General features: G+C 33.5%; 1 protein-coding gene across 1 annotated transcript; it reads right to left on the bottom strand.

The window, feature by feature from the left end:
- Positions 1 to 30,628: 30,628 nt before the first annotated feature.
- On the bottom strand, positions 30,629 to 89,078 carry LOC126969776 (carbonic anhydrase-related protein 10). The gene is made up of 11 exons (XM_050815338.1): positions 88,921 to 89,078; positions 79,943 to 80,172; positions 59,841 to 59,891; positions 50,545 to 50,681; positions 47,905 to 48,096; positions 44,352 to 44,447; positions 40,845 to 40,911; positions 39,157 to 39,311; positions 32,398 to 32,529; positions 31,731 to 31,779; positions 30,629 to 31,362 (listed from the first exon to the last, which is right to left on the bottom strand). The coding sequence occupies exons 2-11, from the start codon at positions 80,004 to 80,006 to the stop codon at positions 31,340 to 31,342; spliced, it is 966 nt and encodes a 321-aa protein (XP_050671295.1). The 5' UTR covers positions 80,007 to 80,172; positions 88,921 to 89,078; the 3' UTR covers positions 30,629 to 31,339.
- Positions 89,079 to 144,179: the final 55,101 nt, after the last annotated feature.

The following is a 144,179-nucleotide window of genomic DNA, read 5'->3' on the forward strand; positions in this document are numbered from 1 at the left end:
ATTTCCAATCGATAATCTCACACTTATTAACTACTACTTATTATTAAATTAACTAAACTAAATATTATAAAAATAACAATATATAATTAATACTAATATACACACATCAAAAAAGTCTAAGCAACATGTTTAACAACTAATTTAAATTTTAGGATGGTTTTTCACATTATAACATTGTATTGTATTTTTAAAATAATATTATTAGGGTCCTATGATGTAAAAATAACAGCTGTTGTCTTTAGAAGTTCTTATAATAACAGAATTTAACAATATTAGAATATACTGCAGAAACAAAGGTACATAAGCAACTAAACATTTTTTTAACAAAATGAAATTTCTGAAGAAAATGAATTTATTGTGAAAGACTAGGATAATTTAATACAAAGTGTTGCCTCTTCTGCTATTCAGAACTTGTCGGCAACGATTATTCATTGAATTGATGAGACTGTTTATGTCATCTTGCGGTATTTGCTCCCATTGGAATTGTAGCAAATCCTTCAGCTGTTGGGTTGTTGCCACCTCGTCCAAGTCCTTCAAAACACGTCTCTGGAGCATGTCCCATGCGTGCTCGATGGGGTTGAAGGTAGGGCGATTGCCAGGGCAATACCCGGACGTTCTACGTTGCCAAGTATTGACTGTTTCGCCAAGCTGTATGTGAACGCGCATTGTCATGCATTAACGTAAAATCGGAGCTAAAGGTTTGTGCAAATGGATGGACATAAGGTCTGAAAATACCCTCAACGTAATCTTTAGCGGTCATGTTTCCATTTACAAAAACGAGCTCAGTTCGCCTATTGTTTATAATACCCACCCATACCATAACTGTTGAGCCGCTGTATGGATAAACTTCCTGAATGCACCTGAGCCTTTCAGTATTTCCGGGCCGACGGTACACTCGCATCCTTCTTGTATTAGGCCTAAACCCGAATCGCGACTCATCGGAAAACATAATTTTATCCCATTGTTCCTGGGTCCATGTTCTGCGTTCTATATATCACAGGTGGGCACCTAATTGAGCGTCGAGCTCGTAGGCCATACTCATGCAGTCGAATTCGCACAGTTTGGGGAGTTACATCAACACCACTTGAATTTCGTAGCCTCAAACTTATGTCTTGAGCGGTTAACATCGACTGGCGTCTTGCAGTCAGTTGTATGTACCGGTCTTACCGAGTGATTGTACTGCTTTTACGGCCTGAATGCTGTTCAGCGGGTTCCCTTGTATTATTGTAGCGCTGCCAAAGACGACAAATAACACTTATATGAATGCCAAAATGCCGATTTACCTGAAATTGATTACTTCCTGCTTGCAAAATCCCTACAGCTCTTTGGATTTCATTTGCCGTCAAATGACGTCGGTCCATGACGTAAAGAATATCTAACAATTCAATTTTGTCGCTAACTTTATTTAAATGGTTGATAAAATTATAAAGTCAAGACTAAACGTAGCAATAAAAACGCACTTAAATTCAAAAAAATTCCCTTTCATTTAAATTTATAAAAAAAAAACATAATCGATTTTTTTTACAACCAGTCAGTATGTCATCAATAACAAAAAAGTTTACATACCTATGCACTTTGAGTGAATAAAGACTTAGAAATAAATTAATATAAATGGTATATTTGTAATATCATTCATGTAGCTTAGGCTTTTTGGATGTGTGTATTAAGGAGTTATGGAATGCAGTATTCTGGCAGTCAAGCGATTCGATCGCGTTAGAAATACGGAACTGCACTCCAGAACTGGCATTGCTCATGTGGTAGAAAAAACCGCCAGGCTGAAATAGAACTGGGCTGGGCATGTATGTCGGATACAGACAGATGGGCACACGTCACGCATTGGGTGCGTCAGGACGGGCAAAGACATCGAGGCAGACCCCGATCTTGATGCCTTAATAAGACCTGGTCGGAGCTGGCAGAAGACCGCAATAAATGAAGAAAAGCAGGGGAGACCTTTGACCAGCTGTGGGATCCGATTGGCTAAAAAAAACTATTATATCGTAATTATTACAAATGAAGTAACTTCTACACTTGTTATCGTTACAAAAATGTCTACAATAAATAAATTAAATTATTATGCTATGTACATTAAAAATATATACCCAGTAAAATTTTTCTTCATTGCTAGCAACATAATAATTGCAAATACCAAACAACTACGATCAGGCCAAGAATATCATAGGGTCGTTAAACTTTAATTAATAGAAAAAATTATATTACAAATTGCTTAATTAACTACATATTAAATATTAACATAAAAGCTTTCTATCTAGATAGTAGAAGCAATTAACAATTTATGCCTTATATGAAGATACGTATCAATAAAACCTATTTCTATAACCCTATCTCCGAGTTGGGGTATCAAACTTTATTACGCTAAAGGAGAGTGTGGGGGGGTAATCCAGTAAAACTGGGGAAAATCTGGCATTTCAATATTGATTAAAAACCTACTACATATAATATGAATAACTAACTTAAGGACTAGTAAGTATAATAAATACACAGATATATAATATACGTGTACTTAAATTGATAATATTGGAAGAATTGTTAAAATATTCCACTGGTTGTTTGGTTTGGCCCTGTTTGTTTCACTTCCAAGTTTAGTATGAACCATCGTCTGTACTTGCTTCTATTTATATATCCAAATATATTTTAAATGGATCCAGTTCATTAATTCCATATCCATCTTAATGCCTCAATTAATCGAAATAATAACTATTTCACGATTTTCTTAATGTTTCACATATGTTTTGATTTATAAACATACTCTCATTAATCGGTAATTACAAGTCATGGCAGTTTTTTTATAAAACATCATTACAAATCATAAGATTGTGTAGGTAATCATTGGTGTCAAATTTGCCTGAAATAATGTGGAAAGGCTAAAGGTATTTATAATTTTATAAACAATTAAATTTTTAATATTAAATAGATTTTTTTGGAAATAGTACAGTGTTATGATGGGTGGGACTATATTTGTAAGTAAACTAAGTCATTCAGGTATGAAGGTAAAATTGATATCACTCAATTCAATTATATAATATCCACAATTTAATTATAATGGCATAATAACAATTTAAATCTCAGTCACCTCCACATCAAACTTCAAAATTAAGAACACGACGAGAAATTGTTACTCTGTTCAAATTGTTCATCTGTCGTCTTGCTTTACATGAGATTAGAATGGACATGGACCACAGCAACCCTTAATTATCTGTTAATTATTCATTATATTCTTCAATGAAATTTTATAGTAGATCTCACTCTGATTATATTAAATACCACAAAATTACGTTCTTACGTGTTGCTGATTTTATTTACAGAACATTTTAATATAAATGTATATTCTAAGAAATATGATCAAAAGCGGTGTTTTATAACAAATATTAATACCATCTACTAATAATTCACAAATAAGTTATCATATAAATAATTACTGTAAATTGAAATAGAAAACCGTTACAAAATTTTAAATGAAACAAACTTTAAGCTTCTAAGAATTAATTACGAATAATGACACAAAGTCTAATTTTCACACAGTCATCGGGCAGAGTAACGCCCTAACTCGACAACGAGGACCTAAAAAAAAGATTATAATTAAGTTGTTTTGAAAGTAGCTTTCACCTTGCACTGCAGCTATTGACTTATTGGAACATAAAGTCTCAATGAGTCAATAGGTGCTAATCACTGATCCGTCGCTATGTTAATGATAATAATAATAAAGCCTCATTTAATCCAAAACTCTTTTTACACAAGCGAATTATTTGTAGTATTAGTAGGTAAGATATATTTCTAATAGTTTGGTGTTAGTAAGATTAGTTGCTTATACTTCTATTTATTTGAGTTGGGAATCTCGTTAGAGTAAAGGCCTCCTCCATGTTTTTCCATAGTGTTCGATTTTTGCTTTTATGAATCCAGTCTTTTCCTGCTATCTCTATTAAGTCGTCAGTCCACCGTTTATTTGGTCTACCAACTCCTCGTTTGCCTAATGTTGGTCCATTCCATCTTGTGGTTAGGATTGTCCATCGATTATCAGTATATCGTGAGATATGCCCTGCCCATTGCCTTTTAAGCTTCAGGGCTCGTTTCAGTGCATCTGTAACTTTTGTTTTTTTGTCGTATGGACTCATTTTTAATTTTTTGTTTTTTGTTTATTTTGAAAATGCTTCTTTCCATTGCTCTCTGTGTAGAAAGTAATCTCTGTTTCACTTTATTTGTGTATGTCCATGTTTGACAGCCATATAGTAAACTCGGCAGGAGGCAGGAATCCATTACAGTTCTCTTTATGTTCATACTAAATTTTCCTTTTAGAATTTCTTTAAATGACCAAAACTTTTTCCATGTAATATTTATTCTTCTTTCTACCTCTTCTTCATTGTTTGTTTTAAAAAACGATATTTGTTTTCCTAGATAGATATAGTTAGTTACATATTCCATAAAGTTGTTATTTATCTTGATACCTATCAATCAATTTTGAGGCTGTTAGTCATTATTTTTGTTTTAGGTTTATTCATTTGTAGGCCTACTTTTTGACTTTCTTGATCTAGTGTACACAGCATAGCCTGTAGTTGTTTGGATGTTTCAGCAAAAATAATTATGTCATCTGCGAACCTGAGGTGACACAATCGACGTCCATCTATATTGATTCCAAATTTTTCCCAAGATAAGATTTTGAAAATACTTTCCAATACAGCTATGAATAGTTTTGGTGATAAAGGATCGCCTTGTCTAACTCCCCTTTCTATTTTTATCAGTTCACCTCTTCTTTCAAGTTTAACCCTGCTCGTACTGTTTAAGTATATATGTTTTATAATATTAATGTATTTATTATCTATATTTGATGTTTTTAATGCGCTCCAGATGGGGCTGTGACTGATGCTGTCAAAAGCTTTGCTATAGTCGATAAAGGCAATATATAGCGGTTTATTGTATTCCATATATTTTTCTATTATTTGACTCACAGTTTGTATATGGTCGTTTGTGCTGAAACCTGAGCGAAATCCTGCCTGTTCTACTGGCTGTGAGGCGTCAATTTTTTCAGCAATTCTCTTTATTATAATAGATGTAAATAGCTTGTATACAAGTGTATACAACTCTTTAAACTCTCGTGTGTAACTGGCAAGTGCCAGTAAGCTGATTGGTCTGTAGTTCTCAATGCTTAAAGGATTCCCTTTTTTGTATATCAGTATTATATCAGATGAACACCATTGCTTGGGCACTGTTTCAGTGTCGAATACCATGTTGCAGAGTGGTGTTAAGTATTTGAGTATAATAGGGGCTCCTAGTTTAAGAGATTCGTTTGTTATGCCATCTGGTCCTGGGCTCTTTTCATTTTTTAGCACCTTTATGTGTAAGTACACCTCGTCTTCTTCTATTAGTTTAAATGCGTTGGACTTATTATTCTCGATGTTATATTCACTCTGTAGGTTGTCATTTTCTTTTTTGCTGTACAGTTTTCTATAAAAATTGGTCGCCTGATCTATTACATCCCTTCTTGTCCTTGTTTCGCTAGAGCTGCTTTCTAGTTTTTTGTATCCATTTCTTTTGTAGTGTCATTTCATTATACGCTCTTTTAGCACTTTTATTGTTGTTAAGATTTCTGTTTATAATATCTTCTTTGAATTTTTTGTAATTGAGTTTTATTGATTAATTAGTTGTTTTGAATAATTTGGTCAGTTCGTGTTTCTGTACATTCGTTCTGGTTTTTGTGTGTATTCATTCTGATCTCTTCTTTATTAGTTGTTTTGTATGTTCGCTAAGTATTGTATGTTTCTGTTTTTAAATGGCTTCTTTGCTTTGTGAACTGCAGAGTATTTTTTCTGACAATATGTTATAGTAAGTTTGAACATTTTTTGGCAAACTGGTTGTCAAGTCTTCAAGATTGGCTTTTAAGCAATTGAGGTAATTGCCAATTACTTCAGGGGTTTTAGGGATAAGAGTTGTGGTTTTGAAATGTTTCCTACTTTTATTTTGGTGACCAATGATGATTGTTGCTCGTACTAATCTATGATCTGAAGGGAAGTTGACTTGGTTTAGAACTTCGATGTTGCTCACCATTGGATCATTTATCATGATAAAATCGATTTCATTTTTGATTTTTTGATTAGGGGATATCCAAGTCCATATTCTTTTTGCTTTTTATTTAATACTGTATTCATTATACATAACTTGTGTTCTAGAGCATAATCTATTAGTTTTTAGCCTCTTTTATTTCGATCTCCATAACCATAGCTCCCTGTGCATAAATTTTCTTCTTCTTTCTTGGGTTGCCCTATCTTTGCGTTGAAATCTCCCATTACTATTAGTTTCTTATCAGCTAAGCGATATGCTTTCTCTATATCATTGTAGAATGCATCGATTTCATCTTCTTGTGATGTTTCAGTTGGGGCATAGGCCTGAATTATGGAAATACTAAGATTTTTCATTTTCAACTGTAGTAGAGCAACCTTTTCGGAAATTCCCGTAAAATTAAATATTTTATCTTTATGAATTTTCCTTACCAAAAATCCTACGCCATGTAGGCCTTTAGTTTCTCCAATGTAGCACAGTATGTACTCTTGATACTCTTCAATTTTACAGCCCAATCTTTTCACTTCAGATAATCCAAGTACATCGAAATCGATTTCATCTAGAGCATAAGTCAGTTGCAGGTATCTCTCAGTTGTTGAAAGAGATTTTACATTGAATGTTCCAATTTTTATAGTAGAATTTTCACATTGTATATTTGTACTTCTTACACGATTATTTTCGTTATTCTTTAATTCTTTTTGTGGAGGGTTGTGGTCTGATTCCCCACGGAGACCACCCGGCTTGGGGAATATTTCGCTACCGTTATGTTTAAAATTTTTTGTTGCTATTTCCCGGTGTCTGATGTTTTTATGTCATTGTTTCTTATTCTCATGTTTCGTAGAGGAGACTGAGCTGTTTCTTCCTTTCAATAAATCAAAAGCATTAGTTGTAACATACTGCTTACGTGGTTGTTCGTTATTTTTCGGTGATGCCGAAATTTGTCGTTTACGTTTCTCATTATTTAATGTTTTTTCTTTGATAACTAGTTTGTCGTAATCTATTATCGCAAAGTTTCCCTTTTTCCTTTTTTCTAGCATTCTTTCTCTTAATTCCTTCCTTTTTTCTTGAACCTCTTTGGGGTAATCTTCAGAAACAAAAGTATTTTTAAACTTTTTCTTGTGCCTGAGCATTTTACTTTTTACCAAGCGTTCACGAAGTATTGGTCTGTTCGTGCTATTATTGGTAGTTTTTCTACCGACTCGACGTGTTTAATTGATATCTCTAATATCAAGGGAAATATTTAGATCAGTATTGATCTGTTTTGTCGTCATTTTCATAAGCTGTAGTTCACTTGCCTCAGTTTCTTCTATACCATGCAGAATTATATTATTGCTTCTTCTCATTTTCTCCAGCGATGTAATTTTGATCCTCATTTCTTTGTTTTCCAATTTTAAATTTTCTACTTCGCGTGAAAGTGGAGCCAACTTTTCGTCCATTCTCGAGATAATGTCTTCGGTTTGTTTAGACATTTCCAATTTTATTCGTTCGAAAAAGACTTCTATACTAGACTATATTATCCATTGTAGTGTTTTAATGTGTGTAAAGGGTTAGCAGCACTAGTTTGTAAATGTCAACCCTGGTATGTATTAATAAGAAGTAACACGTAACACTGAGATGGAGTTTGCAGTTAAATTTTTGAGCTGGCGACACTAATAGTACGTTGTTTTGACATTTATTGATTAATACGGCATATGGTCATCAGTACAATATAATAGGCTGTATAGCTACCAACCTTTGCCTGTCCCGGAAGGAACGGATGGAGTAACAATAACAAAGTCTGTGGTCTGTTAACACTCTTCTTGTTCTGGCCTTTTCCCATTTTATTTGGGGTCAGCCCCCCGTATCATGTGTCTCCAGGTGGCTCGGTCCTGGGTCGTCTCTTTGTTTATGTGGGCTTCTTTCAGGTTCTTATTTACTATAGACATCCATGTGATCCGGGGTCTTCCTCGTCCTCGAGGTTTAGTTACAATATCTAACACTTTTCTGCTCATGTGGTTGTATGGTCGCCTCATAACATGTCCGTACCACCGCATACGGCTCTCCTGCAGTTTATCTGGGATAGGTCTTACTTTAAAGGTGCCTCTTATGTGTATGTTTCTGACCTGACCCAGCCTAGTTACACCATCTGTCCACCTGAGCATCTTCATCTCTGCGCAGTGCAATTGATGTTCGTGCTGCTTTTTGAGTGGCCAGCATTCGGCTCCGTATGTCATAGCCGGTCAGACGGCTGCTCTGTAAACTCGTCCCTTTATGCGCACGGGCATTCGGCTAACGCATAGCACCCCAGATAGTTCTCTCCATTTCATCCACCCGGTATTTATGCGATGGGTGATATCTGTGTCTATTGACCCATCTTAACTGATGACTGACCCTAGGTACTTGAAATGGTCCACTTCTTTTAGCTGGGTGTTCTGCAGACAGCAGCTGTGGCAAATTGATTCTCTCGGTATCCGGTCGAAAGCTTTTTCTAGATCGATGAATATCATGTGTAAGTCTTGTTTGTTGTCTCTGTACTTTTCCATCAGTATTCTGACTGAATGTATGGCATCAGTTGTGGATCTACCGGTGACGAATTCGCATTGGTTTTCAGTGACGTTAGTTATTTCAAGAAGCCCTTTGTTGATGACTCTTTCCCATATTTTGAAGGAATTTATCTCCCATAAGCTTTATAGCTCTGTAATTTTTGCAGAGTCTTATATCACCTTTATTTTTATAGAAAGGGATGAGAAAGCTCTTTCACCATTCGTCGGGAATTCCATCACCCAGGAACTTGTTGAAAAGTTTTGTCAGAAACAGTACTCCGGTATCTCCTATTCGCTTCCAGAATTCAGCAGGGATATCATCAGGGCCAGTGGCTTTATTATTTGCCATTTGCTTTATTGCCAGAGTTATCTCTTCAGGGCTTATACACGGGATAGGGCCTTCTGTAGCAGGGATATCTTGTGGTGCCTCACTGGGGAATACTTCATTTAGTAGTTCTGTGTAGTATTCTTTCCAGCGGTCTCTTATGTCTTCGTTTGATGTCAGTTGTTCTCCTTGTTCATTTTTGATAAATTTATTTGTGACAGTATCGCTGCTACTTTGATGTTTGCGTTGTTGACACTGTTTTTAAATAATGTTATAGATTATAATCTTACTGAATGATCACTTTAATCACGTTAGTTTTTATATTAAATATTAAATTAATAGTTACAAGTAATGTCAAACACTTGTGCTGCTTTACAAAAGTTGTTCACTTTTCACTGTTTACTTCACTTCAAAGTTCTGCACAATATAACACACAGAGTTGCACTTCCAATTTTTGTATTGAACCCAGTTGTCGTGTTATCAAGAATTATTGGAAAACAACAAATATTGTTGGAGTGTGGGTTCTGCACCATGGATTTAATAAAGCGGTAACATTCTGCGGTTAGTATTATAATTTAAAAAGAGATATTTTTTACGGAGGCTGTTGTATTGACACCGGTCGCTTTTTTTTTTAATAACATATAGAATAGATATAATCCAAATTTTCCTAAATATTGAAAAGAGGTCGGTATTTGGGACGCTCCTTCACACAGGATGCCGGCTAAATTATGGGTACCACAACGTCGCCTATTTCTGCCGTGATGTAGTAATGTGTGAGCATTATTGTGTTTCGGTCTGAAGTAGCTACTGATATTACTGGGCAAATGAGACTTAACATCTTATGTCGTATGGTGACGAGCGCAATTGTAGTGCAGGTCAGACATTTTGGGTATTTCAAGATTCCTGAGCGGTATGGCTAATCCCATGTACTAATGCTAGGACTCTTTATTTTTTAATAGGTTACTCGATTCAAACAGATTTTATATTCAATATTATTATTTATTTTCTATAATATTTTATAATTATTTTTAATTTATAAATAAATATTTTTCTTATAAAAAAGTACCTAATATATTTTATTATGCTATCATTGTTTTAACTACTTCACTTTTATACAAATGATTTGAGTTTTCTTAGTGTTAATTCCGCCAATATTTTTATAGTCTTTAAACAATTCGACACGTGTTTCGCCTCTACACGAGGCATCCTCAGGACGTGTTGTCTCGCCAAAATCTGGCACGAGACTGATTTTTTTTGTATAATTATGGATTTCCGCAAAGTAACGCCTACATCAATAAATTTTACTCAACATTTTTCTAAAAGGTCGGCAACGCTCCTGTGATTCCTCTGGTATTGCTAGAGAATGTGGGCGGCGGTGATCATCTATCATCAGGTGTCTAGTACGATTGTTTGACCCCTTTTCTATAAAAAAAACTGGCCAAAAAACGGGGTACAGAAGAAGACATGGGGTAGGATGCGATATAACTGATCCGTCCAGGTAGACGAAATTGCGACCAGAAGCCTGTAATGTTATTTGAGCGAATAAAATAAGGATGAGAAACGTCTGTTAGTACTTTGTGTAAATTACGTTAACTTTAAATTAAGTGGCAACTTAGCAAGTGAGAACTACATTGTAACAATAGCACAACTGTAACAGTTGATATTTATGACCAAGAGCAGATAAAATTATGTAGCGTTGAGTTAATATAGCCGGGATCTGTGCCGGATAAAGGCTTCAGGTGCGGAGGTTCACACGCCACAGACATCTAGAGCTTCACACCGGAGCCGATATTGTAGTTGGAATCTTTAATGCAATTCTATTAGCCCTAGCATTTGAGAGTGCTTTATCGGGAATAGAAATATATATCGGTTGGTATTATTACTTTAAAAAACGTTTTTTTTAATTATTTTATGTCTGTGTTTAAGATAACGATAATATAATATAATACTGACACACTCTTACACAAATTATCTACCCCCAAACTAGGTATAGCCTGTATTATGGGTGCAAGACAATGATCTATATTTAAATACAATATACTTACTTAAACATACATAAATACAAACAATCATCCATAACTCGAAAACAAACATTCATATTCATCATATAAATGATTTCACCTACAGGGATTCGAACCCGTGACCTATAGCTCAGTAGGCAGAATCACTAACCACTGGGCTATAGGGGTCTCGTAAGATGTATGTAGTTCAACGAGCGTTACAAGCGTTACGAGGGTGCAGTTTGGAGACACGAGACGAAGTCGACGGTATCAATACATTTGAGTAGTGGAATCACACTTTATTAATTAAATTAAAATCGTTAATATTTCTGAAAATATACTTCTAACAACAATTCAAAAAATTTCATAGTTCTAGGTCAATATATTTATTTTTCTCTTCCCTTTCATTCCCTTGAAAGTGTCGAATTATTCGTCTTTGCGGCATAAGAGGCCCTATCTTTTTTCTTTAACTTAGAAGTTTTGATATTGAATATATTGTTTTAACTTCAAGTCGAGTGCGTCACAAGTTCCCTAGAGCAAGGGTCTTGATAGACAAACAGACGGACGTCGAACAAAGTGATCCTATAAGAGTCGCATTTTTCCTTTTGTGGTTCGGAATCCTAAAAATGAAGAACGCGTTTAATACGAATTTTCATACAACATTGCCGCCCGCAAATTGTACGTAGTAGATGACGCTCTATGGATCCAGTTATCAGATCAATGATAAAGGCATTTTCCGAGGAGGTGTGTAGTGTTATATGTTTATGCTTTTCAGTTTCATAGTTTTAAAAAAATTACAGATTTGGATTCGGTTTTTTAATGCTTTTTAGTAAATTTTTTTCTTTACACATTAAAGTATTGGTATTGTTGTAAATAACGAGACCAACAAGTTGTGCACTAAAAATAATAGTTAAAAAAACTAAAAAGCACGTATATATAAAATTCAACTACAATTATTTTTCATTTTTTAGTTAAATTTTCTATAAAAGCGTTTAACTATTAAGTACTTTAACATCAATTCCTGCCTTATCGACTATAGATGAAAATTATATAAATTAACAAAAATCATATTTTGCAAATTGAAAAATTGAATAATTTTATCAGATTAGTGTAATGTCATCGGTCCTCGATAAATCTACAAAGTTTGAACGAAATCTAGCCGTTTAAAGTGGATCAAAATCGCGCCCAAAGAAGTCGGGTATAAACATACAAACATACTGGTGAAGCTAATATAAAGCGTATAAAAATTGATACGCTATTATATTGCAGTGCCGCTCAGGATTATTGAAATACCCGAAATTCTGTGCGGTATCACAATTGCGCTTATCACTTTAGACAGAGACATTATATTAAGATGTCAACTTGTCAAGTCTTCATTAAGACGACAAAGGACAATGACCACGTTTGTATGGAGTTTCGTCTTAAGTTGTTGCACAATAAATCTTTATTTATGATAGACTACGCTTTATAAAATTCTATCAAATATTAATAATATAATGTGTTCTTTTTCCAACAAAAAGCTGAGTTTTTACAAATTATATTTAACCAACTCGTTACTTATAATACTTTTGCTCGCACATTATTTATTTGCATTAACTTATCCCATGGCTATACACAATAAACAAGGTACCTATCACATATAAAGGTAATAATTACATAATTATATTACTTGTAATGTACTATCGTCACTACAATGAGCGCAATTACAGTCCACACTTCTTTATCCAACCAACAGATGTCATAGACGCAATTGTCGACACGTCAAACGGAACACAAATATAATTACTATTGTTACAGAACCATAAAAAATATATTAAAAACATTGTAAAACTATATATTAGAAAACGTAACTTTTGACTTTATACGGAAATAATACGTGGGGACTCTTAATTTGCTATTTTTTACTAACGTAATTCCGGATACGAAAATAAAAATTCCTGGAGTGAAAAGATTCTTAAGAATGAGAAAATAATTTCTTATTTTCATTATGCAACATGAAACATCGCTAGAGCACCTTTGGTCTATCTCCTTTAGCAGAATCACTTCCCTATTCAAATTCAAATTCAAATTCAAATATTTTTATTCAAAATAGGATGTGAAATACAATAATGCTTGCATATTACTGGTTAATGGTAGAAGAACCTGCCACTGCGGTAACAAACTAATGCCCGCTACATACGTAACGCATAGATAATTTATATACGTCTTGATAGTCTCTTTCTGTTAGACAACCGATAAACATAGGCCAGGAATATCAGTTAAGTGTGCGTGACAAGCTACGTCTTACACTCTCGATTTCTCTGATACTTTGTGTTAGTGTGCGTGAATTGCTCAAAGAGAGGTTAGTTCTAACGTCTATTTTTTCAACGGTTTCACAGCTGTCATAGTCTATCTAGACGTATTAATGATCTTAAACGTATCATTATATCGTAGCGATTTATCAGTTCAAACTGATTTGCGCAGATCTATTGATCGTATGACAAATGATTGCAATCTAATGTCCATGCTGGAAGGTGCAATTTCTGTTAGATGAATCGTTGTCGATTCCGTTTTCACAGTTTTATCATCGCGTGTGGATGTTCGTCAGTTCGTGGCGAGGCCCGTTTGGGTACAAGTGGAACACCATTGTCTTACTTCATGGATGACAAGTTTCTTTTGCAAACTGCTGCGGAGAACTGACGATCGACTCAGCTATCGGTGGGCGGTGGCGTGTGGAGACACTAGGTGGCCTTTGATTTGTTTAATGAAATAAGAGACGAGACGAGCAGGACGTTCAGCTGGTGGTAATTGATACGCCCTGCCTATAACCATGCAATGCCGCTCAAGATATTGAGACATAAGATGTCAAGTCTCATTTGCCCAGTAATTTCACTAAATACGCTCTTCAGATCGATACACAGTAATGCTTACACATTACTGCTTCACAACAGAAAGGCGCCGTTGTGGTACCGATAATCTAGCCGGCATCCGGTGTATAAGAGCCTCCCACTGATTTTGTGTTTTTAAAGTGATAACCCTCACTTCTAGGATTAATACACAAATAAAATTTGAAAAATTGTTTAGATTTACAAGAGCGACATCTCAAGTCAGTCTCCTTATATGCAAATATTGGGGTTGAGCAGGTTATCCACTGTAAAGTGGATCCTGTAGATGAAACCACAACCTGAGAGTTGAACAAAACATACAAGATTTTATGACGATACGTCACTCGAACGGTTAGCTCAGTTGGCTAGATCACCGGCACGGAACGCCGGAGGTCGTGGGTCCGAGTCCCGCATCGTTCATAAAATTTTGTTTTTCAAATTTTATTTTTTACTGTGGTTACTATTTTAATTTTTGTAATTTTTTTTTTCTATATCATTTATATTAATTGTTCGTATCTATATAATACAACTTTAAACGTTTAATAACCTCACTTTCTCGTTAAATACTTATCAATCAAAGTTCCTATGGTTTGTAGTCTTTGTTGTAGTTTGTATGGTCAGTAGTAGTAGTAGTAGTAGTTTGTAGTAAGCATGTAAAATATTATAGTATATAAAATTTTTCGTTTTATGTTTTTGAATAAATATTATTTTACAGTTCTCTTAATAAATAGTTTGTACTGATATCAAATCCTATTAATTTAATTTTACATGTAATATCAAAGCTGTGATACTTTTTAAACTAATTATGATATTTGTAATAAATCATCTACACATAGATACATAACAAAAACAAATCGCCTTTTTTATTGTTTAAGACCAGAATATAATTTTAAAATATAGACACGGAAATTAAACTGTATTTTTTTTGCTATAACAAACTCTCCATCCCAAAAAAATGTTTCTATAAGTTTTTTGAGTATCTTATGTTCCTCGCTTACAATATTTCATAATCTTATATCGAAATTAAAACGTGAAAACAAACATAACACGGGCTCCAGTTGTAAGTGACAAGTAAGTACCTACACATGAGAGAGGGTGAATAATTTACGAGTGCAGTAACTTTTGCCACAGTGGGACTAACTCGTTACAGATGGCCGAAGTACATAATATATCAAGCCGTGCCGATGTTACAACTTCAATAAAACTTCAGTGAAACTTATTCAAACGCGTCGGCCGGTGAAAGCTGTTTTTAACTTCTTCCTTTGGGATCACTCGTACAAATAAAGAGTTAGTTGAGGTGAAAGTTTGTTCTATTCACGCAGAATATTTTAGGTTGGTAACTTTTCATGCCAACTTCAGGCACTTTTGTTATTCGTGTGAAATATTATACTTGGTGAGTTTTTTTTATTACTTAAGACCCGAAGTACTCACTTGTGAGACTACAGCGTTGTCTGCGATTCTAGATAAAATAAAGGCTTCTAATTTCTAGCCAAGTTTATGATTTTTTATCAAAACGTTTTGCTTTTTAACCGACTTCAAAAGGAGGAGGTGGCACCTACATAAATCTAAATTAATTTATAAGTAGCCCATACAAAAAATATTTATGTAATTAATATTAAAGACTAGCTGACCCGGCAGACTTCGTACTGCCTCAATCGATAAATAAAAGACCTTTACTTTGTATAAAATAAACTTAATACAAACAAAAGGAATCATTTTTTTAAGTGTTACCCGTGTTTTAAGGAAGTTTATTTTTTACCTCCTCAGAAAGTTAGAAAGATATAAAAATTCTAATTAGTTATTCATTTTAAACTATTATTTTTATTTTATTTCTGAACGACGGGGAACACGTCGGAGGAAAATCAAAATTGTTGTTTTTATATAAAAACGGGGATTTTCATGTTTATTCAAACCTTTTAAACCTTCACTGGACTTCCACAAATAATTCAAGACCAAAATAAGCCAAATCGGTCAAGCCGTTCTCGAGTTTTAGCGAGACTAACGAACAGCAATTCATTTTTATATATATAGATATACGGTTTGCTTATGAGGTATATAAAATGTTTATTAAGTTATTTTATGCTGTTTAGTTTTCGATTTTTTAAAGTTTTTTATTACTTATTTTTTGCCTTCATCTATCAATAGATATGCAAGGTGTATAAGTAAGCGCTCTATTAATAAGCTTCAATTTAACAAATGAACTATGTATGTGACTGCCTCGTCCAAATACTGGATATAAGAGAACAGAACTAGTAAAGACTAAGCCAAATCAGTTAATCCAGACGTGTACTTATTAATGTTAGGCTCAACCAGTTCAGCTTAGGCTAAACGGATTTGTTCAGAGGCTGTACCAGGTTATCCTATCGTCTATAGCAGGGGTGCTCAAACGGTCGATCGGGATCGACAGGTCGATCGCGAGTGCTTTTTGAGTCGATCTCGAGAAAAAAATCCGGTATAATAAACTAAAATCGGTAATAACGTACCATCTTATGAAAAGTATGCTCAGGACATGCATTGTCACACTTCAACATCCAAAGTCACTCTTTAGTTAAGCTTAGAACTTTAGAACGCGTTTGTTTTGTAAGAACCAATAAACTCGCAATTTTGAATAATAATTATGAGATCAAGTTCAAGTTCAAGTTTTTATTCGTAAATACTATTACACGTCATACTATAATTATATCATACTTAACATAATAATTCAATTATTAATTTATAAATTCATTATATGAGTAAAACGAGCGCTCAATGAGCCACCTTTTGAGTTTATATTTAAAAGTGTTACAATTTGACACGCTTGTGATATAGTCCGAGAGTTTATTATAAACCCGAGGGCTCATAGCATGTATTGTGCGGGAAGCTTTTTCCAGGCTATGTGGGACTGTATTTAGGCGATTTGCGTGTACGGGCTGGTGTCGCCTCTTTTTTTATACTGGTGTAACTGAGCTCGGGCGTATAAGCCTACCTGTAGTATCAGGAGGCTTGGTATTGTTAATATTTTTAGAGAAACGAAGAAAGGTCTTACGCTTTGGTCAGACGGTATACCAGCTAGTATGCGAACGGCTCGCCTTTGCAGGCGACAAACTCGTTCAAAGTCCGCGGCGCGTCCCCAAAATTCAACTCCATATTGTACCTGTGACTGAAAGGTTGCGAAGTAACAGGTACATAGCGCTTTCTTTGACTATGTCGAGGAAAGTCTACTTAAAGCGAAACAGCTACGGGCTAATCTTTCATTGACATTTAAGAGCAGACCTACACTTATCTTCACTAAAAAAATGCATATTTTGCGCAAAACTAATATCTATGTTATCGTGACACTCTACCTAGACGACAATCCTTCATCACACATACTTGAAGCCTCTCAGAGCCGATCGATCGTAGTCTAAAAATTTTGAGGTAGATCGCCAACAGTTCAAGCTTGAGCAACCCTGGTCTAAAGGATGAACTGATTTGGCCTAGGAAATACTAGTTTGTCCTAATATTGAGTTCGGTTACATTTTATCGAATCTTTCAAAAGCCTACTCAGTGGGTGCCATTACTGCACCTCTTTGTTTTAGCAGCAGAGTTTTGTCCAAGTCGATTTGTGTTTCGGTTGTAACGGCTAGGTTACAATATATATTACCAGGCTACAGCAGACACTTAACAATTTATGGTATTTTCTTTGATTAACGCGAGTGTTTCAAATTTCAATAAAACACTTTTTAAAGGATTAAAATGCGTGTAATTGTTATTGTGTTTTTAAAGCAGCTTTTTGCGTCGAACCCCCTGAAAACGATATTCTGGAAAGGTTTTTAAACGTCGGATTTTATAACGAGACGTCACTGGAACGGTTAGCTCAGTTGGTTAGAGCACCGGCACGGAACGCCGGAGGTCGTGGGTTCAAGTCCCGCATCGTTCATAAAGTTTTGTTGTTTTTCAAATTTTATTTGTGTATTAATCCTAGAAGTGAGGGTTATCACTTTAAAAACATAACAAATTGTTTAGATTTACAAGAGCGACATCTCATGTCAATTTCAGTTGAGCAGGTTATCAACTGTAAAGTAGATCCTGTAGATGAAGCCACAACCTGAGAGTTGAACAAAGCATACAAGATTTTATAACGAGATGTCACTCGAAGGGTTAGCTCAGTTGGTTAGAGCACCGGCACGGAACGCCGGAGGTCGTGGGTTCGAGTCCCGCATCGTTCATAAAGTTTTGTTGTTTTTCAAATTTTATTTGTGTATTAATCCCAGAAGTGAGGGCTATAATATATTCATGATTAATGTTATGCATGTACATAGCCACAATAGAGACTTTTCTAGAACCTAAAATCATAATGTTAACACCGGGAACAAATATAAACTTGCCTAATTCTTGGATAAGTCGAGTTAGTCTTTTTGGGGTGGTTTTGATACAGCATGATTCCAGAGACTGTACATAACAAATGCTAAATACTTTTATGTGGTAAAGGCTATAATGACGGCGACCACCCCCAGGCTAAATAATTAATAAATTTTACTATTACGATATAATTTAAACTTGGTCTGTGCTTCTTGCGCCTATTTTCATCATTTTTAGGCATATATAGAATAGGTGCTCGTTTTTGACGTTCATTAATGATTTAAAATCCTAATTTGAATTTGAAAAAATATGAATTTTGCATGCAGTTTTTCGACTATCCCATGCGGTACGGTTTTGTAACAGTAAATGTATCACTTAATATTAGTAATCTCATCTTTTTCAGGTTTATTATTTGTATAAGAATTTCATATTTCAACTTGATACCTACACGTATTGATAAATTGGGTCTAGCCAGACAGACAAACAGAATAAGATTTTCTTCGCTTACGTGACTGATACTGAAAATAATAAACAAAAAAACGAGTGTGCTTTAAATCACGCAACTGAAGTAAATAAAATATTAATTTATTAAATTGTTCAAAATGAAATTACGAAATAATGACGAAATAACCGTTCGCGTTACGTGCTAGTATTCGTTCGTAACGCTTTCGTCATGCACTCACAAGGTTATTCCCCAAGTCAACAAAATCACCGTTTGCATTCGTTCGTCACGTATTCACCAGCTAACGCCCCAAGTCTAGCGTGCGTGAACTAGTTTTACTTCAATAAATAAATAAATAAACAAAGTGAGATAATAGTAAAAAAATTGCGTGACAAAAACGATGCACAATCTCAGGCCCGGGATGAATATTAAGCAAATAAACTTGAGTCGAGTGTATCTCACACTTGGCCCGAGTACGTACTTGAGATCTCGAGTCGCGCCCCACTTTACAAGTGTTTATCAGACTTTGTAAACATCTTGCCCCCCTAACTCTATTGATATGTCGGCTTTTATTTGCTCATTCGGATGTATGAAAATATTTAATAATGATTGAAAGTTTTGCAAATATTTGTAATGTAAGAAAATGTTACATACAGTTATACAGTATGTTATGTACAGGTTGTTGTCGACGGTTATCTATATATATAAAAATGAATTGCTGTTCGTTAGTATCGCTAAAACTCGAGAACGGCTGGACCGATTTGGCTAATTTTGGTCTTGAATTATTTGTGGAAGTCCAGGGAAGGTTCAAAAGGTGAATAAATAGGAAAATGTTGCTAAATTAAATAAAAACAACAAATTTGTTTTTCCTTTGATGTGTCCCCCGTTGTCCGACATTTGTTTTGTATGGACATATTTTCTATGAGAGAATTTATTGACGCACGATTTGACAGTCTTGCTGTAAAACAATTTCATTGCAACAACAGGGAGTATATTTTACGAAATAATTCTTGATGTTATGATATATTACTGACAAATTCATAAAATACATTATTTTATTTATTATATACAGAACAACGTCTGTCGGGTCAACTAGTCGGTAATATTTTTGGAAATATACTTCTAACAGCAATTCGATAAATTTATTCGTTTTTGCGGCATGTGAGAATTTATTGACGCACGGTTTGACAGTTCTGCTGTGAAACAATTTCATTACGACAGCAGGGTGCATATTTTACGAAGTAATTTTTGATGTTATGTTATTGACAAATTCATATAAAAACATTATTTTATTTATTAAATACGTAACAACGTCTTTCGGGTCAGCTAGTAACTTTATATTATTTTAATTTATTATACTCAAATTTTACTATGTTATAAGATAGAGTAAAAAATTTCGCAGAGGAATACCTTTTGGCAATTTATTTGTCTATTGTTTTTTCTCTTTTTCTTAGGAATTTTCGTGCTGTAAACAAAATATAATATATAAATGGCAAAAGTTAGCTGTTGAAACAATGCAAACTATTTTTTTTACAAATAATTATAGTATGTAGAGGTTTTTATGCCAGTAAATAACTAATAGCAATTCTATAAATAATATAATAATTAAATCTTCTCTTGTCTATTCTCTCTCAACGCACCATTTGTTTCGAAAACGTTGGTTGTGCCTTATTAATTGACATCAAAAAGTATTTAAAAAAAAAAAATCTGAGAAAATAAGTGCCTTGTTATGAAACGATTAACCTCCACTACCTTACTTTTAGGTAAAAATTTTCCAAAATTGTGATAGTGAGTCAGTAATCGTTATTTCCAAGGACTGCCATGAATCGCCATAACCTCACCGTCGCGGATTAGATAAGACGCTCTTTCGTTATCTCCTAATTTAATCAAGTAATAATTACATAAAATCGCAAATAAAATTTAAATCATTATTTTCTATTCAATTTATCATTCACTTTTACGTGACAATGCTTAAAATAATTACTTATTTATTTATTCATTATGTCTTCCACACTGAATAGGCAAAATATAGGATTAAACTTAATCTATCAAAATGTAAGAGGACTGCGGACAAAGACAAACATATTTTTTAATAACCTATCAATATCACAAATAGATATAGCACTTATTACTGAGTCGTGGTTATGTCCTAGTATTTTAGACTCGGAATTGTGCGATTCTGCGCGATTCGACGTATTTCGTCGTGACCGTACCACGAGTGGTGATGCGTTTGGTGGGGGAGTATTAATTGCTTTTGCGAAGCGATTCGGTGCTCGCCGGCGCTTTAACCTTGAACACGATGATCTGGAATGTATGTGCATATCTATACCTGCCCGCACTCTAGGCTCACTATGTGACTTAAATATCATTTGTGCTTATATTCCTCCTAACCAGATACTTACATCACGGATACAGAAACTCTGCGAGATATTATCGCAATTATTTAATTCTCACCCTGATGATCATTTTATTCTGGCAGGGGATTTTAATTTGCCATGTATTGATTGGAAACAGGGGCATCCTATTGTACTAAAAAAAGGAAGCATCGTTATCCAGAATACTGCCACGGAGTTATTAAACTTAACAGCATTTCTTGGGTTAATTCAATATAATTTCTTTTTTAATACTCATAACAACCTACTAGACTTAATTTATTCCAATACATCTTTAATTATCAATAAATCAAAATCACCTTTAGTTAAAGAGCATATTTTCCACCCTGCAATTGATATTTGTGTTATTGATATCGTATTACCGTCAATAAAACGTACTAATACGAAACGTTATTTATATAATAAGGTAGATTATAATGCTGTAAACTACTTTTTTTCTAATTACGATTGGACTTCGCTTGAATGCTTACCACTGCATGACGCGATCGATAAATTTTACTCCATATTGTATGAATCGATATCGCAATTTGTACCTCATAAAACTGTTTCGCACACTTACACATATCCTATGTGGTACACTAAGGCTCTCATAAATATAATAAAAGAGAAAGCAAAATATCATCATCTATGGAAAAAATACAATAATCCGAACGACTATGCTTCCTTTTCTAAATTACGTCGGCGTGTTAAAAACGTTGAAAAAAGTTGCTATTCAGAATATATTAAGAACTCTGAGGATAAAATAAAATCTACACCTAAATTAATCTGGACTTATGTTAAATCCAAAAGAAATAATAAATCTGCTTACCCTAGCGTGATGCTTTATAAAGATAAGACTATCTCAAATCAATATGATATTTGTAATGCTTTTGATGATTTCTTCTTCAAAAATTTTATTTCACCTGCATCGCAATATAAAGTTTTTTCAGAGGAACGGTCTATTTGTCATGACACAATCAGCAATATTCAACTTACGATTGACCAGGTAAAAAAATTACTAAAAACTCTTGATACATCAAAAGGCCCGGGTTGTGATAAAATTCCACCAAGCTTTCTGGTCGCTTGTTCTGCATCACTATCAGCGCCTATAACACTAATTTTTAATCGCTGCTTTCTTGAAGGATATTTCCCAAAAATATGGAAAACTGCTAATATTGTACCAATACATAAAAAAGGGTCTAAAGCATCTGTTGAAAATTATAGGCCTATATCAATACTTAATACGTTAGGTAAATTAATGGAAAGGGTAGCACACAATTACCTGTACCCCATAATCATTCGTCACTTACCTCTAGAGCAGCATGGTTTCATACATGGTCGCTCCACTAATACCAATCTTGCTGTTTTTACTAATTACGTTCAGCGTGGAATGGATGATGGTTATCAAATTGACGTAATTTATACTGATTTTGAGAAGGCGTTTGATCGAGTCGACCATATTATACTTTAACGCAAGTTGCAGGAACTAGGGATTCGTGGTGATCTTCTTCGTTGGATGGAGTCTTACCTGTACAATCGTTCGCAAGCTGTGGTCTTGGCTGGGCATCGTTCTGACCTTGTGGATGTTCCTTCTGGAGTTCCGCAAGGGTCAATTTTGGGACCATTACTATATTTATCTTATTTATATGATATTGGCGACTGTTTCCAGTTTGCTAAATTTCTTATGTATGCTGACGACACTAAAATTTACGCTCGCATTAAGACTGAAATAGATTCAATAAACCTTCAGAGTGATTTAATCAGACTGTGTGACTATTATCATGACAACCGTATTGGAGTCAATGTAACTAAATGTTTTAAAATCACCTTTATGCGAAAACTTCCTTTAACACGAACGAATAGCATTAGGGACTTAGGAATAGTGTTTGATACAAAAATGTCAATGTCAGATCACATTGCTGCAATAACTGAAAAAGCTTACAGGAATCTAGGTTTCGTTATACGTGTAAGTCAACCTTTTTCAGGTTTAGAGTGTATAAAAGTTCTTTATTTCTCATATGTTCGTAGCGTCTTAGAATACTGCTGTAATATCTGGAACCCATACTATAGGATATATATCGATGAAATAGAGAATATACAATCAAAATTTGTAAAGGTATTAGAATATCGCCTTCAGCATTATAGTTCTAGTTATGGGGAATCCTGTAGCCACCATAAATTAATGCAATTAAAAGACCGGCGAACTTTACTAGATATGTTATTTCTGTATGACGTGTGCAACAACAAAATTGACTGCCCCGAGCTTACATCTTCATTCATGCAATTTAGAATCCCGAATAAGCGTACAAGGCATACCACCCTTTTTAATGTCCCAATTACTCACTCTATTTATGCACAGAATTCGGTGGTCTGCCGTACCCTTAGCTGCTATAATAAACATTTCTTACCAACAGATATTTTCGTCCATACTAAAAGCTCGTTCAAAAAGGAAATCATTTTAAGTATTCTGTAATCGAAGAGTTGAAAACGACTTAAGACATACGCACATACACTCATACACACATACACTCATACACACATACACTCATACACACCTTTATATTTATTAGTTAATTATTTTTTATTTTGATTTAATCATAGTTTAATTAGAGCGTTAAATGTTATACCGTAAATAGTGTGAACCTGTAATTGGCAGTCGGCCATCGCATAATATTTTTGTTATTAGTTTAATTTTTGTGTGCTGTTGGTTCAATAATAAATAATAAAAAAAAAAAAAAAAGGATAGCGTCCCAACCATCTGGATGTGTGGCGGTTTGATCTGATCCTCCACAGTGCAGTTTTCAAGGAACTTTCTTCCACATACAACAAAAGCTGTGGGATGAGCTTCATTGTGCGGTGTTTCCGGGACGATACGACATAATTACCTTCAAAAATAGACGTACAACTGCCATTAAAGCCGGCAACGCTCCTGTGATACCTCTAGTATTGCAAGAGGTGGAGATCTCTTGAGACCAGGTGACCCGTACGCTCCGTTTACATAAAAAAAACATTTATTAAGTATTTACCTAATACTTTTATTAATAATAAGTGAGAATGTAAAGATACGAACAATTACCATAATATTACGGATAAAATAAATAACAAAAAAGTAACTTCATCTATTATTATTATTAATATAATATCATAATAATAATAATAACTTCATGTACACAATACATTGTGGAATTATTCTTAAAATGTTTTAACAACAAACTAGTTACCAGTGTGTGATTCGCTATAAGAAAAATTCTCATCACACCTTACGAATTATATATAAGTACTCTTACCACAAATTTTATGAAATCTCTCGATTTTTTCTGTGTGGGCGATTGTTCCAACATGATGTGAATAATTAAATGACATTATAAGGTTTATCATTAAGGTGTTAGAATTAGAATGTCTTATGTGAAGTAAGACGTAAAGTAGAATGTTCTAATTATTAACCGACTTCAAAAAAGGAGGAGTTTGTTACCTCAGAACTTTCGACTGGGTGAACCGATTTTTATGATTCTTTTTTTATTTGTGCTCCAGATCCTACAGTGACCATAAAAGTCTTAAATTTGCATTAAGGATGTGCGCGACAAATGGACGGATAATTCAATATCACGCCAACCTATTTCGATTATCCTTTTTTTATTGGAAAGGATGGATTGATTAAGGATAGTTTGGTGAGGTTCTGACTATAGTGTCCATGACAAAGTAACGGAGCTCTTCAATTCTTAGGAGCAAATTAACCATACCCAGCCCAATCTTTTGTATACTACCCGGATATTTGAGTCCCCTCCGTAACGTCGTTATGATCAAGTAATTTTACGTAGTCAAATATGATAATCAGAGGATCTCCTTAACGACTTACAGTAAGGATGCGATCTGTGGCAGAATTTCAAATGTAATCTAATTGCAATGTACTTTATATTCATTGCTGCATTGCAAAATTTATTAGGTCTATACATATTCCCACAAATATATTAACAACCGATTTCAAAAAACCTATACCAAACCTTTTAGTGCATATTATATATCTATTGTTTTGGAATAGTATTTTTGAAGGCAGTTGTTTTATTGTTATTTTTTTTTATCAATTTATTTATGTTTGCTGCAGCGAAACTTTTTCATGTGAATTTGCAATAAACTTCCGGACTACAGGACTAATCCTGTACATGGATTTTGTGCTTTCAGATTGGTGGTTGAATCTTAATGAAATATTATAATAATAATAAACTTTATTAGCAACATAATTACACATTTTAGGTCAAAATTTATATCTTTAAACAAAGGAAACTTTAACAAAAAAGTGTAATTTCAATGTGTCACAATAAAGAATAATTAATACAGACCTAGCGGAATTTAAAAAGGAATATCAAAACAAAAACATTAAGGAGCAGTGCAATCAAAAAAGCGCATACACCTTCCTTAAAGGCCGGCAACGCTCTTGTGATTCCTCTGGTGTTGCAAGAGATTGTGGGCGGCGGTGATCACTTAAAAACAGGTGACCCGTACGCTCGTTTGTCCTCCAATTCCATAAAAAAAAATCACTTTAGCATTGCCAATCGTAGGCCCACTCAGTATAAGTCGAGCCGTCTGAGGCTTGACACTGATTTTCAGTGGGCACCGTGTTTCGCAGCACGGACAGCGACCACGACATACAATTAATATAATTATTATTCAGATTTGATGATGGAATCTATCGAATATTACGAATCAGTTAAAAATTAAAAAAAATATTCTAATTATTGTTATATTTCACTTTATTATTACAAAGTGTAAACATAATGTGTAGGTTCTAAATATCGCAATGCTTATGTTCTTAAACCAATTTTTTATTTTAGTTACCATTTAAAGAAGGGCATGAAGCGATACAAGTTCTTCTGTCTCTTATCTACTCTTGTGTTTCTTTACTTGAGACAGCAGCCACTTTGCCACTTCCTGGCCATTGATAAGCTTCTTCCGTTTTACAACAACGTTTGAATATAATAACCGTTGGAAGCGAGATAAAATTATTTTAAATAACCTCAATTTGTGTAAGTCTATTACGGAATGAACGCCAACTTTTCCAATATTGTGGGTCGAGTTAGCTTCAAGTATTACAAGCGATTTATGGATCATAATTTCATGTTTATTACGCAAGTATTTATCTATCGAATATTTTATTACCTGGAGAAATAAAGAGAAGTAGTCTGTTTTCGTAAATATTATGTATTATTTTGATTTTATTCAACGGTTACTGACTATACAGAAATAAAAAAAAATATCGATCCCATCCATCAAATCCTCCACCCATTTCTACCTTGTCATCAAGGTCGAGCAGCATTCGTTTCGGGTATAGCTGCCGTCCATGTGTGTGTTAGTTATACCCCAGGACTGCCAGTTGACGAACTGTAGCAACAACCGTACTGTCTGTCAGTGACTGACTGCGGTGACTCTAGATTTAGCGAGAGCTGGCAGTTAAGTAAGCGCTCCATGATTTTAGAGGTATTATATTACTACTGTAGTTTGCCGGATCTGAGCTGGCCTTTTTTAGGGCTCGAATGAACAAGGGTTCACATTCATGAGTCCGGGACTACGCCTTTTGTATGAGATCTGATTATTAAGGTTATATTTTTTTATAATGGCTAATAAAATGCTCGCAAAATACCTTTATTTATTTATGGTTGTTTTGTTGTATTAATTTACATTTACTTTTTTGACATACTCGTGTGAGGCATTGACTATTTGCCGTTTGAGTATTGTTGTTGCATCACTTTACATATTTATTAGTAATTTAAATGATTTGTAACGAAACGACGTTGTAATGATGTGTAAATGTTGATTTAAAAGAGTGGCAACAAGTTTCTTGCTATTTCTTCTCAGTAGCTAAAAGCGGTAAATTTAATAAGAAAAGTAATTTTTTGAAATTAATAAGTATCATTTCCGTGACGATGACCTACATGAATAAAGTGATTTTGATTTAATTTGATTTAGTGTTTGAAATGATGATGTTCCACATACTATGTCGAGAGAAAGGAATCTAACGTAAATAACAGGGTGGTTTCATTGAAACAGCCTCACGTCAATTTTTTTTTCTTATGTATAGTATCTCTCTTATAATAAGACTGCTACGATTTGTGGATTTGAGTATCGAAAATATTTTCAATGATGTAACGTCAATGTCTTTACTACTGGAAGCCATTGAACAAGCTTCTTATCTCAAGGAACATGAACTCGAGATCAAATGATTAGGTAGGTACTTACTTACTATATTTACTTACCTATTTCCCGTAGTCCATGGATATAATGTTTTGAAGGGGCAAAGTTATATTACTTGTTGGAAACTTCACTGGTGAAAGTGTAAGTTTTAAGTTTTTTCTATGTACCGAAATGAATATGCTATGATGGACTTACTATATTTTAACACAATATAAATGTTAAAATATTTTTTTTTCTTATTTGTGTTTCGGTCTGAAGGGCGCCGTAGTTAGTGAAATTACTAATTAATATGACTCAAGGAGACAAGCGCAATATTAGTGCCGCTCAGAATTTTGGGTTTTTCAAGAATCCTGATTAGCACTGCATTGTACTGGGCAGGGCGTATCAATTACCATCAGCTGAATGTCCTGCTCGTCTCATCCCTTATTATCAGAAAATAATATTAGCTTGTTGTGTATCTATGTAACGGAATCTTTGATTTTCATCTACTTTTAACTCTGCGTGTGATTTTCAACCCCTTCAATGGGCCGGGTTAATTTGAAACTATGCATAATCTGTAAAGCCTTTCTTGCTTTAGTACACTTGTGTTGTTGTTCAAATTCTGACCCTGGTTTCCTGGGGAATCCGGGGGGGTGAGGTCCTGGTGATATAATAGTAGTCACGATCAACGTACTTCAGCCACCAGCTAATAAATGCCAACTGGTAAAAATATACAATGTAACACGTCTTATTTCGCCATTAGTCTCATCTAAAAAATCTTGTTGACGAGCATAGTATTTGAGTTTTGTACATGTCATCATAACCATCATTATCAACCTGAAAATTTCCACTGCTGGATATAGAGAGATCTTGGATGGTCTGCATTCCTGTTACTCTTTGTACATGTTGAAAAATGTACTAGTATCTCTTTGCTTGATTAAAAATTAACAGCTTTACAAATAAAGTTATAATAAACCAAGAATATACAACATGTTGACATCGCTGACATCGCTGACAACACCGTCAATAAAATAATAATTCTGAAGTTTTCCGAATGTCAAGTAACCTTGAAAATAAACGCGGGAAACGTTATAAGTCCGAATAAACCAATCAAAAACAAAATGTCTATTAGTAAACATTATGTTTATACCATTTTTACTTATAAGGCCGATGATTAATAAAAATGGAACACCATCAAATATTTAGTAGAGACCTGTTAATGTTGTAAAGCAATGTCGTAAATAATCAAAATAATATGTCTTTTAATAAAACATTTTAATATTACATTAGTTACAGCTCTGACTACTGCTTATACCTCTCAACTCAATTAAATTAAAATATTGCAAGACTGAGAGCTATTTCCCAACGCATCTCATTTTAAAGCTTTAATTTAAATTTAAAATATTGTTAGGTCCTTCTTAAGATAAATTTTGCTCAACACTGTTCGTGGCCATCATTATGTTGTTTTTCATTCAGTATTGCAGCTCTTCTGTAATTGCCGAGCCTGTTGGTTAAGTCATGTAAATTTCTGTATTCATACAAAAGGTTGCAGGTTTGACCCGCGGAAAGAACATTGTTTTTTTCCGTTAAATTAAACATTAAATTCATCCGTAACAACAATGAATGTTCATTAAATTAAGCCGTGATATAGATTTTAGTCTTTCAAACTTAAATTAAGATATCCATTGGTGGTGCATTATTAGTGATGAAATAATTATTAGTGATGAAATAATTATTAGTGGTGTGATAATTATTTATTATATAGTAATTATTAGTTATGTATTAATTATTAGTGATATAATAATTATTAGTTATGTAGTAATAATTAGTTATGTAGTAATTATTAGTGATATATTAGTAATGTTATATTTATTAGTTATGTAGTAATTATTAGTTATGTAATAATTATTTGTTATGTAGTAATTCTTAGCTATGTAATAATAATAATTATATAGCTAATAAGCTATGTGGATAATTATGGTTATGTAGTAATTATTAGTAATGTAATAATTTTCAGTTATGGAGTAATTATTAGTAATGTAATAATTATAAGTTATGTAGTAATTATTAGTTATGGAATAATTATAAGTGATGTAAGAATTATTAGTAATTTAATAATTTTTAGTTTTGGCGTAATTATTTGTTATGAAATAATTATTATTTGTGTAGTAATTATTATCTATGTAATAATTATTAGTTATGTAGTAATTATTACTTATGTAATATTTATTAGTGATGTAATAATTATCATCTCCCACAAGCACACAGCCCGTCTGAGGTTCGAGTCTCCTTAGGAGACGCCCCGCGACTGTTGTTGCGTAGTCTTTGCGGCCTCCACGGCCCACGTCCTACTTCGCTGTGAAAGCCAGGGCTGCTAACAGCACAGAGGAGGTTTTAGTCGGTATGGGGCGTCCGCTTACGCGGACACTCGAGTCCGACATATTACGCCCCGTTCCGGCGTAAATACGTAACAGTATTTCCTCCTCTCAAAAAAAAAAGTAATAATTATCAGTGATCACAAAATAATTTCCATGAGTCTTTTTTATATAAATTACTTAAAATAATATGTAGACATGCTCGCTTAACTATATTACACCGGGACTTATAGATATCTCATATAATTATAGTTATATATTAATTAATTTACATTTATATTGTAACTAATACTCAGATGTTATATCTTAATAACATCTGAGTATTTATATTGCATTTTACTTAACGTATACTGCTTAAAAAATATTTATAAAACGTTGAATTAAGCTGTAAATATTGATTTAAAGAGTGCCAATGAATTCCTTGTCACTCTTAACATTGTTCTGTTGCCATTGAAAACTTCTTCAAAAGTGGTGGGTAATAATAAAATTGTATATCTTTCGACATTCATAAGTGATTTTAGACCTACATGAATAAAATGATTTTGATTTGCATTTAGTTACCTGTCCAACCCAATATTTGTATCTTAAATTCAAACATGTTTATTGAAAATAGAATTTTAAAATGTTCAAACTTCCAATTCTTCTTTCTTATTTCCTTTGAAATGTCAAGAGAGGTGCCAAGTGTAAGAGTACTTACCACAAAGATACGTTTTACTCGAACATAAGAGAAATAAAAAGATCTGCATTAAATTGTTCAATTACCAAGCCATAATCTTTTTATAAGAGATGACACTAAAACATGTACTTTTTTATTTGAAAAAAACAATTGAAAAATAATGAAACAAAAGAATTTTCACACCACGTTAGCCAAATACTAATATTACCACATCTAATCTAGAGGACACCGCGATAGAACTCGATTAAATTAAGTTACTACAGCGAAAAGGAGACCAATTTCGATTCTCATAGAATTCAAATGAGCTTTTTATTCAAACACAGAAGTGGAGGAACACTAAAACAGAGTGTTCCGAGCCATTGCGTGAGAAAAACGTCGAAGTATATTTTTAAACTTGTGATCGCTGACGCTGTAACTTTGTAAAAAGTCTTTGAATGAAGCCAGAATAGGTTTCCATTGCTAATAATTCTCGCAGCGTACATTGCGCCAAAGAAGCCTTTGAATATTAAATGTAGGGGTCGGGTTTGTTCTTCAATAAAACATTGTGTTTAAAAGCCGTTTTTATTTCCATACGAATATAATGTATTTTCACTGTGACATAGGTAACTAAATTTGCCATACAGTGGTTTTATGATACATTAATAAATATCATATCTACAAACATTAACTAATATGATATGACTTTCTAAATTCATTTTAATTTCATCAAACTACTTTTGCGACCTCACGATATTTTTGAATTTCAATTATGATAAATATTAATATTAACATGTTCATTGTAGATAAACAAAATTTTTCTCTTTGTAATATTTGAGAAAATTATACATTTTTTAAATCTGTTGTAAAATGTCTAAATAATTTGAGATAATAAACGATCTATATACTCATTTTACTAAGACTACTATAAAGGGTACAGAACCGTTTTAAAGATACAATTCAAAATATAAAAATTTTCTATTTGCTCTAAAGACAGCTGATATTTTGGCTTATATAATCAAAATTAATATCTTCCATAAACATTAAATAATTGTTCTTTTTTTTAAATACAATTTCTTTATATACTCATAATATGTTACACATATTTTTTTTTAATAAAATGAGCACAGAAGTATAATTGGACTGTACAAAATATTTACAAAAGCTTAATTGTAAAAGATACACATTGTTCTACTTAACTAGTTCTATATTATGCCTATTTTATTAGCTTTTCTAATATTGAGTCCATGTTTTGGCTGAAACAAAAATTCAAATTACTTATATTTAAAACAAAATTATACAAATACTGGTCATCCACCGTCACATCGTTATAGTTATCGTTATTATGCCTATTTATAAGTATATATAATAATATTGGCTTGTATAAGTAAAATTTTGATACCTTCAGTTCCTATAAAAAAATTCTTCTATTATAATTACGTAGTATATTGCTTTCTACGGGTGAGAGAAACTTCAAAATCTGTTAAATAGTTTTAATTTTTATCTATTTCCAACAAACATTAAAAAATAAAATATATTCTCTTTATAATATTAGTAATTACTTCATGTATACAAAGTATAATAGTAATTACATCTAAAGTAAGAAAAAATCCTAAAATATTACCTTTGTAATGCATGTCTCGATGCATACTGGGACATGTTTTACCAGGATACTGGAAAGGAAAACATGTATTAAAAATTTTAAGGTGGCCGCCAAATACGCAAAAATGCATTCCAGTTTTAACATAATATATGCAATAAAAAATTAAGTCAAAATGTCGGTTTCAATGAGTTGGTGGCCGTTTGATGCCGAGACAGTCGGTCCATCCAGAGGAGCGGAGAATGCCAAAGTACTATCTACGCGCCTCAATAGGGCTACGGAAAACCCAAGCCCTGGCAGCCAACTGACCAACTTAGAATACTTGGCTCGCTACGAATTGTAGCAATAGTTTTTACCTCGTGTCATCGTAATAAGTATTGTAAATTTCGTTCAAAGCATTGTTATGTTGTAAATTAGCATTTAATAATTAAAAATAAAAATTATGGAAATAAAATAAAACGTAAACAGAAATTTGTGTTGTTAATTTGTGTGATAATTTTCATAAGTTATTGTTCTTCATATTGGTATGTCAGCTTATTTATAATTCAAAGATTGTAATTTAGATTACTTCATTGATTTTAAGATTCTTTACTTGGTGGTTTTCATAACCACTTTTACATCATTTAACAAAATTCTTTATAAAATAAACATTTAAAGCGATGCTTTTAATTCATAGTTATTGTATATATACCTTGCTCAAATCAAAGTCGATGTTTGTCCGGACAGCACGATGGTGCAGAGGCTGTGGGGGCCGGAAGTTGTTCCCGAGAGGAGCCTTGGGATGGCGAGCGTCACCTTGCATTAGCCTTCGCAGGCCGTGCAACTGGATCGGAATACAAAAAATATCAGAACTCCCAAAATACTAGTTTTATCATTATCTAACATGAAGGAGTAGTATGATTTTTATTAATAATTATACTTCACTAATAACTAACATCAGGAATTTGGAAAATTTTAGGTTAAATAGATTTGTTGTTAAGTTGCCAAGGGCGATTACTTTGGCCATGTTTGTAAGTTTACTACGCTTCAAATTAATAAATATATATTTAACAGAAACCTTTTTTGAAGGTGATTGTAATGATGTGTAACATTTTAAAAGACTGTATTTTATCTCTTGAATTGCAAAGTTTAACAAATTTTGCAAAGTCCATTATAGCATAATCTGAAAACTAGTAGAAATATAGCGATTTGAGGTAAATTGAAAATTCCTCCTTTCATGTGTTAGTTGAGTTCGTTGAGTGTTAGTATATCCCTGACTGAGATTAACGTTCGCGAGTCACGCGAGCTGCTATCTTGAATCCATCGTTGTTTACGCTGTATTAAATTGTTTGATTGTGATTATAGACACCGGCTGAAAGCTAAACTTTTGTATTTTGCAAATGAGTGACATGATTACGGTCGGCACGAAATACGTTTTGTTTTACGTATTTATTCTGAGTAATTTGCAGTTACTGTAGTATGTGTATTATTTTTAAATAACACTTCTTTTTTCAGAGTTTAATATGAGTGTGCAAAGCGTCTCCTGATATTACAGCAGCATAAAGTAAATAAGTAACTCTGTCTATAGTATTTCTCCCATTAGATTGTGAACTCTTAAGCAGAAGGGTTTCATGAAATATACACTTAATTTATATTTTCAGTTGGCGGTAAATCAAACCCAAATTACGAATATCACTTCTTTTAATAATAAAAGAAGTGATATTCAATAATATAAATGATTATATATAATTTGATCTGGGCATTGGTGGTGTAATTATGTCAGAAACACGCATGTCTGAAAGCGTGCACAGGTCGGGGGCTTTGAGATGTATCTGATGAGGCAACAGCTGTGATGGTGTGGCCATGTATCTCGCATGTCGGAGAGTAGAGATTAGAGTACCAAAACGCATCTTCTTCTCAGAACTCCGATGCAGTGGCCAAAACCTTCGTTACAAGGATTTTTTGAAAGACACATGAAAAGGTGTAATATGCACAGCATCCTGAATGGCAAGATTTCATACATCAGCAGGTTAACATATTTGAAGACGGACGTTTTCAAGACTTTGATCGAAGACGTGACAAAATTAAGGCGGCCTACGGCCATCACTTACAATTGTGTTGGTGGTGAGACACTCACTTGACCGATGCACTCGGTCCTTTTGAATACAATCATCATCATATATTATATGATCAGAACTGTCTCCCACGGGAAGGGAGAGATAACAGACCTCCATTTACCACAGATTCACTTGCCTGGCCCTTTTTTAATACTTCCCCGACCTGTTCGTGGGGTGTATGCATAGGCTTATTGTTCAAACATTACCAATCATTATTCGCTTTAAAGTTCAGTCAATCTGCTTTCATGCTTCTTAGTATACATGACCAAACCACGGTAACATTTTTGAAGCATTTTGTGTTTCAGTTTCAAGATCTTATGTCTCAAAGTGATGACAGCAATGGCGATGCTACTCAGAGTTTTGAGTTCAATCAAGAACACTGGGACTTATAAGCAGGGCATATCATTTCGGTGGACGTGCTATTCGTTTCGTCACTTTTTGTCTCACTTATATATGTAACTATATAACATTATACAGTAAGCAAAACAAGTTACCAATTCCGCGAATGGAGATCTTGGGCTTAATAACTTTAGTGTGCTACTGGGAAATCGCAAACGATACAAACTATCGTTTAATTTTCCTCAACACAAACGGAAAACATAAACAATGATTTATATTAACGAGCATAGAGCGAGACTTTCTGTTTACTTTTAACACGTACATTATTCACTGCGGAGTCTTTGCAAGTCAAGGGACGTGAGTTGTTTATTGTTGCGTTGAAACAAACGAAAATATTATAAATGTTAGCCTCCACTGAATACTTATAATATCCAACAATTGCATAATCATATTATAATCATAATATAATATTCATGTTGTTTACTTTTATAACTAGAAGAGTTTTTTCTTACATACACAATATTGTAAGCTGAACGATTCCTTTACATATTATATCTAGTCTTACCATTAATATTGTTAGAAGTAGATCTTTTTGTTCTATTGCATAAAAATATATGTCTATAGTGTGCTTTAGTTAATGTTATTAATATAAACCATTAAGGTCACTAAAGTAGTAATTCGAATTTTAACATTTTAATTCAAAATAGGATATGAAATCACTTATTAAAATCAATCAATCAATCCGAAAATGAATGCCTTAGACCTGAGATGAACGTGCGCAAGAAAGTCAGAAAAGCTCTTCTTTTTAACCGACTTCAAAAAAGTAGCAGGTTCTCAATTCATCGGTATGATTTTTTATGTTTGTTACCTCAAAACTTTGGACTGGGTGAACGGATTTTGGTAATTCCAAAAATAACTTAGTTAAGTTAATTCTTAACACTTCAGAACAACTTTTCGATAAGACAGTTGTTATTTTGTTAATTTTTTTTGTTTTTAATAAGATTTTCATAAAATCAATTTAATTCAAATTATGATTTAATTAGCCTGCCGGAATCGTCCATTCCCAATCTGTGGAATCATAAAGAAAGCCATTTATGCTGTAGTACAATTACACTACATTGTACAGTACATATAGTACATTTAATAGTACGTTGGTCTTAGTTTCTGGACTGACCTTTTGTAATATAAAAAACTGAATTTGAAAATAGAACACTCTGAGAGTAGAATCTAGAATTACAAATTATGACCTAAGTGTACCTAATATTCCTGTACCTGTACTCCATACATGTGGGTTGGGCTACTAAGTCATGATGTCATTTGAAGAGTGACAGTAGGGTTGTAATTTTTTCTCAGTCCGTAAATATGAATCACATGACCAGTTTTGTGTTCTTAACTCAATTTCGACATGATTTTGGTGTGGAACGTTTTTCTGGAATAGAGTCCATTTATAACTCGAAACATTCAGAATTATTTGCGTATGTGTGATCAAATTAAAATGGCACGATATTTTATCTTTATTTACTATACATTTATATTACATAATTTAAATAAAAACTTAATTATCTAGTGTTAGTGTAAATTAAACGAAAGTAACTAACTCAAAGTAGGAATATATTTTCTTAATAAACTTAATTAAGAGAAACATACATATTATTAAGTAACTCTCTAGACCAGTGGTCGGCAAGTAATTTTAGGTGGGGTCCAGATACTGTGGAAATTTTTTAATGAGGTTCAGAGAAAAACAACTGATAAATAGTATGTGCTACGTGGACAACACTGAAAATGTTTAGAACTGGCCAGTTAGAAATATTGCTAATGAAAACTTTTTTTGAATTTCAATTTTAGAACTCTTTGGTAACCTAAGGTTAAGATGCATTCATTTGTCATTTGTTGTTGTGAATTGGCAGCAAATCTAAAACTCTTGTTATACGTGAAAATGAACCTAACGTGAGAAAATTTTTAGACAATGATTTATTATGACTTTCGTTGTGGGCTTACTCAAAAACAAAGCTATGATAGGCTGCGATTAGCATTTCTTAAAATGAAGCCCCATCTCGTGCCACTATTTTCAATTGGTTTAACGAGTTTAAGCGTGGACGTAGCAATCCTTTAACAGCGACTACCGAAGATAGCATCAGTGCTGTGCGACGCATGATAGAGGAGAATAAGAGAATGACAATAATCAGTCCTGACCTGGCGCCCTGCAACTTTAATTTATTCCCAAGAACTAAAGATAAAATTCTAGGTATCCGCTTGACGAGCCCTGAAGATGCGGTGACAGCGTACGAAAATGCCATAGAAGAGACCCCCAGGGAAGAATGGGCTAACTGCTTTTCTTAGTGGTTCCATCGAATGCGACGATGTGTAGAGAGGAACGGAGATTACTTCGAAAAACAATAAAAGTATTGGCAACTTTCTACATTAAGCCGTGTTTCCAATAAAATTCAGATTTATAAAACACAAGGCCTTAAATTAATGCGAGAAACTGCACCCACGACGGTCTTAAGCCAAATTTTTAAAGTTTGTTTCTCGAGAAGCGTGAGCGTCCTTTAATCTTGAAAGATATTTGTTTTTCTAAAACTGTTTTCTAAAAATGTCGAGCATGCAAAGATTGTAGAGTCATATTTTTCATTATCATATTTGGCTTTAAAATATTATTTCAATAAGTAAAGGTATATTATACCTTCTTTATGTTTTAATTATTACCTGGTATATTTTTGGCGGTCCGAGGTTCGACCTATCGAAGTCCGCCTGTTGCTGACTCTTGCCCTAGAACGTTGTCTCTGTCACATACCTACTCACGATATGCTGAATTTGAAACTTAGTGTCGGCAACGGAAACGCAAGCGATGGGTATGAAACCACCAATTAAATTTTCATTACCTACTCTTATTTATCATAATTTTGATTATACCGTAATTTTTTTATATATCTCGCTTGATGAGAATTTTTTATTGCATTTACTACACAATCTAACCATGAGCAGACTTCTGTCACCGAGGTCTTACTATCTAAACGAGCTATTAACATAAGTATATACGCCGCATGAGTCATCAAAAAATGAAATAATATAATAATGAATATGGTATATACCATATTTTAAAATTCATTTTATAAAACTTTGAATTCATAATTGGCCAAGCGATGACTTTATAACTGAACACTTCAGAACAACTTTTCGATTTCTTAGAAGTGCCTCATAACTTTATAGTTGCTAACTAAATACGCTTAACTTTGAATATGAAGAGTGCTTTATTTATAGAATGCAAATACTTATAAACATGCTTTAACTATTGCGAAATATTCAATTAAGCAAAAGTTGACATTAATAAAATAGTGATTAAACGTGCCGGTAGCAATGCTATTAAAATAGTATGTTACTTAACATATGAGCAGTTCACTTGTGTGTTCTTAATTTAAAATAAACTAGAGTTTTTGATTAAGCCGTTATAGTGAGCGTACTTGCTTACGAGCGTGAACACTGAACAAGCTTTCAGTTTGATTCACAAGTACCCACTTGACGACCCCGATTTTCAGTCGGACTCGAATTTCAGTTATTTCTCTTATTTAGAATTATACTTTTAGACTTAATTCAAAGCTTTGTAAGCCATAGTTATTTTAACTTTGTGATTTATGGAGATTTTATGTAACATTTTAACTATAATTTTTATTAGAGTTCGCCTGTAGTAGTTATGAATTCCAATCACATAATAACATGTATAGACTACATACAAACATGTACTTATTTTCTTTGATTTTTCTTATTTGTAGTAATGTTCAAACCGTAGGTTTAATTTAGTTTACTTCATTTGTTATATAAGTCGGTAGTCACATCCAGTCCTTCTTATTCCATATAAATATAAATATTGAAGGTGTTTTTATTTAATGTAAGTACATTCATTTGTTGCAATTGTTCACATTTTTTGATTTTCATGCTTAGCATAGTAACTTAAAGTAACATAATATTGTATTATTATGTTAAATTCTCATTAAATCTTATGAGAATAAATGTCTTTATATCGAAACAACATGGCGTGCGTGAACGATGCATTATCTTTTTTTAGAATTTATTGGAGGTTATACAGTTGTTATTTTAATGGAACTTCGACCACGCACAATCATATTATTTAATTAGCTTTCAGTTTTGACTGACGATCAAACTGATTACGTTTGATTTGACCATTTCACATTTATTATTTATCTTGTGCGAAATCCTATCATTTTCTTAGATAAACGTAAAAAATAAAAATAATGGAACGTCCGGTCAACAACTCTGTGTAGAAGAGTAATCCTGGTGAGCAGTTATACAGGTATTTAAATTATATTATCTACCACAGGAACTAGTGATCCACACCCAAAACATTCATGTCCCTATGAAAGCTTAGAAAGCTTTAATTGTATGTAATTTTGATCGTCTTGTATGTCGGTGCGATATCAAGAAATATTATTATTATGATTATTATATCTGTCCAGCTATTTAATTTTAAAGATTGGTCAAAACAAGAATATGGAGTTATATAATAAAAAAAACAATTAGAAATATATAATTAATTTTTATTGTAATTAAAATATTTTCTTGGTTGGGTTGCATCATATTAGCTGTTACAGTAATTAAACATTAATAATAACGTTGTCTTTAACATACACTGCGGAATGTGTTGCACCATCGTTTTCCGTGGTATAGTTAAAGTTAGAAGTGAAATATAAAGTCAATATCGAATATTTATTTGAATCTCTTGACAGGTCCCAATTTAGCTATTTAACATTAACAATAGCTTTAACTGGCGAAGTTTGGTCGGTTACGGTTATCAGTTAAAGTTATGACGTCATCTTAAAATAGTTAAATGGTGCAATGGTACTTTAAAATTTTTGTTATTGCTAAAGTTAGTTGTTGCAACCCAGCCTAAGTGGAATTAAGCACCAAAAGGTGTATAAAAAATAAAGAATTGATATTTGGTAAGTGAGAGTAAATATAGTTTTTAGTAAAAGGTATGTTATTGAATAAAGAAGGCTTACCTGTTGCTTTGTTATATAAATAGGTTTATTGATGATAATCCAGGTAACAGTCTCGTAGCAGGCAGGTGCTGTGGTGGAGCCGTCGTAGGTCATGTAGTAGTCAGTATCGGGGAGTAACCCACGAACAGACAGACGGTTGACAGGCATCTCTGCTCCTGCAACATTCAACTGGACATAATAAAAAATAACTAAAATCACCATTGCTGTGTGCACGCTAACTATGGGCCTTATGAGGAAGCTCATTGACGATCAGGGGGCAATGGAAGGGATATTGCTCGGAGTCTCCCTGCGAGATCGAATCAGAAATAAGGAGATACGTAGGAGAACCAAGGTCACCAACATAGGACAGATGGTTGCGAAACTGAAGTGTCAGTGGGCAGGGCACATAGCTTGACAGACAGATGGCTGTTCAGACAGTAATGTCCTCGAATGGCGACCACGTACCGGAAGACGTTGTACCGGTAGGCTCTCTACAAGATGGACTGACGATCTGGTCAAGATCGCCGGAGTAGGTAGGATTAGGACAGCGCTGGACCGATCGTCAAAATATTATATAGTTTATAAGAAAAACCATTTATAAAAGGCCAAAATTTATGGATGCTGCGGAGCTTGATCCTGTGCCTGCAGATATAACGCTTCTGGCACTCTGAACCTCACCCACTGACGTATCGTCCGTAAAGCTTGCCAAGCTGATTCAACTGTCGTGGCTTTATGTAGCTTGATTTCATTGAATGAATATTCCACGAAAACCTCCACTGCTGGCCAAAGGCCCAAATATCTCCAAGACGATCAGTGGGATCTGCCCTATTCATCCTATATATATCTTGACAAGATCGTCAGTCCATCTTGCCTACCAACACTACGTCTTCCGGTATGTGGTCGCCATTTGAGGACCTTACTGCCCCAACGGCTATCTGTCCGTCAAGATGTGTGCCCTGCCCACTGCCACTTTAGATTCGCAATAATTTTGGCTATGCACCGACATAGCCCAAATTAACATATTAGTTTGGTTATACTACAAATCTCCTCATTTCTGATTCGATCTCGCACGGAATTAATTTTTTAGTGTCAATTAAACGTAAAAGTCAATTAATGTTTAAGTGGTTTTATAGTTTTAACAAAATCAGTTTAAATTTGAAACATAACTGCTTGATGGCCAACCTTATTATATTGAACCTTTCCCTAATTGTCCCTTTAGTGATAGTTCACCTATAGACAGCTGTTATCTCATCATTTATTAATTAATTCCTATATACGATCGATACATAAACTACGTAACTCATAGTGCGTTAATACAGTGCGGGACTTTGTCTTTTTTTATACGAGCACTCGTCCGCAACCCCCCTCCTGTCCCCGTAGTCTTACGTTGTTTCTGTTGCAATGAGACAATTTTATAACGTGTAGTCTCAGATAATTTATACCACTAGATGGAGCCTCTTGCTGCTAGATGATGAGACATGATAACGATGAAAGGCTAGGCTTATTACTTTAGTGTGCTCGTATTCCCCCATATAGAGGTTAACTGTCAACCTCAATTTGTTTGACGTTTTCTCAGCTGTCACCGTCTATGTTAAAATTTAAATGATCTTATTACAAGAGTTTTTATTTTAGTTAATTGTAGTGCATAAAATTGTTTGCAATTGCAAAAGATTTGCCAAAGAATATGTTTTGATAAAAACTATACATACCACCATATTTTATGTTCTCTAATTCTTCCGTTAATATCCTCAACTCCGGATTTGATAAATCACCCAGCTACGGAAACAAAGTAACTATTAATTGGCATAATAATACTTCCAAACCAGAGTATAAAACAAATGATTCTAAGATATATACTGAAAAACAAAAACAAAGTAAATCTATAATGAAACCTAATACCAATTCTGAAATATTACAATTAATAGTAACAAGAAACTTTATTAAAAGTCTTTTATATTAAATTCACGATTAAAGCAATTTCCTACTTCTGCCCTAATGAACTATGTTATTAATTTCATGTATCGCTATTCCATACGTGCATATTAGCATGACTTGCATTTTAGTCCACCAATAAGCGCAGTGCAGCAAATTAATTTATTAGTATACAAAGAGGAAGTTACACATTGATATCTCATTAGATCTCAGACGAAACTTGTTTGCCTTTGCGATACACTTTACCCGGCCGATACCGGGCAAAATATGAAGGTGGCACAAACACGGCCCCTCAGAGACAACATCCAACCTGCTCTCATTAAGTAGCAGTAAAACGATCGAATAGTTACTTTGTGAGACAACTAGCTTGTAAAATGAACGATAAAATCTTTACTGACCTAATTTCTTGCGTGCGTAACGATGGGACGAGATTCAATATTGATTCTATTATTTATTAAAGAAATGGCTGAAATACTAGTTAAAACTAGTTAAAGTAATACTGATGACGTATTTATGTACATCTGACGTGAAATTTCTCTGAAAGTCTTGTAGACGATTATTAATTTGTATTCGTTTTGATTAAATTGGTGCTTTTGTTTTACTGGTATCCAAATATCGTGGAAATTATAATTGGTATAGGCTTGTCTATTGAGAAATTTAAGTTAAGAACAGGGTGTAGGCTCAACTAATATAGCTGCGAGACCTGATGATGAAAATACTAGTTATAGATAGGTTACATTATCACTATGCCATTTACATCTAGAAGAAATTGAAATGTATGCATTAAATCATATATTTTATATCATATTTAAAATTTATATTGAATGGTGGGCATGCCGCAACTAAAAATGTTTAACGACATTTTCAATCAAATATTGAAATATTTCAAATATTAATGTGCGTCTACTTAATATAAGTATTTTACAAAATTATTAGTATAATTCAATCATTGATTTATAGTACCGTAATACAGGTTGTATTGCAAAGTAATGGAATTTTTTTCTTAATTTTAAATTAGTTCCTCGGTAGATAAATATTTTTTATCAATTGAAGTATTTACAAATAGAAAAAATGAACGATGAAGATAGAACAATTAGAAAGAAGAGCAGAAAAATACATCTATTTTTATTAATTCAAAAACAATCAGAACTTTTTCAACGCGAATTGTTTTGTTATTGTATCGTGATTGTTAAATAAATCACGCTGTATTGTTGTTCAGACTCTTGAAAACAATGAAGTTACGAAGGTAAATACTACGAAGGTATATACCAGTTGTTAATTTGAACTAATAGCATCGGCTAATCCAATAGTGCGCAGAAGTCCAATTTCCTTAATTAACTACTCCCAATTTGGGTGGTAGCTCTATGAAAAGGTGTGCCGTCGATGATAACGTGGCATCAATAACTCACACCGCGCTACGTGTAATATTACGATCAAAAGATATTTTCAGACTCTGATTATTTTTGAAATGAATACTTCTTTAAGTGTGGTGAGAATTCACATATTTATAGAAGAGCGTACGGTTAAATCAATGTTTAATAAGCGCACATTCTCCTGCAACACCTGCTGGCTATTTAGAAAAGGAAACATCCTGGAAACATAAATGTTACTATTCTGGCTAGGTCGATCCATAGAAGCTCATATTGTATTGCATTGTACAGTGCACCGGCTCAAAGATGTCTATGAGGCCTTCTGTTTTAAGGAGCTTTAATTAGTTCACAATACGAGTGGTTGGTTGTCATGGAATTTATTTTTATACTATTCAAGTTAAGGTCTCCTGTATCAAGGCAACGGAATCTATGAAAGTTATTTTTTATTCACTCTAACACATTAGTTTTGAATAATAATTAGTTCCTACTAGATCCGATAACAATACCATATGATAATCATTTTGGGCTTATTTCCTAATTACAATTAGCAGGATAATTAAGTATGTATATTACTATAGATAACCTTTATGTGTAGATATTTTTAACAAAAGGTTGTCAACTCTTATTTAAATTACGTCAGCTTAGAAGGAACTTACTGTATATATGTATACGTAAATTTCTCTCCTTGAATATAAATATTTATTATAATATTATTACAAAGGCGTACTATGATAAAATCGGTGATCTTATTTGGTTATTATTAATGTGATATAAAAAATCGTCAGGCCATAGTTTGCTTAATTAATTTTTAGCTTGATTAAGACGACAACGAAAACGAAAAACAAAGTTTAAATTTTCTGAATAATATCGAACTAATTAATTATTACTACAAATGCCTGAGGGTATTACAAAATTCGACATTTCAGTTTATAAACACTTTATGATTGGAAGTAATTGAAGAATTTATTATTAAGTTATTCATCCATTGTTTTCGGTCTTGTCAGTAGAAACGTAAACAATATACAAACTAAGAGCATACACTCAAAATAATAAAAGAGGTAGCACGTACGCAAACTGTGTACTTTTTTAAATATGTCAAAAAATAAAATAATATAGTCAATGAAATGAACATCATTTCGTTACAATACAGAACATATCTATCAAATTAAGTTTCAACGAAATAATAATGTTAATAACGAAAATGTTAACGAGAAAATTTATTTATTGTGTTATGGCTGTTGTATTATTTGAACAATTTGTTATGTTTTTGAAGTGATAAACCTCACTTCTGGGATTAATTACACAAATAAAACTGATAACAAAATTTTACGAACGACGCGGGACTATAACCCGCGACCTCTCGCGTTCCGTGCGAGTGCTGTTTCCAACTGAGCTAACCGTTCGAGTGACGTATCGTCATAAAATCTTGTATGCTTTGTTCAACTCTCAGGTAGTGGCTTCATCTACAGGATCTACTTTACAGATAACCTGCTCAACCCCAATATTTGCATATTAGGAAATTGACTTGAGATGTCGCTCTTGTAAATCTAAACAATTTGTTATGTACGCATGAGGTCATAGGTTTGTTTTCAGTTTTATTTGTTAAATAGTACTGTGAAAAAATTCATATAAAAACTATGTTATGTGATAAGATATAGTTTTTTATATTTATTTATTGATGAATGAGAAATGGAGAAAAACGGTACGCATGAAGATAAGCCATTATAGGTTTTTTTAGTTTTACATTTGTATTTCTTGAGGGAAAAACATTTTTATATAAATTTCAATTTATTCACAAGTTTACGCACGCAATAAAATGGTACTGAATTATTTCCACCCTTCCTATTTGTGTACTTATTATAGTGTTTATAGTTTAAGAAAAAAGTTTTCATGTAATAACCTGTATTTACTTACTTGTAAAAGTAATGAAATTGATACAATGCCCTGAGCTTTATGAATAGCTTCTGAAAAGTTTGAATACAGCTGTGAATTGAAACCAAATATTTGAATCTGCAACAAAAGAATTCCAAATTTATTTCAATTTGAATACAAAGAAAATTTATTACATAAAACGTTAACCTCTTATCGATAACAATGTTCAATTTTCTTCTTTCGAAGTTTCAATTGTATCTTCTTTTAATATTAACGAAAATTTTCCTTCGTTTAGTACTGCTGTTGTATTTTATTCTTGTTTCCTATAAAATATGCAAGTGATTTTTCAAATATAAGAAATTTAAAGGAGCCTTAGTAACTTCTTCTAACATGAGTTATCTGACTTGTCATACCTACAAATGTTTTACGAAATACAAAAGAATTGCTAATGTTAAATGAGATTTAGATTTAGAGTTTCTTATCAAATTCTGCCCAGCTCCTAAGAACATAAAATCTTCGAATATATTTCGTTCAATATGTGATTATAAATCCTATTTTTAATTAAAATTAATTTATTTCAATTTAAGAATAATATTCCAAATATTTAATCAGCCATGTCAATATAAAAGTCGTAAAACCAACAGACGGACAGATTTTTTTTTTACATTTCATAATTGTTATTTAATCTATTAAATATTATATAAATCAAATCAAAATGATTTTATTCTGGTCAAGGAAATGACACTTGTACGTCAAAATTTATAATACACTATTATAATTTTATGTGTAAATGGTGACACACCACTTCGGAATATTAGATTACTATTTATAGCTTAATCGCTAAACAAACTATTTTCATTACAATATATTATATACTAAAACGCCAAATATTCTGAGTCTTACACGTAAATTATAAATATAAATTCGAATTAATAAATAAAACACAATAGTTATTGAGTACAGTATATGCATAAATCCACACACACTATCTATACTCTATACTAATATTATAAAGCTGCAGTGTTTGTTTGTTTGTTTGAACGCGCTAATCTCTGGTACTACTGGTCCGATTTCAATGATTCTTTCAGTGTTGGGTAGTCCATTTATCGAGGAAGGCTATAAGCTATGTTTTTTTTTCAAAATTAGGGATCCGTAATAAAATTGCTATTTTGTAACACAAGGTGTAAAATCGAAAACCTATTTTTGCGTGCGCTGCAAAAACTATTGACAATAGAACAAAATGATGTACAGGCATGACATGATGATGATACAGCATTATAAAGATTAATATAAATCGCTAACCACTCGGCTATACAGGCCGTCGTATATATATATATATATAACATAATATCAGTAAGTTAAGAAATCATATGAAGTGAAATAAATACACGCGTGAATAAACACGTGATTTCGGGTTTAACGTGAGTGCGCAAGAATTTGTCACATAAATAAACAGCAGTCACGCTTGAGTTGGCCGACTCGGTTTGGATTACTTTTGGGATCTTGGCGTTTTCGAACACCCCGGGAATACGCGTGAAACATCTGTTACACTTTCTTTTGAAGTCGGAAAAGAAAATCGCGTCGGCATTCTAATGTATCGACAACGAGATGCGGCGGTTGAAAGATGTTCGTGTAGATAAATACGGTAAATGTAATTACTCCCGTCAACGAGTTTGTTTGCACGCCTCGTGATTTTTGTAAGTCTTTTAACGGAAAACTGGATTACGCTAAGCCACATCGTGGTATTATAAGAAATTACCGTGTTTATATAATATATTAGCGTATTTTGCTTATTCGAAACGTGTAGTATAAAGGATTAGTTATAATGTGTTTTTATTATTAACGTGCTTATATGTTTAAATTTGGAATAAGCTTTTTATGAATAATACTTCTATATATTTGCGAGTATTTTGTGAATTTGAGTATGGATGATCAAAAAATCTAGTAACAGTAAATTAAATTATTTGTTGAACTTATTATAATATTATATACAATATTCAATTAATTATGATACTACTAGCTGACTCGGCAAACGTTGTTTTGCCATATAAAGTATAATTCACGCGATAGTTTTATAAATAATAAATAGCCTATGTGTTATTCTGGTGTGTAAGCTATATTATTGTAAAGTTTCATCAAAATCCAATCAGTAGTTTTTGCGTTAAAGAAGTTCAAACATACATCCAGACATACAAACTTTCACATTTATAATATTAATAGGATTAATTACTGCTATATGATGCTACTATCAATTATACTATTAATTAACAAGCCGTTTCATTAATTCATAGTTTATAGAAAAAGCAAAGAAACATTTTGATTAATCCGAAGATAAATTATTATTATCTAAAATTGTGTCAAATAGAATGAAATTCTGGAATTCTTCGGACATATTAGATGACAAGGTAGATGGCAAACGTCCCAGAGGACGCAGTGCCACGAGATGGTAGGACCAAATACAATCTTCTCTGAACATCAACTTCCACAATGCCCTTCATGAAGCTAAGGATCGCAGCAGATGGAGGGAAATCCATGGAAGTACGGGAGAAACAGATGCAGCGGGGGATTCATCGCGGACACTCAGTAATGAGGAAAACGACGCGAGGAGGAGGAGAATCAAATAATGTGTTACAGACTAAAGTAGTAATTATAACAAATATAGCATTACTTTGATACATACACAATGAATTATACAGTAATAGTCGGATATTTGGAGTTTAAAATTTTGGATGAATGGAGGTTGTCTTACTCTGGACCTACTAACTTATTTTAAAAATTCTGTTATCAATAGAAAGCCTCATTGTTTGTGAGTGTCATAGGGCTATATATTAACCCGAAAAATTAAAATACTTTTTCGTGGTAGTAGGATTTGCAAAGTAAGTTGTAGAAAAGACGGTTGAACGAATAAGTTTCTTAGGTACGTACGCTGTCTTAACGATGAGAGATATAATATGATTGTTGTAATTATGCATATAGCAGCATTAACAGAAAACCAACCAATATACAGTTACACTGGTAAATGTAGACAAAGTGGTGGGTTATAATTAGTTTATTACTAAGATTATAATAGTTTATTGCTAATTTAAAGAAATAAACATTTTTACTGTTATATCTCAAAATATTCTTGATAATGTTCTGTATGGTTATAAACATCTTAACGATTTTGCTAGAAACTGTTAACACGAGGAAAAAACATAAACACATTTTATGCCTACTACTCGGTTAAGTCAAGTTACTAAGTCTTTTATTGGGCGATTTATATGCTTTTACTATATTAATCCAGTACTAGTTAAATTTGATTGTACGATATTCCATAATATATTGTAACTAAATTAAGAAAAAAAGCCCACTGAGTTTCTTGCACCAGTTCTTCTTCCGTCTGAATCATACTATTTCGAATGGGTGGTAGTTTTTGACGTTCAAGAAGTGATTTTTAATCATATTTCTGAATATTTGAATTGAATTTATTATTCTAGTTATTGTCTATAACAATTCCAATACAGTGGTTTACAGATAAAGTCAGCTTACATTGAAACACGTCGCTCATCCAGAAATAAACATAAGAAGAAAGATAATATAACAATAATTGACTTACCTCGGCTGGAAACGAATATCCATTAATAGCGTGTTCGGATCCGAATTGATCGTGAAGTCCGTAATGTATGTGTATCTCGTGGAACTGATACTTGTAAGAGAGAGGCCCGCCCGTTATATTAATGTGATGACGAGTCTCGTTCTCAACTGTGAAGATTACCGAGTGGCCTGTATTGCTTATCAAGCCGTTTATCTACAACAATAGAGTATATCAGGCTTAGAGTCTTGAAGATGTAAGGAGCTTTTTATTATGTAATAGGAGGACAAACGAGCGTACGGGTCGCCTGGTGTTAAGTGATCACCGCCGCCCACAATCTCAGGTCACTAGCTTGTCACTATTATATAGATTACGGCTTAGAGAGAAGTGAAGTGAAATAAAATGAAATTAATTTACTGTATATCTATTTATAATACAAACAAAACAAATCTTATAACTATATTTACAATACTACGACTACATAAAATTAAAACTATCGTTACGTGGAAGCGTACCAAGAATACTGGCAGCATTACCGCGTTGGATAGCAAGGCTGATCCGTTGACCGAAATAGCTGCCAGCGCTTGGGTTTCCAGTAGCCTTATTGAGGCGCGAAGAAAGTATTTTGAACATTCTCCGCGCCTCTGGGCCCCACGGGCCAAGTGTCTCGACATCAAACGGCACAAAGATGTATGACTCACTGAGACCAACATATTTGCGACGCTTGCTGTCTTTGGCAGTCGAAGCAGCAGCCCCAGCACCAACTGACGTAACTCGGACATGAGAAGGAGCCAGAGTGTCGATGCAAGTAGCGTCCCACACCAGCGCCCTTCCCCGTGCCTAAGCCACCAGCGTCATTCCATCAGGACGCTTGCCATCGCTGCGGGTAATACCATTTGGCTCTAAAACAGCTGGTATATTAACAGCGGCAAATTACCTGCGGATGACTTCATTAATGCTGGCGTGACGACTGATACGGCCTGCCGATTTTAGGCAAGATAACCCGTGACGTCCAAGAACATCCACCTGAACGCTGTTTAACTTATAGATAATTTATTGTAGTCTTCTGTTCGCCTAATTTAAATAAGCATGCAAATAATTTTTTAGCATCAAATAACATGCAATAACTAAATAACGTTTACTTGAAATTAAGAATATTCCTTAAGACTATAAATTTTTTGTCCATTAACCATTTTAAACAGGAGTCCAGAAAATTCTTTCAGTGGTAAGTTTTTTTATTCTAGCGGTAGATGATTGAATAATTTTATACACATTGCGTAGCTACTATTAAAAGCTTGATATAATTCTGTTCTGTGACAGTGGATCCTGTGAAGTTCTTTATGATTCCACAGATTGGGAATGGAGCGACCACCCTCAGGCTATTAAATAATTAATTGTGTAATATTACTTTGTAAACATATTTTTTCGATGAAAAAAAAAGTCCGCTGAGTTTGTTGCGCCCGTTCTTCTCAGGTCTGAGGCATTCGTTTTGGAATGGGTGGTATTTTTCGACTTTCAATAAGTGATGTCACATCCTATTTTGAATAAAAATATTTGAATTCGAATGTGAAATAAATTCGGGTGCAACGAGGATTTAATTCAATTGCCTTTTTAAATAAATAATTATTTTATTTTACTGGCGATAAGGCGATACTCTATTTTAATAATAGAGAATTAGCTAGTATAATAATCCAAATTCTAAGGAGCTAATTTCAAGCCTGGCTGACTATTTACGACTTGTAATTCAAAATCGGTTACAGTAACAAAAGATTCTCCTTCCTTTTTTATCTTGCTAGATTTCCGTTAGAAACGCTCTTCTCTCCCACTTTGTTTGTCTATATGTTGGTATATTGTCTGTCTACCAGTGGGAGGCTCCTTTGCACAGGATGCCGACTAGATTATGGATACCACAACGACTCCTATTTCTGCCGTGAAGCAGTAATGTGTAAGCATTACTGTGTTTCGGTCTGAAGGGCGCCGTAGCTAGTGAAATTACTGGGCAAATGAGACTTAACATCTTATGTCTCAAGGTGACGAACGCAGTTGTAATGCCATTCAGAATTTTCGGGGTTTTTCAAGAATCCTTAGCGGCACTGCATTGTAATGGGCAGGGCGTATCAATTACCATCAGCTGAACGTCCTGCTCGTCTTGTCCCTTTATTTCATAATAAAAAAAACATCTGTCTATGGCCACTACAACAATAAGTCCTAAGGAAATGACATAATGATCGATATGTAATTTAAAAAAACCGGACAAGTGCAAGCCAGTCCCACCGAATTTCATAGGTCAGCGAAATAGTATATAAATTTTGATACCTTTAAAAGTGTCAAAATATACGATTTTTGCGGCATAAATGGCCGTATCTTTTTTTACATTAACTTAGAAGTTTGATTTTTTATTTATTTGTTTGTATGCCAACATCCCATTATCTTTATTCTCAAATGAGAGTATAAATGTACAGAATTCAACGGATTTTTATTCTATTGAATATTATAAATTTCAAACGAAAATATGACTTCCAAGTAACCAAATAAAGCGAGAAATCGAATGTGATCGTGTGGACATATGGACCTGTGGAACGCTAAAAGTTAAACTATACTATATATATAATTTCAACTCGACTACTCGTCTATAACTATAATATTAAAGCATTCAATACATACCCTATGCTTATCTATGTGCAAAAACCTCAGATTCGGATCGAAGAGTAATTTTTCTGGTTCGAGATTGACTGGTGACTGTCGGCGACCTTTGTTGCAGAGTGACCATTCTGGATTGATCAGTCCCCAAAATGCAGGACCTGTGTTCATTAAAAAAAAAGATAATTTCAATGTAAAATATAAACTGAAATCATTTATACGTCTAGGTAGATGTGAAAAAGTCGAAAAAAATTGTTAAAACTTAACCTCTATTATGAGCTTTGCACGCAAAGACGTGTTAGATGTAGCTTGTAATTTACACCAAAGTAATAAACCGGGCCTGTTTTCATCGGTTGTCGAGCAGAAAGAGATTCTATCTGGACATCAAAATTTTTATTTAAATAAACTTTTAAATAGCGCGACACAAACATAAGAACACAATTATCATTTAAATAAAGGTGTTGTTTTAAGACTTCATTATTTACTTTTTTGTCATTATTTTACTAAATCGTACAAATAATAGTCTTAAAGTCATAATAGAGAGTGATGCGTTTAATGATTTGATGCCAAATTGAATATATTAATAGTATTTTATGCAACAGTTGTATATTGAACCACGAGCGTTTCTTGGCCTAGTTATACAACATGTCGTTTACAATATTTTTCAACAACTAGGTTATTATCCAAATGATTTGAGTTTTCTTCAGTGTTAATTCCGTCAATATTTGTCTTTAAACTCAGTCTCGTGCCAGATTTTGGCGAGTCAACACGTCCTGAGGATGCCTCGTGTAGAGGCGAAACACGCGTTGAATTGTTTAAAGACAAATATTGGCGGAATTAACACTAAAGAAAACTCAAATCATTTGGATAATTATTATGGATTTCCGCAAAGTAACGCCTACTTCAATAAAAAAACTAGGTTATTTTAAGTTAAATAAACAAATATCACAAATTTTCTAGTTGCCGCTTAAATGTTATGTGGTTACTGTCTAACGAATGAGTAAAAAATATTCTATGAATTTATTGAATCATTGAGACGTACAACTAGGCAAAATGCAATTCTAGGTTTAATTGTGACTGTGACTCAAAAGTAACAGTGACAAATATATGTTACAAAATACTAGTAGTTATTAAAGTAACTACTAATTAGTACTTCTAGTACTACTTAGTAGTTACTTTAATACTTTGTAAATATACAACCTTTGGTAATATACAACCTACTGTACTGGAGCGTATATTATTCGTTGTTTTGTGTTACTTGTTAGAGCATGTTTTACGTACTTCTTTCTCTTGTGGTAACTTCGAATTTCAAAAGTTCTATATGCTGTGGTAAAGCAGAACTTACATAATTCTTTAAATAATTTTGATGTAATAAAAATAATTATTAAACTTTCGTATGTTGAATAGATGCTTATTCTAACCCAGTACCTACATTATTAATAATTGCCCTATACAATGAAATTAACAAGATAATACTAATAAATATCATAGAAATATTATATTACGCACCTTCGGAGAAAAGTAGGTCATTCTTATCCGCGGAATATTCAATCGCGGGTGGCAATGTCCAACTTATCTCACGTGGAAACAACATGTAGAGTGAAACGTGTAATTTTTTTCCCACCTGGATGTAAAGCTCGCTTTTAGTCCTAGGTAAGAGGCACAAAAGTCGTTTTGCTTGGAGAGAATCGGCCAACAGTATTCCGCGGATGAGAACGACCTCCTTTTCTCCCTAGGTGCGTAATACACTATGTCAGTAGGTACCATACATTATTAAAGTTGCAGGTACTATAAAATTATCAATATGTATTTTTCCTACGAATTTTTGAGCCGTATTATGCTGCTCGTAGGCACAAAATAGCTGTTAATTAATACGAATACGAAAAATATGAGAAATAAATATAATAAGATATTGAACGGCACAGACGTGCTTTGTCTGTTAGGTGTAATATGCTGTCGCGTCGCTTTTCTAAGTGTACTGACCCAGTGAAGGTGACGCTGCTTAGAGCTTACTGTCTAAGCTTCTATACATGTCATCTTTGGGCGAAGTACACCAGGCGTGCCATCAACAACATCAGGGTGCAATACAATGATGCATATCCTATCCTGATGTAGTTGCCTCGGCCGTATAGCGCGTCGGCCATGTTCGCCGAGGCCAGATTACCGGATTTCTTTGCGATCATGAGATCGCGTATCGCAACATTCTGGAGCCGATTGCAAGAATCCAAGAATGAGATCCTGAGCACGCTAGCCGGGTGTATGGATTGCTCAATATGTATCAATATATCAACAAGCATTATCGTTCAGTGCACCAGGAGGCTAATAGGAAATAAATAGACCTGAATACAGAATTGTATTTTAATTTAATTAATTTTAAATTAATTGGATTATATTATTTTACTTTATACATAAATTATTGTAATTTTAACTGGGCTCATATACCTTTTAATAAAGATATATTATTATTATTATTACTATTATTAAATAAGTAGATATTTACTGGAAATAAAAACGTTTTTAAATGTACTTTAATATGTTACTAGCCTACATTTATTATCTAATCAAATAGTATGTTAAATAAATGCATTAAAGCTTATGCATGCATTCTTTATGGACGAAAATAGCAGAAATCAAAAAATTCGGTAGTACGCATTTAATAGAAGATTTGATGTAGTGTAAATGACAGAGTTTATCTACTTTAAATACCAGATCCGACAACAGTATTTATCATGATATTATAAGGATCAATTTCTTACTACCAAATGTGCATCAGAAATTATTTTTTAGCTGTATTTATGGTTCACTATTTTGGCGATAGTGACTTACATATATGGATATATGCTGTCACGGGCATTCTTAAATGACAATTAAAGCTGTCCTGTGCTTCCCCGGGGCGTAAAAAGTATAGGGGAGTCTCAGGCCCAAGGGTGTCGTAAGAGGCAACTAAGGGCTTTTGAAAAGTGGGACGGTGGGTTAAGCTGCCGTCTTATGAGAATAAAGTAATGTCGTTGTTTGTATGGTTTACATTAAAAATAAGAATTCATACATAGTTGACTTAGTCCCGGGCGAAGCCAGTTTGATATTAAACCCTTTTCATCCGGTAATTAATTGTGTGAAAATTGCATTCTATTAGAATCCAACTCTAAGTAAAATATTGTACTTTTTTACATAATTAGTTGTTTAATTTTTCATAATATTTGTCTTTTATTTAATTTTTTGTGTTAGGGTTTTGATAGTGAAAACTGTATAAGTTAATGTATATCTTATTTTATTGTAATCATATTATTATACATACAATCTGAAGTATTTTTCTTACAAATGAATAAATAACACACGTTCATTTCGCTTTATAATATTTTTTTTTTCAATATTTACAGCAGCAATCTCAAAGTGTACTACTAAGGGCAATTTGATTATTATTATAAAATAACATTGTGTTTACTCCAATACAATTAAATAGAAAACATTTTATACACATTATTGCATTAATAATGAACTAATCAAAACTAAGTAAACACCAATAAATTGGACCCGCATTTAATAATCATGTTCGTTAGATAAGCGATTAGCAGAGCTTTGACTACGTTACAAATATCATTTATTCGTTTTATAATTATGGAAATTGTGCGTTCAATTTGAACAGAAAAGAGACCTAAATTCAAATTCAAATATTTTTATTCAAAATAGGATGATATCACTTATTGAAAGTAAAAAAGCGGCCAAGTGGGAGTTGGACTCGCCCTTGAAGGGTTCCATAGCAGCAAGTAACAATATAAAAGTTCTTGTAGTTCGTTATGACGCTTTATGACGTATGAAAAAAAACACTAACTAGATCTTGTTCAAACCAGTTTTCGGTGGAAGTTTGCATGGTAATGGACATCACATTTTTTTTTATCATTATATAATAATCCTCCTGTAACTTTTAGAAGACGAAGGGGGGGGGGGGGGGGTGGAAGTGGTAAAAAATGTAAAATGTGTCACTTGGGAAGTGTTTCTTGCGCAAACTATTCAGTTTAGGAAAAAATTATATTAGAAACCTCAATATCATTTTTGAAGACCTATCTATAGACACCACACGTATGGGTTTGATGAAAAAACATTTTGAGTTTCAGTTCTAAGTATGGGAACCCCCAAAATTAATTTTTTTCTTTTTTTTTGTGTAAAAATCTTAATGCGGTTCACAGAATACATCTACTTACCAAGTTTCAATGGTATAGTTCTTATAGTTTCGGAAAAAGTAGCTGTGACATACGGACGCACAGACAGACAGACATGACGAATCTATAATTGTTCCGATTTTTGCCATTTGGCTACGAAACCCTAACTAGCACCCATTCGAAATCAGCGTTCTTCTCGGGTCTGAGGCATACCTTTTCCAATTGGGTGTAGAACTACCACCAAAACGTTCTCGTCCCTTGTTCTTTTAAAAATACGCTAACTTCAAAAATCGGGAAACTTAAATACGAAAATATCCTTAACCTATAGAAATCCCATTATTTGTGTTGAAATAGTGTTGAAAACCACGTTAGTATTAAAAATTGCTGGTAATAATGGCCGTTTATCACTTAAGCATTTTATATTAAAAGTGCAAGTGGAAAGTCTTAGAAAACGCTCACGTCGACCCGGTATTTCAATATTCAAGAAAACTGCGCGGAAGTGGCCAAAGTGCTTTGGATAGTGTTCATGCTTTTATTATTTATGACCTTGAAAATTGCATGAACGTGGTAACTGTGCAGCCGTTGTGGTCACGCCTACTTTATATCGCAACGTTAAGTGAACTTTCCTTTATTGTAAATATTTTTTGGCACACGCTTCTCAGTGTGCATACGATGCCTGTTGTGAGGATAAAAAGTGCAATTATGTCAGCCGCAGAGTTCTAATTGCACATTTCGAAGCAAATTGTTCTCGTAGAGTGTATGGAGTGCCTATTCGAAGCTTTTTCCGATTATTTAACATCGCTATTGTACGGGTATTTCTATTATTATATACGCCAATAACATATGAATTGAATATAGGTACATACATGTCAATTTCGGGTTCGAATCCTGTTTGTTTTCGAGTCATGGATATTTGTATAATAATAATAGTATTTTCTGTGATAACGGCGAGTGTTCCTCGTTTAAATAAAACACTTTTTAAAGAATTAAAATGCGTGTAATTATAACTGTGTTTTGCATAATATTTCGCGTAAAAGTTACATTTTTATTATTATTTTTGTGAAGCCGACGTATCGTGGCATTTTCAGATTACGTGGACACGTGGATCAGGGGGACTATTTAAATTATATATGTAATAATACTTTAATGTAAGGGATATAAATTGGAGTTTTATTGAACCCTAAGAGAGATTGTATATATAGTCTGGCCATAAATACTGTTACAATTAAAAATAAACAAAATATTATATTCGAATTTGGAATCGGTCATTTTAAATGATTGTTCATTGAGTTTTCTCATTTTGGCGCCAATACATTTTACAATATTTTGCGATATTAAAAGAAAGAAGAAAGAATTCAAAGAAATCCTGTCCGAAAGCAAAAGATTTTATATTGGTAGACTTCGTCTCATAGCACCTAGAACCGTGTCTCGTATTTTAAAAGATGACTTGCAGCCTATAAGAGACGTACTGGTCATTTCTTAACTGATAATTTAAAAAGAATAGGGTGGTAAAATCGAAACAACTACAACAACTACTGAAGCGGTACGCAAAGGGAGGTCACAGAAAAATTTTGTTTAGGGCTGATTTTTTTTTTACAACAGAGCAACATTTTAACAAACAAAATGACCGTATTAGTCGATAGAGTGCAACGTGGGCTCTATCCGACTTCAGTGTTGGTTTGGTGGGGTATTAGCTATGAAGTATTGACTGAGCCATACTTTTGTGAAAAAGGTATCAAAACATCGGCACAAGTGTATCATGATACCATTGGAGAAGGAAGTGGAGCCCCTTAATAACACCATGTTCAATAACCATGAATAGTCCTGCGAGCAAGACTCGGCGCCGGGTCTTAAAGGTCTTAAAGGTCATCAGAGCTGAAGACTGGCTGTCGTCTAGTCCGGATCTTAATCCGCTGGATTTTCATTTATGGTCAGGATAGTCATTTATGGTTTAGAGAGTACGGCTTGCTCAAAACGCCATGATAATTGGGAGTCTCTAAAACAATCCGTACGATTGGCAGTGAAGAATTATTCCACGGAAAGAGTGCGTGCGTATTGATAACTGGCCTCAACGTTCAAAGGACTGTATTGCAGGCAATGGGGACTACTTCGGATAAGCTTTTGATGTTTTAAATTGTTTTATATTTATGTGTTAACACACTATAAAAGTGATAAATGTTATTTGCAATTTAATTTTGTTTTCTTTGTTTTAGTATTTATGACAAGACTAGGTATTTTTAATTACTTCATTAATTATGTGGGAAAAACAGAAAGAAGAAACTAAAATCAGAAAACATCCGCAATAAAACGAAAGTGATAGATACCCTTCAACATATGAAAAGGCTGAAGTGAAAACGGGCTGGTCATGTGGCCAGATCAACAGTTGGACACAAAGATGGTCACCAATTGGTCTGGTCACCAATCAATTGGTGGGCAAGAGAGACAGAGGAAGCCCTAAGGAACGATGGGTTGATGAGATCAAAAAAAATGCTGGACAAAACTTGACTCAGAAAGCAAAGTCAAGAACAACTTGGAAATTGTGCGAGGAGGCCTATTATACCCGCCTTAAGTATGAAAATATTATTTAAATTTATATATTTTTTATATTATGTTAGTTAAGGAAATAAAAGGGCTTTATTATTATAATTATGTGGAAAGCCATGTGATGTAAATGGCAGTATAATTGTGTTTTGTTTAGTGTTAATTAATTATTTTTCGGCTGGGACATGCTAAAATATTCAGGCTAATAGCAACCAAATGATTTTAAAATAGAACTTGCCTAGCCTGTAATTCAGTCTCTATTGTTTCTTAAGATAATAAGTTTCAATCGCAAGAGTGCGTTGAATTCGTATAAAGATAAATAATATTCGCAGAAAAACTTGAACGAAGTTTGAAATTAACTTGTATAAAAATAGTATCTGATTGTTTTTTTGCATGTTTTTTACGTATAACATGAGTGCTAAGAGCATGCCCATCTAGATTTACCAAAACTTCTTTTGTTTTCTAATAGTTAATACTCTCGTTCTATTTATTGTTAACAAATTAGTAATAAAATAATCGTTAACATGACTATTGCCTAATGGATTTAAATATTACAAGAGATTGGAAGGTCGAGGTCTCACGCAACAAAACCTTAAAACTACTGAATACAAGGAATCGAAAACCCCGGTCCGATAAATTTTTAACGAATCTCGATCGTGATTGGCGCACCAGTTATTTGAAGTTACATTTTCATTGACTGTGTGCTCAAAATACAGACCTTTATGCTTCTATTAAAAGCAAAGGGTATTTTGAATAAAAAACCTGTGTCTCGGGACGCCCCACAAAGTGATAAGTTAAACTAATCTATGTTGAACGATTTAATATTGAAATTGTACTTAAAAAACTTAGAAAACTTGAAACACGCTTAGGTTATTTCTTAAATAGTATGTATATTAAAATGATAATGTAACGAAAGGTTATTTATTACTAAAATCTCTTATTAATTATAAAATGTTTTTTATTCTCAGTTATAATTCTTGAACATTAGAATTTTGTGTTTGTACCTTATAAGTATCATTATTTAATTCTATAAAAGTACCAATTGGTTAGAGTAAGACAGGAGGAACGTCCCTGCCGCTACGTGAGAGGGCAAACTGCTTCGTAACGCGTTACGTTATGAATCGGTTTACCTTCCACTAAGAAGTTATCACTTTAAAAATGATAATTTAAAATCATCCTTAACTTCAAAGTTATTACGAACGATGTTATTGATGCCAAATTACAGCGTAAATTCCAGAAAGCATGAAACTCCTATATAGATATGATACGATAACACTCCTCTCAATTTTCCGAGTAACGCAATATGAATGCGAGATAAATCGAACGTATAAATTTCATGTCACGTAACAGGCAAAAATGCTATCGGAACAGAGGAGTTGATACAGCAAACGTTATATTTGTGGTAAGTTTGTGGTAGGTCAATGAATTGTAATTTTCCTCTTTGGAATTCATAAAGTTACATACGTGCTGTTATTGTTTTATATATAAGTGCATTAATACACTACATATTTATTTATTTGGATAGCTAATAATATGGCTCATAGTGTATCAATTAAAATTTACAATAGCAGATCAATCTGTTCCTGTGACGTGTGTGTATGTGTGTGTGTGTGTTTATTTTATTCTGGGGTTTTGTTATTTTTGGAACGAATTTCCTTACGGCAGGCTTGGAGGAGATAGGGATTTTGCTGCGCGACCGAACTGAAAAAAATGTGATAGTAAAACCGTAAGAAAAATCCGTGGAAAAAAGTGCGTGGAATAAAACCGTTAAATGAGACGTGCGCAGGCGCGACAGTCGCATACACAAGCGAGTAGAATTTGTGTCGATTCTACATTAGCCGAAGGAACTTCGTTCCTACCTGGTGTCCCACGACACCACATCATTTTATTTCTTATTTCACATTTAAGTTTATATTTAGATAATAATAAACAATTAAGATAATCATAGTTATATATTTGTGCAATACGGCATAGATATGAGTTTCGAGCATAGTTCGTTATTAATTTAGGAATTTGAAATAATGTACATAACATATTTCTCTAGTAGATAGAAAATAATTGTTTTGTTCTTATGTACGTAACTAGCAGTTTTTGATACAAAATTACAAAGTAAATGTAATTTAAAATTCAATAAAATATGTACCAGATTACAGGCAGTAAAACAGGGAATATGGCCACAAATTACTTTATTATTTGTTAAAGATATTAATCTTAAAGGAATAGTCACAGCTTAATAGGCTTAATAAAATATTTATTTTAGTCCTAATCTATTTTATGTACATATAATAAAATGATAACAAAGTAAAAACTGTATATACACTGAATTATTTTAAATCATACTTTCCTTCAAACAATACCGAATTTAACATAGTACTTACAAAAGTTAAGTCTGTTTGTCCCTTTGTCTGTATGCGTGTCCGGGGTCATAGGCTACAAAACATCACACGGGCAGCTAGTTAGTTTATAAATGTAGTCTTTCTAAATTATAATACACAGTTCACCCGCGCATCTGTTACTATAAATGGATAGTTTATCATTGGTTTCTTCAGAATTTGCATAAAATGTAGATTTGTAAAACGGAATATAATGCAATACCGGTACCGAAGTTATACGATGACTCACCTGAAATTCCGTCGTAGGTCCACCATTCCTCCCAGCTGACGCCGCCCACGGCTGCAATCAAACCAATTCTAATTAAGTCAACTCACTTCTCATCTCTAAAACTCGTCAACAATGCCCTGTTTAGCATATATTTGACTATACGATTAAAGAATATATAGAAGATAATTCTTCTCTTACAATAATTCTTCATAATATTAGGATTGTAATATCAAATGAATGTAATATAAATATAATTATTGTATCACCAGTGAGAGGCTTCTTTGCACAGGATGCCGGCTAGTTTATGGGTACCACAACGGCGCCTATTTCTGTCGTGAAGTAGTAATGTGTAAGCATTACTGTGTTTCGTTTTGAAGGGCGCCGTAGCTAGTGAAATTACTGGGAAAATGAGACAACATCTTATGTCTCAAGGTGACGAGCGCAATTCTATTGCCACTCAGAATTTTTGTGTTTTTCAAGAATCCTGAGCGACACTACATTGTAATGGGCAGGGCGTATCAATTACCATCAACTGAACGTGCTGCTCGTCTTGTCCCTTATTTTCATAAAAAAATCTTTTAATTTATATAAAATCTACTGTAATTGCATTATATGGAATTGCTTTGTGAGCATTATTTTTATAATTTCGTTGTTATCATGTGTATGCTACACGGTTCGTCATGCTCATTAAAATGGCGTTGCTTGCGGCGGCGTCGTGTGTCGTTGTCGTAACGCCGGACGTTTCCTTCCCTCAAATATGTGGGAAGGGAACGATGGCATCCATGCAAGTCAGTCAACTAGTGAACGGGTGCTACTTGTGGTTTCAGGTCAACCTGTTTTAGTTTAAAATCACTGTACATATTTGTTGACGCAATTACTAATTGTGACAGTAATCACGACCATCATGTTCACGAAGCATCCTTACACAAACAATGAATTCAAGCTCTAAATGTTGATGCATCAAATATAGGATAATTTATATTTATACAGTTCATTCTTTATTACTTTTTATGAAATATTTGATGTTTAAAAGGCTTTTAATTTTGATCCTAATTATTATTGGATGCAGCATCTTACAAACTAATTTGTTTTGTATATTAAAACCATTGTTACTCTAATAATAATACTCTATTGATTGAAAAGAGTGGTCGTTGAGTTCCTTGAATGTTCTTCTCACGAGCTCTCCTTTTTCCAAACATATGGTAGAGTCAGTAATTTAAACGAAATATTAAAGTGACTATTCAAAAACCCTTAGCTTAAGCCTAATTGAATAAAGTTTTTTTGACTTTGTCAGTTAGTTGTTTATGTCGCGTTGTGAACAATTGAAAAGATGAGAGGTATGACAGAGTGTTTATCATGTAAGCTTTATTACGTAAGTGTGCGTGACAAGCTACAAAACTAGTCTTACACTCGCGATTTGTATGTCACTATGTGTTAGTGTGCATTGCTGAAAATAGAGGTTAACAGTCGGCCTCAATTTTTTTGAAGTGCATTTTCTTTAGAGGCGCTGAGCACTTTTCTTGGGATGGATATTAAATGTCAAACTCGCGTCAGGACACGTGAACTGATTGAAAATTCGTACAGACAATCGCTTAAATCATGGGTGAAAGTTGATTTTTCTGAGAGATAAACTTTTTAGGTAATGTAAATAATTGTTAAAGTTTGTATTTATGTCAATCTTAAAACTGTAGAAAACGTTTATCTGTCATTACACAAATTTGAACCTAAAAAAACGAATACGTCATCGGATAAATTGATTGAGGAACATTTTGACGTTTCATAGATCAGTTATTGATATGCCTACGGCTGGAAAAAGATAAATTTATTAATTTTGCCACTATCAGACATTAATAATAGATAACAAAAACCAAATAGAAATTTTCGTAATGGCTGCCGTGAAAATTAAAACAAACTTCATATCTCTGTATAAAAAATCATTCCAGCTGCATTTGTACTTGATGTTATTAAACATTACTTCACATATTATATAACATTCAAATGAGAAGCATAAAATATCGACTTCAAACATGTATTTTACATAAACGTGACTTAAAAATCTGACAGACCTTCAAAAAAAACTACAATAGACCAATATTAACATCAGAATTATATTTATGTACTTAATTTTAATTTTGAATATTTTTATTATTTACACACTTACACAAATTATCTTGCCCAAACTAGGCATAGCCTAGTATGGGCACAAGACAACGATATATTTAATACAATATACCTACATACTTAAACATACATAATTATACCAATGATGTTCTATAGGTACATAATAAATACTTATAAACATCCATGACTCGGAAACAAACATTCATATTCATCATAATATAAATGTTCGCACTTCCTGGATTCGAACTCAGGACTTCTAGCTCAGTAGACACTAACCACTAATAATTATAAAACCTACTTCAAAATAATTTTGCGAATATGTATTCTTGAGTATATATGAGCTTGGTGTTTTAAAAATATTTAAAACTCGGTCAACTTTGGAAACATGACGAAAGAAAAGATCTGATTAGACAATTCTGAGACAGCGATATTTTTCCGGTTTCTTTTTACAAAGAAACAAATTCTAATTTATTCGTAAAACAATAAGGCAACGAAGCAGGAAAGCGGTGTTTGAGAACAAAGCGATACCATTATTAGGTGAAAATTTGTGACGTGCGAATCAACTTGTCTTGTGTATAAATAACCTACCCTACCCTGTAACGTTTACAAAAATAAAATTATAAGATCATTTGCAGAACATGAAGCTTCTCGTTTGATGAGTTTTCTCTAAATTTTATTAAAGTGAAAACTTCTTTAGCGGCGTTGAGCACATTTCTTGGGATGGGTATAAAATGTTAAGCTCCCGTCAGGACACGTGACCTGTTCGAAAATTGGTAAGACAGTCTTTGAAATTATGGATGAAAGTTGATTTGTCTGATAGATAATTTTTTTTAAGTTAAGTGTTAAATTTTTGATTGTCATTATTGTGTACGATAGAGCAATAAATGAATATTGTATTTAACCACATAAATGCTAGTACTTTTATGTTGATAAATAAAGCAATTCGTGCCAAATAATTCCCTTTGAGTTTTCTTTAGTGTTAATATTTGTCTTTAAACAATTCGACACGTGTTTCGCCTCTACAAGAGGCATCCTCAGTCTCCTGCCAGATTTTGGCGAGACAACACGTCCTGAGGATGCCTCGTGTAGAGGCGAAACACGTGTCGAATTGTTTAAAGACAAATATTGGCGGAATTACCACTAAAGAAAACTCAAATCATTTGTATAATTATGGATTTCCGCAAAGTAACGCCTACTTCAATAAATTTCATTCCCCTACCATTCAAAAATGCACAACGTTAATGTTAAGCTTTCACTTCTGCTTGCACTCCCGGAGTGTATCACGTTATTTTTATTAAAATTTATCACGAGGAATTATCCGAAGAGCTGATTCCTGCCGTCGAATTCCGCCTTCCACATGCCACAAGGATATCATCCACACCATCTGGATGTGTGGCGGTCCTCCACAGTGAGGTTTTCAAGAAACTAAAATATTTTTTTAAAGATTTTTATTGAACTTAATAACATACATATTCAAAAATAGTTCGTAAGTAGTTGCATTAGTATAAACTGTGTCGCAGCTATTTAGCCCCACCTCGGGTCAATGGGGGCAGTTATGTTCTAAGAAATAACTACGGATTAAACTCTCCCATTCAAGTCTTATGTGTGAGCTATAATAAAATTTTTAAATTAGATCATAACATCGATATATTTTCAAATATTAACTTTTATAAAAAACAGGTGTCCTTGTCATAAAAAGGCTTAAATATAGATCAGTAACTATGTAATTAGTATTAGTAGTAAATTCATTATTGTTATTCTTCTAATTTGTTTTTAGCATTAGTTTTTTAGTTTAGTAACTTTAATTTAGATATGTTAATAGTAATACTTATTAATGATTATCTAATTCGTATATGTAAAATTATGTATGTAGTTGGTAAGCCTTAATAAATACATAAAAAAAAATAAAGGTTAGTATACAAATTCAAAAACATTCCACCTTCGCACGACACGCCACAAGTTAGGATATCATCCTCACCATCTGGATGTGTGGCGGTCCTCCACAGTGCGGTTTTCAAGGAGCTTTCTTCCACGTACTACAAAGCTGTGGAATGAGCTTCCTTGTGCGGTGATTCCGGGACGATACGACATGGGTACCTCACCTTCAAAAAAAGCGCGTACCTTCCTTTAAGTCCGGCAACGCTCCTGTGATTCCTCTGGTGTTGCAAGATTTTGTGGGTGGCGGTGATCACATAACTACAGGTGACCCGTACGCTCGTTTGTCCTCCTATTCCATAAAAAAAAAACCACATACGTTTCCTCCACGTACAAGCAAACTGTGGAAGCTTCAAATTCTACGTAATGAAATAGCATATTCCTATTTAAAGCATTTAAATACTTAAGATTTAGCGCGGCACCGACTCGCGAAGAACGGATTTACAAGATTAAATTCTCTAATTTGAACGTTATGAAAGTCTGTTAAGATTATAATCTTTTAAGATTATTATACTTATAATATTTCAGAGCAATTAAATCAAAAATACCTTCACGAAATTCCTTGTGATAATCATCAACGAGGAGGCTTATATTTTAACAAGGATTCCTCACTTGGATGTTATAATATTATTTTTAATTGAGTTTTACAACAATAATTTGAGGGGCGTCTATCTGAAAGGGTGAAGAATAATTACAATATTTTGTGTTATATACTTTTAAATTTTAACCAGTCTAAGAATTTAATTAAACAAATTATATTGAATTGATATCTAGAAGTTGTGCAAACTACTTGGTAACGCCAATTGTCCAAATAACACACAACCTTTTCCTTAACCCCTTACACCTTTATCCTTAGCCGGTACAAGTTAAGAATAAAACGCGAGCCGCGACATCTATGGTCGTATGGAGTAACACATATTTTGTCAAGTAACCGCACGCGAAGGTTGAGCTCCCGCAACATTTAAGTAAAATCCAGGAAATCCTTGTATTCCTGTTGATTTGCCGCCGTGAGATCGTAGTGATTTCTTCGTTAAGTGTCCCGCGATATATATATTGTGGTTCGCCAGCACACTCAGGCGAATATAGAAGAACCCAGGATCTTGCAGAAGAGGTGAGTACCGGCTATTCCCTTTACTTCAATGATTCCTGTTCTGTTCACCTGAGTACCCCCTTTTATTAATACAGTCCACTTTAAATTCCCTGGCGCAACCACTACTTATTTCAGATATATTATAAATCGGGGGTTTCATTTCATAGTAGTTAGTAATCAAAAATAAAAAAATATTAACAATCTGCACCACATGTTATTTATTTATTTTCGAATTTTTCAGTGGCTATTTATTCTGATTCATGGTCCAATTGCAATCCCCCCCCCCATTTAGTATGTAGTTGTTTTACACTTTTGGAGGGCATGTAAGATTTGGTAAAGTGAAGTAGAAGTTGAAAAAAAAAAAACAGTCGCGCTCCAGGAGTGCCGACTGAAGTGAAATCTTGAACAATATCGCGAGTATTTTTCGAAGCGTGAATGTTTTTTGAGTCGTCAGGAAACATTTACCCCCTTATTTATAATAGTCTGCTAACTTAAAGAATTGCTAATTTACACTCTGTCTTCTTCTATTGACCTGAGTCAGAATGAGAAAAAACACTCCTAAGCGGCTGTTTAAAGTTAGCTGACAATTATTATGAATAAGGGGATTAGTGTTATCAGTATGATTAATTTTAAATTTACTCGTAAACGGGGCCAATAAAAGAAGATACTAAAATACAAAGGTGTCAGTAACGATAACATTGTCGCTAGTTGGAATGGTTTTTTTCGTAGTAATATAGTAGAGAAACACTGATCATTTCAAATGTTTCTAATGATAATTAGAAATGTTTCTAATGATAATTTGAAATGTTTATGATCACATTTGTTTGCGCTTATATTGGAACCGCTGGCAGAACCCTACGAGGTAGATCGAAATAATATTGAACAGTATTTTACACTTCAAAAAGATCTACAAAAAGTCCGTAATATTATATATCTCTAAGGAATAGCACACAATAACCATTTTTTATCCTTTAATTTCTACGAGAAGTAATAGATAATTTACGAAGGGTTTTTAAGCAATAAAGCATTAATCCTTATCCAATTTAGTACCTGAAATACATTTTGCATTGAATATAAATATTTATGGCCCTTAACAGCATGTAATTTAAATGAATATTTTTGAAAATATTACTGATTTCATATGCAGGGATAAGAGATTGCGGCAGTGCCAGACAGCAAAGCTATAGAATCATCAAGTTTATTAAGTATTGCAGTCTATGAAATAGAAAACTAATTTTTTATGTTATCTTCATTTATTTTATTGTTACTATTAACTTTTAACAGAATGAAGTCTGTCTGGGGCAGCCACTTTTTAATAATATCAAAAGCAAATAGCAGATAACGATTTCCGACCGACAGCAGAACAATCGTGTAAACAGTTATATGCATTTAGTAAGTAGTTTAATAAATATAAATTATATGATAAACTCAACATTAAACATTCTCTTTAATACACTTTACTCATAAGGTGTACTCGTGTACTCAATATTTCAAACGTGCAGTTGAAATGTACACCAGTCTCGAAACTTACTCGATACTCGTCTGATTTATGTTTTTAATTTAAATTTTTGCATTCGCCGGGCAAAGTTCGCCGCGGACGCGCTTGCATTGCAAAATATGTGTCGTACTCGACTTCGGAGCTAGTTTGGATGCGATACAACTCGGGTGAACTTTTAATCTTTTAATGCTTCAAACAAGTTTGTTGCGACATTATTATTTAATTTGAACGAATTACTTTGGAGAATAAGTTCTTTACATTATTGATTTTGCTATTTTGATATCCGTTTATTTACAGTCTATATTTTGATGAAGTTCAAATTCATAATTTTGATAAAGGTGTTTATAATTGAATACTTACAACCAACGAATATGAAAGGACAGAATTATATGATCATCTAAGCTCTCAAGGAATTCCTAAAAAACAGCGGAGATTATAAAAAATTTAATTAAATAAATTTATGACAAATTTGCAATTTTATGGCTTAATACTATTACTTATTCTCTATCGCACAACGTTTATGCCTAATGCTCTATTCAAAACTATAAATATATAAATTATTAATAAACATCCTAACAAAACTGAAATGATTGTAAAAACGTTATTGGCGCAAAAGTTAGAATCGTTGACTCTAACTAGTGTGCCATGGGTTCAATTCTCGACCGCTACCATTGACGTACAATAAACAACTAGACTCACAATCACGCTCAACAAATTGAAGCAAAACTCTGCCTAAGCGTCTATTAGGCAGAGTTTTCGTTAAGTTGTGTTGCTACCGAGCTTTGAATACAACGCCACGCAATGACAAAGTGAAAAACTGTCAAAATATGATATGTTATCCAAATAGCATATCCAACTTACAAAGGATGGAGTATCGTAATTCAGGTAAGTGACCCTTTAAATTAAAATCATTGTCTAACTAACTTGACCTTTTTAAATCATTATGCTAAATAATTACTTATGAATTGCAAAAAAAAAATATTCTCGTATAATTTTCGCCTCCGAGCAGAAGCTTTTGTATTAGAATTAGAATATGAGCGTATACAATAGACCTTGAATATTACTGCCACGAAATAAAGTGCTAATTTGAATGAATATTTTAATGTTATCTATATAAGTTAATGTATAAGTATATACAACGGCGCTCGAACATTTTTAGAGGACCTTTTAATATGCGCTTGGAAGTCTACTTGTTTATTGTACGTCACGACCGCTACGTATCAATGAGTTTTGGTTTTCGTATTCATTTGTACGTTTATTAGACGCTTTATAAAATCGGAAAAGCTCTTGTGATTCCTCGATATCGTTTGCAATAGAGCATCAACCGCGGTGATCACATCATCATCATCAGCCAGAAGACGTTCAATACTGTACAAAGGCCTCCCCCAAAGATTTCCACGACGATTGGTCCTGCGCTGCCGTGATCCAACGTATTCTGGCGATCTTGACCAGATCGTGGGTCCATCTTGTGGGGGGCCTACTAAAACTCCGTCTTCCGTTACGTGTTTGCCATTCAAGGTTCGATTACCCCAACGGCCATTTGTCCGTCGAACTATATGCCCTGTCCTTCACTTCAGTTTCGTAATCATTTGGGCTATGTCTTCGTTCTCCTACGGATCTCCTCATTTCTGATTCGATCTCGCAGGGAAACTCACGGTGATCACATACCGATTGGTAAACCTTAAAAAGGTTCAATACGCAACAGTCTATTAATTTTACTATCTTAATCTTCAATCTATCTATCGTATCTTAATGCTTCAATAATAATAATCACGAATTGAATCGCTTCTTGTAGTAAATAATCGTCTGGCAGTTTCATTAGTTAAGGGGATAAAGCGAGCCGGTGGTGCCAGCCTACTGCTTTAGACTCCAGCTCAGTAAAGCTTAAAGCAACTTTACCGTCGAAAACAGCACCTGAGGCTAAATGAACCGTCCCTTTCCCTTGCAGATTTAATTGAGTAATTTGTAGTGTTATTAGTAAATACGAATGAAGAACAATGATACAAAATATGCTTTTATAATGTTGTTTATATATTTATGAAAGATAGAACAAAAATCACTATTTACAAGGGAAGTTCTGAAGTGCAAATTGCAGTTTGCCAATTTTTTTTTTGATACTTGCCACATAATAAAGCCACACATCTTATACAAGAGAAAATTATGATCGTTTTTCTGCTACTTTAAAGTTTAAGATTCCAAACCTAGCTGTTTTGGAGCCTTTAAAAAAACCAAAAAATATTAAAATTTTGAGGGAATCTTCAAGTTGAAAATTTTTCTGATATAAAAAGTTTTTCGGTGTTGTCCTTGGTATAAGAATGAGATTTACTTAAATTTTAAAGAGAGCATATAATGTGATAATTTAAAATATTGAAGATACCCATAGTTCATATTTAAGGGAAGGTTTTTTTAATGCATTTATGTATTCATACACGAATTGCGTTAGTAACGACGTAGTGCCAAAAAAAGTTAAAAGGCATAGCACAAGGGGAGACATGTTTTTGTTCCTCAAGTACCTATTCGATATTATCATTGTATTTTTTTTTCAAAAATAGGTTTATTAAAGAGCTTATGGAATTATGAATATTTGTTTAGGCCTTTATGTATTCTGGTAACTTATTATAACTATAAATTTGAGCTGTAATTGTTATGAGCTGTTCAATTATGAAGTCTCTGTATTGAATTGGTTAAAATGTACTCTCAAGGAGACAGTAAACAGACGATGAAGAAAGTTAGTACACTTTCAACAACAATTAATAACCATTCAATACAACACAACACGACACAAACTTTTATAAACATCAAAACGTAGTTTTATGAACAGATTTTTAGTAAGCTTTTGATTTTCAATCTTTCATATCCATGCTTCCAGCTCATAGTAGGTAATATTGATCATGATAATCTAAATTATTCGAAAATGTTGGATTTTCATGAGTTGTTGGATTTTGCTGCATTGTCATCTCAACTGAATAAACACGCGAAATTTCATAGTCTTATGTTTAGAAAATGTGGTTCAAAGTTAGCGACCTATATAGCCGAGTGTTTAGCGACTCAACCTACTAAGCTACAGGTCCCGAGTTCGAATCCCGGTAGGTGCAAACATTTATATGATGATTATGGATGTTTGTTTCCGAGTCATAAATGTTTATTTGTCTTTATGTATGTTTAAGTAAGTGCACTGTATTAAATATATCGTTGTCTTGCAATCCACAACACAGGTTATGCCTAATTCGGGGCAAGACAATTTGTGTCAAAGTGTGTCAATATTATTATTATTATTATAAAATAGATTGATATGATTGCAATAATTGCTTAGAGCGACAATTAAAGGGTTAAAAAAATAAAAGCTTGTACTAAGTAAGTAACACTTAACATTGACTTTTTTTAAATTACAGCTTGGACTCATTTATGTCGATCATATGACTCGCGGGGCTTAGCGATTAAGTTTCAATCAACCTGGTTTGAACAAGGTTTGAATTTTTGTCAGAAATAGTGACGAAAAAAGCAATACTTTCATCGGATGGTAAGTGATACGCCCTGACCAATACAATGCAGTGCCGCTTAGAATTCTTGATTGAACTCTTAACTATAATGAGCATCGCAACTATGCTTACCACTTTGCAACATAAACTGACTTATTAAAAAAGGCAATGAAAAGTTACTGCAAGATAAAAATTATTTTTCCCTGTCATATAATTCTGTAGTGACAAAGGTAAGATAAAGACATAAAAGTTTTATATTTGGAATAACTTTACTCCGTGTTTGACGATAGTTTAGCGCTACCTACGTCACCGCTGTGGCCCATGTCTACATGATATGCAAATTAGTGAATATAATGAAATTGATTGATGAATTGGCCCATTTTTTTTAATAATTCACAAGAGAGTGAAAAGTTACATAATATGCGAGAAAACCACAAGAATCTGACAAATATTAATTTTTTTTCTAACCTTTCCATCACCTTGTACATAAAATGTTCGCGGAACACCAGTTTTAGGAAGAATATAAAATACATAGTAAGACTTTAAGGAATAAAATTTAAACTAAAATAAAGTTCAGATGCGGTAAATTCGTACTAATTTTAATGATGCTAAGTGTTAAATTAAATCATTGCTTCATGCATCCGTGAAGCAATCGTAAAGTTGAACTCTTATGCATCGTTGAATTCTGTAGATGCTACGTGATATATTTCGTCTGAACAGTGGGCCTTTAATTCTTAGATATATTTCTAATTATATATATATACTGAGAAGATATTAAGCTGAGCCAGTGGGAGGCTCTTTTGCACAGGATGCCGGCTAGATTATGGGTACCACAACGGCGCCTTTTTCTGCAGTGTTTCGGTCTGAAGGGCGCCGTAGCTAGTGAAATTCCTGGGCAATGGGACTTCTTATGTCTCAAGGTGACGAGTGCAGTTGTAGTGCTGTTCAGAAATTTTTGGGGTTTTTCAAGAATCCTGGGCGGCACTGTATTGTAATGGGTAAGGCGTATCAATTAGCATCAGCTGAACGTCCTGCTCGTCTCGTCCCTTATTTTCATAAAAAAAAAGCTATTGTTTATTTGTTCAGTAAAAATTAACTTGTACTGATTCATTGATTATTTAAAGTGAAACTTTTATTACGTCGTCTCAAACTTTTTTGTCTGTGCGTTGCATGTCCCGTGACGGTTGGGCGGCGCCTATAGTTCGCAGCAGCTGACCGTGTAGTGTATAGACTATTACTCATTTGTGCCAGTGCTCCACGCTATCTTGTTTGTTTTCGTCAGTGTTTAATGTAAATATTGTCTGTCAATGTTTAATCTAATCCATTTCAATCAATATTTTTAGCCAGGGCTAAGACACAGAGTTCAATTAAAATATTAGTTGGAGACTTAGTCTACTTTTATTATTTCCCATTATCATTCCAAGTATAAAATTAAAATTGATAAAGAGATTTTTATACCCTTAATGGAATAGTATTCCAAAAATGTTTAGTTAAATGTCTAAAATGTGAAAAAAAGTTTCACTTTTGGGGAAAAGGATTGTGAAGGGTCAAAATTAAAATTACAAACTATTAATGCTACATTTAAACGAACACAGAGTACGGGAGAAGAATATCTCTAGCGGAGATACAACAAGATAGAAAAGCAAAGTCAATTGACAAATCGTACACAGTCAGCCACTCTTAGCATTACCTCCTGTAGTATTTTGAATATAACACGACTGACTCACGCACACATTGAAAAATCAAAATTGGTCACGCATCATCGAGCTACCAGGTCGTCTATAAGATAGTATATTCTACGTCTGTGGTACTTACGTTTACCGCTATTACCATTAGGACCGTTTTTAAATTTTTTATTAACTCTTTGGCAAGCGATGTCTTTCGATTTACAAAAATCACTTCAAAGAGAAGCAATGTTCATCGGAAATGAATCAGTTAATGTATGATATAAATAAAAAGCACGAGTTGATATAAACTTTGTTACTTAACACATAAAGTTCAAGATATAAACACTGAAATGGAGTGAGAGTGAGGGTCCTACCAGCAACTGACGAGAATTCACTAAACAAGTCCGCAATTCATGAGAATGAAAGCTAATTCAATTAATTGATCTATATAGTTCATATGAACTGTTTCTTTAAAATATACTTGTTTCAACTGTTTTATAATTGTTATAGATAGTCGATTGTATATAGGAGTCTATTTCTGTAATTTTGCGAATTTTAACATTCACTCATTTTCTTTTTAAATATCGCCATTGGCAACAAAAGATAGATTATCTGTAGATATGCCTTAGAGCTCAAATACATACTTATTTTTTCCCGTTTAATGATTCCGTGAGTTGGTTTGCGTGAAATGATTTCCGACAGAAGCAGTACGCGAACGGAAATGTCATCGATGTATTAAATAAATAAAATCACGCGGAAAATAGGCAATTTCACGGTGCATTGGTTGTTCTTTACGTGGCATGTGCATGCCGGTCCCCTCCCACTTGGCGCCCGCTACACAAAGGCTTCATTGGCGCACAAATATTCACGTCTATTCTGATTGAATTTATTGCGATATGGAACTGTTAATTTGGTTTTTCATTCAGCTATTTGTTTATTAGTAAATAAATTCGATAAATATAGTGTTTATACCAGCACTTGAAGTATAAATTTATCAGATGAAAGGGTTCAGAGCCCTATGAGTTTTTCGACAAGTATTTACTAGACACATATTTTATACAATATATTAATCAATATATTCAAAGGGCAGATCACCGTTGGGACAGCGAAGTCCTCGAATGGGGACCAAGTACCGGATGACGCAGTGTTGGATGGACTGACGCTCTGGTTATATGGAATAAGTTGGATGAGGTCAGCGCAGGACCGGTCGTCGTGGAGATCTTTGGAGGAGGGCTTTGTCCATCAGTGGACGTCTTTCGGCTTTGGTGGTGATTAATTAAATATATATACATATGAGTACCATCAAACTCTAGTGGATTTTAGTGTACCGAGATATGTGTCAATAAATATTAGAAAAATATCCATAACACTCTTTTATTAAAACCTTCAAATGGTTTATACACTAATAATATAACGGACCGACTTCAACAAACACAGAGATATGTTCATCTAGTGTAAGATATAGGAGTTGTGTATTGTCTATGTAGCCCAGAATCACAAGCGCAGATATATAATTACATACATAAAAATGCCATCTATACTCTGAGGGCGCATGTTGATGTAATCGGGCTTTTATCATCGGGTGAACGTAGATCCTCTAGCACGTCACTATGTGTTACATCTAGGTTCAGTAATTTCTTAGTCGCATCTTAAAAATCTAGAGAAAAATATGCATTCTGTATTTATGAGGGACTTTTTTCAACACATACAATTGTAACCTTGAAACAACATGGCAGAAATTCGTTCTCAAAGTTTAGTTACACGTGAGTCGTAAGTTCCTTGAGAAAAATGGAGGAAATAGCTAGAGAAATCTCCAATGATATGAATATAAAAATGGATGTTATTTGCGCGTGAACAGCGAAACTCAAAAGGGTAGTTGAGACCATATTTCTTTAGTCTGCGTTACCCAGGGCAACGAGCATACCATTGTGTGTCAAATATAGAAATGGATCTTATTTTTTGATGCTCTGTCTATATATTACATGTCTATTGTATAGTATCTTTAGGAATTCCTTACACCTCTATAAGTACCTTTATCTTTCGGGTATAACTTTGAGTTTATCTTATCAATTTATCATTTTTTTTATAGAAAAGCAGGACAAACGAGCGCACGCGTCACCTGGTGTTAAGTGATCGTCGCGGCCTACATTCTCTACGTGGAGGAAAGCTTGAAAACCGCACTGCGGAGGACCGCCACACATCCAGATGGTGGGGATGATATCCGAACTTGTGGCGTGCGAAGGCGGAATTTGGCTGCAGGAATCAGATGAAACAGCTCATCGGAACACTCCCCGTGATAAATGCGGTAAAAGACACATAATGAAGCGACGTCTCTACGCAACGCCAATTTGATATGAATATTCTAATAATATATTCCTCTGGTGTTGCAAGAAAATGTGGGCGCCGGTGATCACTTAACATCAGGTGACCCGTACGCTCGTTTGTCCTTCTCTTATCGAAAAGGATAAAAAAAGCTTAAATAAATTAAATATAACTAAATCAATTCAATGTAGCACTGTAGGCTGTTAGCTGTTATGAAATAGAACTTTCCAGAATACAACACACGAGTTACGTATTCAAACCGTATCGTCCGAGCACGCCTCAACTCCTTCCTATGCAAATTCGCCACTATTGCATTTGTGCTCTCCAAATATCTGTAATGGCGATCATTCTAATGGAATTTTAATCTCAGTGAAAATATACTGGTGTAAACTATTAATGGCTGACTATAACGTGATTAATAAATTGACATTGATCGTTTTTAATGTTTATGATATAATTTACTTGTGATGTTCTGAAGTTCCTACTCTTCTTAATGCTCCATACATTCACGGTCATTTTTCTATTTTCTTTTTATGAAAATACGGGCGAGACGAGCAAGCCGTTCCGCTGATGGTAATTGATACACCCTGCCCATTATTATTCTATATATTTTATACCAAAATTCTCCATTATTCTCTCCTTAGATCATTTGGACGTAGTTCCTGAAAAACGTTCCAAGCCACAAACATCACATTTTAGGGAGTTAGTAGTGAGTGTATTCCATATATGTAGGTTGGGCTACTAAGTCATGACGTCATTTAAGGAGTGAGAGTAGGGTACAATTTTTTTGTCAGGCCGTTAATATGAATCACGTGACCAGTTTTGTGGTCTTAACTCAATTTCGACATGATTGAGGTTTGGAACGTTTTTCTGAAATAACGTCCATTGATAATAGACAGACTTGGACAGCTGTGATAAAGTCGAACAAATTGAGGATTTCAGTAAACCTCTACGTTGAGCTATGCACGCACACTAACACAAAGTGTCATATAATTCGCGAGTGTAAGACGTAGCTTGTCACGCACACAAAGGTAATAAACCTGGCCTATTTTCATCGGTTGTCTAGCAGCGAGAGGCTCTATCTAGACATATACATTTTCTAAGGTTTTCTCATAACCAATGATGGCTAGCCCGCTGAGGATACTGCACTGGAACTTAGCGTGAAACTTCGCGGCGGGCGACTGGAACTGTAAACACCTAGCATAGAATTCAAGCCGCGCCTCAAATGACGGACTCAAACTATGGAGAGATGCTGTACTTTAAGGGTATGAGACACTGAGTCTCCAACGCACTGCCCCGACGTGCAACATCACCAGTTGGACATCGGACAGTAGTGTACCCGTGATATTACATACAAGAAATGAATTCGATTGACAATTTACCGTTAAATTATAGTATAACTAGTGAAATGGTAATACCACGGCTTTCACAATATACCTACGACATATATATGGATGTGGCAACTATGCAACACCAACTACTATGGTAAATGTGAACGTTGTCGCGAGTAAATCAAATCAAATAAAAAGTACTTTATTCATATAGGTTAAGTAAATGGCAGATATAATATCAAAAGTCTTATTTTCTATTATATTTACCGCCACTTCGGAAACATTTATAGTTTCATCTTTTTACAAATCAATTAATTTACAATATATGTTAAGTGATGCAACAAAAAATATTCAAACGTCATATACTTAATACTTATTGACTTACACGTGTAAGTCAAAAGAAGTAAATGTAAATTTATACGTGAAAACAAGAGTTATTGAGTACAGTAATTGCATCAATCCACACACAACGTAAATATATAAAGTATTTTGCGTGCATGTCTAATAAAATATTGTCAAAAAGTGCTACGATGATTTCGCATCACTAATTAACATAACTAACAAAATAATGAATACGTAGACTGTCGTCATTATAAATCTTAATGCAACGACACTGATTGTGAGCAAAGTTAAATTAAAGGACACAGATTTGGCGACGACGGCTAGAGCTCAGGCAACGACACCTGCGCTCAAAACAGTACTGAATACCCAATTTGCGGGATCGCTTCTGTTCTGTGACCCCGCTGTGTGTTTACTTTAATGCAATTTATTTTTCATATTATTTGTAACTGCACGTCCGTTCATTCATGGCTTTATTTTAATGCGCCAGATGGTTGTCCCGCGTCATAATCCCATTTTGTGTCTTTTTACATGAATTGAATGTAAATTATATTTTCATGCTTCCGGAAGCTTTGATTTAATTTATAAATTTCTCTTAAAATATTTTAGTTTAAGCCGTAGCATGATTAGTTATATTCAGAGATTATAAAATATATGTTCGTAAATATATGATTTATTATTATCTGGTTTATAAATTATTTGTAGCAGTTACGAGTATTTTTAATAATAATACTTATAGTTCTTACAATATTTACTCTTCCACAATTTATTATAGTACATTAATATATAATTATTAGATATCTAAAAGCAACATTCACCAATATTAATGGTACTCTACATAATATTTTGTTTCTGTGAAGTCTCACCATAACTCAAAAAAATACAATAATAGTTTATAATGATAATATTTTAGTTCCTAGTAAAAGATATTGTAGTACAATATAAAGTTTTATGCTTCAATCATTTATACGTCTAGGTAGCTGTGAAACCGTTGAAAAAAGTTGAGGTTAACTGTAACCCTCTATTTTGAGCAATGCACGCACACTAACAAAAAGTGACAAACAAATCGCGTGTGTAAGACGTAACTTGTCACACACACTAAAGTAATAAACCTGGCCTGTTTTCATTCGTTGTCTAGCAGCAAGAGGTTCTATGTAGACGTCTAAACTATTTCAGGATCTCTCATAACCAAGAGTTTTATGGTATTTACTTTAAAACATAAAATGTATATCTTCTAACTCAGCCTCCAACAAGTACTTAAGAGCACCAGAATTCACTATAATTCGATCAATGACTATTATTAGACTCTCAAAAGATTTTCATTCGGTGTGGTTAATTACAAACTGAAACTAAAATATTTATGTCAGTTTGAGGGTATATTTAAAAGGTGTGCAATTAAAGGAAGCCGCCACAATAGGAGTGCAAACAGGGTCATAAAACACGTCTCAGGAACCAGCCTATATATAATCAGCTTAGTGATAAATTGGTAAACAACACGCGAACGACACAGCTGCTTCCGGTTTCCCTCTGACGCCTGTCTAACTCTATATTTCGCTACAAACTAACCTGAATGTCTTTATATAATCAAATTTACATCCACGTTTGGCTGCAAATTGTCAGCATTTCGTAACAATCTTATAAACGGTGACTTTAAGTATGTTTATATATCGTCTCGTTCGTCTGTTTCACCTTTGTAGTTTAGTACTGCTTATATTTTGTTCTGTTTAAGAATTTTTCCAATTTGTGTCTCAATAATATTATTTATAAATAATGGGACAATCGAAATGCTGTAGGCGAGATATATTCAAGTGATATATAAATTTAGTTGTAGATGGTGTATATAGTAGACTATGTAGTAGCTAAAATTACTAAATGAGTAATTGATATTTACTAATCCTATTAGGATTCATAAAATCTATATATATATATATATATATATATATATAAGAGATTTCCACGTATATAGTCACTCATCACGATATCTCTGGAACAATTAGAGCTAAAGACTTGAAATTTGGTAGGAATATTCTTTTGACCGAGTAGAGGTCAGCTAAGAGCGGATTTTCCAAAATTCCATCCGCAAGAGTTAGAGAGAACAACATCTGTCGGGTCAGCTAGTACACAATATTTTGAAATTCAATGTTATTAATTCTTAAGGAAACAAATGAAATATTAAAGTAGAATAGATAATAGAAGTTTAGCGTGATTATTTACTTTTTTTTTATCACAATAAGCGGCGAGCAGGACGTTCAGTTGATGGTTATTGATACGCCCTGCCCGTGTGCTGCTCAGGATTTTTGAAAAACCCAAGATATCTGAGCGGAACTACAATTGCGCTTTTCACCTTGAGACATAAGATGTTAAGTCACATTTGCCGGCGCCCCTCAGACCGAACATAATAATGCTACCACATTACTGCTTCACGACAGAGAATGGAGTTGTTGTGGTACTCGTAATCTAGTCTAGTCGTATCTATCCTGTGCAAAGGAGCCTCCCACTGATACTTATAATGGGAACGTCAGATCTCGATATTTAATAGGAGTATAGAGTGATGTGATCGGGGTCACATATACTTAGCTTCGTTAAATTATAATTGAATTTAATTCACTGTGACGTTTCACATTCTTCGGTGATTCTGTTACTGCCAAATTTTTTAACAACTAGAGTACAATCATATTAATGAGCTTTACGTTCATTGCTACGGTGAAATTCTATTTATTCGTAAAGAAGACTTGAAATGCCAATATCACCGAGTGCACTATTCATTTGACATATTGTAACAATTTGTAATAAAATAGATCACATTTCAAATCAATCAAATCGAAATCAGTTTATTCACGTAGGTCACGGAAATGACACTTATGAATGTCAAAAAAAATTTTTTTCTTATTGAATCTACCGCTACTTTGTAAAGGGTTGAGCTAATGAGAAGAAGTAGCAAGAAACTCATTGCCACTCTTTTATATCAAGATTTACATTTAAGTACATCGATTTACAAATTACAATGTAATATGTAAAATGATGCAACAGACACACTCAAACGTCAAATAGTCAATGTCTTACACGAGTAAGTCAAAAAAGTAAATGTAAATTAATACAAAAGTTATTGAGTACAGTAGCTGCATCATCCACACACACCATAAATAAATAAAGGTATTCTGTGAGCATTTTATAAGCGATTATAAATAAATAAATATGTATATATTCATACATATATATACACAATAACTTTTAAGAATCTGAAGCCGAGTCTCCGGCAACAGGATCATCCTGCACCACAGGCAGCGCCCGTTCACGAGCATGACACATGAGCCAGCCATCACCTCCCTCAACCATATTTTAGGGAAGGGGACGACCCGTCCCATGTCGCCGCCATTTCGTATAGAACGTCATTGATCTATGCAGATATTCCCGTATTAAGCCCATTCACATGTCCAGTTAGCTTACCAAAAGTAAAAAAAAATATAGTAAAAGTCTCCATTTGTCGTATCCTCTCCATTCGAGATCAATCCTCTAACTGCCACAGCCTGTATCGGCATACTTGGCGTCGATATTTCGAGTGACGTGAGTTCCGTGGTCACTTGGAAAGGAGGGCCAAACTGGCCTTTAAATAGCTTGGTGTACTCAGTAAGGCGAGGCAGTACTTCACTAGAAGCTACCGCCTGCAACTATATAAAGCGCAATTAAGCCTCACATGGAGTACTGTTCTCACCTCTGGGCGGATGCTAAATAATAAAAAAAAAATGGGTGGTACCCTTAACATTTAGGGGGATGAAATATAGATGTTCGATTCTCAGGAGCGTCTTTAAATACAATTGTATTAAATGTATGTCATCATCATCAGCTGAAAGACGTCCACTGCTGGACAAAGGAATCCCCCAAAGATCTCCTCGACGATCGGTCCTGCGCTGCCCTCATCCTACGTATTCCGGCGCTCTTGACCAGATACCGCTACATCCGGTCCATCTTGTGGGGGATCTACCAAAACTGCGTCTTCCGCTACGTGGTCGCCATTTTCTTTCGAGTCTTCTGCCACACCGGCCATCTGTCTGTCGAACGATGTGCCCTATCTACTCCTTGGGAAGCTGTATTGATGCCATTGAGCAAATGGCTTAAGTCTTCCATGGTCTCTGCCATGATTACGATATCGTCTGCAAATCGAAGGTGAGTGATGTATTCGCCGTTGATATTGATGTCCAGCCCGTTCCAGTCCACAAGCTTTAAGAGATCTTCCTACGCAATTAAATTTATTATTATATCTATGTCAAATAAATGACTTTGACGTCACACAGACAAAGTTGGGAGCATAAGCTAATAAGAAATAATTCAACATAATCTTACCAGCAAAGGAAAGCAATATTTGCAGAAATGCGGAGGCTGTTGCAATTCCGACGAGGCCTTGCATTGTCTAGGCAAAGTTGTCACAGAGACACGACATCTGAAATCCTTTATGATACTGCCTCCACACATTCGCTCTATCTCATTTTAGTTGTTTGGTATTTATCTAGGTTTGGACAGCGACCGAAGCCAACGTGGTCTACGTTGGCTACTAATACAGCCTCATTTTTAATCTGAAACAAAATCGATTTTAAAATAAACTATTTCAGAATAAATATATTCTACATACTCCAAATATTGATCTATTTCTCATTTAAGTTTAATACAACACATATTGGTTTTGAAGTGTTGTTTTATGGTATGTTAAATTACAAGTGCTAGTCTGGCAAACGTTGTTTTTAAATATAAAGTAAGTACCCGGCGGCCGCACATTGTATGAATTGTCATATGTAATAAAATGTCATTGACTGAATTATTTGTATTACAAATATACAGCTATTTCTTATTCAAAAAAATATAGGTTCTGTATAATTAATCACCAATATAATTATCATAATATACTGAAACCTTCTCCGGAACACGCTGCATCTTGTGGAATAAGAGTTATTCCGATAGGTTCAGTAGTTTTCTCAGTTTCTAAAGGAAAACACAGGCTCGCCATTTATTAGTATATATTTGACGCATTGATTTGAAATCAAAATCACTTTATTCGTGCAGGTCACGGAAATGACACTTATGAATGTAAAAAAAATATTTTTCTTATTGAATCTACCGCTACTTCGTAAAGGGTTGAGCTAATGAGAAGAAGTAGCAAGAAACTCATTGCCACTCTTTTATATCAAGATTTACATTTCCATCGATTTACAAATCATTTCAATTACAACAGTTATTGAGTACAGTAGCTGCATCATCCACACACACCATAAATAAATTAAGGTATTCTGTGAGCATTTTATAAGCGATTATAAATAAATATATATTATAACTTTTAAGAATCTGAAGCCGAGTCTCCGGCAATAGGATCATCCTGCCACCACAAGCAGCGCCCGTTCACGAGCATGATGCATGAACCAGCCATCGCCTCCCTCAACCATATTTTAGGGAAGGGCACGACCCGTCCCATTTCGTATAGAACGTCATTCATCTATGCAGTTATTCCCGTGTTAAGCCCATTCACATGTCCAGTAAAGTTTTAGCTTACCAAAAGTCCCGTCCCATGTCGCCGCCACAAGCAGTAACATTTAAGCGAGCAAAAGATAAAAGGTTTTAGGTTACGACATGAATATGAGTAGCTAAGTAGCTTATTCAAATTGCAACGCGTTAGGACTAAAACTCGGAGCAACGGAATTCGGATAATAAGAAATCAGTAACAGGCAGATTAAACTTAATAAATTATTTTTGAAATAAATACTGTTGGTACAATAATTAGTATAGTAATCCAAAATATCTTTATTATTTAAATTTTCAGTTCTGAGCACAATATTCTATGAGATCCTATTTTTACATTTTTACATAATCATGTAAATTAAGTAGATGCTATTAATAAGTCTAAAGTACAAACAAATGTAGGGAAATAGAAGATTGTACAATAATCAGGACATTTATAAACTGAACTTTATTGTAACTTCCCGTAATATTATATTAAAGAATTCTGCAAGAATTATGTCAAATCAACTCAAGATCACGTTATTCATTTAGACAAAGGAAATGACACTTATGAATGTCAAAACTTCGGAAAAGATTCAGCTTTAATGAAAAAAAAATGGCAAGGTCAGGTTAAATAGCAAGAAAACGAAATATATAACATATACCGTACCAAATGTCAAAAATGTTGATGCAAGCAAACGGATTTTTTGGCATTACTCTGGGTTCCAAATTACAATTCGGCCCCCATATTGTAGGATTGTGCGAACAGATTTAGTTCTGCAGCATACGCGGTTAAAAAGATTAGACAATTAACTGACATATTTACGGCGCGACTTTTTTACTTAAGTTACTTCCATAGTATTATGTCCTATGGTATATTGCTGTGTGGCAGAGCTGCCGATATTAATACAATATTTGTGTTGCAGAAGAGGGCTTTTCGCGCTATTTATAACCTAGGCCCTAAGGAATCATTGAGAGCAAAATTAAAAAAAATTAACATCTTGACTGTTGCTTCTCAATATATTCTTGATAATGTAATGTATGTTCATAGGCACATAAGTAAATTTTCGAGAAACTGTCATAACCATAATGTTAAAACAAGGAACAGAAATAAGCTTATAATGCCTGTATGTGCTTGTATATGCTTTTACAACAGAATCCCAGAAAATGTTCAAAACAAAAGTATTACGTTATTCAAAAGAATTGTTAAAAAACGTTTATGTGGTAGAGGTTACTATAACATAAATGACTTTCTTAATAATACCACAGATTGGGAATGGAACGACCGCCCTCGGGCTATTAAATTATAAGTTTAATTGTACAGTGTTACTTTGTATATGTTCCTTTAATTGTAAATCATATTTTTGATGAAAAAAAAAGCCCGCTGAGTTTGTTGCGCCCATTTTTCTCAGGCCTGAGGCATTCATTTTGGAATGGGTGGTAGTTTTTTTGACTTTCAATAAGTGATGTCACATCCTATTTTGAATAAAAATATTTGAATTTGAATATAACATGGGAATGAAGTCTTCTTTCCAATAATAATGAGAGAAGCAATTACTCAAGAAACTTAAATATATATAAAACACAAGCATTGGCTTTTTGTTACAATTATGATCGATAAACAAGTCAAGATTAACCTGATATTTCTAAAAATTCTATATCGCTGTAACCAGTATTATACGGGTGTCGCATTCTTGGGCTTGTACACCTCATATAGATAACATAAAGTAATGCGGAATCACGCAAACTGGTCGTTAACCCTGCTTCACGGTCTACTAATGGGTGTCTATGTGACCGACAGAGGCCCCTTCAACAATGTTAACCAAAGAAAGGCATAATTAAAGTCTACAAAGTTATTTGTGTCGCGAAAACTCAAGAAAAGTTGTTGCGTTTAACTTAGCCTATTTATGAATGTAGCGTCAATTTTCTTAATTAAGTTTTAGGCGAAATTATTATCTCAATAGCAAAAATAGGACAGGCAAGTGCATTATCCAGTCCCTAAATTATATATATAAAACCACTGCAAGTTATTTTAAGGTTAATTATAGTTGAATATAGAATGTGGTCTGAAGTTGAATTAGTAATAATTAATAATGAAAGGTTCACAATTCATATAAAATTCAAACAAATAAGTTATATATATATTTAACTTTTTTGTCTTTGCCAGTACATGTAACCTGATAGTGATATCTATACCAGCTTGCAACACCAGAGGGATTACAGGAGCGTTCCCGGAATTTTAGGAAAGTGCAAATAATAATGGAAATATTGCAATAAGCACATCAGAAAAAACGACACGAATACGAAACCTTGTAATAATATTGGCATTACTTAAGCGGGTAGTCGCGATTTTAAGTATAAGCGTGACGTCATTTTGACGTCATTCAGATGCTGGAGGTCTATTACCGAAATCGAAAGCCGAAGTTTCGTCCGAAACGAAAGAACGACGGACTTCAAATTAAATCATATAACCAAAGTACTTCGGATCCGTATATTGCGGACGGATTTCGTTTCGGAACCACAGACATAACCAAAAAAATGAGGTTGTAGTTACGAGTTATTAATCTCAAACAACGAAAAAGTAAATTTCAAGTGAATTTGGGAATAAGGTAATCGAAAGACAAAATGTCTTATCGCGAACTTTGTATCGATTTCCGGATCCGAAACACCTTCGTAATAGGAAAATGTATGATTCGTCAACCGAAACATCGTATTTCGATTTTAGTAATAGGGCTCCTGGCTTGACCCCAACTAATCGTGCGGGGATTTCATCAGAATTTAGTGTATCATTAAATCAATTAGTTGTTACTTCTTAATAATGTATCAGACTAGCTAAGGAATGGTCGTTTCTATAGATTCATCGACTCATAGACAGAGCTGGTAGGAAATAGTAAGTTAACAGGTAAACTATATGAAGATTATGTACATTTTTAGAAACATGATTGTATTACAACTGAAAATGCCAACATAAAAATTCTTAACATAATGAGAATATATTCATATTCAAAAATGTCATTATTCGCCGTAATAATGAGTATTTTAAATGCAATTTATCTTCTTATCGTTTGTATTGAGCGCTGCGTATTTTAGAATTATTATATTTTTTTTTAATTGGAGGACAGGTCAGGTGATGGGCACCCGATCGTATGGGTTTACCACTGTTCACGCTTTCTTGCAATAAAAACCGTACAAATTGTAAGTGCATTACTTGTCTGTAAATTACATATACATATACGACGAATATAATATTATTTATATTTTTAACTGACTTCAAAAAAGGAGGAGGTTCTGAATTCGTCGGTATGTTCTTATTTTTGTGTTACCTCAAAAGTTTCGACTGGGTGAACCGATTTTGATAATTCTTTTTTTATTTGAAAGCTGGTGCTTCCCGTGTGGACCCATTGTAATTTGGTCCAGATCTGATAATGGCATCCATGAGAAAACCATAAAAATCTTAAATTTTCTATACATACGTATAACAACGTAGATGATAAATTTACGAATAACTCAATATCACGCCATCAGATTTCGATGATTCTTTTTTTATTGGAAAGGAAAAAGAAATTATTCTTCAAAAATAGTTTGGTGAGAGTTTGGTTAGGTTCTGATTACGGAATCCATGACAAAGTAACGGAACTCTTCAATTATTAGGAGCAAATTAACAATACTCGGCCGAATTTTTTTTATGCTATCCGGATTTAAGTCATCCACCAACACATAGTTATGGTCTAGTAATTATCTTAGCCGAATATGATGATGAATGGGACTCCTTAACGACTTGTAAGTCGTTTTATTGTTTGTGTCGTAAGACTTACTGTAGTAAGGGCGCGATCTGTGACAGAATAATTTCTGTCTGTAATCAAATTGTGAAGCACTTACGTTCATGGCTGTATTGAAAAATTTAGTATATCTACACATATTTAGACAAATTGTTAGTTAGTGTACTTTAAATTCACTAAAAATCATAAAATAAAAAAAATAAAAAAAAAACAACCGACTTCAAAAACACTTTTCAAAAACAATAGATATAATGTGCACTCAAAAGCATAAAAATATTTGCGTATTTTTATACAATCTGTTAATTCAATCATCAAAAATCATCATAATTCCAAAAATAGCAATAATCGTAACTAGAATTAGATTAATTAATTAGATTGTATAAAAATACGGAATTATTTTTATAGGTACTTTTTAGTACACATTATATATCTATTGTTTTTGAATAGTGTTTTTGAAGTCGGTTGTTTTTTGTTAAATTTTTTTTTAGGTGTGTTTGTGTTGTTTTGCAAGTTTTTCATTTATAATAAGCGGTTGGAAAAATAACAAATTACGATCGTCTTATTGTTGAGATTTGTGATACAGCCATTTAACAAACGAAACACGTTCTGGCGATAGAAAATACATAGAAAGCGTATAAAAGAATTGAGTTAAACAGACATAGCCGGGGTAAAATAATATTTTACCTGGATAATACAATAAAGCAAAAATATTCACATTCAGTAAGGCCGCGCCATAAAGGTTGAAAGGAAGTAAGATTACAATGAATATTTTATGCATGAGAATCCTGTTTTTATTGTTCTTTCTTTAAATTGTTAACACTAAGGTGCTTGTGTATAGGAATTAATTGACAGCACATGAATTTCATAGTACGAGTACACGGCCATAATATCTAGACCTCACTGGAACGTGAAGCCCCCTCCCGTTTCCCTCTCACCCCCTCGCGCTCGTCCTGTTGCGTCGCTACGGTTTGCAGATTTATTACCGTTAGGTACATGTCGTATTTTTTTTTTATGAAAATAAGGGACAAGACGAGCAGGACGTTCAGCTGATGGTAATTGATACGCCTTGCCCATTACAATGCAGTGCCGCTCAGGATTCTTGAAACCCCCAAAAATTCTGAGCGGCACTACAACTGCGCTCGTCACCTTGAGACAAGATGTTAAGTCTCATTTGCCCAGTAATTTCACTAGCTACGGCGCCCTTCAGACCGAAACACAGTAATACTTACACATTACTGCTTCACGGCAGAAGTAGGCGCCGTTGTGGTACCCATAATCTAGCCGGCATCCTGTACAAAGGAGCCTCCCACTGGTGTAATATTTGCGTACTTTCACTGCTTTATGTTTGAATTTCTCATTGTTACGTTTTTGTTGTTAATAGTTCTGTTGTTATGTGTCGCTATAATAGTACTGTCAGAAAAATAAATACTCTATGTACATAGCCTAGAAGATGCTTTCATTGATTTTTCATCATTATAATAATAATTATCAGCATCACAACACATTTACATCAATCAATAATACTGAAAAAATAAATAGTAGTTTATTTATATAATGCTTGTTTTGCACACCGTAACAAAACGACGATGTGACGTCATCTACGTCAGGTAGTAATTATGACCAGAAAGAAAATACTGGGGCTTCAAAACTAAGAATGTCAATAACGTTATGTTAAAAGAGTTGAATAGATTGGGGGCAGAGCGACTCGGAATGTCGGGGAATAGTTTTGAAAAGGTCCGCTTTTTCAAAGCCACGTCGTCATATTGAATGGGTTTTAATGAAAAAATATGCACCGATTCGCAACAGTCAAGGGAATTAAATCCTGGCATTGGTATTCGCGTTTCCGACTGCAATACTCGGAATATTCATTTGCCGAATATTATTTTCAAAGGGGATTTTGCATTGGCTGTTTAAATTACAGTTTCGATTGATTAATTTTAGGCGAATACCACATTATTATTCCTGTATGTTTAATACTAATTGACTTTAAATATACAGCAATAATTTAAGTAGCTATTTGACATACAAGCGATTCCGTTTTTCATGTAAAGGAGACTTTTTTTTGCATAGTTTTAGGATTATAGTTTATATTAAATCTTTTTCATTTCTATTTCCAAATGTAAGTAATATTGTTACCTAACAAAGTGGATGCTTTTAATATCCAACAACTTTTCCAAAAAGCACTTTGGAAGTTCCAGTGATTAGGAAAGCCGTTTTTTTATATTTTCAAAAGCAGCAAAGGCAAACTTAAACATATAGGGACTTAAACATATAGGGGCTCCGCCCATTACATCTTTAAATTATGTAACGCCAAAGTAGTTTTAAGGATTCCGTTTAACCTGATTCCTGCCGCCGAATTTCACCTTCGCACGACACGCCACAAGTTGGGATATCATCCCCACCATCTGGATGTGTGGCGGTCCTTCACGTTGCGGTTAAAGAGCTTTCTTCCACGTACTACAAAGCTGTGGAATGAACTTCCTTTTGCGGTGTTTCCGGGACGATACGACATGGGTACCTTCAAAAAAAGCGCGTACACTTTCCTTAAAGGCCGGCAACGCTCCTGTGATTCCTCTGGTGTTGCAAGAGATTGTGTGCGGTGATCACTTAACAACAGGCGTACGCTCGTTTGTCCTCCTATTCCATAAAAAAAAGGATTCCGTACCCTATTATGAAAACTCCTCTCTATGTCTGTCAGCAGACTGTATTTTGTTAACAGTAAGAGTGCCGCCGCGCTTTTATTGCGAAGTACGATTTTGTTTGATAAAGCAAAGATAAACTGATAGAAATAAAATGTGCATATTGAACTAATATAAAGATTTACGGTTTGATTCATTGATCGATACGCGGTGAGTCAATGTGCGTTAGATCGCGCGGAGTACGTATATTGCAAGTTGCAATTACTGGACTATAACAATGTATTCCGGCGACATATTATGTGAGTCGCTGTACGTTAATGTTTGCATAAAACTTTAACTATTCATTTGTACGAGGAAAATTGATTCGTTTAGAATTCTTTTTGATGTCATTTCTAATACACTAAATACTACTAACGCTTCGGAAACAAATGGCGCTCTGAGAGGGAAGAAGCGGCGCAAGAAACTCTCCCACTTATAATAAATAATAAAAATAAAATACAAAAGTATTTAACATTAAGAGTAGTATATAATATTAAATAGAAACCCAGTGCCGTTGGGATTTGAAATGAAAATATTGTAAATAAAATAAAAATATGTGCGCAGTCGAGGTAATTAGCTAATGCCTTGCTCTCCGCAAGACTTGTATACTCTTAATAAATGAGTCATGGTTTTTTAATTAAATTTATAATTTTAATCGTATATCTTCCGTAGAAATATTAATGATAATAACCAGTAAATATTTGATATTTAAAACATTTTGATACGTAGAAATGTGGTGTTATAATTTTTTTGCGACACTAAAACTAAGTTAATCTAAATCATCATTTAAAAAAGAATAACGATTAGTAATTATTTGAATAACGATTTAGAAACTATTTACGTAAGTTCTGATCTATTATATATATTTTATATAACATGAGTAGATACTATAAGAGTAATTTTATATATTTTTATCATCCTACTGTTAGTATAAAAAATAAAAAGTATTTATCGAGTGATTTTTATGATGTTAGGATATAAAAGTTAATAAGTCATTTTTAATCATAAATGGTTCCAGAAAATAAAAAGTGCTCAAATATACTAATAATAAGCTCAGTGTTTTTGTAATGTTTTTTTATGTTGTAATTATTAAATAACTTCCTTCCAGTAACTTGTGTAGAGAGTACTAAGGTTATCTTTACCTTCAGTTTAGTATTTTTAAGGGTATTTGATATTTTTCCGCAAGTAATTTAAAATATTAAAGAAATTTCACTGAAAAAATAACCGATAATATATCTCTGAAACTATAAGACTTAAAACAGGAATATAGCAATATTCCTTTTTCTATGTAAAAATTAAAAAAGCGAGGGAGAACTAATCGAATAACTATTTCAGTAAATATAGATATTATATTAATTATAAATCACAGTTCACTTACATTCGAAAATCTTGTGCGCTATTAAAAGCCTCAAACTATATTTTCACTATAGAATTAAACTTGTATAAAAATTACTTTGTCTATGTAAAATACTTTTACGCTATCGTAAAGTTACCGCCATTTTTTGCCGATGGTTCGAATAGGTCTGTCTGCCACGGCACGCGTGTAGCGACTGAAAGCATGTTTCAGTCACCAATTCAAACAGCCTTACCAACTTTTCATACTCGTTCATTCAACAAAACAGCCTTTATCAAGTCCACGTGTCAAGCAAAATCCGACTTTATTATCAAAGTGAATAAAACGATTTTTATAATACACCAACAAATTCTTAAGTCTTTCATTGTAGGCTTCAACTATTTATGTACAAAAAGGGCATATGAGCAGTTTTACTGTTGTGAAAATAAGGACACTATTTTCCAGTAATAGAATTTAAATTCGAGTGTTTTGAAGCGATGGATTTCATGATACAGAAATGTGATTTTCTTAAAAAAAAATCTTGATAGAAAGAGATGAATAGCGGTTTAACATCAAAAGGGGACGGCCTACGAGTTAAGAGGGGATAATCTTAAGATATCTGAAGAATGCGTCAGAAACATTATCCTAAACATCTATATTATTTGTGAGAAAACAATGTATAGTATAGTACACTTGTATTCCAATAGAATGAATAACTTAAAGCTAAACTGCATAGAAGCTCATTCATAAAACATTTGAAGTTGACTTACAGTTGACTCACAAAGATTCCGTCTCAAAGCGAAGTGTTTATTTTGTTAAAGAAGAAAGATCGTACGTACAACGGAACGCCATATGTCTGAGCATGAATAAAAGAAAAATATGTTGCACACTTTGAAAAGTTCAGTGAATAATATTTATGTCCTAACATTTCCACTTCGCGTATTGCTGTACTTCAACGTGTTTTTCCTTATTTTTCCGTTACGCTGAAACATGGAATTAATTAATAAGTTAGACGTTTAAGAAATCTTATTAAAAATTATTGACTTATATTATTTTGACTGAGAATACCTTAAACTATGTACACGTCTAGATGGACTATGACAGCTGTGAAAACGTCGAAAAAAAATCCGTTTAGATTTAACCTCTATTGCACGCACACTAACATAAAGTGTCATACAAATCGCGAGTGTAAGACGTAGTTTGTCACGCACAATAAAGTAAAAAACCTTTCCCTGTTTTAAAATTCATGTATTAATTATTGTTTACTATAATAACAGACAGACAGAATACCATTTAGTTTTTTTTATTACTATTGGTAAATTCTTATTTGATGGATTACTTTATAGTTTTATATGTAGTTCATATACTGTGGACAAGCCCAATTGCTATCCATTTAGTTATTTTATACGAACAGAATTAAGTGCAGTAATAGTTTAACACAATAAGTAAGCTTTAAGTTATTTCAGTTATTTACTCTAAGTTGTTTTGCTTCATGTATTATTTGAAGAAAACTTCGTAATTATGGTATGATAAATCAAATTGTTTTAACTAAAAACTGACACTTTTATATAATATTTAATATAATAGGTACATAAATATAAATAAAATAGCAGATAAATTAATATTTATTTTATTTAAAGCCAGAATAATGTTCTTTTTAAAATGTAGTGTAAGACGAAAGGCTATTTTTAAGTTATTTTAATTTAAAAAATGTACACTCAGTAATTCTCATTATACTATAGTTTTTCTACATCTTAACGGATTATTATATTTTGTTGTAATTTATTTTTTAATGACAATTTGACTGTAGTTGAGGTCAATATTTTTTTTTACCATGTAATTTTTTTTTTCTTTCTATCTTAAAAATGTGTAATTTTGATGCGGCGTGGCATTGTAATGTGTACGATGTATCACTTACCATTAACTGTACATCTTCTTCGTCTAAAATTTTAAATTTAATCATTACTGAAAGGAATTAAATCAAATCAAGTTGAGAGTACATCCCACCAATGAGTGCATCTCAAGTACCAATGGATATCATAAAAAGGCTGCAAATACTCTTGTCGTGTACAGTATGTTTCTTACTTAGGACCGTATGGGGAAGTTTTAATCTAATTCTTGTCTAACTTAAATATGGACTAAAATTGTACGTGTCAGTATTGACTTTGCATGAAGTAGCTTTTATTAAGAGAAAACAGCTTAAATTTAAACTTCTACAGCATAGATTTTTTTCTTCCGATACAATAAAACAATCCTCACATGAAACTGAGTGGAACTGCATTAAAAAAAATCATTAAAATTACTCACATGAACATTTTATGAACAACTCGCGCTTAACCAAAATAAATACTACTCCAAAAGTTTTTCACAAAATAAGAGCAGATAAATCCTCAGACAGTTTTTTTGTATCTCTTCTGGGTTAGGAATTAGGATCTCCCCATCCCAGTTAAAAATAAAACACCATACTAATATATTTATAATTAATTCCAAAAACAAGGTACCAAACTCCTTTTTTTTCTTCTTCGTCTTTTAGTCATAGGATTTTTATCATTTCAACATTTCCACCAGCGATTGTCACCCTCGCCTTGGGCTCAATGGTCCGCGGGTGAGAATGACCTACTTTTCTCCCTAGGTGCGTAATATACTATTTTTACGTTAGCCGTCAACAGATGAGTAAGGTTAATAACACATAACATGGCTGAGTTAATTTTAACGATTTATTTGTGACACACTTATCCACAAAATCCAATTTCGGGCCAAATTATTATAGGGCCAAATTAGCTTATCCTACACATTAGTGTAAGTAATGAGAACTTAGCTTTAGTTAGCAAAACCATGACACAAGGGGACGGAAGAAAATCACGCGTTAACAGGTTTAAGAAAACCCCCATTTTCCCCCTCTTCGAGAACACTTCCCTTAAAGCCTCGCCTAGTATCGGAATACTGGGTCTCGAAATCTCGAGCGATTGCCAATTCCGTGGCCATCTGGAGGGCAAAGCCAAATTGGCTTCGAAGAAACTGGGCGTCATAAATAGAGCACGGCAATACTTCAAGCCGGCCCACATTCTAGCGCTCTACAAAGCGCAGGTCCGGCTTCACATGGAGTATTGCTGTCATCTCTGGTCTGGCGCACCCCAGTATCAACTCGATCCATTTGACCGCGTGCAACGCAGAGCAGCTCGAATTGTCGGGGACCTAGCGCTCTGTGAATGGCTGGATCACTTGGCGTTGCGTAGAGACGTCGTTTCATTGTGTGTCTTCTACCGCATTTATCACGGGGAGTGTTCCGAAGAGCTGTTCAACCTGATTGCTGCCGAATTTCACCTTCGCACGACACGCCACAAGTTACGATATCATCCCCACCATCTGGATATGTGGCGGTCCTCCACAGTGCGGTTTTCAAGGAGCTTTCTTCCTCGTACTACGAAGCTGTGGAATGAGTTTCCTTGTGCGGTGTTTCCGGGACGATACGACATGGGTACCTTCAAAAAATGCTCTTGTGATTCCTCTGGTGTTGCAAGAGAGTGTGGGCGGCGGTGATCACTTAACACCAGGTGACCCGTATGCTCGTTTGTCCTCCTATTCCATAAAAAAAAGGTTTATATGTTGGTTTTAGTCACAATATAAATATTATTAAATTAATTAAGTATTATTTTAATATTTATCGGAACTAAACGAAATTAACAGATAAGCTAATTCAATAAATTTTCTAAAATCAGTTTGGCTTAGAAACAGTAGTTATTTCTGGAAGTATGTTTGGTTATGTAGCAAATATTTAAACTCATTCACAATAAATATTACAAAGAAACAGAATAACGAACTAGTAGTAAAATCCAGATAGTAGAAGAAAGAAAAGATCAAGGTTATTTATACCAAAAAATACCAAACCCAGGAAATCTTTTTTAATATGATTAATGTTAGTACCAGCCACTGAGTACTTTATTTTTTGAATTTTGATTGAATCAGGCTGTACCGTTACGCTCGGCTATGTAATGATCGTTCGGGTAGAGTCAGCTCGAGCCGAGGTTGGTTAAAAAATTCGATGTCTTTTTCTCAACACGTTTCTGAAGTCATCGAAGAAAACGAATACTCTGTAATCTGCGCATCGCTTATACTACGCTCACCAGTGGGAGGCTCCGTTGCACCGGATGCCGGGTAGATTATGGGTACCACAACGGCGCCTTTTTCAGCCATGAAGCAGTAATATGTAAACATTACTGTGTTTAGGTCTGAAGGGTGCCGTAGCTAGTTAAATTACTGGGCAAATGATACTTGACATTTAATGTATCAAGGCGACGAGCGCAGTTATAGTTCCGCTCAGAATTTATGAGTTTTTCAATTATCTTGAGCACTGCATTGAAATGTTCAGGGCGTATCAATTACCATCAGTCTCGACCATTACTTTCATAAAAAAAAAACTAAATCATTTTATAATACCAAAGCAACTAAAGCTAAAATTCCACAACAATTCCCACCAAATTAAAACTTTACATCAAATCCTTCGCTAGATCTTTCTGACCGTATATCATTTCCACAATAGTAATTTAAAAGGCCGCCGTTTGACCCTAAATTTGAGCGATACATTATGGTTTACTTTGTCGTTTATGAGGGGTGCTGTAGACTTGCCCGTGTATGGAACATGTGTAACAGATTGTTGCAATAAGGGAGATTGTCATTTTTATGAACGGGCGTCGACTAAAGTATTCGTAAGTAGCAAGCTGCTCGTCGTCAGGCGTCGCTTAACTCAAATCACCTTTCTCTTCAACAGAAAACATATTCAGTGACTTTTAAATTTTGCTGACATTATAATATCTCACAAAATTTCAATATGACGTAAATTTTTCAAATAATACTAGCTGACCCAGCAAACGTTGTATTGCCGATATTAAAATCGCGATACAAAAGTAACTGTTGATCGTAGATGGGTTAAAATTTGAAGTTATATGTATTTTTTTGTGTTGACTCATAATCAAACAAAATAAAAAAAATGTAAAAAAAATTTAAAAAAAATCGTGTCGACCACCCTTAACATTTAGGGGCATGAAAAATAGATGTTGTCAGATTCTCAGACCTACCCAATATGCACTCCAAAATTCAGGAGAATCGGTCAAGCCGTTTCGGAGGAGTTCAAAGTTTAACACCATCACACGAGAATTTTATATATTAGATATTATTTATAGACTAACCGCCAGTTGTAGAAAGCAAATATTAAAACATTTTTTTTTTTGAAAATATATTGAATCTGGCAAGAGATAATAAATAGAGGAATTTAATTGAATTTTGAAATGTTAGTATTGAGCATTTTAAACGAATTCGTTCTTATTTTAATGAATGCGATGGGTTGGAATAAGACACGAATTAAGTAATTATTCAGAAACAATTCTGAAATTTTAGCGATCTGCTTAAGATATTCAATGTCACTAATAAAAAGAACTACTGACTTGTTTGCTTGCTTGTTTGAGAAATAATTATTATTTTAAGAAAATGGAGGAATCAACAGAAAAGCAACAAAAAGATAAAGGAAAGGAAACGCTATACAAAAAGAAGACCACAATGCGCAAGTAAAAGGCATAATAGACATTGAAGGACAGCATCTTACCTAAAATATTAAATGCAGAACATTGAACATTTTATTCAAATACGTATCTCATCTGCTGTGATACATTCACGGCAAAGTAACACAATCCTTTTATAATTCATATATTTTAATCATATTCTTAAGCCATCAACAATATTAACTTTTCACTTTTCATTTTTTTTCAATGAGGGCAGGTCACGAGCCGGACGTTCAACTGATGGTAATTGACACGCCCTGCCCATTACAATACTGTGCCGTTCAAGATTCTTGAAAATCCATAAAAATCTGAGCGGCACTACAATTGCCCTCGTCTCCCTGAGACATAAGATGTTAAGTCTCGTTTGCCCAGTTATTTCACTAGCTACGGCGCCTTTCAGACCGAAACACAATAATGCTTACACATTACTGCTTCATGGCAGAAATATGCGCCGTTGTGGTACCCATAATCTAGCCGGCATCTTGTGCAAAGGAGCCTCCCACTGGTATTTTCAATGTGACTTATAGACTGATGAGAAATATTAATACATTTCTACTATGTAATATTACCTGCACTACACTTCTTGAAAGTCTTTAGTATAAAAGCAACTGCGAGTAAAACAAAAAATACCTTTCACATTTATCTTCGAGCGGCGTGTCCGGTGTGAACTGAATCCAGAAGTTAATTTCACGGGGTATTTCTTCCAACATGCGAAACGTCTGTAGTTTAACAATTTATTGGAATAAGAAGCGAATTAAGTCATTTTTCGGAAAGAGATTCGTAATTGAAACGAAGAACTTTAATCTCATTAATGAATAGAACTACTGGGTTGTTCATTGATAAATTGGACGTAGTTAAGCAGAAAGGACTCACACAAAAGCACTTTTGAGTTATAGACATTTGAAATTTCAGCTCTAAATAATCTTCCATATTAATATCCAAAAAAAAAAACAGTTTCCGTGTACATTTTAAAAATAGGGCTTTCACTACGTGACAGATTCGACCTTCAGGAGTACGATGGCATACTTAACTCTATTTTGACCACAGTGTGGTTTGAGTCCGTTCTGCTTCACTACGTCCAATTGTTTATATTTATCGAAAAAAGAATAAATGTATGAAAATTTTATCGTCCAATATGTCATAGAAAAGTATTTTAAAGAACAATAATATATGTTTTTGTAATATTATATTTTTGTTATTGATTTACAAGGAAACTACAACAACAGTCTGGACAATAGAACAATACAATGGACTTCATAAGCACAGACAAACTTTCCTTATACACTATAAACCAGATAAAACATCCTATCACTCAAAGAGAATCTTGAAGCTGTGTTATTTGCACTTTGAATATGTTGTTTGACTCAACTGGCAGCTACCACGTTGGGGTTAGGCTTGTTAGAATCTTGATACAAAACAAGAGACTCGTAGACTCGACAAGTCTATTTTATTCATATTTATTCTTAATTTGCTTAACTTTTCAAACTTTTTTACATAGATTCGTGTGAACCGCTGTTTAAAGAATTACGTATTCCCTGCTTCCATTTCCCTGTATGTATGTACACGAAATATGTATCTTTGTGAAAGAACATGACCATTTATTTACAAAAGCAAGAGATATTTATCCGAGAAATACAAGTATATATTAATTCTAGTCTTTAAATAATGACATTTAAAAATAATAAAAAAAAATTTTAATAGTTAATAATAATTTTGCATGCCAGAACTAGTTGATAACATTGATACATTAAAACTATTCACACCCATTGTTACATGTTTTCTAGCAAAATAACGGATTTATTTATTTATTCATTTATAATAACTGATAATTTCTTTTAAAAAAGATTTTATAAGAATGTAAGAGTAATTCTTTTGCTTTGTATGTATATATATTATATTTTTCGTATCTCGGAATCGGCTTAAACGACTTGAATATATAATTTCCTACATTGATGTTTTGCGGGTCGAATAAACGGCCTAGATCTCATCTTAAAATTTACTGCGCAGAAGTTTTTTAGGGGCGAAAATCGTTCCAGGTTATATATGAAAAGACGACCATACTCGTTGATGATGACATTTCGAATTTTACGATTAACTGTTTAAAGGGTACCTATATTATTGTTATGATAGGTACCGTCCAGCGTAAAGGAATCTCGAATTTGAATTTGCTGTTTTTTTAACAAGGTTGATAAAACAACTTATTTTGTGAACATCTTATCTATTTATTTATTTAGAACACTCGAGAGTAATCTTTACTTTAATTTAATATAGGTTGCCAATTTTGATCATTGAGTAATTGAGCGATAAAGTGAACATTCATTGCGATTTCTGTAATAATGTGAAACGAGTTATTGGTACATAGTAAGAAGTATGTAACTAACTACAGCGAAGTATAATAAATTATTTAATGTGTAATGGAGTTTTCCAGGCCCTGTACTCTTAACATTTAGTAATATTTTAGATAGATTGTGAAAAAAATTTTTAAATTAATTGCACACATGATTTGAGCTCCATCCCATGTCGTTCTATTTCATTAAATTACACAAATATTTGTATTGCAAATTTCATTCATTCAAAAGATATAGTAGAATCATTTCCCGAGGTATTTTTTGGGGCCCGAGCCCAGCGAGGGCGGCTATAGTCCGAGTAGGAATTGATTCTTTTACCCGCGTTAAACACTTTACTTTTCATTTCGAACATGGGGAAAATAAAACAAGTTGTTTATCTAAACTATTTATTGATAATATATCATAATATTAGTAGTACCTATTTAAAATTAATTGTAAAATTAGGACAATTTATGTCGACTTTTTAAATTTTAAAAATGGAACTCACCGCGTAAATGATGCTGCTTATTCCGCTCAAAGAAGTTTGCGCTAAGTTCACACTGGCTGTTTAGAAAGTCACATGGCCGCAGCATTTTATTTTAATTAGTTATTTTTACTTAAAACTCTTCACAGCTGAAAGCAGTTCGGTGGGAAGTAATTTGTATGCGTTTTTCCCTATCTATAGAGGGCAGCAGCATTTTCCCCCCAATAATCAGACCATGACAATATTATTTTCCGAGTATGAGAAATGAAAAATTCTTTGTTTATAAGGAAGTTCTATTATTAAAATAAATACAATCAAGATATTATTTGAAGTAAAGTAACTTATACTTTAATTTGTTTCTGCACCATATCATTAGTTTCTTGTATAGCTTTAAGAATTCAAATTTAATTTTATAATTTTTAAATATCTCCGAATAAGAAATACGAGAAAATCGAATGACATTATTTCCTGTAACCCGCGCTGCAGTTACTTGAAATATAATTCCGAGGTGTTCGCTAACTACAGGTAACACATAAATTCAAACAGCGATAGCAATGGCCTACTGCTGCTTGGCTATGATTTCCTGCAAATCTATTTTTGTAATGGTTTTAAAATTATAACTACATACAAGATTGTATAAAATTATTTTCAATACAATATTATTTCAATATATTTTAGCCTTCAATGTATGATTTAAATTAAAAGCGTGCTATAAATAATTCTGGTGTTTTGTTTTTGTATAAATATCTGGGATTTAATTGAAGTTCTGTACATATATTTGAAGCTATTAACATAATGTAAGATAACACGCCATGTATGTTTGCTATTTTACTTCAAAATTATAATATTGAACAAAATATAACAGAAGAAAATGAGTATGTATTATATTCTACAATATTATAAATATTATATACATAATCTTAACATATACAAATTACGTGACACGTTGTTTGTCCGCGATGGACTCCTAAACTAATGAACGGATTTAAATAGGGATTACTTCATGGAGTGCAGTTAGTAGTCCAACTAGAGAGATAGGATAGTTTTTATTTCGATTTAGGACCCCTAATTATTTTTATTTCCAATATTTGTTTTGTATGGACATATTTTCTGTGAGATAATTAATTGACGCACGGTTTGACAGTTCTGCTGTGATTCAATTTCATTATAACAACAGGGATCATTAATCCTTGATGTTTTGAAATATTATTGGTGAATTCCTATAAAACAGTATTTTTTTTATTATCTAGAGAACAACGTATGTCGGGTCAGCTAGTATTATCTATATATAATTCTTCAATTTCATAAACTTTGCAGTTATCGTATGAACAGCATGCTCTGCAGTAAATTAATACATATGAGCTGAATTTCACATTTTAATTATTATTCATAATGACATACGTACCAGTAGTAGTTGTATGAGAAACATTCTGTTACGAGTATTAAATGTCTAAGGTATTTCAAAAGTCGTTGTTTTAAAATTTGAAATGAACTGAAATGAAATTATTTAATTTGTTTAGGAATAAGTTATGTCCAGATCTTAAATATTACAATGTGTCCTCTATCCAGCTTAAATTAAAAGCATGCACCAACTTAACACTTATTTAAATATTCATATTATTGAAAGAATATATTTTTTTCTCTCAAATATTTTTCCAGGTCATGTTATTTCTTCTGGCTAGTTTGTCTGTGTGAATTGTGTTCTTGATTTTCGTGATTTGTATTCCAAGTTATATAGAGTTCTGTACGTATTCAATGGGTGTGTTGTTTTTTGACATGTGTTTTTAAAGACATTAATATGCTTAATCGTGGATTACGTATTAAGACGACTTAAGACTACCCGTCTTAATGAAACAGTACACAATTTTACTTCACTAATTAGTACTGGGCACTGTTAATATTTTCTTTCGTGTATACAGCATGCATTTTAGCACTAGTAGTGTTATACTTTTTTTTTTATTTGAAATTATAACTGATATGTTATGTTTATAGGTATAGAACAAAATTATTTTTCTGTAAAGATTTTAAGTCTCGGATTACTAACATACACATTAAGCTTCAAACTTAGCTAATCATAACTAACTTCTACGAACTTATTATATTTTATATTTTTTAACAAATTTAAAGCATGTTTTGGAGAAATTTTTCGCCTATTTTGACCCACTTAATATTTTTTTCTGGCCTAACTTGCGGTTCTGTGTCCCATTATATTATAAACAAAAAAAAAACATGTCTGACATGAAATTTTAATCTAGACAGTCCAATGTTTCAATTCTTGTAATAAATTTTTAAAAAAATATGCAGAACTTGAATATTTATCAATATTTGATGAAAATTATTTAAATCTACAACTGTAATTATTGTGGGGGATTCCATTGTAATGCGGAGCAGTCTTGTAAGGCCCGTTATATAAATTTCTATGATTTATCTATACTATGATGTGTTAAGTGAAAACATATTAAAATTTTACTCGTGTATTGACGTACAATAAACAAATAGCGATTATGACCACGCAAAAAATTGTCTGAAGCTAAAATCGACTTAAGCGTCTATTTTTCGTTCAAATGTGTTTTGACCGAGCTTTAAATACAATGCCACGCAATGACAAAGTGTTGAGTGAAAATCTATCCAAATAACAGCATATCCAAACTTGAAAAAGATGGATTGTCGTATTTCATGTCATAACATAATCATGTAATTAACTTTAAGTTTTTAATCATTTTGCTAAATAATTACATTTCAATTGCAAAAACTAAATACACAGCCAATTCCGGCGAAACAGACGTCTCTTTCGCACATTTTGGACCATCATGAGCGTATACAATAGACTTTGAAGATTACCACAGGGAAATAAGGTATAACCTTGAATTAATGTTTTAATGTTATGTGTATGTCTGTTAATGTTAAAACTCAATATGCATATACAACGCCTGTTGTTGAACAATTGTTACTTATAGTACAACAGTGGCCGTGTGTCGTAAAGTTAGCCTACATGTAACTATTGTACAAAAATGTTGCTCATATATTTCGACGTATCTTTCCTGATTTGCAATACTATTGGTTGTATAACAAACGCATTATTTGGAAATATTTAATTTTCCAAGTTTATTAAGCTTATTTAATTTTCTGTTTACAGTCCGAGAACTTGGTTCAAGTAGCCCTTATTAATTTTAATGATCATTCTAAAATATAGCTGAGAATGCCTCTTATCGTACGTAAGAGTACTTTTTAAAGGTCCAGTGCTTTGTGGGTACCTCTCGACTTAATATGCTGTAAACCTTATGATAAACGATCTTTTATTTCCTTTCTTAGTGATCTTTTATTCCGTCCATGTATTGTTATCCATTTATTCGATATTTTTTAACTGGTTTTAAGTAATGACACAGGTAAACTCATTGAAAGATAAGTCGCAACGGTTCGTTGATTCGATTCCAACTTAACGAAAAAAGTGGACTTATTGCGTTTTATTTAAGACTGGAGTATGGAAAGGTATTTTATTACAGACCCAATTCTTAGTGAACAGCTCGATCACTTGGCGTTACATAGAGACTAGAGACGTGCGTCGCCATTGTTTGTCTTCTACCACAATTATCACGGGGAGCGTTCCGAAGAGCTGTTTCACCTGATTCCTGCCGCCGTTTTTCACTTCGCACGATACACCACAAATTAGGATGTAATTCCCACAGTCTGGATGTGCGGCGGTCTTTCACAATGTCGTTTTAAGGAACTTACTTTCACGTACTACAAAGCTGTGGAATGAACTTCCTTGTACGTTGTTTCCAGGACCTTTAACGTGGGCGGAGGTGATCTCTTAACACCAGGTGAACCGTACGCTCTTTTGTCCTCCTTTTCCATAAAAAAAGTAGTTCAACTTTGATTAGTTTAAGTTATCACTTCTGTCGGGCGTCCCGAGACGCACGCAAGTATGTTGCAGTTTCTGTAGGAAATCTTAAATAAATAAATCAGTAGCAATCCCCTTATGTAGCAATTTCTTTCATAGCTCATCCTGTTTTCTAAATTTGATAGGAAGTAACAGGTTAATAATCCTGCTACAATATTCCTGACGATGCCTCTTATCGTAAATAAGTGTAATGAAAAAAAAAAATTATTTGCACATTGTGTATTAATTTACATGGTTTCATGTAATTGGTGTAACTCTAAGGATATGATGCTAGTCTGCAGGCCATAAGAGATACAACTGGCTGTGAAGTGGGGGGAAACCGCACACGTGGAAAGTGCTCACACTCAAAGGTAGAGATTTTGCAAATATCTGATTACGACGATGATTTATCAGCTAAAGATATCAAGAAATAATAGAACAGTTCAAGAGAAATGAAAATCCTGCACCGGGACCAAGGATCGCCGACAGAAGAGCCCAAAGAACCTGTTTTCAGGTTACAGGATGCCCTTAAGTATAGAATTGTATAAATATATGTTTAGATAAAACACTTTTTTTAAATTAAATTGCGTGTAATTGTTACTATTATATTTTTATTATAATTTCAGTTATCCGTCGTTTCGTGACATTTTCAGAGCACGATTTCATGGGCCTGAATACATAAACGCATTTTAATCCTTAAAAAAGTCTTTAAGTTAAATGCGCGTTACTAAAAAAATAATAAATAAATGTTAAAAATGTAATTTAGTAATCTTAAGAAATAATCTACTTCAATTTAAATCTTATATTCCTTAAAAGATAAAAGCATTCGCTTTTCGTGTAAACAGCAAAAAAACTTACACGCTCAATGCTCTCAAGCTGAGCAGAATAATTTATTACTAAAAGGATTTAAAAACACATATCGTGAACATTGTGGAATCCTCCGTTAAGTACTGCTGAGAATTACAACATGTGCGATATTTTTAAGATATCTCAGATGATCTTTATATTAAGAACATTTTATATATAAAAAGTACTTTCAACTACGTTTTGTACGTATTGTTTAAATTCTCTTTGCTACGTTTTTTCAAGATTCTTAGACAGTTATAAATTGATGAGAAAATGTTTTAAGTGGCCACCAAAGAAGATGTAAATACTACATTATGAGGGCTACTGTGGAATTTTATGAATTGGCAAGATGACAATCATTTCCTATGTAAATTTAAAAGGAATAGTAATAAAAATACTCAAAACAAACATACATACATACACTGGCACATCACAGAAAAACGCAATTTCACCTACTAAGCTCCTTAAAATTGCTAAATCTTTTAAAGTGGATTGTATTATCATCATAATAAACTCCCAAAGAATAATGATAAATTAGGTACAAAAAAATTAAAAGTACCTTAAAGATAAAATATTTATATCTAAGGGGTTTTATAATGTGAATGATTAAATAAATGATAAATGTAGTGTACTGACATCTAGTCTACTTAACGTACGTGTCCAGGTGTAGTGCTACATTTTTTTTTATGAAAATAAGGGACAAGACGAGCAAGGCGTTCAGCTAATGGTAATTGATACGCCCTGCCCATTACAATGCAGTGCCGCTCAGGATTCTTGAAAAACCCCAAAAATTCTGAGCGGCACTACAACTGCGCTCGTCACCTTGAGACAAGATGTTAAGTCTCATTGCCCAGTAATTTCACCAGCTACGGCGCCCTTCAGACCGAAACACAGTAATGCTGACACATTACTGCCTCACGGCAGTTATAGGCGCCGTTGTGGTACCCATAATCTAGCCGGCATCCTGTGCAAAGGAGCCTCCCACATAGTGAGCAAACGAGGAACATTACAATAAATACAGTTGGAATTATAATGTCTGTAAATATATTATTATTGAATGTTATGTTATAATCAAATATTTATTTATTAATACTTATTATGTTGCACTAAATAACTTATGAAATTTTGCTAAAGAATAAAGTTCTTTTGATTTTGAATTTGAATAATGCGTCTTTATTTAATTTTATGAACGGTGTCCCTAGACTCTGCTTGTATAACTTCGTTCGAGGCTTTAAAGTTATTGATTGAAATAGATTTTGTTCATAAATATATTTATATGTTATCTAATAAACGGACTGGCGCAGGGACCACAATTTTGAAATAATCTAGACAAAGTACCGTCTGTATATTTTTTGATATAATTAGCAATGTATAATTAGCAATAATTAAAAAATATTGTTATGGGGCAGTGCGGCCGATATTAATACTATCTTTGTGCTGCAGAAGAGGGCTATTCGCGCGATTTATAACCTAGGTCCTAAAGAATCATTAAGAGAAAAATTTAAAGAAATAAACATTTTGACTGTTGCTTCTCAATACATTTTTGATAATGTTTTGTATGTTCATAAGCACATTGAGGAATTTTCTAGAAACTGTGACATTCATAATGTTAACACGAGGAACAAACATAAACTTGTTATGCCTACTACTCGGTTGGGTCGAGTTAGTAAGTCTTTTGTTGGGCGATGTATATGCTTCTACAATATGATCCCAGAAAATGTACAAAACAAATGTGTTACGAAATTTAAAAGAATTGTTAAAAAACGTTTGTGTGGGAAAGGTTATTATAGCATAAACGATTTTCTTAATGACACCACGGACTGGGATTAAAGCGAACACCCTCAGGCTCTTTAATTATTAATGTTTATTGTACGATATTAGATTGTAATCCATATTTTATATAAAAAAAAAGCCCGCTGAATTTCTTGCGCCCATTCTTCTCAGGTCTGAGGCAGTCTCTTTTGAATGGGTGGTAGATTTTGACGTTCAATAAGTGATTTTAAATCCTATTTTGAATAAAAATATTTGAATTTGAATTTGAATGTTGCTATATTATTTTTAATTGCAATATCAGTATGTTTGTGTGTATAGAGTCATACATACAGATCCATGGGTAAAGCAAACCACACTATCTTTAAAATGTACTCTGATCTTAGCGACACTTTGCTACGATCTACATTGGGTTGCGTGGCTTTTGAGGTAAGGCGCTTCCAGCCCTTGTTTGTTGCTTCAAACATCACTGTCACAGTTATTTTATCTGTAAGTGTGTATGCTTTTCAAAAGGAATTTATAGATCATTCGTGAAACCTGTGTATTATATTATGTTTCTTACTGTAACTAAGTACATGTATATATATATATATAACTATGTACTATGTATACGTGGGACATACTGAAAGTTTCTGGACAGGCCTTATTTTGCAATATACTTAATACATTTATTGAAAATGAGCTAACATTTTAATGTGTGTAATGCATATTTTATAATCGTTTTGAAAATTCGTGCTATGATTTTTTATAAGCAGTTTGTAATTTTTCCAGGGATATCCTCACTTGTTGTTAAAGTATACAAATAAAATATGAACCAAAGTTTATGAGTAAGTTGGATATTTAATACGATAGGATAGCTTTGATAAATTGACTTGAAATGAGTATATACGTATAGTGTAGTAGTAGAGAAGAACATCTCCAACGGAGTAACCGATTTAGACTGGCAAGTCATAAACAGTCAGCCATGCATGTAATTGTATCCTTAGTATTTTAAATAAATTAGCTAACGCTAGCACACATTGACAAATCAAATTGGTCAAGCATTATCGGGCTGTCAGCTCCTTTTAACAATAGTATATTAAAAGTTTATTGATTTTGTTGATTTTGCCCACTTTTGCCCCTCACACTCACAGCTAAGAGATTTTACTATTTTTTTATTTTTGTTGACCACCCCTAGCCCAGTGGTTAGTTGACCTTGCTTACTGAGCTAGAGGTCCCGGGTTCGGATCCCGGTTGGTGCAATCCTTTATATGGTGAATATGAATGTTTGATTTTAGTCATGGATCTTTATTTGTATTTATGTATATTTAAGTAAGTATATTAAATTTATCGTTGTCTTGTACCCATAGTACGGGCTATGCCTAGTTTGTAGCAAGATAATTTGTGTAAGAGTGTGTCAATATTATTATTATTATTTAGTTGAGAATGAATTAGAGGTCTACGGTTTTTCCTTTCCCAAATGAGCCGCCCGACGCACTAGATTCACAAGGTTCTTATCAATAACAAAACTTTTAAATACGACTTCACCCAGCAAACAATGTACGGTATACAAAACAAATTCCCTATTGTTATTTTCATAAAAAGCATGTCGGTATGAAATAATACGCAAGAACCTCTCGATTACTACTCGTAGCGCAGTATGTGCTAGCGAGATTAAAAACTCACCTGCGTTTAGCGCTTGAGTGCTCATGAATACCACATGTATTCAACCCGCTACCGTGATCTGTGTACTATTGTTTATATAAATATTACTCTTTTATTATAAATAATAATATATTCCTAGATCTATATTGTGAGTTGTGAATGTAAGCATTATTTTTGTTAAAATTAGATGGCTTCTGTGTTCATAAAATAGTGAGAACATAGACAAAATTATATTATGTAGAGCGCTGTATGTTAAAGACCTCAATAGTTACAAAATATTATTGGGTTGGTTAGTTTTACGATATGCATGTCAATTTAATCACAGCTGTTTTAACAAGAAAGTATACATCCTTTCCTTCGTCGTAATGTAATTAAAATTGCTTTGAGCCTGTTAAAAATGCATATCTACCTTAAGTTCTTTAATACCCAATCGCCCTATAATAACAATAAATACTTATAGTGTGTCTCAACAACGGTCAACTCCTATGTGCTTCCGCCAAATAGCATCAATGCTGTCTAAGGTTATGTCCGCACAGACAGGCGCCTTGCTTAATGCCTAGAGCCTAGCAAGTCACAAAGCGAATAGCTTAGTAAAACGAAACGAATCCAAAACTATGGTTAAGGCTGTGAAATAGTTTATTTTAAAGATGAATTTTCTGTAAGATGCAGTTTCAAAGCTGTTTTTGAAAGTGAAAACGTACCAACGGTAAAATGACCAAGGCACGCAAACCACCTCTAGTGCGGCCACCGTGTACTATCCTAGCAATTAGCCAGAATGCAAGCCACTAGGCTTAAGAGTCTAGGCACTAAGCAAGCCGCCTGTCTGTGCGGACGTTTCCTAAATGTTTAATCTCTAACAGTAAGTAAGGGCTGTCACAAATGTTGAAGCACAGTTACTAACAGCACAAGTTGTTCTCATTGTTAAAATAAAACAGTACTGTTCGGATAAAAAAAAACTATCAAATAAATAATGAAGTTATGCATGAGACAATAACACTTGAAACTAATGCCGCGTAGGTGACTTGCCAAAGTACGAGTACCGGTACGCAATCGAGCGAACCGGTAAGACTGCAGACAACAAGGGCAAGGAAGGGGCGCCGATCTTTTTCATACCACATCCCATAGTTCTTTTATAACTCATAGGATAATACCTCATAGTAATACATTTTGCACTCAAAATAGTTCGCTGTCATCCACCAGAACAAAAACATTCTTGTATATTTTTTGGTACAATAGCATTCCATATAATTTGACAGCTATCTTTTTATTTACCATGTAAAAGTTGTTTTTGAATACTATCCCGGCACACTGCATAAAAATTATCATTGTTTCATGTCATAAATGATTCGTTAAAGTCCACCTGCCATAGCTAGTACACGGTCATTCGCTTGCAGTTTTCTTTTATCCTGAAACGGATTGTAGAATGACACAGTTGAGAAATAAAAATAAAAAATTCAAATGGATGTTTACTGGGAATGGTTACAAAACTATACCGCAATTGTTAGTTTATATGTTCTTTATTATTTCCTCCTTCAATGTTCAACTAAACTGTAACATCCATGAACTCGATGAATTACTTATGTTATATTATATGTTATGAATTTTCTAATAAGAAAATTAATTTAACTTAGATATAATGGTATCAATGCAAGAAATACAAAGGCCGGCAACACTCCTGTGATTCCTCTGGTGTTGCAAGAGAATGTGGGCGGCGGTGATCACTTAACACCAGGTGACCCGTACGATAATAAAAAAAAACAAAAAAAAATAATTCTTTTGCCAACAAATATTAGCCAATAATTTGTTTTTATCGCTCAACCTATCCATCGCTACCATCAGAACTAGATATTATCCGTCTTATCTCTCGGTTTAGAATATTTTATTATTTAAAGTTTGTCTATCAAATTCAATCCACGTCGATTGAGTACAAGCAAACAGTTTTGAATCGTAAAATTCAATAAGAACTATCTCGTAACATACGTTTACATACAGCTATTCTCGTCTTTTGTGTTTGGAACACGATGTAAGGTAAAGGGACAGGAAACGGAAGCAGTTTATCTGTACACCGGAACACAGGAGGCACGCTGTGGCCGCTCGAGCTCTCTGCTGGATTCCTCCAGACTTCACTTGGTTTGATAACATAATATTTAAATGTTATTTTGTGACAACTTCCAAGATTGATGAAAACATTAACGGTAAGCATTTTAAGAAAAGTGAGGTAAACTTTCAATTAAAATGCTTAATTATAGTCCTGAAATATTGGCTCAATTTTTGTTAGTGATTTTTACCCCAGATAAAAGTAATTATCAAATATTATCAAGATCATACAAAACTGAGTCACGCTGTTTTGCTTTTTTAATATTTTTTTTCGTAAGTTCTTTAGAGTACTTCATAAAGTGTTTAAAATCATCATCATATCGGCCGCAAACAGCGGTCTGGTATGAATGAAATATGAAAACAGTTTTGTACAGAATATTTCCTTCCCATTCAGCTTACAAATTTTCGTTACGTTTGATTTATTTCTGGAGGATCATGTCGTCGAATGAATCGAAATGAATCTCTGATTTTTGAGTTTCTAACTAACTAACTCAAATGTCTCAGTCTGAGCTACAGGTTGTCTTGCCCGCGTGGGCACGACGGTATATAGAATTTTTAAATCTGAAAAAGGCCTCAGGTTATGTTTCCTCTTTATGACAAAAAGGCTCACAAATTACCTGCGATATTTTATGAATTTATTTACTTAGATATACCCTGATATTAAAACCTACGCAAAGCTGGCTGCCACCAATTATTTAATAATATATTTATTATTATTTGAAACCACATAAATAATTTCAATATTTTATAAATGATATTTCTGACGCAAATTTATATACTAATGCCACTAAAATTATTGTTGTTTCGTCTTTTATTTTGTTGTTTTTGTTCTAGTCCTTTATTTATTTAAAACATCACAAAATCCACAGAACTTAAATTAGGTTATAATAATACTATTTTGTAGGACTTACATCTAATAACGGATTTACAATATTTATAATAAGACATGATAATATTTAATATTATAAATTCTTCTATATATTATGTGATGTACAGATAACGACCTGTTTCACTTTTATCATACAAATGTATAGATACCAAATAGGTTAGCTAAGGTTAAGGGCTCCATCATTTAGGTCTTCAATTTAAAAAGACGGGCGGAAAGTTTCTTATCAGTTCTTTTCACAATGTCAAAACCCCACGAACTGATGTAGCTTCATGACAAGTGTTGTTGACATCTATATTTCCATTTCAAACTTAAATTTCATACCAGATAGTTTGAGTACTACATAAGTACATATTACCATATATATTACAAATACAGCATATTAAATATAATCAAGTTTGTTTTGTAATTCAATCCAAAAAGTTCTTTGCCGTATTTTTATTATCAAACTTTATAACCTCAGGAACCAGATTAGTTGAACCAGGGAGTCGGTAGAGCAATAATTTAAACCTCTCAGGAGCTTGCTTCGTCCACGGCCTTAATTAACTTTTCAACTGGCTATTTTCAAACTGAATACCCTCATTTTATTATATTTTATTTAGTTTTTTGAATATATTATTATATTGTAGTCAAGAACGTCGAGCACAACAAGCGAGTACGAAGATGATTGGGTATTCATCTTAGCAAGGGTGTAATTGGCGTGAGGTGCGAGTGTGGGTGAGAGCGGGCGCCGGGCAAGCGCCGTGCAATCACTCAGGGAAGAACTATCGAGTCAGGTGGTTGTGTCGCACGCGCTTGCAGGCAATATCACGTTCTTAATTACGTAATCTATTATAGCTGTGTGTGTCAAGTGAAAGGTTTCTTGCTGATTATTATACCGTGTGTTTGTAAGAATGTGTTTTATTTGCTGTCGTGTTAAAACGCCCACAACAATGGACAATTACGAGACTCTTGACCATGTGATCGGCCTTGCGCTTTCATATAAAAATCTGCCCATACAAGTGAACCTTTAAACAATAAATTAACAATAGTTTAATTAATAAATCATATATTATGTATTTTCATTGTTAGCCAAGGGAACGCGTAATTCTCGTATATATAAAACGTCCAGATAGATTGTAACAGAGTGTTACAATGTCGCAAAAATAGCGTTGAATTGTTTGCCTCTATTTTGAAGCAAACGCACGCACACTAAAAAACTTTACTGGGATATCAAGAGTGTAAGGCGTAGCTCATGTACTAAAGTAATAAGCTTGGCCTGTTGTTATGCGTTGTCAAGCAGCTAGAGGCTTTATCAAGACGTATAAATGTGACAAAAGTCAGTGTCGATTCCGCGGCCGGTTTACTAAATAACTTGATTAAAAACTTATAATAACCACACAATTCATGAGTGGACTTACCATCGTAAAGATGATAATGTAATCTTTTTAAATAGTTTTGTATAAAAACATTATTTAACCTTCCATGGCTACCATTTTGCTCATTGTCATCTTAATTTTCATTTAAACCTGCATGGTAACAATTTTTGGCATTGTCATATTAATTTTTAGCAAAAGAAAAAGTAAGTTTGGCGACGCAAGTGGATGGATAACGATAAATTAATGAACTATATATGGGGACAATGGTTAAAATACGATCCATTGATAGATATTCTGTAGAACAGTGGAGACTCACCCCCTTATTCAAAATAGTCTGCTAACTTAAAGCATTGCTAATTCTCACTCTGTCTTTTTCTATTGACCTAAGTCAGAATGAGAAAAAACACTCCTAAGCGGCTGTTTAAAGTTAGCGGACCATTATGAATAAGGGGGTTAGTAATGAGTTCGTTCGTTCGAGGGGTTTCTAAAAATATCTGATACTAGTAAAAGCATATTGTTTTTAAAATTCTCGTAACAGTCTTCTGAACTAATTACATTTAAAATGATTTATAATATATAAATAATTTATAACATTATTAAAACATAAAATTGTCTGGGATTTTCGGTGACTGAGTGGACGGTCGACGTGTTGAAAGGATCATACACTTGTATGTGCTACCTATTGATAGATTTGAAGTCGGTGTCAAGCCAAATGTTTGTTGGTTTTTTTAATTTTTCTAATCACAATATGTAACTAAAAAATCATAAATTGTCTTTGGAATATTTAGTAACTAACATAATTATTTGTTTTGAAAAATTTGTTAATTCTAGGGTGACATTAATCACTTCTGGGATTATTTATACAAATTAAATTTGTAACCAAAATTTTTTGACGATACGGGACTCGAACCCGCTTCTCTTGGGTTACGTCCCAGCGCCTTACCAACTAACCCTTACGGTTGGCAAAGCGAGAGGGAGACATACTTTAAGCCACCGATTGATATAAGCGATGGCTAGTCCAAAATAAAAATTGGTAGGGATCATTGCAATGCTCTGCATTGTGCGCGCTACAAGATAGAGATATTTTGCATAATATTTTTGAGATGATTATATTAATCTCACTTATGACATCTCTTTATAAAATAGTATTATATTGTATTTAACATCATATCCCTCGGAATTAAATAAAAAAAAATGTAATTTTAAAGTGAAACTTTTATTACATCGTCTCAAACTTTTTCGTCTGTGTGTTGCATGTCGCATGACGGTCAGCCGGCGCCTATAGTTCGCAGCAGCTGACCGTGTATTGTATAGACTATTACTCATTTGTGCCAATACTCCACGCTATGTTGTTTGTTTTTGTCAGTGTTTAATGTAAATGTTGTTACTTTTATTTTTTCCCATTATCATTTCAATTTTCCAAGTATAAAATAAAGATTAATAAAGCGATTTTTATACCCTTAGTGGAATATTATTCCAAAAACTTTTAGTTAAATGTGTATAATGTAAAAAAAAAGTTTCACTTTTACCGTGGTGTCATAAAACACACACAATCCTTTTTTTTAATTGCAGTTATCATTTTTATAATTCCAATTATTATTTTTCGAGTATTTTTTCACATAATATACTAACAGCAGCAAAATATGTGTGACGTAATAAAAATGTCCAACATTGCACCTGAGTCAGAGATCACTAGACGTGGAGTAACTTGTTATGTATCACGTTGACAGCTCAAGTAAATTACTGTCACTTGAATAAGTAATGTGGTCGGGTCGAACGGTCCACGTGCGCCGCGTCATGTTGGAACTTCAATCAAAAATTTATTGAAACAAATAAGGTTTTTGTTCGCTATTTGTAGATAGATTTTTAACTTTTTATCAATAAAAATCTTTAAATAATTTTATCAATTTTATAATAAACTCAAAACCAAATTTATCGTTATCTTTATATATATAATTCTTGTGTGCGTGTGTATGTCACTGAACTCCTCCTAGACGGCTGGACCGATTTTATTGAAACATTCTGTGTGTCTTCAGGTGGATTCGAGTATGGTTTAGATTCACAATTGAACTACCTCCTGAACGGCTGGACCGATTTTGATGAGATTTTCGTGTGTTCCAGTGAATTTGAGATTGATGTGTGTCTTCGGGTGGATTCAAGAATGGTTTAGATTCCCAATTACGTCCATATAATATAATTCTCCTGCTCATGTGTTAGTGAACTCCTCCTAACGGCTGGACAGATTTTTCAAATTTAAGACGTGTGTACAGGACAACGTCTGTTGGGTCCACTAGTCATATTATAAAAATAAAATAACAGATAAGTGGATTCGAAGAATTTAAAATGAAAGAAATAATGAGTATTACTGAAATTAATTATTATCATATTACTAGTTGACACGGCAAACGTATCGCCATATGAATTGATTAAAAAAAGCAATAAAAACATTTTTGTATAAAAAATGGATTTCGATCCATGCTCAGACCTACCGAATAAACACAAAAAAATCATAATACTCGATCAAGTCGTTTCGATGGATTTAGACACGAGAATTTTATATAATACTAGCTGACCCAGCAAACGTATTACCGATATTAAAATCGCAATACAAAAGTAACTGTTGATCGTAGATGGGTGAAAATTTGAAGTTGTATGTATTTTTAATGCTGACTCATAATCAAACAAATTTAAAAAAAAAATGTCAAAAAAAAATTTAGCGTGGACCACCCATTAACATTTAGGGGGATGAAAAATAGACGTTGTCCGATTCACAGACCTACCCAATATGCACTCAAAATTTCATGAGAATCGGTCAAACCGTTTCAGAAGAGTTCAAAGTTTAACACCATGACATGAGAATTTTATATATTAAAGTATATATTATAGAAGTTTATGTTACAGTAAATTATCTACATAATATTTTTTATTCTCTTTAATCGCCTTCAAACATGATTTGCGAGTAAATTATGGCGGTGATGTGTAATGAATGTTATACTCGTATCTTCAATCCCTCATCATTGAGTGGCCCTTTTTCTGTCAAACCTATGACGTATGTAAGGTAATGTTAGCGAGGTTTTATGAGTATGCTGAATTCATGACGATTTATCATGTTTGAGATGTAATAATACTTCAAATCAATTATATTATTATTTGTGCTACTGGATCGATTCCAGTATTCATTAAAACTGTAAAAATTATAAATCTTTGTATAGCATTCGTTAGACTTTCACTGACTAAATTATTAAGAATCTAATTTTTATTTAAACATGACCTTTTTATTGTCACATTTGAATAAAATTTTAACAATATGGACCTCATGAAAAGGTATTTTGTCAGCCCACTTACACTACATAAACACAAAAAGCTGTTTTGATGTTGAAATCATACGATTTTATTCTTAATACAAACACAGCAATGTCACAATACAAGTAATAGAACAGTAGCGTAACTCAGCGGTCTCCTTCAAATTTATACCAACGTCTGAGCGGAGCGCTAGGGTTGGTACATATAAAATAATTAACGACGCGTATCACGCGGGGCAGATAATGTAACTCGGACAGCGACCACTCTGGACGGGCGCACGGCGTAGCACTCAATAGTTTTGTCCCCCCAAGATTGCTTAGCGGCCGAGTAAATTCGGGCGATTTATTATTGTAGCACACCCACAGGGTCCTCGAGTAGAGCAATGTGCAGTACGCTTTAAAAACAGTTATTTTCACTTCTGTCGAGCTATCATATTCTGAATCTGCATGCTATCATATTCTCTCGAACCGACAGCGCCCTGCGTTCCCTCTCCATATCTACATCATCTTTTAAGTCATCGGTTACAAAGTGTCCAAGATATTTAAATTGCTCTACTCTTTTTAGAGGTTCACCGTTAAATTTAAATGGTGGTACGACTCTTGGACACTTGTTACCAATCTTAAATACCAGGACCTCACTTTTCTTTGCATTGTATAGGATACCGTGTAGACCCGCATAAGACTCACAGACTAAGGAGTTTTCTGAGCGCACTCACCGAGGGGGCCAGCAGCACTTCATTTATGTACAGGCTGAGATTAGGTGAGGTCAATCCCCCCTGCCTTACTCCACACTCCATTCTGAAAGGCTCAGAAAACTCTTCCGCCTATTTTACGAGATTTACCTTACTCCTATACCAATACTTGAATATTTCGAGCTGATCTGTTGGCAAACCAGCTCTTCCTAATTTATCCCAAAGGAGGTCATACGACACCTCGATCGAAAGCCTTTGATAAGTCCAGGAAACAGGCATACACGGGAGTGCGCCTGTCTGTGTAGTACTTGACAGTGTGCTTTAAACTCAGTATAGCGCTCCCCGTTGATAATCCACGCCTAAATCCGTGCTGTCCATCATGTAGGTTTAGGACATCTTCTTTAATAATAATAATGCGTTAATATAAGTGTACGTCTCCGAATTTTCTAATGTCACTACATATCCAATTTTGTTCAAAACAGAAGTCATTAAGTTCAGTATAGAATAACTCACCAGGATGAGCATTGAAATCTCCCAATAGAAAGATTGACTCCACAGCACTTTCCTCTACAATAACACTTAATGCACTGAGACAATCTGTATAATCAGAGAGGTTCTCTGGCATAGGGCATGTATAATAATATGCGAGGATTATTTCGACAAATTCATAAAGGAAAATCAAATCGGGATGTACACGACGTGACAACGACCATTCACTCACTCAAATGAGATTTCAACACAGAGAAACGTTGACCTGTTTAATAACAAAAAACAAACATTTATATATATTATATTTATTTATATAGACTAATAGTAGTTTCTAAGATTAGTGAGTTTTGGCTCTTGTATTAACTATGATCCGTGATGTTATATCTGTTTAAACAATCTGTTATTTTAAGTGACATCCCTCACTTCTGTGATGAAGTATACAAATCTTATACAAATGTAATTTATAACAAAGTTTGTCATTTTAAGTGATAAATACAAACTGTTTATATTTGTAAAAAAGCAATATCTCAAGTCAATTTCTTCAATTATTGAATGAGCAGGTTATCAACTGATAAAGATTCTGTAGATGGAGCCACAATCTAAGAGTTGGACAAAGATACCAAGGTATACGGATCATGTGTCATGTGGATTTGAAGTGAAATTTTAAATAGCTCCCGAAGGAGCGTAATACGTCTTTTAGGCCAAGTCAACATATGACGAATGATGGCTTAGCTTTGAAATTAAAGAGAACCATTTACAAGTTTCTCGTAATGGCGTAGAAGTCAAGCATACACTCCAATTTTTCTAAATGAAGATAAATTTGTATATAATTAATAAAATTAATTAATATTTGTTAACACAAAACAAATTTTATAACTATATTTACAATACTATTAAATTATCATTACGGGGAAGAGTATCAAGAATACAGGTAGAATTTTCCAGCCCACCTTATTTTCCATTGCCCGAAATTGCTGCCATCGCTTAGGCTTCCAAGCATATCTGGGCCCCACGGGCCAAGTGTCTCGACACCAAACCGCACAAAGATGCAAGATTCATTGTAAATTGATTTTGAAAATGATACAGTAATTCGTTTGTAAAAAACAAACATTATGTCTGTTGCATATCGGTTTTTAAGCGGCTGGCGAGAAAAAAGCATGTGAGACGAAAGAGTAACCGCGAATGCAATCAGAGAGGGAAATAGGAAATGTCTGGTTACATCAGTTTTATCTTTGTGTAGGATTCAATACGTTGGGATTGCACTGTATGTTATATTATACTACGTTGAATTTAAATTAAAATCCCTCCTTACTCTTATAAAATTTTAAAGCTGATCCTCATTTTACCGTGATATGTGTACTCGTTTTCAAATAATCCGAAAGCCTGGGACTAGAGTACAATTATCTTATAGTTAGCAATGATATAGTATTGTGTAACTTGCTTTTAAGAAATCTGAGATGGCCACGGCGCAAGAATATATTCTCAAAAAAAATGGATATGGTTTTAAGTTTATTGGAGAAGTAGAAAATAAATATGGCATAATTTTTTAATGCAATAATGTGGATATTCCTTTACAGGTTCTCAGGTTTGCAGGGTACGAATTTGGGATTATTGTCAAAATCCAAGATGGCTTCCACGCTAGTTCCACTATAATTGCAACGATGTGGATCTTATTTTTAAGGTTCTCGGGGGTGCCGAAAATGAGAATTATGGATAATTTTAGAAATCCAAGATAGGTGCCATACAAATTTATGATTTTAGCAATAAGGATATTGTTTCAAGGTTCTCTAGACATTACAGAATAAATATAGGATCGTTTTTGAAATTTTACTTGACCAAGATAGTCATTGCGTACATTTTTTCGTAGGGTGTTCATGAATGTCACGAAAAACGCGCAATGTACGTAGCCATTTGCTTGCCAAACTGTAGGTTAGAGTGACAACGTACGGCTCTTGTAGCGTGTGCAGTAGATTTAGTAGGAGTGTAGATTAGTAGAGGGATTATGCGAGCAACATATTTATAACATAAAATGGTATATTATACATATAGATATGTGTTTAAAAAGTGTGTATACTTCTTTTACATAACGAAGCAAAAATCATTAAAATGATTTATTCCTCGTGCTATTCTACGTTTATAGAAAGAACATTTTTTTTAATCTTGCAAAGATGGCTTTGACAATTAATTATTATATAATTAATACAGCTTGAACCCTTTGCCTTTCTTCTTTTTTTCCCACGTCCTAATAATGGACGAAGAAACCAAAAAAAAAAATAACGAATGACGCAAACGTCCGAAAATTTTAGGTATTAACTTCAACCTGTTAATTTTGTGTTACAGTGATGCGCGCGCGTCTTAAAATTTCACTCTCATAATTTTTACATAACGCGCCTAAAGAGTACGACTTCAAAAGCGGCGGTGTCGCAATAGGTTGAACTGTTGACTCTCACAGCGAAATTCTGGTTCAATCCTCGCCCGCCACATGCCTATGTGTTTTCAGTTTCCTAATTCGTAAGTATGTTTATTCCATGCTTTATAAGATCGGAGACGCTCCTGTAACTCCTCTGGCTTTACAAGAGAATATGGACCGCAGTGATCACTTAACATCAGGTGACCCGTATGCTAGTTGGTCTCCTCTTCCATAAAAAATAAACTTAAAGGTGTTCTACACGTCAACAAAACATTTGTCTTATATGTGAGTATTAAAAAGATAAATACAACTGCTAACAAAACAGATCACGGTAGCGGGTTCACGTGTATTCATGAGCAGTGAAGCACTAAACGCAGCTGAGTTTTAATCTCGCCTACACACGCCGCGGTGTAACTAAAAATTGAGACACTTCTGTATTGCTTATAGATATTGCACACACATTGCACATGTTTTTAAGGAAACAATAAATTATTTTTCATGAGCCGGTTGAGTTGTTTGATTGGTTACCTAGCTAGTAATGTATATTAATCTATTTTACGATACTAATACGAAGCAAGCTTTACTAAAATGTTAAATAGATGAAAATGTATCTTATATTGAACTAGCTGACTCCACAGAAGTCTTGGTTTCGGTTTGAATTTCGTTAAATCCATTTCCGTTCTTAGCTAATCTCTACTCGGTGAAAGGAATATTCCTACCGAATTTCAAGTCTCTACGCTTTATGGTTCCAGGCATACCGTTGTGAGTCAATACATAGCTTGATCTCTTTAAAAAGATAGATTAAATATGCTTAAACTTGTGATAGCAAGTGGGCTGCCGGGAAAGTTTATGTCAAGGATATATAAAACGAAATTTAAAAACAGATTTTTTTTGACTTCTACCCTATATGAGTGTGTTCCTCATGAAATTTTCTTTACGTTGATATTATAAGCTTAATTAATTAAGCCGATCAAATTACTAGTATTTATTTTAGTTTTTATTAATTCCAGAAATGAGGGTTATCACTTTAAATACATTGTTTAGTTTTTATACTTGCAAACCCATTAAGTATGTTATGAAGTTATACCGAATGGAATAAATATAGTCACTATAAATAAAGTTTGCTTATTTTATAAGCTAGATGCTTTATATGTTATTTGTCTCATGAACGAATATTATTGCGACATGGGACGGGTCGTTCCCTTCCCTAAAATATGGTTCTGGGAGGCGATGGCTGGCTCATGCGTCATGCTCGTGAACGGGCGCTGCTTGTGGTGACAGGATGATCCTGTTGCTGGAGACTCGGTTTCAGATTCTTAAATGTTATTGTGTGTATATATATGTATGGATATATACATATTTATTTATTTATAATCGCTGGATGATGCAGCTACTGCACTCAATAACTTTTGTATTAATTTACATTTACTTTTTTGACTTAATCCTGTAAGACATTGACTATTTGACGTTTGAGTGTGTCTGTTGCATCATTTTACATATTATATTGTAATTTGAAATGATTTGTAAATCGATATACTTAAATGTAAAAGTTGATATAAAAGAGTGGCAATGAGTTTCTTGCTACTTCTTCTCATTAGCTCAACCCTTTACGAAGTAGCGGTAGATTCAATAAGAAAAATTATTTTTTTTTGACATTCATAAGTGTCATTTCTGTGACCTACGTGAATAAACTGATTTTTATTTGATTTGATTTGATATTAATAAATCCGTTTATTCGACGCTTTTTAAGGTCAGAAGAACTCTTTTGATTCCTTTTGTTTTACAAAAGAGTATGAACTATAGTGGTGACATACCATCAGGTGACCCGTTTGTATTCTCGTCTTCAATAATAAGTACGTTCACAAACCACGTTTTGTATCACATTTCTTTATTACTTCTTGAGCATAACACTAGTATGAATACAACTAAACTGTGTTTACAAGTTCAAAATGGGGCCGGAAGGGCCTTACCCCAAAAGCGGCCCGGTGTAATCATGATAGATAATGTATAGCGGAGATAACTGTTACAAGAGGGATCGAAGAAAATTTCATGATCTTGCGGTTAACTGTACAGTTTGATAATATTAGTTTATGAACCTTACATGTGTAAACAAAAGTGGGATAGTTTGACTGAGTACAGAATGATACCTACATATATCTGCATTTTTACATTTAAAATTAGTTATAATTGGATAAGCAGTTTATTCAATATCAATATATATATGCCGTGAATGTAATGTTTTTCCTGTTTTTTAACCGACTTCAAAAAAGGAGGAGGTTCTCAATTCGTCGGTATGTTCTTTTTTTTATGTTTGTTACCTCAAAACTTTCAACTCGGTGAACCGAATTTGATAATTCTTTTTTATTTGAAAGCTGGTGCTTCTCGTGTCGTCCCGTTGTAATTTGGTTCAGATCCGACACTGGCATCCATAAAAACCATAATAGTCTTAAATTTGCTATACATACGTATAGCAAAGTGGATGATAAATTTACGAATAACTCAATATCGCGCCAACCGATTTCGATGATTCTTTTTTTATTGGAAAGGATATACTTCAAAGATAGTTTGGTTAGCTTTTGATTACGGAATCCATGATTGAATTGTTAGTTAGTGTACTTCAAATTCACTAAAAATCATAAAATAAAAAAAGACGTGTGGCATTCGGGGACTGCCGCGGTAAAGCTATTGCATAGCATTTTTTATCAACTTATGCAATTATAATTATTTATGCAGTATTTTTTTCCTTTGCTTTTTTTTTCTTTGATATTAATTCAAGTTACACTTTTTGAGCGTGGTGACCGACACAAAAACAATTTTTGTTCTTTTATTAAATAAATGAGAAGTAAATATTGTTCAAAATATTTTTACTATCTTACAATACATGTAGGTTATTCAGGAATATTTATAATTGAAACTATAGCTTTATGGTAACTGAAATAAGAAATATAACTTTCAGACTTGATATCTTCTAAATATCTGGAATATACCGCGTCAATGGTGGTCCCATATTTTGTTGTGGATTCTTGTGAATCACTATTCATTTTCAAATTCAATATTTTCGAAAGAAAAGTAGTCAACCGCTCTGATTTTTTATCAGCGAAGTTGATGTTGAAAACGTCAGCCAAAATAAGTTGGAAATTTATTACCATTTGTACCTAGTATTTTCGACCCTTCTTCAGTGTACTCCAGTAAAGTGCGATGAATTAAATGCTCCACCTCCTCCAATTTTGGATTCAGAGAAATGTAAATAATAATAAAAATAAAAAAAGGGATAAAAAAATATCTAAATTAAAAAAAATCAAGACGTACCCCAGGCTCGAAACTTCGTAACTAGAATTCAACCTTCTGCACAAAAAGCGTAACTGTTCCACGGTAACTGTAATGTCAGTGGCGAAATATCTATATACATCTAGTATGTGGGTTGTTAGGTTATTTTCGTTACGGAATTTCTGGATTCGGTCTCCACGCTCAAGGCCCGCGATAGAAGCTATGCAATAGCTTAAAAATTTAAATAAAAAAATAACCGACTTCAAAAACACTATTTCAAAACAATTGATATAATATGCACTTAAAAGTATAAAAATAATTGCGTATTTTTATACAATCTAATTAATTAATCTAATTCTAGTTACGATTATTGTGATTTTTGGATTCGGTGTCATCCAAGATAGGTTTGTAACTGCATACATAGGTGAGATGTGCTTGGGTTGTGCTTGGGGCGTGCACCGATTCCAAAAATTGTTTTGAAATAGTGTTTTTGAAGTCGGTTATTTTTTTGTTAAAATTTTTTATCAGATTTAAGTGTATGAACGTTTTCTTTGACTAAAATATAATATAATGTAGCACAAAAGTTGTGAAAGATTAAAATCTTAAATGAAAATATACATATTAAATATTAGACTGTATATTATTTATACTTATATTAAATTTATGTTTAGTTTTTTCAGGGGGAAAGAATGACCAAATATTTGAAGTAAAATTTGCGTTTTAAAAGAAACAGTCTTCCCCAGCGTCCCGTCCCAAATGGTTTCAATTTCACGGGGTGTTTGCTGGACGTCAAAAACGCCCGAAGGTGTCGTTTTATCGAAGGCTACGTAACCTTATAGGAATCAAAAATAGCAAAATTATTTCAAATGTTTTCTATTGTAAATATTATTTATAATTAGTTGGAACATGAACAACCCCTAATTTTGATGATGCCAAGGAAAATAATATTTACGCTGCTAAGTAACACTAATCTCAGACGAGTTAGTGACTGAATCCACCAAATATAATGATTTATGACCTGGCACCACAAGCAGCACCCGTTTACGAGTTGACACATGAACCAGCCATCGTTCTGTTCGCACAAATTTAGGGAAGGAGACGACCTACCGCAAGCATGATGAACCGTGTTATAGTACAATTTAAAACATAAAAAAAGATTGTTCACTTCATGAAATCTTTCCTTAACCTGAAATTGGCAAAAATTATAAAATTCCGAGGGTTCATAAAGACTATGTCACACGTGAAATCAAGATAATATCTATATATGACTGCATCTATTTAGACATCACCAACTCATGTCGATTTTTTTTTGTACCTTCCTAATTTATTACAATTATCCAAAGTATATTATAATACGTACAACAAAATACGGGGACGAAAAAAGAAATTAATGGATAAGAAAAAAGTAATTACATTTTTCATAAGGGCGGAAAGAAAACATCGTTTATCTTGAGGTTTATAGGGTATTAAGTCGAGAGGTACCCACGAAGCACTGGACCTTTAAAAAGTGCACTTATGAACGATAAGAGGCATCCTCAGCAATATTTTGGCAGGATTATTAAACTTAATAAGGGCTACTTGAACGAAATTCATAATTGGTAAACAAAGTTCAATGTTTATATAATTAGTTGGTATATTTTATAATTCCTTTACGACTAATAAATTTGCATTTGGAGCCGCCTGGCTGGAGGCTTTATGTAAGATAACAATTTGCCAACGAGAAAAATTATCCAGCCATCGAAGATCATGCACTTTTTTTCGCAAGATTTGTCAATATTTTTTTTTTCAAAAGAATAATTTTAATTTATCATTAACTAGTTATTACTTGTACCTTCGTCCACATTTACCATTGTAACCATTAGTTGGAGATCGAATGCTGCTACATACATATACAAAACAATGATAGATCTCTTATTGTTACTTCAGCTTTTATAAGAAATGTTTTCTTTCGAGCGTATTTTCTTCGACTTACTCTGCGAATCCGACCACCACGAACAAGTCTTTTGATTTTTCGGGTTAATATGTAGCCACAAAAAAGGTTAAAGAAAAGTAAAAGAATTTCCAAAATTGGCTTAGTAGATCCATAGATTACCCGATTATCTATTTTTGTCATAACATCTTATAATTATTTATGAATTATTGCAAAATTTAAACTGAAATGTAAATTCATACAAGTTGATTTTATAAATTATTTTGGAATTCACAGGAAGCATTCGATCGGTGAACTTGGTTCTTAAAGTGATTTAAACGTAGCGAGAACGGCAATCGTCTCCCGGGATGCGGTTCGAGTCATTGGAATGCACTTCCGCTGCATTCAACACAACAACGCTGAAAACGTATTGCATTTTATTGTAAGTAAATTCAATTTTCATTGTGAAAAGTAAGTTACTTTGACTTTATAATATTATGATACGATTGGCTCATGTTCACGATTTGAGTGTACTTATAATGGACTAAATCACTGCTACGTATCTTATCTATCTTCAGGATTATAATACTTAAGGAAAATTTTAATATATTCAACCAATTGAGAGCCTACTTATAAAAGCGACTAATTTGATTCGTAGTAGATTTAGTAATAACCCATTTATAACTTACATTCATAACATTACTAAATTTATTATCTATTATATCTTCGGGGATTTTAAGTTTAATATCGATAATATATCATTCTAAGTTCTGAGTTTAAATATCTAAGTAATTACTCACATAATAGGTACCTATACTTATTAACAGTGCATGAGAATTATTAGGGACTTAAATGAGATTTAAATCAGGACTCACTTCTGACCCGAATAACTATCACCCTGTTTCGGTGTTGTCAAACCGTACTAAAATTTTGAAAAAAATATTTTAAGCCAAATGCTTACTCACTTAAACACTTAGTTTTAGTTACTTCATATAAAACAATCTGGCTTTACTAGGGGATGCTCGACTACGGATGCAGGTGTTGAACTCATCAGGAATATTTTTGAGGCGTGGGAAGAATCATAGAATGCACTTGGTATCTTCTGTGATTTATCTAAGGCTTTTGATTGTGTTCAACATTCAACGCTGGTCAGGAAGCTATGTCACTATGGTATAAGAGGATCTGCGCTCGATCTTCTGATTCTGTCGATGTGAATGGCAGGAGATCTCCTGGGACTCCTCTCGGTATGGGGGTTCCACAAGGGTCTATTATTGGACCCTTTCTCATCCTAATTTATATAAACGATTTACCTAACCTTGTATAAAAAAACATAGGGTATTGTTTGCGGATGAAACTGCGCTCATATTCAAAATAAAAAGAAGCCAAGTCTTATATGACGAAGTAAACATGCTCTATCTGACATCGTGTACTGGTTTAGTGCCAATAACTTATTGTTAAACAGTCATAAAACTAAATGTATTAAATTTACCGCACCAAATGGTAAAAAATGTAGATGCGAATATTTTATTTAGCGGTTAAAACCACCAGAATCTGCTATTATGTGTTGGCATTAAAATATTTGAATTTGAATTTAATTTGAATTGATACATCTAATGCACTTTTTACTCTTTTGAGTTTTTTTTTAACGTCTAATCGCTTCTTTGTCTTTAACTTACACAATAAGTCAAATCGTTTGAGTAATTTTAGTGCAGTAACTTTACTTACATTGTATAAATTATATATAGATAAAAAGACTGCCAATGAGTGTCTTATAACTTCTACCCATTAAAGCTCAAATTTTCAGAAGTGATGGAGACATCTTTGACATTTATATGTGTCATTTTGACCTAAGTGAAGAAATGATTTTTATTTATTTCTTTCTTATACTCTCATCGATGTTTATTGCAAGTTTTAAAAATTCATTTTGTTAGAAGCATTACCTAAAATTCGTTTGTTTTTAAACATGTAATATGTCAGACGTTTCTCTGCGGCTACCTCTCATTAAGAATAAGTGTACGGTCGTTGTCACGTCGCCCGCCCATCCTCGGCCCTGCCAATTTGTTTGTGCTTAATGAATTTGTTGGGAGTCATGTCGGAATAAATTAAATCTAATTTTCAGTGTTGTTAATATTAAATTAATTATGCACACGTCTGCTTAAGAGATATAATATTATTATGTTAACATTTGATTTAAGAGCCAGATTCTAACTCATCTCCGCCTGGCAAAGGATAAGTTTCCTAATTATATTTTATCCGTGCGTGTATTTATTTATTTTTTGTTTCTTTGTGGCAATTCAGAGCGTTGTGACCAAATGCATGTGCCAATTTTGATGAGACAAACAGTTCGCCGCCGTTCATGTATGCCGTTTGAATTTGAGAAACAAACAAAATTAAAAGTATTTTGTCTAAAGAAAATGTGAAAATTATCCTCCTTTAAAGATTTCGATTTCACGGGCTGTTTGATAGTCGTCAAATGGCCACAAGGGTCTCATCTCGGTTAAGCTTAGTAAATATTAATATGTTGAGCATTACGGTCGTTTGTAAAATATACAGTACGGAAGTATTATTTCTTAAAAAAAAAGACGTAAAGTAGAGTAGAATTTCAGTTTCAAACCATACCTACCGCTTTGTTTTTGTAACTTTTTAATTAGTTCCATTTTGGAGATTTCTTGGCAGTTTTAGAAACATAATAAAGAAAAATGTTTAATATTAATAATAATTGTGAGGTTAGTAATGACCACCAAATACTAATGCCAAGCTAATTTGTTTTAGTTTAATTAAAATATATGTATATTACATTTGTAACCAACATGTATGAACGATGCGGTACTCGAATCCGCGACCTCTCGTATACCGTCCGAGCGCTTTTCTAACTGAGCCAACTGTTCGAGTTACGTATGGTTCGTAAATCTTGGTATGTCTTGTTCAACTCTCAGGTTGTGTCTCCATCTATAGGAACATCTTTACAGTTAATTACCAGCTCAACCCAAATTTAATTTAATTAATCCCAGAAGTGAGGGTTTTACTTTAAAAATAACAAATAGTTTAGAAAATATATTTAAAATATATATTTATTGAGGTCTTTTGTTCGCAATTTGTAATATTGTTTTTCAGATGAATAAAGCACACAGACAGCTGCACCATTATAATAAGACTTTCTTCAAAACAAATCAATATTACCACCCCAAAGCCCGTCACCACAATTGTCACAGTTCCCGATGGATGTTCATGATATACAGCAACAGAGTGACTCTGCCGTGGGCTGAAGATCAGTCGCTCACGAGGTAACAATGCCGCTGATGAACTATCCAGCAGAGGCTCGGAGATGGTCACAATTTGTTCTAAACCAATAATCGGCAAAATATTTCAGGCAATAAACAGGGAACTTTTCAAAAATTGAAATAAATTAAACGTTTTGTAAATTTATTCATCATTAGTTTTGTAATAAAGGTGTAAAAGCCCACAAACAAACATCCTCACATATATTTTTATCATATTATAATTTATTATTGGGTTCTTACTTCACATCAATTTTTATCAAGATCGACCAAGCTGTTATTTACTTAATTAAGGTCTTGGAATAAACTTCGTTTGTTTTTTAAAATTTAATAAAACACCATTGGCTTTTGAATCAGTAAGCGGCAATGTACAGTACAATTACGATTGGCAACACCATCAGGAAGAAATGCACCAACCACCAGATGTGCGACTCACTCGTGCGAAGGATGCAGTCACACGTGCTGCTTCTAATTCTTAAATCCACGCTCTCTACTACCAGTGCCACTAAATACCGTGTTATGAAGACGTCTGAAGAAGAAGAGTTCTGGATGTCCACAAATCATCTATAAACATTACTGTGAGTACGCTATTGCACCAGTTCAATAGCAAATTTTATTCTACCTTCTTTTAGATTTCCAGAACGGCGTGATTCATATCACGACTCAATGTGGGGTCCACATCAATCCGCAGCCTTATTCTGAATAAAATAGTTTCTGTTGAGAGGACGTATGAGACAATAGACGTCAAAGAAAGTTGAACATCGTCTCAGGAGCTGAGGACTGCCATGATTTGTGTTGTTGGAGGACTTTGATGTCAGCTCTTCAATCAACTACTATAATTTGTGTGGGCACCATAACAGTATTATTGCTGTATAGAACATTTCTCATTAAACTTTGTTGTTTATTATTTTCATCCACGTATATTATTACGTTCAATAATGAGTTCAAAAGTTAATTAAAGCCGACGACACGACACCTCCTGGGAGCAACATTGCACTGCAGTTTGTTTATACGTTAACTGCAAAGTTGATATAAATAAAAGATAAGCTTGTATTTTTATCAGTAGAAATTATAACTCTATACAGCCTTGATGAATAAAAATTATCTTTTAAATCTAATATTATTTGAAATATAACAGTATTAAAATTTTGATTATTAATTATAATTTTATTTAGACAGTTCAATTTGTGAACTGTGCAATTTTATGTGCAATTAATACAGATAATTATTAGTATTTTTGGAGTTTACTCCTTTAGAATCGATTTTCATATAAGGCGCCCGGTATGAGAAAAAAATAGACAGTAAAATCTGCTCATCAAAATTTGATAGTAACGTTTTTCTCATTTAATTAAAAACAGACTTTGTTTCTTCCATCCGAAATCTTCCAGTTTAGTTGGACCTGACAGATTACCATCTTTTCTCTTCAAGGATTTAAAGACATGCATTGCCTTTATTTGGTATGTTTAATTTATCTTTGCAAACAAGTTGCTATCCCCTCCAATGGAAAACAACGAGTGTAACGCCTATACCGAAGAGTTCTGATAAATCCGATGTTGAAAGTTATCGACCCACACCAATTCTATCTTCACCAGCTAAAATATTTGAAAATGTTCCCCACAGACTAATTTATTTACAGGTAGTTAAACTTCGTAATAATGCTCAGCATGGTTTTAGATGCAGAAGGTCAGTAAATTCAAATTTATTAAAATTAACAGAATTTATATCAACACAATTAGGTATACGATTACAAGTAGATGTAATTTACTTTGACTTTCGTAAGGCGACAGGGTTAATAATGACATCCTGCTTGCTATTCTTTGTGCTATAGGCTTCTGTCCAAAGCTTCGTAATCTCTTGTCTGACTATCCCCGTGATCGGCAGCAGATTATTAGACATGGAATTTATGAACCCGCTCTGGAGTGAATCAAGGCTCAATCCTAGGACCTTTATTGGAGTTTAATGGAGTTTACTGCTAAAGAATCGATTTTCATATAAGGCGCCCGGTATGAGAAAAATATGGAGAGTAAAATCTGCTCATCAAAATGTCATAGTAACGTTTTTGGTGCGCATCATTTCTCGCGCACCTTTCACTTTCTCGTATTTTGAAGCTTTATTATATTATTGAAATTGATTTATTATTATACTTTCATAAAGTTAAGTGAAAATTCTATAAGTTTTGGAAGAAAGTGGTGTAAATACTAGTGCCGGAAAATCTGATAAGCACGTGGGTACTAAGTATGTATCAATTCATACATTAATATGACATGTATTGTATATGCGTACATGTGTGCCTTGTATTTATTTAATATTGAATTATCAATATAGTTGATACAAATTTATATGAGCTATGCACATAATTAAATGTTTAATTTAATATGGAGAGTATATATAGCGCATTTCATGCCAAATAGACAATTTTTAACCTAACCTATTATTTTATTTTTTAATATCTATAATTTTTTTTTAAATTAATACGCTTTTATTAGCTTCTGCTGTATGTATGTTTGTAACCGACTCCATTGGACTTGATTTTGTTTAGAACCTGTACAAAGAAAATCGTTCTTGAGCAGTAAACTCCAGTCATGCGTCGGAGCTGACATACACACTTTTTTTTGTCAAAATATAATCATTTTTCAATGTATTTACTCAATATTTCGCCGTATTTCAATTCAAATTTTCGGTTGTTCTATTTTTGCTTAGTAATTATATAAATTGCAACAAAAATAAAATTTTACACCAAAATCAAATTGAAAATAAATTCTACTTCGAAGCATTTTATATTTCTCTACACTAATAATATTTACGGTTAAAATTGATATATTGCAAGAAAATAAATTTGCAGAAAATCTAGAAGACGATTATCGTGTGCATTTTCAGCGCGGTCGAACAGTAAATCATAGCCAAGCAGCAGTAGGCTATTGCTATCGCTGTTTGAATTTATGTGTTACCTGTAGTTAGCGAACACCTCGGAATTATATTTGAAGTAACTGCAGTGCGGGTTACAGGAAATAAAGTCATTAGCTTTTCTCGTATTTCTTATTCGGAGACATTTACGTCCAACTTAACGTAGCCATTTTTAAAGCTGTCTAATAAATAACGAGACGATGGATTAACAAATAAAAGTGTGAATCACTTTATAGAATCCATCTTGATTGCATTGTTCTGATATTTGTTAGTGTTTAAAGTGTTATTCGTGGAAATTGTTTGATTGTGTTTTGCACTCTAGTAGGTTAAAACACTATTCGATGTAAATGTAATTATTTTCTATGGGATTTGTGTACCAAAGTTTTGCAGAAGACAAAAGTATTTGCGTTAGGTAAGGTTTTTTTTAGAGAGAAAAGTGTCGAGACAAGCCAGACATCCTCCTGGTGATAAGTGTTACGTCCTTCTTTCTTAAAATATCCAAAATTTTGAGCGGCATCGCTATCTCATAATTGTGCTCGTCACTTTGAGACATAAGACGCCATGCCCGGAGTCCACCAATGACACTCTAAACTAAGTTCAATAAAACTCAGTTTGACGTAAACGAATTCAAATGACAGTCTTGATCTACGATTAAACACAAAGCTATTTCTCCCATACCTTTTAAGCGTGTTGACGTAAACTGAGTTTCTTCTTCTTAAGGTGCCATCTCCTACCAGAGGTCGGCTATCATTAGTGCTATTTTTATCAAAAATTTAACAGGGATCCTGTGCTAAGGTTAACCCATGTCTGGAGATTGTTAAGCCATGAAGTATTCCTTCTTCCGGGTGAACGTTTTCCCTGGATTTTCCCTTGCATGATGAGTTGGAGCAGGTCGTATTTAACATTACGCATTATGTGACCAAAGTATTGCAGCTTGCTTTTCTTGACATTTTTCAAGATCTCTGCCTTTTTGCTCATCATCTGCAAAACTTAACCGCGTTAAGGCTACAACTGCGTTCTATTTGTGGTGGTGAAAACGACATTGAATGAGTAAACTGGTTTAAGGCGTAAACTTAGTTCAAAGTGTTCTAATCGCGGTCTACTTCAATGGTGAAAGCAGGGCTAAATACTCATTGCCCAGTAATTTCACTATCTACGGCGTCTTTTATACCGAAACAGAAACAGCGCTTGCACATTACTGTTTGTCATCAGCAAAATGCGCTGCAGTGGTTACTTAATTTTATTTAAAATATTATTTGTACTAATAATGGAGGCTGGTTTTTTCCTTCGGTTATACTGCAAAAGTAACTGAATCCGTTTGATAATACCACCATAAGATGCAGCGTGTTTCGGAGAAGCTTTTAGTATGTGACGGTGATTACCCAGAATCAATGTTTTTTGACTCAGAAGTACAAATAATTCAGTCAATAACATATTATTTTCATTACATATGACAATTCATACAATAAGCTAGCGCGGGTTAGGTACATTATGACAAAACAACGTTTTCCAGATCACCACTTGTATATTTATATCGGGTTATATGATCATTCTTTATTATATTTTACTACGAGAGTAGACAATAATATTTCATCACATATGACTTTACTGTTAACAATGGATATTGATAAATTTACTTCTGCAAAGCTATGTTTTAGATTTCTGTAATTCTAAACAAAACCTTTTGATAGAACTTTACGCACTGTTTTTTATTTTGTATTTAGAGCCTTATTTTGATTTAAAGCCACCCATTTTGATTTAAAGCCTTATTTGACTGGACTCAAAACACAAGCCTAATATCTTACAACTTCGTATGTAAATTCCTATAGATTACTTCCCATTGAGCTAGAATTATGAAATATTGCGTTTAACATGTCTAAAAGTACATGTAAATAAAAAACTCAATTTCGAGAAGTATTATATTTTTTGTAATAACAATAGTGAGCAAAAGTCTAATCTATATATATATATAAATGAATTGCTGTTCGTTAGTCTCGCTAAAACTCGAGAACGGCTGGACCGATTTGGCAAATTTAGGTCTTGAATTATTTGTGGAAGTCCAGAGAAAGTTTAAAAGGTGAATTAAATAAAAACAACAAATTTGTTTTTCCTTTGATGTGTCCATACATAATTTATATGAGAGAATTTATTGACGCACGGTTTGACAGTTCTGCTGTGAATCAATTTCATTACGACAGCAGGGTGCATATTTTACGAAGTAATTTTTGATGTTATAATATAATATTGACAAATTCATATAAAAACATTATTTTATTTATTATAAACAGAACAACGTCTGTCGGGTCAGCTAGTATCATAATATAAACATAGTAAAAAAGAACAGTCATTTAAATGAAAAAATCAATTTTGAGATCTACTATATTTTTATTTAATAACAATACTGTGTAAAAGTCTAATGCCCTTGAATACACTATAAAGTAAATTTATCTAGCACTTCTTCGTTTTTGTTAAATACGCACACAGTGTGCATTAATCATGAATAATAAATTATTTCTCAAGAAGAATCATGGAATGCTTTATCGACGCCAATGTCTTCTAAACACTTATGACTATGAGTGATCGGTTTCTTTTGTATTCGATATGAATTTTTCTTCAGTTCTTTAGCCTTATAAATATCATCATTTATTGTATTTTTATTTCAGTCAACGATCTCATCGAACTCTCTTCCGTTTGTGAAGTTATTTTTTTTTGTTATTATTTAATATAAATATATTTTGATAAACACGAAAGTGGGGATAATAGTATCACATGAGTGTTTTAATACCTAATTATCAACAGTTGCATACATGACTATCTACACCCATAATATGAATCCTCTTAAAGATTCTGAAACAGTTAGCTTACTAATAACATTGAAACAGCCAGTCCTAGTAGTAACCTAATATCATCCATTACTGATTGTATACAAATAAACTAAGTATAAATGAAAGAATTATATATTTTAGAAGTAATTTGCAGCGTTTAAAATATCTGGCGGTGTGCTGTCAAAACTTTAATCGCTCATTTTTTGTAAGCAAAACAATAAAAATATCGAAGAAAAATGGCGGGGATTCGAATAACCTACATTTTTTTACGGCGCATGAAGTTCTGGTAGTGTGGAACGCGCATAAACGAAAATATCCTTTTTTTGAAATTCATATAGATACCACGCATCGAGCAATAAGAATGTGGCTGTCTGTTGAAACTCTTTGCGCTAGAAGGGATCGAAAAAAAAAAACAAAGGAGTGTTATTATGAAATTCAGTACAACATTACTTCATCCGTTTGGATGATGTAATGGTTATTAGGACATTGGGTGTTTTAACGTTGGCAATAAGCTCACTGTTTCAGAATCGTTAATAGAGGCTTTAAAGCATGGGTAAGTGTTACTTACAATCTCGCGTTATAAAAAAATAAACACCAACTTCAAATCTATACTTAAAAAGGAAGCTTAAAAAGTGAAAAGAAAAGTATTTTCAACAATCTTTTGAAGTTGGTGGTAATTGCATATTATGGAGGTCTGGAAAAAGTATTTTTGCGTACAGTGATTCACAAACTTTGGAAATTACTAAAGGAGAATTTGAAAACAATATATAAAATTTTATTGGCTTTAGAAAGTATTAACGAAAAGAAAAGAGAAATGGTATTATAGAACGAGAGTGGTGCCACAGAGAATTCCTCTTGTTTATATTAACGGACAGAATTTCAAGGTAGTGGACAGCTTCACATACCTTGGCCATCGTAAGTTCCTGTCTTAAGGATGACGCAGATATCGAGCTTCTTCGTATGGCTTTATGTGGTGCGCAATATGATTGCGAAAAAGCCTGACGCGAGAATTACTCTGTTCAAATCTTTCTGCCAGTCATTTTACACTTGTTAGCTTTGGACTAAATATACTAAGAAGTCACATGATGTGAGAAGTCGCCTACAATAACATTTTTCGATTCCTCATGGGCTTAAGTCATTACTGTAGCGCTTCAGAAACGTATGTGGAAGCTAGGGTCGATTCGTTTAGTATCATGCAACGAAAACTATTGCATCATTCATGTCCAGGGCTGCCAATGTAATAATGGCATTAGCAGAAGTCCATCTGACAGCCTGATGTTATCAGCAATGTAGCGACGATGGAGGGATATTGCCATCTAGTTTCTATTTGAAGTTTGTATTTTATATTGTTTATTTTATTTTATTTTGATTGTATTTGTACAAGGGTGTGAAATTAATAATAATTGTTATTTTTGCGTTTCAATTTACAAAACAAACGTACCTAAAATACGCTCTACATGATTATCTTCCAAAAAGTCAGATCAAGATAAAAAGATGGTGGCAGGATGATCCTGTAGCCAGAAACTCTGCTTCAAATTTTTAAAAGTTATTATATTTTTTTACGATCGCTTAAAAAATGCCCATAAAATACCTTTATTTATTTACGGTGTTTGTAGATGCTGCAGCTACTGTACTCAACAACTGTTTGTATCAATTTACATTTACTTTTTTGACTTACTCGAGTAAAGCGTTGACTATTTGGGGTTTGAGTATTTTTGCTGCATCACTTTACGTATATTATTGTAATTTAAATGATTTGTAAAACGATGTAAATGCAAATGTTGAGTTATAAGGGTGGCAATAAGTTTCTTGCCATTTCTTCTCATTAGCTCAACCCTTTACGAAGTGGCGGTAAATTCAATTAGAAAAATATTTTTTTGACACTATAAGTGTCATTTCAGTGACCTACATGAATGATTTTAATTTGAAAAATTTCTTTATCCGAATTTAGGTACGTATAATTAAATATTTTGCGGTGTTTAATATTATAGTGAAAAGCTTGTATTTATTATGATATTAGAAATGAAGCAGGAGGAAGCTTTAGTGCTCAGGATTGCCAGAAAGACGGGAGCCATACCGCCGCCTATTTCTTTTTTTGCGGTGAAGTAATGCGGAAGTTTGCGGAAAAGTAATGTGCAATGAATTGTTATGCTTCGGTGTAAGGGGCATCGAAGCTAGTGAATATACTGGTCTAATGAGACTTAACATCTCATGTCTCAAAGAAACAGCGGAATCAATTCAATCAAAAAAGATGATATAGAACATAAGAATTAGGAACAACTAGAAGACAAGAATTAGGAACAACTAGAAGACAAGAATTAGGGACAACTAGAAGATAAGAATTAGGGACAACTAGCAGATAATAATTAGGAACAACTAGAAGACAAGAATCAGGAACAACTAGAAGATAAGAATTAGGGACAACTAGAAGATAAGAATTAGGAACAACTAGAAGATAAGAATTAGGGACAACTAGCAGATAAGAATTAGGAACAACTAGAAGATAAGAATAAGGAACAACTAGAAGACAAGAATTAGGGACAACTAGCAGATAATAATTAGGAACAACTAGAAGACAAGAATCAGGAACAACTAGAAGATAAGAATTAGGGACAACTAGAAGATAAGAATTAGGAACAACTAGATGATAAGAATTAGGGACAACTAGCAGATAAGAATTAGGAACAACTAGAAGATAAGGATTAGGAACAACTAGAAGACAAGAATTAGGAACAACTAGAAGATAAGAATTAGGGACAACTAGAAGACAAAAATAAGGAACAACTAGAAGATAAGAATAAGGAACAACTAGAAGACAAGAATAAGGAACAACTAGAAGACAAGAATAAGGAACAACTAGAAGACAAGAATGAGGATTGAGAATTAGAGAGAGGAATTAGAAAACTAATAGGAATTAGAATTGAAATTATTTAGTCCCCGCAGACTAAGGAACGACACTTTATAATATTAACATCTACGAACTTTGAAAACAAAACATAACACATATTCTTAGTTTACTAAATAAAAATATATCTCATGTATATTTAAAAAAAAATATTAAATAATTTTTACTTATATTTCGTTTGGATATTAAGTTCATAGTAGTCAAAATATGAAACCAGTGGACTGGTGTATAAAGTTACAATAATCATTAACCAAAATAACTTAATTACTTCGCAAGCTTGAACCCTCTTCATTATTAGAGCAATGAATTAGAGCGTCCGCGTCGAACTCGAAGCAATAACTAAAACTAAACACGTTTGTAACAAGTTGTTTGTTATCAGCGTCCTACCAAACGTTCCCTCACTCATACATTTACCAGAAACTAAAGCACCATTTACATGTAGTGCTCGATATTCAAAATACATTTGTTTTATTTATCAAATATCATAATTGATAATAAATGTAATGTAATGCTTATACTCTAGCAATTGATGCGATGTTTTACCAGTGGGAGGCTCCTTTGCTCAGGAAGCCGGCTAGATTATGGGTACCACAACGGCGCCTATTTCTACGGTGGAGCAGTAATGTGTTAACATTACTGTGTTTCAGTCCGAAGGGCGCCATAGCTAGTGAAATTACTGGGCAAATGAGCTAGTGAAACAACATCTTATGTCTCAAGGTGAGGAACGCAATTGTAGTGCCGTTCAGAATTTTTGGGCTTTTCAAGAATCCTGAGTGGCACTGCACTATAATGGGTAGGGCGTATCAATTACCATCAGCTCAACTTCCTGCTCGTCTCGTCCCTTAGTTTCACAAAAAAATAAAAAGAATGTATAAAGCTAAAATTTGATTCTTTAAATCTTAAGAGCCCTCATACACCCCTTGTTCTGGTCGCACTTAACTCATTTCGTAATTGTTTTTATTTGGTATCTTTAGTGTATCTTTGTTGTGACAATATTGAATTATCATTCAATTCCATGCATCATACGTTTTTTTAATATTTATCACGGCGTAACAGGGCTTGTATTTTTAAGATTGTGTACCTGCCAGGAACCAATATCCTATGATTTTAGATATTTAAACGCGCTTACATTATTTTTCGTTGCAGGCTCATGCCTCTTTTCTTGTGAAAATTATTACAGCGTGTAGTGTAAGATGCGCGCGTGTAGTTTTAGTATATCATTTCATATGATGTCCTAATGGATTTGTAAGTATAGTGAAAATGTACCCTATTGTTGTCGCTCGAACCCGTTCAATGAAAACTTTGTAGACCTTTGGATTTAAACAATCATTGCGAAATACAATAAAACAGACATTATTATACATAAAGTTGACTTGAAAATTGTTAATATGTGGGAACTATTATTTAATTGAATTGGACTGATATGTTTTCAGTTAAAGATGGCCTGATGGTAAGAAATCACCATAATGTATGTGTTAACAGCACCTGAATTAAGTACTTTGGAATATGGACCATAATACTATTTGCTTAGATAACTTATATTACTAGATAGAGCTTCTTGCTGCCTGATAATTGGTGAAAACAGGCCCGGTTTATTACGTTAGTGTGTTTGAAAAGCTACGTCTTACATTCTCGATTTATTAGTCACTTTGTGTTGGTGTGCGTGCATTTCTCAAACTAGAGGATAACTGTCAACCTCACATTTTCACATCTGTCACAGTCTATCTTAGACTATTTGATATCTATTAGCACATTAGTGTTGTGACGACAAGCGAATCTACTTTCACTTCAGTCACAGCTCCAGTCTGGCTCGTCGGACTTCCCAAATGTACCTATGTATAATTTTTAGTTGTTATTCTATGTACATTGTTAGTTAGAACTTACAGGTAGAGTTCTCTTTTATATTATTGTAAATTTGGTACCTTTTAGAGCTTTTGTTTACAAAAATCTGCACTTAGGTCAGACCACGTGGGCTGTGGAGCTTAACACAAATCAGATCTCATCTCGCGGATTGGCTGTGAAAGTACCACGATATTGTCTTACTTACTCTTGACTTCTTGTTGGGACAATACCTCTCTAGACGTCTGAACTAAAAGCAATTCAATCAATAAATTCAGATTTAAATACTAGTGGGAAATGCGCTAAAATTAATAATTAAAAAAAAATCTACAATGGTGCTTCTTTAATAAGTTCAATATAATTATGTGCATATGTTTTATGGCCTACGTATAAATTTACACAAGACAATTCAAATGACACAATGAGCTTTTTATCGATAAGCGATTTCTTCTTTCTTCATAACAAATTGTTTTATAGTTGTATTTGTATTAACTATAATATGTAAAACATTCATACTTAATATTTTAAGTTTACACAAATATTCTTAGATGCAATATATGTTTACATAATGTTAAAGCTACCATAACGTGCACACAACATAATTGTTACCGGTGATGTGTAATAAAGATTTCACGTATCCTAACGTAACAAAGTAAATCAGTGGTAACAAATGTAGATCATCAGTCAAGAGCTGGCCAGACCGCTGGGGTTGTCGTTAGTGGTTGAAACCTTAGCTATAAATCTCAACTACGCCTACACCTCGTCTGCGGAACTCGGAACCCATAAAACAATCTGCTCACGATCTGTTTACTTGTAATTCACAATCATGTAAGCATCATCCTTGTGGGGTGTTAGTAAGCTAGAATATACCTATTTTATAACACTTATATTATAGCTTTTATGCATGTTGAGTATATATAAAAAGGCATAAAAGGCATTTATTTTCTCAAAATTGATTCCTTTAGAATTCTTTTTGATGTCATTCCTTATACTACTAGATACTACTACCGCTTCGGACACAAATGGCGCTCTGAGAGAGAAGAAGCGGCGCAAGAAACTCTCCCAGCATTCTTTTTTTTGCGCTCTTTTCAATAAAAATACACAATATTGTACAGTCGCTATAAAATAATCACAATCTAGTCCCAGGCTGTCCGATCATTTAGATATTCAGCAGTGGAGTAATAAGATTTACGACAGAGCCATTTTTTTTATAAAACATTTAAATTTATTTATAGATAATGCCTGAACAGTGGCTGGGACTTTATTGTAGAAGTGTATACATTTACCCTTAAAGCTATTATGTATCTTATGAAGCCTACTAGAATTAGTTACAAGCAATCCCTTATTTCTAGTGTTATAATAATATATATAATAATATACACTCCTACTATATACAGGACATCCCAAACTTATGGGTCATGAAAGGAGAGTATCTTAAATATCGTAGATAGGGTATTTTACTGAAAGAAGATTTTATTTATTTTTAAAAGTTAGTAATTCTGCATTCAAAGATTTTCTAAAAATTACTTGACTCGTCCGGGACTTGAACCGACTTAAATGTAAAAAAAAAAACACCCTATTTTTATGATGCCAATCGAAAGAATGGCCAAAAACTACTAACTCTTCTTAAGTAGCATAGTATTTTAAAAGAATGGAGCAACGTAAAATGTTTCAGTCAAATTTCAAGAAAGTTATTTATTGCCGACGACGGCGTCCGATAAGTAGAGATATTATCATGCCATAGATAGAATTGATTATTCGTCAATAAGTACCCACTTCGTAATTAAAATACTTTATAGCATAGTTACAAACAGAATCGTGCCATATCGAGTATTCACCATAAGATAAGAAAATCAAAAGGCAGCGGACTCATTAAAAGATTGGCGATTTGCGTAAGACAGGAGGGATCACATTTTGAGCATTTAGTGGTATGCACGTTGACTTCCCAATAAACTAATAAATAAGGCTTAATGAAGACAACCATATTGCATTCATATTTGTCAGAATTGCTCATTGTCGCAAATTAAATTGATTAACAAAAATATTAACAATTTTGTTTATGTAAGTTACTTATACAATTTAGTGGCTAAGGCTTTCCAGTTAGTTGTCTTATGAGACTTGGAAATATCTCGCAACTTCCTTGGCGGATATTTAATAAACAATATAGAAATAAACAAAATTTACACATTTACACTATTAAAAACACTATTAAAAATAATATTAATGATCAAAGTAATTTTTTGAAATCCCCAATCAAAAGTAAAATGAAATGAAAAATATTTGACGACCTAGAAGTCAATCAAATTATTAACAGCATTATTATGTAGTACCAACAACATAAAGTGGGTTTATAACTACATACATAGTTATAGGTGAGATGTGCTTGAAACGCACGCGCGTCGTGATGAGGCGAGAGGCGAGAGCGGATTACAAAAATCTATTTTTGTGGTGGTCATCTTAGATCATTCATACGTTTAGATAGAGTGTGACAGCTGTGTGAACGTTGAAAATTGAGGTTGACTACTAACCTCTATTTTGAGCAGTGCACAGTTACACAAAGTGACATACAAATGGTGAGTGTAAGACGTAGCATGTGACCCACACTAATGTACATTCCTGGCCTGTTTTCATCGTATATCGAGCACCAAGAGGCTCTATCTAGACATTTAAATTATTTTAAATTTTCATCTATGGTAACATATTTTCATGGCCAAATCGGAACCCATTTGTGTTTGCAAATGTAATTTCTCGTTGCTTCTGATAATTTGTTATTTACTCATTTCAAAACGTTTTAATTTACCATTTTAAACTAAATCTTAGGCTCATTTTAATATACATAGTTAGCAAATAGAAACGGACAGGTAGCATTTTATAATGAATTGCATTTTGTTTGTTAAATATTTGCTGGCGCAGTCACCTGGCCCGCTTAGAAAGGTCGGAGTCAAAACACGGAGAGTAGAGTGTTGAGTCAACTGACCAGCGACTATGTACTGAGTAAACTTGCCATAGCGAAACGACTGCGACAAACTTTTACCTAATTTAGCACCCTTTGTATAGAACTTTCTACTAGTTAATTTAATTATACTCATTGGTACATAATATAAGGAAATATATATATATTTTTTTAATGAACGGGAGGACAAATAAGCGTTCGGCATACCTGATGTAAAGTAATCACCGCCGCTCACATTCTCTTACAAAACCAGAGGAATCACGGGAACGTTGCCACCCAGCCTTATTGAAAAGTGTACACGTTTTTTGAAGGTACCCATGTCGTATCGTCCCGGAAACACGGCACAACGAAGCCATAGCTTGGTTGTAAGTGGAAAAAAGTTCCATGAAAACCGCAATGTGTAGGAACACCACACATCCAGATGGTGGGGATGATATCCCAATTTGAGGCATGTCGTGCAATTTGGCGCCAGGAATCACTTGAAACAGTTCGCTTCTTTAACACTCCCCAAAGTGATGTGCGATAGAAGACACAATGAAGCGCCTCTACGGAAAGGTAAGTGATGTCGTTCACAGAGCACTGGGTCCCCGATAATTCGTGAGAAAAATAATATCGTGGAACATGCACGATTATAGAATCATACCATCACCGTGTTAAAAATCTGGCATTCCGAAATTAATGGTTTTCATTATCAAATCATTTGACATTTTAAGTTTTTAAAGCATAATTGGCAATCCTGGACATACAGGTGTCGTGTGGTTATTGACATACGATCACATACCAAAGCAATAATTATAACATTAATCTTCAATATTTCGATTTCGTTTATTTATATATTTTATTAAAAAGAGCGCAAAAAACAGTGCTGGGAGAGTTTCTCGCGCCGTTTCTTCCCTTTCATATCGCCATTTGCTTCCGAAGCGGTGGTAGTGTTTGCAATGACATCAGAAAGAATCCTCAAGGAATCAAATTTGAGAAAATAAACGCCTTTTATGCCTTTGTAACTCATACCTCATCTGTTTTTGTATGATCAACATACGTGATAGTCAATCAATCAACAGTCAAATCAAATCAAAAGTCAATCAACTGTGTACACAAAAAAAAATCTTTTATACGTTATTAAACTACTTATATTTTATGTGATCAATTAAATCTTGATTTCAAAAGTAAAACAAATTCTTATGAGAATTCATTAGTTGCTCTATTATGTATCGCAACAGTTGCCACTTCAATCGAATGCAACTTTAGCTCAGTAATTTAGTCAACCAATGCTTAAGTCGTAACAACATTATAATTCCCTCAAACACTAACAAATTCTCCGAAATGTGACTTTAATCACTTTGTATTGAGTTTAGTTCGAATACGCCTGGAAGGGTCTTGGTGTACACGATATAGGTTGATTTACAGTGAAAATTTCCGCGCTTTTAGATTTACGATCCTAGCCTTGTTAATGACCATTGGTGGTCCATTTTACTATTTTCAAATAACTATCTAATGCTGAAGTCTTAGATTAAGGATTGGTCTCCGCTGTGCTCCAACTAGAAACCGCACAACCTGAGAACAATAGCTTCTTTATTACGGTAACTATTAGATGCTTGTGTGCGTGGCATCTTAACACTCAATGGTGTCTTTCAAATGTTGTAACATACGCTTCAACTTATTTTACATTGAAATTAGTAAAATATAAAATAATTACTGATAAAATGTGATTCCAGTGTCTTTCTTATTTCTTGTAGTATTATTTTTACAAAGTTTTACTACGCAACCCTCCATTTTAGTTTCAATTATTAGCAAAGTTTAATAGAATGGCAATGGGTTACAGAATATATAAATAATAAATCAGTTTGACAAGTTGCAATGTCTATATATGTTCGAAATAATGGAGTATATAAAATAAAAAATTTCAATCTATTACAATATTAGCTAATTCGATAATATTTTGATGTGTTGAAAGTTAAACAAATGTTATAAGAAACGTAATAACTATTCATACTTAAAAAAAACATTAAAATGTTTTAGTAAATAAAATAATAAAACAATAAAATGTAGTAGTAAAACGAGCAGAAAGTTCAACTGATGGTAATTGATACGCCCTACCTTTACAATGCAGTGCCGCTCAGGATTCTAGAAAAGCACAATAATTCTAAGCGGCACTACAATTGCGCTCATCACCTTGAGACATAAGATGTTAAGTCAAATTTGACCAGTAATTTCACTAACTACGGCGCCCTTCTGACCGAAACACAATAATGTTTTCACACTGCTTCACGGCAGAAATAGGCGCCGTCGTGGTACCCATAATCTAGCCGACATCCTGTGCAAAGGAGTCTCCCACTGGTGTCGTTTTCAAGTGCTTAACGAAATAATTTTCTATGAGGCGTTGGAATATACAAATCAAAGTGAAGCAGATTGCTTATAATTTATCCAATTTACGCATTGTTTTTTTTTAATGACTCATATGACAAGAAACTCTCACCATTTTCTTTGATAAACGCGAGTGTTACACATTAATATAAGATACTTTTAAAGGATCAAAACGCGTGTAATTGTAACTGTATATTAGTTAATGTATGTAACATAAGGTTAGTAGAAATTTTATAAGCGGACACTGTCAGCAAATTTTGAAAAGAATCATCTATCTACATCAAATACTACCTCCGAGGAAACAAATGGCGCTAAACTTAACAATGATAGCTATGACAAATGCTATTTCGACACTTCTGTCAACCGCCAGGTATCAAAAGAGGCAGTCCCCTTGTAAACGTGCTCTGAAGAGGTCACGAAATGTCGGTTTTAATATTAAAATAATAATAAAAATGTAACTCTTGCGCAAAAAACGAATGAGAAATACAATTACAATAACACTCGATTTAATCCTTCAAAAAGTTTTTCATTAATGAAATTCATATTTATTATTTACAATATTTCAATGCATAATAAGTATTATATATTCAATTCTTTGCTATAAACTTTCCGATGTCTGCTTCATAAAGAACATTGAGCTAATGAGGAAGTTTTCATGATACTGTGAATATCATGAACGACATAAAAACATCTCATATGTCAATATATTTTGAAATATGGTAATGGAAATACGAAATAAAAGAGAAAAGTATGATTAGTGAGCGCCATACGTCCCATTGTCTGGCGTTATGGCCGTATCCATTTCAATCGGAAATATATTTTAATAACCGACGAGGCTAAATTTATCACAATATAAAAACTGAACCTAGGCTATAGAGATAATAAAATATAGTATAATTAATGTACCAGTGGATTCAAAAACTAAAAACTCCCGCAAACAAAGTAGCTTTTGCTATTGTCAGTATATAATACTGACGCAAAGAAACATACAAGAATTACCACTAGCAATTACTTAAAAAATAAAACAGATTGTAACAATATCGCACACATGCAAACTAAAAACTCCTGCAAACAAAGTAGCTTTTGCTATTGTCAGTATTATAATAGTATACATGCCATTTCTTGAAAAGTAATATCAGCGAAGCACATGTGTGTTCATATACAAATGTTATACAAACCTGCAGAGGACGCTACAAGATTATTTTGTGTATTGTACCATGTACAACAATATCGAGAAGCACAATGTATTTATACAAATAGCTCACGTAAATAGAATACGCTCTTGCATGATTTTAATGAAAGCCAATAGCAAGTAATTTTGTATTGGCTTTTTATTTCTAAATGTATTATTTACTAGCTATTTGTGCATTTAGATATTTTTGATTGATTCTTTAGCAGCGTTGAGTCTTTTCTTAGGATGGGTATAAAATGTTAAACTCGCGTCAAGACATTTAGCCTGATCTAAAATTCGTAAGACAGTCGTTGAATCTATGGATGTAAGTAAATTTTTCTGAGAGATAAGCTTTTTAATGTAAAATAGTTAAAATAGTGCTGTAGTGTTAATTTTTTATGTAATGTAAATTATCAACTTTGTGTATGATAGCGCTATAAATGAATATTGTATTTAACCATAATATTATAAAGGCTATGACTTTTATGTTGATAAATAAAGCAATTCGTGTGAAATTATTCCCTAACCATTCCAAAATAAAGTTTTCACTTCTACTGGGACTCCCGGAGTGCAACTCGTATTTTTTTCTTTATTATTTAATGATTTATTTACTTTCCTAGTATTACAGTAATAGTAATCGTTTGAGTATTTTCCTACCGATACATTATAAATCAAGTAGATACTTTTATATAAAATATTGTTTGAATTGTTTATATCCCCCGAAGGTTTGTGTGCCGTTTCAATTGGCTCATCATCATTTTAAAATTTATTTGTTTCAAACTTAAAACACTTATTACCTCTCTAAAATTGAACATTTGTTTAAGCACTCTACTATTTCCTATTACTAATATTGCAACAGTTTAAAATATTTAAGTCTTATCTACTCCATTATTTCGTAACAATGAAGATTAATTACAAACATCAGTAAATGCATTATTTTTGTTATATATTTATTTCCAGGTAGAACAGTATTCACTAATCATAATATACGTGGTCAGTGTGTCACTGCTGTAGTTCACATTTACATTCATCTGCGACAGTGAACACTGGACATTGCAACTTGTTAAACTGATTTATCATTTAGGTAATTATATATTCTGTATTCCATTGTCTCTCGAGCCTAATCTTAAGTTCAAATATTTTTCTGTTGTATAGAAGAGAAGGACATATGAGCGTAAGGATCACCTGATGTTAAGTAATCACCGCCGCCCATATTTTTTTTACAAAACAAGATGAAAGTTGCCGGCCTTTTATAAAGGTGTGCGCGCTTTTCGAAGTGAATCTTCTGTGAAAATGTGGGACGTTTTGGTCCATGAAGAGGGAGAGAGTGATTGAGACCGATTGAGAGAAAGTGAGAAAGGGCGAACGTAACATGAAGCACATATCCATGGAGCGAAAGAAAAGGAGATCGAGAATAAATACACGCTAATAAAGTCAAACTCAAAGTTAAAAAAATCTTTATTCACTGTAAAACTTTATAAGTTATTTAGTGCAAGTCAGGATGAAGTACAAAAGTTACAATAGCATTCAAATGAGGATAACAACATAAACTAACAAAATTAAGAACATTAATTCCAATTATCTTTATCATTCAAATAATCTTTCACATTATAATAGGCCTTAGATGTTAATTTTTTTTTACGATACATTAAATTTTTTTAATAGGTAATATTTTAATTTCATTTGGGAGTTTATTATAAAATATAACACAATTCACTTTAAAAGATTTAGCAATTTTATGGAGCCTAGTAGATGGAATTGCAAGTTTATGTTTGTTTTTTTTTTGTTTCGATTATTGACACTGTGTACATAACTATTCTTTTTAAATTGTCTAATATTTTTAAGAGCGTATAGGAGGTTCTCGTATATGTACTGGCAGTGTACTGTCAAATGTAATGGTTGATGTATTCGTTTAGTAGTTTTTATTTTTTATTTTTATGGAATAGGAGGACAAACGAGCGTTCGGGTCACCTGTTGTTAAGTGATCACCGCCGCCCACACTCTCTTGCAACACCAGAGGAATCACAGAAGCGTTGCCGGCCTTTAAGGAAGGTGTACGCGCTTATTTTGAAGGTACCCATGTCGTATCGTCCCGGAAACACCGCACAAGGAAGTTCATTCCACAGCTTTGTAGTACATGGAAGAAAGC

Source organism: Leptidea sinapis, chromosome 19 (assembly GCF_905404315.1).
Source record: "Leptidea sinapis chromosome 19, ilLepSina1.1, whole genome shotgun sequence".
In the NCBI taxonomy this organism is placed as follows: domain Eukaryota; kingdom Metazoa; phylum Arthropoda; class Insecta; order Lepidoptera; family Pieridae; genus Leptidea; species Leptidea sinapis.

Coding starts and splice junctions, on each gene's coding strand:
- LOC126969776 (XM_050815338.1), bottom strand. CDS start 80,006: ATGCAAGGCCTCGTCGGAATTGCAACAGCCTCCGCATTTCTGCAAATA. Junction 59,892..79,942: donor AATATTGCTTTCCTTTGCTG/GTAAGATTATGT, acceptor GTTTGATTGCAG/CCGTGGGCGGCGTCAGCTGG. Junction 31,363..31,730: donor TCGAGACATGCATTACAAAG/GTAATATTTTAG, acceptor TTTTTGTTTCAG/CCAAAACATGGACTCAATAT.